This window comes from Pongo abelii, chromosome 20 (genome assembly GCF_028885655.2).
Source record: "Pongo abelii isolate AG06213 chromosome 20, NHGRI_mPonAbe1-v2.0_pri, whole genome shotgun sequence".
NCBI classification, from domain to species: domain Eukaryota; kingdom Metazoa; phylum Chordata; class Mammalia; order Primates; family Hominidae; genus Pongo; species Pongo abelii.
This window is the reverse complement of record NC_072005.2, coordinates 7,820,588-7,941,108: the sequence shown is the minus strand read 5'-3', so window position 1 is coordinate 7,941,108 and position 120,521 is coordinate 7,820,588. Positions and strand designations below refer to the sequence as shown.

The following is a 120,521-nucleotide window of genomic DNA, read 5'->3' as shown; positions in this document are numbered from 1 at the left end:
ATATATATATGGAGGAAACGTCTGCAGATTAAAGGCAACTGTAAGAGATAAGACAACCAAATGCAATAAGTGAAAATGCATTATATCCTAGATTTTTTATTTTTATTATTTTTTATAATATTTGAATTTGTTTTTTTTTTTTTTGAGACGAAGTCTTGCTCTGTCGCCCAGGCTGGAGTGCAGTGGCGCAATCTCGGCTCACTGCAAGCTCCGCCTCCCGGGTTCACGCCATTCTCCTGCCTCAGCCTCCCGAGTAGCTGGGACTACAGGCGCCCACCACCACACCCAGCTAATTTTTGTATTTTTAGTAGAGACAGAGTTTCACCATGTTAGCCAGGATGGTCTCGATCTCCTGACCTCGTGATCCGCCCGCCTCAGCCTCCCAAAGTGCTGGGATTACAGGCACAAGCCACTGCGCCTAGCCAATATTTTAAAAATTTTTTTGAGACGGAGTCTCACTCTGTCACCCAGGCTGGAGAGCAGTGGCACAATTCTGGGTCACTGCAACCTCCACCTCCTGGGCTCAAACAATTCTTCTGCCTCAGCCTCCCGAGTGGCTGGGTTACAGATGTGCGCCACCATGCCCAGCTAATTTTTGTTTTTTTTTTTTTTTTTTTTTAGTAGAGACGCAGTTTCACCATGTTGGCTAGGCTGGTCTCGAACTCCTGAACACAGATGATCCGCCCACCTCGGCCTCCCAAAGTGCAGAGATTACAGGTGTGAGCCACCGCGCCCAGCCCCGTATACTATTCTTGCAATTTTTTTTTTTTGTAGCTTTGAAATTTTGCAAAATAAAAAGTTGGGGAAAACAAACAAAGCACTCTCGCTCCTTCCCATATGTTCTTCCAGCTGCCATCATTTCACCTTCTGTGCACAGTGAATATTCCTGGGAAGAGTCTGTGTTCTGTGTCCCTGTATTCCCAACCACTGCTGTGCTGGTGAAATGTGTAATAACTGGCTCACCAGAGAAACAAACCAACCAAAGAGCTCCTGACTTGGAATGTTTGCCAATTCCTGTGGTGTAAATACTCCCACCACTTGTGGCTGATCTGCTTGTAGGCAATTTCAAGCTACAAAGATGGCACCATCAAACAGAACTGGTACACAATGCAGTGACTCACATGATATAGTATTTCCGGCACGCAGACATCATATATGTAAATGACCCCAAGATCAGCCAGGTGCAGTGGCTCATGCCTGTAACTCCAGCACTTTGGGAGGCCGAGGTGGGAGGATCGAGTGAGCCCAGGAGTTGGAGACCAGCCTAGGCAACATAGCAAGACTCCGTCTCTACAAAAAGATTATTTATTTATGTATTTATTTGAGACAGAGTCTCGCTCTGTCACTCAGGCTAGAATGCAGTGGTGCAATCTTGGCTCACTGCAACCTCCGCCTCCCAGGTTCAAGCAATTCTCCTGCCTCAGCCTCCCTCCTGAGTAGCTGGGATTACAGGCATGCACCACCACATCTGGCTAATTTTTGTATTTTTAATAGAGATGGGGTTTCACCATATTGGCTGGGCTGGTCTCAAACTCCTGGCCTAAAGTGATCCACCCACCTCGGCCTCCCAAAGTGCTGGGATTATAGGTGTGAGCCACTGCGCCCAGCCCGTCTCTACAAAAAATTTTAAAAAGTAGCCAGGCTCTGTGGCTTGTGCTGGTCATCCCAGCACTTTGGGAGGTCAAAGTGGGAGGATCGCTTGAGCCCAGGAGTTCGAGACCAGCCCGTGCAACATAGAGAGACCCTGTCTCTACAAAAAAAAATACAAAAATCAGCCGGGCATGATGGTGCATGTCTGTAGTCCCAGCTACTTGGGAGGCTGAGGTGGGAGGATCACTTGAGCCTGGGTCAAGGCTACAGTGAGCCGTGCTGGCGCCACTGCACTCCTACCCAGGCGATAGAGTGAGACTCTGTCTCAAAACAAAAACAAAAACCTTCAAGAGCACAGATAGTAGTAACATGTAGCAGCATAATTAGGAAGTGATGAATTTTGCGTATTTATTACTTTTGTTCTAATATAATCTATTTGATCTTAAGTTTATACAATTAATTGTTTACACATTGGCCGTGTTTAACAAGAGGCTTTGAATTCTCGAAGATGTGCCGGCTGGCTCTTGCGAGTCAGTGCAAGCTGGCTCCAGCATGCCTCGTAAAACCATCTCCACTCATTGAAATCTGGCTCCCAGGCCCACTACTCAATCAAAACCCCCCTTGCTTATCTCACCAATGACCTGCATATTGCAAAATGCAATGGCGGTGGCTACATTTCTGTCCTTGCCTTGCCTGAACTGTGCAGCACTCGCCTCTGCTGTTTCCATCTGCCTTCTCCAAGTTCCTCCAGATTGTCTTCCTTTTTTTTTTTTTTTTTTTTTTGATGGAGTCTTGCTCTGTTGCCCAGGCTGTAGTGCAGTGGTGCGATCTCAGCTCACTGTAACCTCCGCCTCCCGGGTCCAAGCGATTCTCCTGCCTCAGCTTCCCAAGTAGTTGGGACTACAGGCACATGCCACCATGCCCAGCTAATTTTTTGTATTTTTAGTAGAGATGAGGGTTCACCATGTTAGCCAGGATGGTCTTGATCCCCTGACCTTATGATTTGCCCATCTCGGCCTCCCACAGTGCTGGGCGCAGTGGCACATGCCTGTAATCCCAGCACTTTGGGAGGCTGAGGCGGGTGGATCACGAGGTCAGGACTCAAAACCAGCACGGCCAAGATGGTGAAACCCCGTCTCTACTAAAAATACAAAAATTAGCCGGCCGTGGTGGCAGGCGCCTGTAGTCCCAGCTACTCGGGAGGCTGAGGCAGGAGAATGGCGTGAACCCGGGAGGCGGAGCTTACAGTGAGCCAAGATCACCCCACTGCACTCCAGCCTGGGCGACAGAGTGAGACTCAGTCTCAAAACAACAACAACAACAATAACAAAATTGTTTTTTAGAAATGGAGGTCTTGAGTGGGCATGGTGGCTCACACCTGTAATCCCAGCACTTTGGGAGGCTGAGGCGGGAGGATCACCTGAGGTTCGGGAGTTCGAGACCAGCCTGACCAATATGGAGAAACCCCGTCTCTACTAAAAACACAAAATTACCTGGGCGTGGTGGTGCATGCCTGTAATCCCAGCTACTCGGGAGGCTGAGGCAGGAGAATCACTTGAACCTGGGAAGCAGAGGGCTGCGGTGAGCCAAGATCACACCATTGCACTCCAGCTTGTGCAACAAGAGCAAAACTCCGTCTCAAAAAAAAAAACGGCCGGGCGTGGTGGCTCACACCTGTAATCCCAGCACTTTGGGAGGCCGAGGCAAGCGGATCACGAGGTCAGGAGATCGAGACCATCCTGGCTAACATGGTGAAACCCTGTCTCTACTAAAAATACAAAAAATTAGCCGGGTGTGGTGGCGGGCGCGTGTAGTCCCAGCTACTTGGGAGGCTAAGGCAGGAGAATGGTGTGAACCCGGGAGGCGGAGCTTGCAGTGAGCCAAGATCGTGCCACTGTACTCCAGCCTGGGCGACAGACCGAGACTCTGTCTCAAAACAACAACAACAAAAAGAGATGGAGGTCTCATGCTGTCACCCAGGGTGGAGTGCAGTGGCGTGATCATAGCTCACTGCAGCCTCTAACTAATGGGCTCAAGTGATCCTCCCACCTCAGCCTCCTGAGTAGCTGGAATTCCAGGTGAGAGACACCATGCTTGGCTTATTTTTTTATTTTTGTAGAGATGGGGTCTCGTTATGTTGCCCAGACTGGTCTGTAACTCCTGGGCTCAAATGATGCTCCTGCATCAGACTCCTGAGTTGCTGGGATAATAGGACTGAGCCACAGATCCTGGCTTAAAGGAGTCTTCTATCTCCACTTTATCTTTGGGTCTTTGACATGCTTATATGACACACTGCCTCTGGGTGTCCAATGCTGTAGTTTTCTTTCTTTCCTTTCTCTCTCTCTCTTTCTTCTTCTTTTTTTTTTTTTTTTTTTTTTTTGACACAAGGTCTCTCTCTGTTGCCCAGGTAGTGTAGTGTAGTGTAGTGTAGTGGCACGATCACAGCTCACTATAGCCTTAACTTCCTGGGCCTCAACGATCCTCCCATTTCAGCCTCCTGAGTAGCTGGGACTACAAGAACGTACTACCACGCCAAGCTAATGTGTTGTATTTGTTGTAAAGAAGAGGTCTTCACTATGTTGCCCAGACTGGTCTCAAACTCTTGGGCTGGAGAGATCCTCCCGCCTCAGTGTCCCAAAGTGCTGGGATTATAGGCATGAGCCACCGTGCCCAGCCAAACTCCGTACTTTCAACCACAACTAAGAATCCATATTTCCAGCCCAGACCTTATTCTCAGCAACACACCTGTGTACACCAACCGCTTAACTAGGTTGCTCTTCTTGGCATCAAGACATCTCCAACAAAGCCAGAGTGGAAGCCCTCATCTCTTACCCCCACCTCGAGGGGGAGCTCCTGAGATGGAGAACAGAAGTGTATCCAGCGCAGAAGCCTCCGGGGCCAAGCTGCCTCCCTTTGAAATAATGAAGTCCCATAAACCCATATCACAGGTTAATAATGCAAAAAGACCGGGTGCGGTAGCTCACGCCTGTAATCCCAGTGACTCAGAGGCTGAGGCAGGAGGATCGCTTGAGCTTGGGAACTGGAGGCTGCAGTGAGCTAGATCACGACACTGCACTCTAGCCTGGGTGACAGAGCAAGGCTCTGGCTCTAAAAAAAAAAAAAAAAAAAAAAAAAAAGGATCCAATAAGACAGCAACAGCAACATACATTAGCTCCCCCAGGGGACCAACCCTCCTCCTCATCCCCGGATTGCATGGCCACGTTAAAATACCGCCACTTGGTGGCGGCATTCTTCGAATGGAAAATAGTATCTGGGGTGCTGAAATGACAAAGGCCTGGGCTTCTTCAGGTCAGGGTGTCAATTCACACTGAATCGAAGTAGGACTGGACCACAGTCAGCCTGCTCTCAGCTTCCTCCTCTTATTCGGGGTCAAAACCAACAGGCGTCTTCCCAAAGCACCGCACAAGAGTGGGCTCCTTCGCTTTCTCGGAGCGACTCACTTGCTGGTCTCTCAGCCATTGTCAATCAATCAGTCATTGCAGTGACAGCCATAGACAATTACTCTGGAGCTGGTCCGCCGGTCAATCAGAATCTAATCGAATCCGTCCTTGTGGTCGGTGGATCCACGTGCCTGTACCACCTGCCACCAGCGCCCGGCGCGTTCTATAGCCGAATCACCGCAGGTGACGGAATCCACGCCCCTGGGCTCCGCCCCCTCTCAGTCGCGCCCAATCACAGATCTGACCCTCCCAGGCGTGCCCTCCCCCGGGCCACATCCAGTCACGGGCCCCGTCCTTCCAAAACACTGCCCTATCAGAGGTCAAGCTCTCTAGGAATTCCCTACCCTTTTAATGCCCGCCCCTATGACAGACCCAATCGGAGGGCTCTCCCTCCCCGAAACCCCGCTCCCGGACCGGCTTTTCTCAGGCTTGCGCCGCTCTAGGCCGAAGCGGCGGATGACGCAACCGGGCCGCGCCGCGAGAAGGTCACACGATTCTCTAACATGGCGGCGGCGGCGCTGCGGGGTGGCTGGTGCCGCTGTCCACGGGTGAGCGGCGGTGCGGCGCTGGCAGGGCGCGCTTAGGGGTCTTCTGGGCCTTCGGCCACCAAGGCTTTCTTCTCAGACCCTTGGCCTTCGCGACCCTTGCTTGGGCTCCGTAGAAAGCTTGGGGTTGGATCTTTGGGTAGCAGAGGCCAGGACAGGGGGCACAGAGCGTGGCCTGAGGGCGGGGACCGAGCTTACCGGGCAGGGGGCGGCGATGCGCGGAGCCTGGGAGGAAGCTGATCACCCTTCGCCCTCTGATCAGACTCCACGTATACAGGAGAGTGAATGGTAGCCGGGGCGGCGGCGTCCCGTGGAAAAAAGTAGAGGGGAAGGCAAAAAAACGTGGAATTCACAGCTCGCGGTTAAATGCCAGGTTCTCTACCGACAGCATTTCTTGTCTCGTTTCTTCTAACGTTCATTGTGGATGTGCGAGAGGTGGTTCGCGCCCTGGCAGGCTGTTGGGTCCACAGGGCAGTGGGAGTCAAGACGTGTAAGGCGCACTCAGAAAGTAGTACTTCATATTGCTCGTGCTCTTCGTTTTTTCTTTTTTCTTTTCTTTCTTTTTTTTTTTTTTTTTTTTGAGACAGAGTTTCGCTCTTGTCGCCCAGTCTGGAGTGCAATGGCGCGATTTCGGCTCACTGCAACTTCTGCCTCCCGGGTTCAAGCGATTCTCCTGCCTCAGCCTCAGGTGGATCACCTGAGGTCAGGAGTTCGAGATCCACTGGCCAACATGGTGAAATCCCGTCTCTACTAAAAGCCCATCTCTACTAAAAATACAAAAAAATTAGCTGGGCATGGTGGCGTGCTCCTGTAATCCCAATTACTTGGGAGGCTGAGGCAGGAGAATCATTCGAACCCGGGAGGCGGAGGTTGCAGTGAGCCGAGATCCTGCCACTTTACTCCAGCCTGGGCGACAGAGGGAGACTCCGTCTCAAAAAAAAAAAAAAAAAAAAAAGTTATCCTCAAGTAAATACAGGAGATAGTAGGCACCTGTGTAAGTTTGGGATGTTGCATAGGGTTCTCAGAGGTAGGAGGCAGAGAACAGAGAGAAAAACGGCCCAGGAAATGTGGAAATGGTGGAGAAGTTGTACCTGGTCTTCTGACATCAACACGCCAGGTTCTGTGCTGGGTGACAGGGTGCCGAGTTGAACAGGACCTGCACAAATTCCCCCCCAATTTTTTGTGGAGGCAGGGTCTAGCTATGCTGCCCAGGCTGGTCTCAAACTCCTGGTCTCAAACTCCTGAGCTCAAACGATCGTTCCGCCTCAGCCTCCCAAAGTATCGGGATTACAGGCATGAGCCACCAGCTCAGTGCCTGCACAGAACTTAAGGCACGATCTCGGCTCACTGCACCCTCCACCTCCCGGGTTTAAGCAATACTTCTGCCTCAGCCTCCCTAGTAGCTGGGACTGCAGGTGTGTGCCACCACGCCCGGCTAAATTTTTGTATTTTTGGTAGAGACGGGATTTCACCATGTTGGCCAGGCTGATCGCAAACTCCTGACTGGGTGATCCTCCCGCCTCAGCCTCCCAGCGTGTTGGGATTACAGGCGTGAGCCACCGCGCCCGGCCAGCAAGTACCTTTTACATGAGGTCAGCCCAGTCTTTGTCCAGAGCGACTCCCCTAAATTACTCTGTTTATAGCCCAACCCTTGAGGGGGACATTGTAGCTTTATTCCAGAGTTGTCCCTGGGGCAACACATTATCGATGTTTGTGTCTGAAAATCCAGTTCTCTCATCTTTGGAGGCTGGCAGAAATGGGGTGGGCTCGCAAGAGAAGACTGCTTGGCACTAGCATAGAAACTTAGAGTGCCTACTTTCAGACTAAGGGATTCAATTGTACTGGTACATTTAGCCTTCTTCCCCGCATGGGTTGGCATTTCCTGGGACCTGTCCGTTTTCCTCCAGTTTCAAGGGCACGAGGATAGATGTAGGCCCTGGAGGTACAGACACAGCATTTTCTCTTTCCACCAGCTTCTACTTGCTTCTCAGACTTTGGGAAGATTACAGAGCGCCCGGCATGCGTCAGGCATAAGATAAGAATTGGCCAATGAGGCCAGGTGCGGTGGCTCATGCCTGTAATCCCAGCACTTTGCAAAACCGGGGGAGGGGTGGATCACCTGAGGTCAGGAGTTCGAGACCAGCCTGGCCAACATGTCAAAACCCCTTCTCTCCTAAAAATACAAATATTAGCCGGATGTGATGGTGCATACCTGTAATTCCAGCTACTCGGGAGACTGAGGCAGGAGAATCGCTTGAACCCGGGAGGCAGAGGTTGCAGTGAGCTGAGATTGCACCACTGCACTCCAGCCTCAGACTCCGTCTCAAAAAAAAAAAAAAATGGCCAGCGAGTCACAGGTGACCCTGCTGTTTTGTGTGTGGTCTGCTTACTTCTCAGTCAGCCTCTTGTTAGAATGGATCTTTCTCTTCTCTCTCCCCAATTAGAGGTGCCTCGGCAGTGGAATCCCATTTCTTTCCAGCCACAGTCTACCCCATGGGTCGACCTATCAGATGCGCCGGCCAGGCGGAGAGCTGCTGGTGAGTGACTCAGGATGCTCAGGCCAGCAGACACAGGGGAGTCCCGAAAATTCAGATCCCATTGGCAGGAGGGAGTGGTGGGGCTGTGGAGGTGGCTCACACCATCTCAGTGGTGGGCCTTCTGTGTCCGGGGCCTTCAGAATGACAGATCCCAGCGTGCCTGGCCTTCTCGGTCCCAGAAACACTTGACCTGCCTCTTGCTTGATGTCGTAAGGGGATAAGGTGCTGTCAGAATAGCCCTTATGTTGGCTGTAATGCTTGGAAGAGACCCCTGTATTGAACTGAATTCTGCTTCCCTGTGACCTCTGCCTGTGGGTACCTCACCAAGCATGGCTATTTCCTTTTCTGGAAGATAGACCTTTGATCATTGGTACAGAGTCACCTTGTCACAACCAGACCTCAGTTTCTCCTGGTCATTCCTCTTCAACTGTGCTTCTGTTGGTGTCTCAGCATCGTGAGGACAGAAGCCCAAAACCTGACTCCCTTCCCCAGACCTGTACATTCGGGCAGCGTGTACATTCTGTATCCCTCCCTCTCTCTCTGTGCGCCCAGAGCCTCAGCTCAACTGCCTCCTTGCAGGCAGCTACCTGCCTCTCCAGTCCTGTCCTGGGGCCATCGTGGGTGTGGGACAGGACCTGTGACTCTTTCCCTTTCTTGTCTAGTCCCCCGCCACACACTCATTCCCATGGTTTGTAGCCCAAGAGTCTCTGGTAGGGCTTCCATAAGGTTGTGTGATCCCGGATGATCTTACTTAGAACCTAGGCTTCCCCTGGAGAAAGGCTGGCCAGAGTGGCATCTGAATGGGACTGCAGCCTGCTGACAGGAGGCCTGGCCACCTGTCCTGGGGAGCAGCACTGGGCTTTTTTTTTTTTTTTTTTTTTTTTTTTTAAGATAGGGTCTCACTGTGGCCCAGGCTGGGGTGCAGTGGCGCTGTCACGGCTCACTGCAGCCTTGAACTCTTGGGCTTAAGCGATCCTCTCACCTCAGCCTTCTGAGTAGCTGGGACCACAGGTGTGTGACTCCATGGGGCCTGAGCACCAGGCTGGATGCAGCTTTCTCTTGTAGCTTGACAGGAGCCAGGGAGGGGGATCCCACCTGGAGCTGGTATACCCAACACAGCTGTGGAAAAGTTGACCACAGGCGGCCCCTTCCCCCTGATTGGATTATTGTATGATCATTCATTAAACTGTTTCTCTGTTGTTGTTTTTTTGAAACAGAGTCTCACTCTGTCGCCCAGGCTGGAGTGCAGGGGCGAGATATCGGCTCACTGCAACCTCCACCTCCCGCGTTCAAGCAATTCTCCTGCTTCTGCCTCCTCATTAGCTGGGACTACAGTCACGCACCACACCTGGCTAATTTTTGTATTTTTAATAGAGACAAGGTTTCACCATGTTGGCCAGACTTGTCTCGGACTCCTGGCCTCAAGTGATCTGCCCACCTCGGTCTCCCAAAGTGCTAGGATTACAGATATGAGCCACTGTGCCCAGCCTTTTTTTTTTGAGATGGAGTCTCATTCCATCACCCAGGCTGGAGTGCAGTGGCACAATCTTGGCTCACTGCAACCTCCGGCTCCTGGGTTCAAGTGATTCTTCTGCCTCAGCCTCCTGAGTAGCTGGCATTACAGGCACCCACCGCCACGCCCAGCTAATTTTTGTATTTTTAGTAGAGACAGGGTTTCACTATGTTGGTCAGGCTGGTCTGGAACTCCAGACCTCAAGTGATCCGCCCACCTTGGCCTCCCAAAGTGCTGAGATTACAGGTGTGAGCCACCGCACCCAGCCTTGTTTTGCTTTTACAAGGCTTTATCTTTTTGAGCAGTTTTAGGTTTACAGAAAAATCCAACAGAAAGTCCAAAGAGTTGCCATGCGCCTCCTCTCCCATCCAGCACACAGTTTTCTATTCTTCACATCCTGCATTAGTGTGGCGCATCTGTTACAATTGACTGGATGTTGATACATTATTATTAATAAATGCATGGTTTACCTTCCGGTTCCCTCTTGGTGGTATACATTCTCTGTGATTACAGTATCATAAGAGTAGTTTCACTGCCCTAACATTTTTCTGTGTTCCCCCTACTCGTCTCACCCTCTTCCTGCCAACCCCTGGCAACCACTGATCTTTTACTGTCCCCTTAGTTTTGCCTTTTCCAGAATGTTCTATAGTTGGAATCAGACAGTATGTAGCCTTTTCAGATTGGCTTCTTTCACTTAGTGCAACATACATTTAAAGTTCCTCTGTGTCTTTTCACAGCTTGAGAGCGTATTTCTTGTTTGTTTTTTAAATTATTTTATTTTATTTTATTTTATTTGAGATGGAGTCTCGCTGTGTCACCCCGACTGGAGTGCAGTGGCATAATCTTGGCTCACTGCAGCCTCTTCCTCCCGGGTTCAAGCAATTCTTGTGCCTCAGCCTTCCGAGTAGCTGGGACTAAAGGCACACACCACCATGCCCGGCTAACTTTTGCATTTTTAGTAGAGACGAGGTTTCACCATTTTGGCCAGGCTGGTCTCGAACTCCTGACCTCAGGTGATCTGCCCGCCTCAGCCTCCCAAAGTACTGGGATTACAGGCGTGAACTACCGCGCCTGGCCTGTTTTTTAAATCGGGTGCTATGTTGCCCACGTTGGTCTCAAAACTCATGGCCTCAAGCAATTCTCCCTCCTCAGCCTCCTAAAGTGGCTGAGAGCTCATTTTTTTTCAGCACTGAATAATATTCTGTTGTCTGGATATACCACACTTTTATCACCTGCTGTTTCTTTGTCTTTTATTATTATTATAAAAGAGATAGCTAATCAACATTAAATGTATATCAACAGAAAAGAGAACATTTAAAAAAATCCCTCAGAGTCCCTCTGTGGGGCATTTCATTCTATGTTCTACTATGTTCTTTAAATTTTTTTCTTGTACATTCTTTCTAGTCCAAATCATATTCTTCTGGAAACAGAAAAGGCTTTCTGTCCGGCTTGCTAGATAATGTCAAACAAGAATTAGCCAAAAACAAAGAAATGAAAGAAAGTATAAAAAAATTCCGTGATGAGGCCAGAAGGCTAGAAGAATCAGATGTGCTCCAGGAGGCCAGAAGGAAATACGTGAGTTTCTTTGCTGCTTTTTTTTCCCCGCCCAGGCTGGAGTGTAGTGGCGCGATCTTGGTTCACTGCAACCTCCACCTCCCAGGTTCAAGTGATTCCCCTGCCTCAGCCTCCCGAGTAGCTGGGTTTACAGGCATGCGCCACCATGCCCAGCTAATTTTTGTATTTTTAGTAGTGACGAGGTTTCACCATGTTGGCCAGGCTGGTCTCAAACTCCTGACCTCAAGTGATCTGCCCGCCTCAGCCTTCCAAAGTGCTGGGATTACAGACGTGAGCCACTGCGTTGGGCCCCTTTGCTTCTTACCCTTCTTGGTTGACGTTTGTTTCCAAGGCCAGGGACAGCCAGAGGAGCTCAGGGCTGGACGGTTGGGGGCAGGGTGGCTCGTGAGGAAGTGAGGTCACTGCTCTAATGCACTAATGAGGGGGAGCCAGGGGACAGGTGCGGGTCTCCAGGCCTCTGGGTTCTGCCATGAGACCATGCAGCGTTCTGTGCAGCTTGAAGCATGGTCCCCAGACCAGCAGCACTGGCTGCTCCTGGGAGTGGATGAGCAATGCAGAGGCTCACACCCTCCCAAACTGCCAGGCCAGCACCCGCAGCTTCACAGGCCCCCAGGCAACGCATGCACACCAGCTATGGGATGTAGCGCTCCTGAGAGCTCCCAGCCGTAGCCCTCTGAGTGGAGCCTGGTGGAAACTGGGTGATGGTGCTGGCATTTTATTTTGTTTTATTTTGTTTTATTTTATTTTATTTTATTTTATTTTATTTTATTTTATGACATGGAGTCTTGCTCTGTCACTCAGGCTGGAGTGCAGTGGTGTGATCTTGGCTCACTGCAACCTCCAGCTCCTGGGTTCAAGTGATTCTCCTGCCTCAGCCTCCCGGATAGCTGGGATTACAGGCGCCCGCCACCACACCCAGCTGATTTTTTGTTGTTGTTGTTTGAAGCAGAGTCTTACTCTGTTGCCCAGGCTGGAGTGCAGTAGTATGATTTTGGCTTAACACAACCTCTGCCTCCTAGGCTCAAGCGATTCTCCTGCCTCAGCCTCCCGAGCAGCTGGGATTACAGACACACACCACTACTGCCCAGCTAATTTTTGTATTTTTAGTAAAGACAGGGTTTCACCATGTTGGCCAGGCTGGCCTTGAACTCCTGACTTCAAATGATCCACCTGCCTTGGCCTCCCAAAGTGCTGAGATTACAGGCGTAAGCCACGGCGCCCAGCCCTGTATTTCTTTTTGTAGAGACGGGGTTTCACCATGTTGGCCAGGCTGGTCTCAAACTCCTGGCTTCAAGTGATCTGCCCGTCTCAGCTTCCCAAAGTGCTAGGATTACAGGTGTGAGCCACTGCTCCCAGCCTGTGATTATTAATTGTCACTTCTCTTCTTGAGCAGCTGCCAAGCCCTGGCTTCTGGGAATGGCTCTGCATTCCTTTATTTGTAAGGGCCCTGCGAGGCAGGTACAGTGTCCCCATCTTACCAGTGAGCAGCTGAGCCTCAGAGATGCAGGTACCTGCCACGGGTCCCTTGGATTTTGGTTTGGTTTGGTTTCATTTGTGTTTTTTTGTTTGTTTTTTGTTTTTCTCCTTTGAGATGGAGTCTTGCTCTGTCAGCCAGGCTGGAGTGCAGTGGTGCGATCTCGGCTCACTGCAACCTCCACCTCCCTGGGTTCAAGCGATTCTCCTGCCTCAGCCTCCCGAATAGCTGGAATTACAGGCGCCCACCACCACGCCGGGCTAATTTTTGTATTTTTAGTAGAGACGGGGTTTCATCAGTTTGGCCAGGCTGGTGTTGAACTCCTGACCTCAGGTGATCCATCTGCCTTGGTCTCCCAGAGTGCTGGGATTACAGGCATGAGCCACCGTGCCCAGCCTAGTTTAGTTTTTTGAGACAGGGTCTTGCTCTGTCACCCTGGCTGGAGTGCAGTGGTGTGATCACAGCTCACTGCAGTCTTGACCTTCCCATGTTCAGGTGATTCTCCCACCTCAGCCTCCTGAGTAGCTGTGACTAAAGGCATGGGATACCACGCCTGGCTAATTTTTTTATATTTCTAGAGACAGGGTCTCACCATGTTGCCTGTGCTGGTCTCGAACTCCCTGGGCTCAAGCGATCCTCCCATCTCAGCTTCCCAAAGAGCTGGGACTACAGCTCCTCTTTATCATTAATGCAGGGGTCATCTGAAGACACAGCAGGCTGAGTTAGGAGTGGGATGGATGGGGCGGGAGACATAAGACCAAGCTGTGGCGGCTGGAGGCTGGATGAGGGGCACAGTGATGACAGGCAAGGCCACCTCCTACCACCCGGTGAAAGGCGAAGGCTGGGCCTCCTGTTCCCAGGAGGTAGCTGCCAAGCGGGGACCCAAATCTGCCAGCCTTCTGGGCAAGGAGCTTACCGCTGCTGAGACCCTCAATCCAAGCCACGTGGGCAGCCGGGGCCCTGGAGGCAGCACGTGCTGGCAGGTGCGGGGAGGGAGGGGCTGCAGAGAAGATGCTTCTTGGACCTTTGGCTGTAAGAGAAATGTCACTGCCGTGTCAGAACATACAGACTTAAAGACACACCGTTGGCCAGGCACAGTGGCTCACACCTGTAATCCCAGCACTTCGCGAGGCCGAGGCGGGTGGATCACTTGAGGTCAGAAGTTTGAGACCAGCCTGGCCAACGTGGTAAAACCCTGTCTCTACTGAAAATACAAAAATTAGCCAGGCATGTTGGTGGGCCCTGTAGTCCCAGCTACTCGGGAGGCTGGGGCAGGAAAATCGCTTGAACCTGGGAGGAGGAAGTTGCAGTGAGCCGAGATCGTGCCACTGCACTCCAGCCTGGGCAACGGAGTGAGACATCGTCTCAAAAAAAAAAAAAAAAGGAAAAAAAGGACACAACGCTCTTTACCTAGAAAACCATCGAGTCAGAAACCGTGCGGACGAGTGAGGTGCTACGGAAGAAGCTTGGGGAGCTGACGGGCACCGTGAAGGAGGTAACAGTCCCACGCCCGCCTGGAGCCGCTGGGGCCGTCGAAGTCCCCCGGCTGCTGGAGGCTGGAGGAAGTGTCAGCTCCTGGGTGGGGGTGGCTTGGCAGCAGTGGGTGGCATGGGGCGTGCTACCACCCTCGAGAAGGTTTCAGGAGTTCCCAGCACACGCAGGGTGAGGTCAGACTGGCAACCTTACATGACCGTTGACCCAGTAAGTCGGCAGCAGTAAGTGCTGCTAGCCAGGACTCGAGGAGAACATGAAAATGTTTTTCCTCCCTAAAAATAGGAGGGGAGGGGCCCCTTCCACCCCCTCCCGAGGGTAGAGGCGGGAGTGAGGATTCCTGGGGTGCTGCGGGCTCTCCTTGGTTGCCTGTTCTGTCCAGCTTTGCCCAGCATGGGGCGCCCTCACCACCCTTCTTTCCCCGGGGTCCCCTCCTTGGGAATCCTTGCTGCCAGGCAGTTCCCGGGTCTCCAGAGGACTCCTGCCCATTTTGGAGAGGGGCCGGTGGACCCTGCGTCTCACCCAGAGCCCAGGGGCCAGCATCCCGGAAGCCGTGGCGGTGTGCTTATGGCTCTGGGGGTTCCGCGCACCACAGGAGCACAGAAGGCCTCTGCTGGCCTCGGGGAGCCAGATCTGCCCTTCTCTCCGGCAGGAATTCATTCCTCCTGCGCCCCCCAACCACCCCCGGGGCCGGTGCCAACGCCCCCTCTCTGTGTCTGTCTCAGTAGAGTCTTCACGAAGTCAGTAAAAGTGATCTCGGCCGGAAAATCAAGGAGGGCGTGGAGGAAGCAGCCAAGACGGCCAAGCAGTCGGCCGAGTCGGTATCCAAAGGTGGGGAGAAGCTGGGCAGGATGGCGGCCTTCAGAGCCCTCTCCCAGGTGAGCCCAGTCCTGGGCCAGGGCGTGCAGCCTGGGGCGGCCGAACCCAGACACCCACCCCAGCCCCGCTGTGCCTCCCTCACAGGGGGTGGAGTCTGTGAAGAAGGAAATTGACGACAGCGTTCTGGGACAGACCGGGCCCTACCGGAGGCCCCAGCGACTCCGGAAGAGAACGGAGTTTGCGGGAGATAAGTTCAAGGAGGAGAAAGTGTTTGAGCCAAACGAGTAGGTACCAGCCCGTGGCCCTCGCTGCCCCCATTTTGGGCAGCTTTCACTGCTGTCTATTTCGGGAGCCCACCAATGGTTCCCTCCTGAGTCCGTTTCTTGAGTTTGCCTTCTGCCCAAGGTTCCCGGCTCCCTCGAATTTGAGGGTAAGAAGTGAGGGCGGGGTCCTCAGAGCCCCTAGGTTTGAGGTCTCAGCTGCCCGCTGTCCTCTGCTGCCCCCTGCCTGCAGCAGCAGGAGGGCACAGGGTGGCCCCGGCACCGCCGCTCACCCCAGGGCCCACCCTCTTCCCCAGGGAGGCCCTGGGGGTCGTGCTGCACAAGGACTCCAAGTGGTACCAGCAGTGGAAGGACTTCAAGGAGAACAACGTGGTGTTTAACCGTGAGTGAGGGTGTCTCGGAGGGCAGGTGACCGCGTCCCGGGCAGTCGGTGGAGCGCAGGGGTGATCCCCTGCATTGGGCGCAAGACAGCCCCGTTTTATAGAGAGGGAGATCGGAGTCGGAGTGGGCCGGTCACTTCTTTGTGGTCACATGATGGTGCGGCTGTAGATTCTGCCGCCAGAAGCCAGGTGCTCCCTCATAAGCACAGTCAGGGCCCCAAAACGAGCCGCAGGCCCCTGTCCCTTGTCCTGTGAGGACTGCTAGAGGCCTGTGTTTCCTTTGTAGTGAAAGCAACAGCCAGCGGGGTGGCGGCCCATAACTTATACAGCCCCGCTAGGGCCGCAGCTGAGGGGCCTCTGCGCCTGGCCAGGTAGGTGGGCAGGCAGCAGTCCCCAAGCACAGATGAGGATGCAGGTCCACAGCCGTCCCCTCCCTGACCCCACCTGTGTCAGGGTGGATCCCGCAGGGGCCACAGGGAGCCCCTGGAAGCTGTGAGGGAGGGTTGTGTTTCTGGAAGGGGCCCCTTCTCCTCCAGCACCTGCCCCGTCTTCCACAGGGTTCTTCGAGATGAAGATGAAGTATGACGAAAGCGACAACGCGTTCATCCGGGCATCCCGGGCCCTTACGGACAAGGTCACCGACTTGCTGGGTGAGTGAGTCATCCCTGGACCTCGCAGGCTGGTGGTGGGGCGGGGTCCCCAGCCCTCCCCCCGAACTCCCGGCTCTGCTCCCTGCAGGGGGCCTGTTCTCCAAGACAGAGATGTCGGAGGTGCTCACGGAGATCCTCCGGGTGGACCCGGCCTTTGACAAGGACCGGTTTCTGAAACAGTGCGAGAACGACATCATCCCCAATGTCCTGGAGGTGGGTGCCACACCCCCAGGACCCCTCCCAGGCGGCAGGTCCTGGCTCCACCACCTCCCCCGCCCCAGCCGGCACCCTGGGTGCTGCCAGGGAACTTCGCTGCCGAGGCTGTTTTCTGAGGAGGCTGGTTGCACATGGGCTCCTGCCCGGCTGCAGCTGCCCCACGAGCTGTGCCCGAAGCCATTCCTGGGCCTTACCGGTGCCTCCAGGTGCCGTTTCCCTCACTCCTCCTGCCTGAGGCTGTTGTTCCTTTGAGGTTGCTGGGAGCTGCTGCTGGAGGCTAGGGATTGTCTCAGGTGCCTGGAGCCCCTCACCCCTTGGGAGAAGTGGGTGTCTGTCCTCAGACATCAGAGCTGGCCCCAAGCCACGTCTGACCCAGAGCTGCAGCCGAGGGGGTTCCCTCACGGTGCTGTCCCTGGCAACCAGACCCTCGTTGGGCTTACAGATGAGGGTATCTTGCTCAAGGTCATGCTGCAGCCTGCCCCCTACAGGTTGGTGGCCTCCTGTCTTCCCTGCTGCCTCTGCCTCTCTGCAGCCCCCAGGATGCAGGAGGAGCCTGGACACCCTCGGCCCAGTTGGGCTAGGCCTCTGGAAGGCCCTTCATGGGACTGTCCATCCTTGGCCCCGCCAGCCTCCGCCCAACGTCCTCTTCCTCCTCCAGTTTCCTGTATCCTTCCCGCCACTTCAGGCAGGGCTGGGAGGCGGTGCGGATGGGCGCCATGCCCCAAAACAGCAGCCTGAGCACCGCAGTGCCTTCCGGGATGGGTGATGGGTGCCGAGTGTTCTGGCCACCCGCCCCCTGCCGCTCACAGCTTTCACCACCAGCATCCGGCTCCTTCCCGCTCTTCTCCCCGCTCCAGGCGCCTCCCTCCCCCTCATCGGATCTGGCCCAGGCTCCGGGATCCGTGGAAGCAGCTCCCAGCCCAGGCATGCCCCCTGCAGCCCACCCCTCCCTCTCGCTGCCCCCAGCAGTTAGGAGGCAGCTGGTCCTGTGGTGGGCCTTGCAGTCCGAAACATGGTCCCCTGGGGGGACAGAGGATATGGGCTCACTGCGGGAGCCGGAGTGTGGGTCCTCATCTCCCTGGCTTGGATTCCTGACCAGTCTGAAAGCTGGGTCCCCAGCCACCTTTCTCTTCCTCCACCAGGTTCCAGGGGAGTCCCCCTGTGGGGTGCCTCCTGGGTGGTCGCCCACAGGCTGCCCTCCGCCTGTGTCCAGGCCAGAGCCAGGCACTGACACCAGCAGGGATAGGCCTGGGGAGGGACACCCAGTGCCACAGCTCCACCCGCGCCCCACAGGTGGCAGCCGGGGGTGTCTGAGGAAACTCCCCACCCCGCACCACTGGAGAATGTTCCCAGGACCTCGTCTGCTGCCTGAAAAGCCCACTCTCGTTCTGGTGCTTATTTTCCCTTCCTTTTTAGGCCATGATTTCTGGAGAGCTTGACATTCTCAAAGACTGGTGCTATGAAGCTGTGAGTACTTCCTTTTTTTTTTTTTTAAGGCCTAAAAAATCACCATGGAGAAGTTCCACTTCGGTGGCTCCGTTGGGGTAGCTCCCAACAGGCAGGACCTGGGCTCCTGGTGGGGGAATCCTCACGTCTCATCCTCCGAGAGCCTGACATCCCCCCCGCCACCTTCCGTTCCCCAGCGTGTGACACATCTGGGCTCTCAGGCTGGACACCGGGTCACCTGCCAGTCCTTTGCTCCCAGACTGTAAACTTTGTTAGGGAGAATCCTTCTCTGGGCTGGTGTCTAAGAGATGGCTGGTTGGGGGTGTCCGCTGGGCCCGTGAGAGATCACAAAGTTGCCAATTTTACTGGGCCTTTTTTTCCCCTCCAATCTTAAAATAATTTAGGTGAGGTCTGGGCGCGGTGGCCCATGCCTTCAATCCCAGCAGCCCAAGGCGGGAGGTTGCTTCAGCCCAGGCATTCAAGACTAGCCTGGGAAACATAGTAAGATCCCCTCTCTACAAAAAAATTTAACATGAGCCAAGTGGCAGGGCGCGGTGGCTCACGCCTGTACTCCCAGCACTTTGGGATGCCAAGGCAGGCGATTGCCTGAGCTCAAGAGTTCGAGACCAGCCTGGGCAACATGGTGAAACCCCATCTCTACTAAAATAAGAAATTAGCCAGGCATGCTGGTGCACGTCTGTAATCCCAGCTACTGGGGAGGCTGAGGCAGTAGAATTGCTTAAATCCGGGAGGCGGAGTTTGCAGTGAGCCGAGGTCACGTCACTGCACTTCAGCCAGACGCTGCTCTGTTCAGACAGCACAGAGCAAGATTCTGTCTCAAAAAAAAAAAAAAAAAAAACCAAGCGTGGTGGCAGGCACCTGTTGTCCCAGCTCTTAGGGAGGCTGAGGTGGGAGGATCACTTGAGCTCAGGAAGTCAAGGCTGCAGTGAGTCATCGCACCACAGCACTCCAGCCTGGGTGACAGATCAAGACACTGTCACTAAGGAAATAATAGGTTGGGCACAGTGGCTCATGCCTGTAATCCCAGCACTTTGGGAGGGTGAGGTGGGTGGATCACGAGGTCAGGAGTTCGAGACCAGTCTGGCCCACGTGGTGAAATCCCATCTCTACTAAAAATACAAAAATTAGCCAGGCCTGGTGGCGGGCGCCTGTCGTCCCAGCTACTCGGGAGGCTGAGGCAGGAGAATCGCTTGAACCCAGGAGGCAGAGGTTGCAGTGAGCCAAGATTACGCCACTGCACTCCAGCCTGGGCGACAGAGCGAGACTGTCTTTAAAAAAAAAATAAATAAATAAATAAAATAATAATAATTTATGGAAGGAGAGTCCCAGGAGAGGTGATTGCAGCCATGAAGTAAAATGAGGTCTCTGGGGGCCCGACTGCCCTATTTCAGGTGGCTGCAGTGGCCTGGGGTGCAGGCTGGGGCCGGGGGTCAGGGAGAGTGTGGGTCTCCCACATGACGGCAGGGGGGCTGGGAGCCAAGTGGGATTTGAAGGTGTCACCCGCCCCACTTCCCAGGCCAGAGCAGAGTCTCTGTGCTTACCTCCCACGGGTCGTGAGAATGAAGTGTGATCACAGAAACCAGGGCAGTGCTGGCCCCGGGCCAGAGGGAACCCGCAGAGGTAACCCTGGTAACCAAACAGCCCCTGGAAGGGTGGGGGGAGCTTTCATCGGTGACCTGGGGCCGCCACCTATGGGGCGCGGATGGGGTTGCGGCACTGGGTGCCCCTCCCCAGGCCCTGGGAGCCTCTAGCTGTCCTCACGACATGATCCTGAAACATAGATCCAAACAAAACATCGATAGTCTTCCCACACCAGGAAGGAGCTGTGTCCTGATGAGGCCTCAACTGCTTCTCAGAGTCCAGGCTTGGGGTTCGGGGGCCGCCAGCAGCACCGCGTACCTTGGGTCTGGTCTAGCTGTCTGCCCCATCCCTGGCAGCCTCCCTGTCCCTGCCTGAGTCCATCCCTGTGGGGCTCCCAGCTCCCATCTCCTCAGGCCACCTCATCTCACCCTATTCACTCCCCGACCTGTGTGTTTCTTTCCCCCGGCTTCTTCGTATTAAGCGATCCAGAATCTTTCTTGGCTAATTCTGTTCTGCACCCAGCTCATAAACAACTTGGAAAAAGCAGAGGAGAAGATGTCAGATTTTCTTTTTAAATACTCCCCTGCACGGTGACTAATCCAGCAGGCATTTAGGAGTTTCCATGTGGATTTTTTTTTTTTTTTTTTTTTTTGGTTTTTGGTTTTGTTTTTACCTTGGGACCATTACGCCACAGCTGACTCGCTTTGCCAGGGAGCTGCTGGTGCCCTGGAAACACAGCTGAAGTTCCAGCCACGTCCACAGAAGTGTTTTTAAAATGTCACCTTTAAGAAACCGAACAAGTAGGATTGGCTCTGTTTTTTTTTTTTCTCTCCCCTCCGCGGATCAGTCATTTCCATAAAAAGTAGATGCTATCGGAACATCTTTTCTCTCATAGTTTCATGCCAAGCCCAGAGAAACCTCCAGTGAAAACGTGTCTCGGGGGCTGCTTCCTGTGCCTGGCACAGGCGCAGGGGGGTTGAGGGTGACACTGGGGGCTGGTCAGTGACAGAGGCAGCCTCGGGCTGAGGACAGATCCTAGAAGAGGCATTTGATCTCAGGCCAAGATTCAGAGTGCGGTGAATATGGAAGTATTAAAGATCAGCCAAGGGGCCGCCAGCTTAGCCCTGGGAGTAGATTTGGGATTTTCTTCCAAGAGAATCACCCACTTTGCTGATTAATCCTGTTTTCATTGGGTCATCTGGATAGAGTGTTGTTCCCAGGAGAGGGAAGCGTGTGATCTGGGCCAGTAAGTGGGTGGCACCTGCCTCCCCACTTGGACCTGGGTTCTTGGCCTCTGCCATTGCTGGCTGGCGGCAGGGCACCCAGGCGCCAGGGTGTGTGGGCAGCAGCTCTGTGTGGCATGGTGCCCGCCCTGGGTGGCATCACGCAGGCGTGTCGGCCTCTCATTGCAGACTTACAGCCAGCTGGCCCACCCCATCCAGCAGGCCAAGGCGCTGGGTCTCCAATTCCATTCTCGCATCCTAGACATTGACAACATCGACGTAAGCACCTCGCAGTGGGGGCCCGGGCCACCATCGGGGGTGGGAACTATGGCCAGACAGGGCCCAGGAGGTGGCCTTGCCAGGGGCTGGGGGCCATGTGCTGATCCAAGAGGTCTTGGGCTTGTCCAAGGGGAGGGTCTCGAGGGAGGCCTGGTCCTGGTCTGAGAGGCAAGGCCCACAGGGAGGGACCGGTGCTGGGCCTGGTGCTGGAGCCTTCTCCCAGCAGGGCCTAGGCGCAGGGGTTTCACCTCCAGGGGAGCAGCCGGCCCGTCCTCTGAGGCCCACCCCCCCCTCTCGGCCCCTCTGCAGCTAGCCATGGGCAAGATGATGGAGCAGGGGCCGGTGCTGATCATCACCTTCCAGGCACAGCTGGTGATGGTGGTCAGGAACCCCAAAGGCGAGGTGGTGGAGGGCAACCCGGTGAGTGAGGGAGTGGGATGGGGCGGGCACACGACACCGCCTGTCCCCAAGATCTGTGTGTGGCCACCTGGCAGGGACCCCAGCTCAGAGCCCTGAAGCTCTGGGACTGGGTGGGGATGTGGAGAAACCTCTGGGCCAGAGTCTGGGGTTGAGGGAGGTGGGATACCAGCAGACCTGTCTGTTTTTACCAAGGCCTGAGTGGTTCCTGAGTCTAGGCAATTGTGCTGGCCTCTGCTCCCAGCCCCTGGGGAAGATGCCGGTGGCTCCTGCCCCACAGAGCCTGGCCCCTCCCAGAGCTGCCTGGGTCGCCTCAACCCTCTCAACAGTGCCCTTCCCACCCCACCCTGCAGGACGAGGTGCTGCGGATGCTGTACGTGTGGGCGCTCTGCCGAGACCAGGACGAGCTCAACCCCTACGCGGCCTGGCGGCTCCTGGACATCTCGGCCTCTAGCACCGAGCAGATCCTCTGAGTGTAGTGCCCGAGCCAGGGAGCCCCGGGCTGGGTCATCAGGCACAGAGGCACCGCAACACCACCTGCGGCAACTCCAGACCTCTGGGAACAAGACTGCGGGCTCTGCCCCCAGCTCTGCCAGGACGGCTGCAAGACCAGCTGGCCCGGGAGGGGACAACGGGCTGCTGCGGGTGCGCGGGAGCTGGAGACACTCCCCCCAGGGCCAACCCCTGCCCTGTTGCTCTGCCCTGCAGGGGTCCCGGCGCCTGGTCACCTGGGGTGCACACAGGCCACACAGTGCCAAGAGGCCCCAGGGACTCCCCCCACAGCAGGGTGGGACCCGGGACCCGCGGCTCAGTGGCCCGCTAGCCACGTCAGCCAAGCCACTTTAGGTCCATTTTTTATTTTAACAGTGCTCTTCCATCTTGTGCATAAGCCTGAGATTTGGAAAGAATAAAACACCGAATTGCAGAAGAGCAGCTCCGGAGTCTGAAGTGTCTTCTCTGGCGCGGGAGTGGCCGAGGCGATGGTGGGGGTGGGAGCGGGCGGCTGCTCTGGGAGGCTGTCAAGGTCGAGTGAGGAACTGCAGCCGCAGTGGGTGGACGCCTTGCCCAGGGCTGGACCCCGAGTTGGAAGACGAGGCCAGTGACAGACAAAACTAGGGGGACTTACTCATCCCAGTGACCTGCCTGAGCTCTCTGAGGATCCAGGTCCCCGGGGCCGGGGGAGCTTGAGTGTCCCTATGAGTGTTGTAGGGACACTGAGGTCCCCCACAAACAGGGAGTCTCGAGTGGGGTCTATCGCGGAGGAGAATGCAGGCACAGGGCAGGCTGGGGGGCCCGAAGTGCCAGTGGAGGTGGGAGTGGCAGCTGCCCACTCCCCGGCGAGGTCGTGGGTGCTCGCGGGTCCTCGGGGCTGGGGCTCCGTCCTCCCGCAGGCCCGGGCGGGGTCGTTGGCTCGCGCGCCGCTCCCTGCGCAGCCTCCGCCCCCTGCAGCCCCGCCCCCCGCGGCGGCCCCGCCCCCGTCGCCATAGGAACAGCCGCGGCGGCCCGGCTCGCGCGCTGCTTGCCTGCCTCGGTCTCCGCCGCTCCAGGGGCGGGTGGGGTGGGCTGAGCCGGAGCCCGGGCCGCCGCCGCCGCCGGGGAGAGGCCGAACGCGGAGCCGGCGCGGGTCCCGGAGAGAGCGCGGCCGCCGGGCGGTCGGTCCCCGTCCGGGTCGAAGCCAGGGTGAGGGGCGCGCCGGGGCGGGGGCGGGGGCGGTGGGGGAGGGGGGTCCCAGGCCGCCGAGAACAAAGGGAGCGGGGGGCAGGGGCCGCGGGGACCGTCACCACGCCGCGCGCCCGGGCCACGGCCGCGCGTTCGCACCTGTTGTGTGCGGCCCGGGCCGGGCGCGGCTCCGTTTCCCGGCTCTCAGCGCCCCCACCTGCGCGCACGGCCAGAGTTGGGTCCCCGCGTGGTGGTGGCGGCGACCCGGCGGGCCGAGCATGGGCGTAGCCCGGGGACCGAGGCGCGGGCGGGGGATGGGGTCGGGCACGGTAAGGGGGGCGGCGGCGGCGGCAGGAGGGGGCGAAGCGGAGGAGGCGCGGGAGGGAGGGCGCAGCCTCATCCCCGGCGCCCGGGGCGGGTCCCCTCCTCCGCAGGGCGCGCGGCGATGTGAGCCATGAGCGCGACGTGGACGCTGTCGCCGGAGCCCCTGCCGCCGTCGACGGGGCCCCCGGTGGGCGCGGGCCTGGACGCGGAGCAGCGCACGGTGTTCGCCTTCGTGCTCTGCCTGCTCGTGGTGCTGGTGCTGTTGATGGTGCGCTGCGTGCGCATCCTGCTCGACCCCTACAGCCGCATGCCCGCCTCGTCCTGGACCGACCACAAGGAGGCGCTCGAGCGCGGGCAGTTCGACTACGCGTTGGTGTGAGGGGCGCGGCGCCCCCCAGCCGGCCCTGCGCGGGGTCTCCGAGGGCCGGCCCGGCGGGGGGCGCCGCGGGGCCAGGACTGCGCTCAGGATCCCGCCCCGGAGCCCCCAGCCCGGGAGAGGCGGGGAGGGAGTTGGGAGAAGCCCAGCCCCTCCCCCTCGAGACCCCTCCCATGTCCCTTCCTGGCCTGGCCGGAGCCCCACCTCGTGCCTTTATCCGCCCTGTCCCTTCCTCTCTGCGCATCTCACCCGCCCGGCTGGCCACCCCCGACTCTGAATCCCGGGCAGGAGAAGGACCCCCGCACCGCCCCCTCCCCAGCGTGTAAGTGGCTCTGCTATTGTGCGTCCCTGCAAGTGGGGACCCCCTTGTCCCTCCTCCCTCCCCTGTTGTCTGGCCGTCGTCAACCCCACCTTGACTGAGTCTGTTGAGCCCGTCCTTGGGCTCTGGCCCTGCGGGGCAGGCTCTCCCGGGCCCACGGGGCGGACGCTGCATACCAATTTGCCCTGCACCGCCTGTCCCGGAGACGGAGCCCGAAGGCCTGCCATGGCGGCTGTGTCGAGGATGCGTGGCGCCTGCCGTGGCGGGACAGCGTGGGCAGGCTCATTCCTGCCCCCAACCCGGGCCCCAGGACAGGTCAGCGCGCCCTGCCCCGGTGCCCACCGCTGTCCCCCATCCGCCCTCCTGCCACTTGCCCCTGACCCGCCTGCCATGCCTCCCGCAGCCCTCCCATGCCGTTCCACTCCTCCCTGCCTCTGAGCCGAACATGATAATAAAAGCTATTATTGAGCGCTTACTGCATGCCAAGCAGCGTGCTGAGTTGGCACCTCCTGTTTGTAGCCTATCTCCTCTTCGGGATCGTGAGAATGAGCCAGGCCCTGTTAGCATCCCTATTCTACAGGCCAGGAGACCGAGGGCCAGGCAACGCCAGTGACTTACGTGCCCACAGTCACGTGGCTGGAGTCTGGTAGGGCTGGAAGTGGAACCCAGGTCTGGCTTTTGCATGTTTTTAAAGCTTCCCAGGGCTGCAAAGACACCAAGATCACAAGCACCTTTCACCAGTTTTGTGGGGGAGGCTGATGTGTAACCCCCAGCTGCCTCCCCTCCACACACAATTCTGTTGACCTGGGGAGGCGCTGGGGGTGGTGAGAGAGACTCAGCCCTGTGGGGAACTGCGAGGAGCACCCTCCGCCAGCCCTGGAGGGAGGCTCCGACGACCTACCGTACCTGCAGCCTAAGCCTCCTCCCCCTGCCCACCATCATTGGCAGCGTTTGTGGGTCTGGTGCGGTGGGGCGGTGACCACGGACGGAGTGGGCTGGCTGCGCTCCAAGGCCCTCCCAAGAGATGTGCACCCCAGGGGAGCCGTGTGCAGTGTGGGGAGGAATGAGCGTTTCTATAAAAGGAAGGCTGGGTGAATGCACAGGCTCCGCGAATGGAGAATTTACCGACTTGGATTACTAGCTGGGCGTGGGACGCGATGCCGTGGGAGGACATCTGCTTCCCTCCCTCGGACCCGACCCTCAGTCCACACCCACAGGGCAGGTGAAGCTGATGGACGGGGCCCCAAGCGGGGGCCCAGCACCCCCAGGGGTTTGAGGTCAGCCCTGACTCCAGCGCCCTTCCCTCCCCGCCTTCTAGGGATCCTTGAGGTCCCAAAGCCACCCCAGGGAACACATTCCACTCCCACTAGCCTCCTGCAACTCGGGGCAGCCCACCCCTATCTTCCTCTAACCGCCCAACCTGGGGCTCGGCTCTTTCCACCGGGTCACCCCCACTCTCTGCTGCCTTCTCCCCTCCACCTGTGCGATGTTACTTTGCCCTACTCTGAAACCCATCCCTGACACCTGTCCCCAAGGTGCCCTGCCGGCTCTCCCCATCCACACTTGTCAGCTCCACAGTCACCAAGGGGCTCCTCACCCCAGGCCTCATCAGACCAGTCAGGTGGCAGCTCTCCTCCCTGGCACACACCCCCAGCCCTGTGACCCCCAAGCTCTGACACTTCAGGGCCCCCACTTCCATCTTTAAGTCACAAGCGAAAGAGAAAGAATAACAACTTTATTCATGGTCACACAATACCCCCGGGAAGGGGAAGGACCTGGCAGCAGGGAGTAACCACGACTGGTCAGGTGAAGGTGGTCAGGATGCTGGCCCCGAGGTACAGGAAGGGGGAAAATGTGCGAGGGCCTTTACGGTGGGCAGTGCCAGCTATGGCCCCCAGCAGACAACGAGGCACAGTGGGGCTTGGGGACTCGGGGAGGCCAACCCTGTCTGCCTGTCCTTGATGTCAGGAGGCTTGTGAGTGGAGTCCTGCAACCCCCACCCAACCCCTGTACAACGGGGTTTCCATTTCTGAGACCCCCAAAATATGGGGCATCTTAGAGGCCCGCCCCACAGCTGAGCGGCATCTCAAGGACCTTCCTCCATGACGGGATCCTCAGAAAGAGCCAGGGCCAGCCAAGCAGAACCGAGGGGCAGGGCAGGGGGCCTGGTGTGCCTCCTGCCCGCCATGCCCCTCACCTGGCAGGGGTGGCTGCCCGACCCAGAAGCTCCAGGGGCACCAGGAACGGGTTCAGGGGACAGATCCCAGCTGCTTGCCAAGGCGATTTCAGTTCGCTGTGCTCGGCCTTCTCGGTGGCTGGGGGGGTCTCCTCTGGTGCCTTGGAGCCAGCCCCGTCCCCTTCTGCCGCAGGCCCCAGGCTCCCTCCAGCGGGAATGGGCTGGGGGGCTGTCAGGCGTAGGTACGTCTCCGTCATATGCTCAACCAAGGCTGTGCAGGGCAGGAGTGGCAGCTCCTCTGGAAGTGACATGAGGAGGTCGAGGACCACAGCGGACTCTAGTGATGGATGGAGGAGAGGGGTAAGGGGACACCCCTGCCTGCCGCGGGGGACACCCCTGCCTGCCTCCAGGGACCCCTGATCCCTCTGCCCCTGCCTCCTCCCTCACCCTTCTCACCAGCTGCTGAGAGCTCGGGGCTGCGGCCACTTCGGGAGACAGAGGACAAGTACTTGTAGATCTTCTCGAAGTCCACAGCAAAGTCTTCTTCAGTGGAGGGGCCAGCCGAGGACTCAGAAGGTTTCTCAGGGGCAGGGTCAGAAGTCTTGGGTGCGGAGCTAGGTGCATCAGGGGCAGAGCTAGGGATTTCAGGGGCGGGGTCTTCCTGCCCTCCAGGGGCGCTCAGGAGCAAAGGCTTTCCACGGGCCTGCGTGGGCTTGGGGGGCTTGGAGTGCAGGAGGGTGACCGGTTCCGTGGCCGCGATGGTGAGCACCTGGCAGGCAGAACAATCAGGGAGGAAGGGGAGCTGGGAAGTCTTCTCACCGTCTACACATTCCCCCATCCTCCCTGCCACCCTAAGATGCTCCTCAGACAAGAGATGGCCTCAGAGCCAGGGACACTGAGGCTTGAGGTGTCCAGTGACTGATGAGTCCACAGAGCTGGCAAGAGGAAGGGCCCAGGACCCAGGTTCACATGATTTGGCCCATGTGTCCCTGTCCTCTGGGACACCCCGACCTGCCTGGGGGAATGGCGGTACCTGCGAGAAAGCCACTCCCAGGGCTTCTTCCAGTGGCCCTGTTATCTTCTCAGCCAGATCCGTCCAGACCTGAGTGAGGCCAGAGGTACAGGGTCAGCCCAGGGATCGGACTGCAAGGGCCCCCCAAGCCCTGCTCCTCCTGGGGATCTCCTAATCAGGTTATCCCCCGCAACTCCCACCTACCCACCAGGGACCTGCCCTGGACAGCCTCACCCTGTTCATCTGCCTCACCTCTATGGGGGCTGGGGGCTGTGCCTCCCGGCGCCTTGGTCCCTGAAGGCCACCCGGATGCACCTTCTGAATGGCCTCCCGGGCTACGCGGCCCTTGAGCTGCTGGAGGAAGACCCGGATCTAGAAAGGAAAGAGGCGGCGGCCGAATGAGACTTCTATGAACTCAGGGATGCAGCAGAGAAGCCAAAGCCCGATCCCTTGCATGCTCTGGGCTCCGCTACTGCGCCTTAGTCTCCTGCTGGCCCGGTGTTAGGAGTCCCAGTGACTGCCAAGGCCCCTACCCCACCCAGAGTGTGACCAGCTACCTAAGGAAGGTGTAAGTCCCAGGCCAGTTCCAGCTCCTTCATGCAGCCAGGGCTCAACCCTATGCTGAGTACTACCCCGTTCAACTCCCTTCTTCGTCCCCTCTTCTCCATTCTCTCTCACTTCAAGCTCGTATCCTGTCCAACAACATGCGTTGCTTTTCGCCCGGCCTCGGCTGCATCTTACTCCCAGTTCATTCTGCCCGTTTAGCCCTCGCCCCACCCACGCATTACTCCGAGGCTCGCCCCGCCTTTAAAGCTTGCCCTCACCCCGCCCACGCCTTACTCCCAAAAGGGCCCCGCCCTTAAGTCTTGCTCTTATCCCGCCCACGCCCCGCCCCCAGGCTCGTCCTGCCCCTCAAACTCACCCACCCACTCTCCAACCCTCAGCGGCACGCACGCCCCGCCCCCAGCATCGCCCCGCTCCTCCGCTTCACTTATGCCCCGCCCACGTCCAGCTCCCAAGCTCGCCCCGCCCCTAGGTCTCCGCTTCCTGTCCACGCCCCGCCCCCTCACCCCGCCCAGACTCACCCACTAACGCCACGCCACTCAGCCCCACGCCACGCCCCCGTTCGCTTACATTCCTGGCCCCGCCCCGCTAGCTACTGCCGCGGCCCCGCCCACTCTCCGCCCCACCCTAGCCCCGCCTCCAGCCTGGCTCCGGTCCCGAGAACCACATCTCACCTCAGCCTCGCTCCGGCCCCGCAGCTCCCGGGCCAGCTCGGCGGCGTCCGGCTCCGGCTGGCCCTGCCGCGCCTGCAGGAGTCGCACTAGCTGCCGCTTCTCGCGAGCGTTCCAGGTCGCGGGACCGGTCACCTCGCCCAGATAGCGCGCCGGGGCCGCTCGCCGCCTGGGAGGTGGCTTCATGCCGGTCAGAAAGACGCAGGCGCTGTAAGATCGCTTCTCGGATGGGCGGATCTACGGAGGCCGCCGAGGTCAGAAAACACCGCGCGGAGGCGGGCGCACGTGGGGGCGTGGCTTCGCGTTTGGAGGCCCGGGGACCCCCCCAATGGAAGTGAAGGGGAGATCGGCACCGGAACTGGGGCGGGGCGAAGGAGACCCTCAGCCTGCACTTTATCTCATTCATGAAGTGGAGGCGACACCTTGGATCCCATGCCCTCCCTCTGTTGCTGGACTAACTCATGAAGCTACTACTGTGTGCTTTGCTTCTCGCAGAGGGGTGGGTTCTGGCCGAAAGGTCAAGTCCGAAGATCCAGTCGTGGTCAAGAGCCTAGGCTCTGGGGTCAGACAGGCCTGGGGACTTTGGGCAAGTGATTTAGCCTTGCCGAGCCTCAGTTTCCTCCTCTGTAGACTGGGGCTGATAGTCCCACTCTTGTCTGTGTAAGGTAGAGTGGAGCTCGGGCAGGAGGGATTTAAGGAGCTCTAAATTAGACTGACAATCTAAGAGGAGGGCGAAGTCCAGACCAGGAGGGAACTGGAGCAGAGGCAGAGAAGGTCGAGGCCGAGCGAGGGCAGGGTCCGGGCGGGGGTAATGGAGAGCGGAGAAGGCCTGGCTTGAGAAAGATCGCAGGAGGCAGATGGGCAGGTGTCCGGGTAAGGAGAGGAGGGAGGGGGAGGGTTTATTTTAAACTTACGCTTGTGGGGTTGGGTGCCGCTTTTTTTTTTTTTTTTAGACAGATTTTTGCTCTTGTTGCCCAGGCTGCAGTGCAATGGCGCGATCTCGGCTCACTGCAACCTCCGCCTCCTGGGTTCAAGCGATTCTCCTGCCTCAGCCTCCCAAGCAGCTGGGATTATAAGCACGCGCCACTACGCCCTGCTAATTCTTTTTTTGTATTTTTTTAGTAGGGACAGGGTTTCACCATGTCGGCCAGGCTGGTCTGGAACTCCTGACCTCAAGTGATCCACCCACCTCGGCCTCCCAATGTGCTGGGATTACAGGCGGGAGCCACCGCGCCCGGCCGGGTGTCGCTTTCTGTTTGAGACAAAACGCCCTACAGTCTCCCATGGCCCGGGAGTGCACACGGGTATATGGGCATATGGGCTCCGTCCCCAGGCTCCACCCCTCTCTAAGTCAGGATTTCTCAGGAATACCCCCCAAGTCCTGCTCCCAGCTTTCTCCCCGAGCCTCCCCACCTATCCCCCACCCCGCACCTTGCGCGCTCACTGACTGCACCAGAACTTAGCCGGTCAGTCCAGAGGTTTATTTTGAGCACAGGTGGGAGGGACAGGGGGAGGAGAGAAGCGCAGGGGTCGTGGCCCCATCAGGTCCGAGGTCCAGGGAGGCGGGTCCGGTCCTGTTGGTCCTGGTCCCGAATTGGTAGCTGGGTGTATCTCCGGACCACGTTGGGGGCGCACCATCCCTGGGAGGGGTGGCTGAGGCTCAGTGAGGGAGGGGACGCTACGCGGGCCACCTCCCTTCCCAGCAGACCACTGGCCTCTTCCATCGGTCTGTATGCCGGGGGGAGAGTGGGAGCCGGGTCTGAATGCTGAGTTCTCCTCGCCTAATGCCTCTCCTCATCTAATGCCCCTGGCTCGACCCAGAGCCCACGCCTGCCGCGGGTGACCCACTCACTGCCTGAGTTCGAATCCAAGCTCCACCCAGCATTGTGACTTTTGACAAGTTACTTAATTCAGAGAATGCCTCATCATTCTCGTCTCTAAAATGGGGATTATAATAGTGTCCGCCTGGAGGTTAAGGGGATTAAGTTAGTTCATAGGCGTTAAGCATTTACAACAGTGCCTGGAGGCTGGGCGCAGTGGCTCACGCCTGTAATCTCAGCACTTTGGGAGGCCGAAGCGGTAGGATCACCTGAGGTCGGGCGTGCGAGACCAGCCTGACCAACATGGAGAAACCCCGTCTCTACTAAAAATACAAAATTAGCCGGGTGTGGTGGCGCATGCCTGTAATCCCAGCTACTCGGAACGCTGAGGCAGGAGAATCGCTTGAACCCGGGAGGCACAGGTTGCGGTGAGCCGAGATCGCGCCATTGCACTCCCGCCTGGGCAACAAGAGCGAACGAAACTCCGTCTCAAAAAAAAAAAAAAAAACACACACACACAAAAAAACACCACAGGGCCTGGCACGAACTAAGCGCTAGGAAGCGTCACTGTCAGATCTCCTTCCTCACCCAGCTCCCTCCACCTCCATACCTACCTTCCTCACTGGGGCCTCCTGGGCTGGGGACCGCTGGGCGAGGCTCTCGCGGGCAGGCCAGGGGCCTGGGGTGCTGGAAGGGAGAGGCGAGCTGCAGAAGGGCTGCTGCGCGCCGCACGCCAGGCTAAGGGCGGCCCCTGGGGGCTGCTGCGGGCATCGCGGAGGCAGGCCTAGCTAGGGCTGATCAGGCCCCGCAGGCGGGATCGCGGCCGCCCCGGGTCCCGGACGCGTGGGATTAGACTGGGGGCCCGGCTTGGCGGAGGTCGTCGGTACCTGAGTGCGCACAGACGAGGCCCAGCCCGGCGGCCAGCGCGGCGCCCAGCACGAAGGCTGCTAACACCAGCGCCACCACCGGCGCGGGTTCCAGGGCCGCGGGGGCCGGGGCGGGAGGCTCAGGGCGCACGGCGCGGCCGGGGACGCTCTTGGGCGGCCCTGTGGGAAGTGCCACGCTGAGACTGGGTCCAGCTCCCAGGCGTCCTTCCCACCCGCTCTGCCGCCCCACGGCCCCCTGAGGAGGACTGCGTGCTCACTGGGGGGCGGCCGCGGCACGGTGACCACGATAGGCTGCGTCAGCGTGTGCAGGTGGGGGCCGTCGGCAGCCAGGCCCTCGGCGCTGCCACTGCCAGTGCCGGCGCACGCCTCGTCCTGAGGCAGACACTGGGGGAGAAGAAGGTGGGGAAGAGACGGGAACATCAGGGCACCGGAATCGTGGCTCTGGTCCCCAGGGCTCCCAAGAGAGACCTGAGTCCAGCTCTCCACCACAGCCAAGATGGGACCCCTGGAAATCTGGCCCCTTAGGGGTCCCTGAGCCCAGCCCCTACGCATACAAGTGGCTAGCCGCCCAGCTCCTAAGGACCCCAAATCCCAGCCCCACAAGATTGCATGGTCGGCGTCTCCCAGCACCTAGCATGTGAGGCCCAGCACCAGGTTCCCAGAAATGTGTCTCCTTAGTGGCGTTCTGCATCCAACCCCCAGCCCTGAAGGATTCCAGAGCTGTCCATGGGGGAACCCAGTGTCCACACTGTCCCAGGAGAAACTCTATCGGCAAAGATGGGCCCCTGCGCCCCACCTCCCCTAACCCCCAGATCCTCAGACCCCGAGAGTATCGTCTTTCCACTGCCAGAGTCGCTCGTGCCCAGCCCCCGAAGGGCCCCGGCGCCCGGATTCCAGGCTCTGCGCCCGCGCACCCGCGATGGCGGCGGCGGCGTCAGAGGCGCAGGCGCCCGGCGGACTCCCCGGAGGCGGCGGCAGCGGCTCAGCTGGCAGTGCAGGAACTGCACCGAGGCGTTGAAGACCGGGCGCAGGCGGAAGCTGAAACGCGCGGGGCGGGTGGCACCCGGGATCGGCGGCGGCGGTGGCGGCGGGAAGGCGACAGAGGTGTCGGCGGGGCAGCCCTCGCGCAGCAGAGCCAGGGCGGGCCCCGGGGCCGGGCGTGAGGACGGCGTCACTGAGCAGCGGTGCAGGGCCAAGCCCCAGCGCGGGGAGGGACGGGCCAAGGCCGCCTGGGGGACGGAGGCGCCATCAGGGATCGCCCGTCCCCACCGGCCCGCATCCGTCCCTGGTGTCCCCGGGGTCCCCACCTGCACGAACACGCGGCTGTCTGCCGGGACCTCGAGCGGCCCCGCGCGGCGCGGAAAGACGTCCTCTGTGTCGGACAGCTTCAGGCTGAAGAGGGGTCTGCGCAGCCAGGGGCCCGGCGCCGCGGGGAACGGGGGAGCTGGCGGGGCGGGGAAGGGCGGCCCAGAGGAGAGAAAACGCGCGCTGCCCTTTAGGCCTCCGGGAAAAGTGACCCGACCACCTCGACCCCGCCGCCGCCTTTGGAAAAGGGATGCGGTTGCGGCGGCTGATTCACACATGATGGGCTCCGCGCCACGTTCCCGCGAGGGTGATGTGCCCCCTGGCGACCCTTGGGACCCGCACAGCCCAGCAGCTGAGCGGGTTGCAGAGCCATGCGCCCCTAGAGAAGCCTCCGAAGCTGGCGAAGGCCTCCCTGGGGCGGAAGAGAAGCGGTGACGAGCACCCGATGGTGGGGTCCGGCTGGGTGAAGTCAGAGCTCCCCCACCTTCCCCAGGGCTGCTCTTGGGGACGCAGCAGGACCGGCGGCTCCCCTTTCTAAGGGGAGATAGGTGCTGTCACCAACGAGGAAGGGAAGAGAAGAGGATACCCTCCCTAGAGGCTCTCCTGGGCACAGCCAAAGCCCAGCCAGGCCACCAATATCTGAGACGCTTCCACTTGTCCAAGCTGAGGCAGCTATGGGATCCCCTCCCCTCTCCGTGCCCCTAAACACACAGCTGATGTCTGCCTTCAGGAGGTGCTGAGCGGGGTCCTGGTAAAACGGATAATCTCCAAATACGAAAGATTGCCTGCACATCCATTTTTCTTGTTTTCTGAGACAGGGTCTCCCTCTGTCGCCCAGGCTGGAGTGCAGTGGTGCAAATACAGCTCACTGCAGCCTCCACCTCCTGGGATCCAGCCATCCTCCTGCTTCAGCCTCTGGAGTAGCTATGACCACAGCCACTCGCCACCACGGCCATACGGGGTCTATGTTGCCCAGGCTGGTCTGGAACTCCTGGCTTCAAGCGATCCTCTCCCCTCAGCCTCTCTAAGTGCTGGGATTACAGGCATGAGCCCCCTTGTCCATCCCCACACCACACCCACTTCTGAAGAGCACCTGGGTAGACTGGCCCCTTCCCACAACTCTGGCCCTCTCCGGGGCTGCAAGGAGCTTTGCTGAAGTGGGGATGTGAGCCACCCTTGGGATGGGGGACAGAGACCCCACCCCGCTCCCCTGCCCTGTCCCCACCCCCGTGAGGAGGACCACCAAGGTCTAGTTGAAAGAGTGACATCGGCAGGGCGCGGTGGCTCACACCTGTAATCCCAGCACTTTGGGAGGTTCCAGGCGGGCGGACTGCCTGAGGTCAGGAGTTAGAGACCAGCCAGGCCAACATGGGGAAACGCTGTCTCTACTAAAAATACAACAATTAGCCAGGCGTGGTGGTGCACGCCCGTAGTCCCAGCTACTCAGAAGGCTGAGGCAGGAGAATCACTTGAACCGGGGAGGTGGAGGTTGCGGTGAGCTGAGATTGCGCCACTGCACTCCAGCCTGCGTGGCAGAGCAAGACTCCATCTCAAAAAAAATAAAGAGGGTGACACAGGGATAGAAGCATGACAGACCTGTCACCTCCCTGCCCATACATACCAGGTGGCCCGCTGGGCAAGGTGGTGATCCCTGGGAGCAGGGCCAGCAGCAGAACGGTGCCCAGCATGCTGGACCAGCTGAGGTGGAAGTGTTCAGGGCCAGAGCAGAGACACCAGCTGGGCTGCACCCAGGTCCCGCACGTGGGCAGGCGGCACCGTCCTTGGCCAGGAGGGGGGCAGGGAGCGGGGGTGGCAGACTGAGGGGCTGACACCAAAGCCAATGCCCAAGGCCTGGGGGGATTAAGGGATCCTCTGCTGCCCGACCTGTGGCCAGTGGGGGCAGGGGGTCCCTCACACCAGCTGCTTGATATCCATTGGCAAGTCACTACAAACACCTCCCGTCCAGCTCCCAAACCTGCTCAGTCTCCCCTCAATGCAGAGACCTCCCCCCACAAACACCCCCTTCCCACCTCACCCTGCCAGGCCCATGACACACCACAGACTCCGTGGAAGAAAAGGGAGGGGTTTAATTCTCAAGCGTCTAAGGGTTTACAAATGAGGGCATTTTGTTTTAAAAAGGGGCAGGGCGACACTGGCGGCCTGAGGAGGGGTCCATTGGCCGGTGGGCTGGCCCAAGCCACCCTCAGGCCCCTGCCCGCCCGGTCCGCCCTCTGCCTGGTCCAGAGGGATGGCTGGTGACGAGGGGGGAGGTCTTGGGAGAGGCTGGGAGGCAGGAGAGACTCTCCCAGGGCTCCCCACTTAACACTGAAGGGGGTGGGGGTGAGCGGACACACACTCGTAAAACAGAAAATAAAGTTAAATAAAAATAAAACCAGGCAGCCCGGCCTCGGGCCTGTGCTGGCCCTGGGACCAGCCATGCAACCTTCTGGCAATCGCAGAGGCCCCCAAGGCTGGACGGGGAGGAAAGGGCCAGGCCTGTTGGCACCCCCACCCAGCAGACCCCTGGCCCCTGACAAAGGGGCCAAGGGGCAAGAGAAGGTGGCTTTCTTCCCTGGGGGCAGAGAGAAGATGACGTCTATGACTTTTTTAACATGCGGCGTTTTGTGAATATCATGGTAATAACAAGAGTCAACAGGCTAGGTGAGAGGAGAGGGATGCTACGCCTACGCTGCCCCCGCCACGGCCAGCCGGCTTCTGCGCCTTTGGTGTTGGTTTTTCTTTGTGATTTTACGGGGTTTTGTGGTTTTTTTTCTTGTTTTTTGTTTTGTTATTTTTTCTTGTCCACTTGATTTGCATGCAACACCCACAAAAAGGAAACACACCCCCTCCTGCTCTGGCCACCCCAGCAGGCTCCGGGAGGCACCTAGCCTGGGCCCCCGGTGCACTCACCCGGTCCTTCCCAGTCCTGGACCTCAACGTGGGCTGGGCCAGGTGTGGGTGAGTGGAGGGACGGCCAGAGGCACGATGGGAGTGACCGCCTCGCACTCCCACCCTCGGCCCGGCCCCCATCCCTGCTGGAGCTTGTCACACGTCCTCAAACCCCCACATCCACTCCCTCTGCCCTGGATCCCTGACTCCCTCCGGACCCCTCCCTTGGCCCCGCTCCGACACCCGATTCCCTCCGGTCACCTGCTCTGCGCCATGCCCCAAGCCCACCTTCCCTGAAGGCCATCCTGTGCGGCCAGGGCCCCGCAGACCCCTCCGCACCCCCTGAGGTCTTCAACTCACCCCAAGCTGTGGCCCCCGGAGACCCCAGAGCAGCGGCCCCAGCCCAGCTCCCCAGTGCCCGAGGGCGGTTGGGGCCCCACCACAAGCAGCTAATCGTGACTTTGGTAAAAGTTTCTGAAGGTACCGACAACCCCACGAGAACAAGCTCTCCTCTGCCCCCACCCCAAACACCCCACCAAGTACAATAAAATACAATAAACTCCAAAAAGGACCCCCTGAGATCAAAGAGAGAGAGAGAGACAGAGAGAGAGAGAGCGCGCAGCCCCGTCCGGCCGCAGTGGCAATGCCCACACCACCTGGCTGGGGGCCACTGACTCATTGCGCCATGGGAGACCTATGCAGACCCAGGGGACCCGTCAGGAGGTGGCTGGGCCCAGGCTCAGGCCAGGAGAGAGACGGAGGCAGGGAGGGTGACGGGAGAGCCAGACAAGGACAGAGAGGTAGAGCGGGGGACAGAGGGCGACGGAAGAGGAACGCGCGCGTGGGAGTGGCGAAGGGCACAGCACGCTGGGAGCGTGCATGGTGGCTGCGGGACTCCAGGGCTCTCTCCTGGCCCCTGGGGGCCGCCCCGGCCCAGAGGCTGCAGCTGAATGAACAGCGACTCTGCTGGCGGCCTGCTGTCTTCCGTTCACAGTGTCTGTCGGGGGACGCACACGGCCGGCTGACCCCGGGGTGGGAAGGGCGGGGGCTTGGTAGGCCCGGGGCGGGGGGTGGGTGGGCACCCCCCACTCTCTGTCCTCAGCCCTCGGTGGCCGTCCAGGTCCCAGGTCTCCCCTGGCAGGCAGCTGGGTGGCCAAGTGGGGAGGGGGGCCTGTGGCCATGCCCCTGGCCCCCTGTGGGGCTGGCCGCCACCAAGCAGCTACCTGAAGAAGGGCAGGTGGGGCTGGCTCAGGACGCCGCTAGTCCGCGGTGACTCAGTCTTCGCCATGACATCCTTGAACCAGGACGCCACGTCCACCTCCAGCGTCTCGTAGCGCTTGATGAAACTGTGTTCCTGTGGGCCCGAGGGGGTGGGGCTTAGGAGGAGAGGGTCTTCCCTCCTGGCCTCGCGCCTCCGCAGGGACAGGACAGGGACTGGGAGGGCCCAGGTACTCACAAGTAGCTTATTATACTTTGGTCTCTTCCTGTGATCTTTAGTAAGGCTAGAGCAAGAGAAGGGAAGACAGATGTGAGAGCGAGGAAGGAGGGGATGCCGGCCCCACCCCCGTGCTCAGGCCCTCCCCAAGGAGCCAGGGGTCCCCAAAATGTATGTGGGGGAAGGCGCTGTGGATGTCCTCAGGACCCTGGCTGACAGCTGGGAGCAACTGTCAGTCCCGGAGCCTCCTGGCCTGGGGCCAGGTGGCAAGGGCCTGGCTTGGGGGGCCAGAGCTGGCTGAGGTCGCCCAGAAAGGTGGGTGGGGCTCCCCTGAGAGAATCAAACACAGCCCTCCTGAACTTGGAGCTATGCTTGTTGCAGAAGCATGCTCACAATCTCCAATAGCCACCCTGCCAAACACCACGGGGCTGGCTGTCCCCTCAGGCTAGGTCCAAACCCAGCTCGTGGCTCCCCAGGCACCAGCTCCAGCTCCAGCTCCAGCTCCTGTCTGCAGCCGCCAGCCACAAGCCCGCCCACAGCCACATCCGCCCATCCCAGGGTACGGCTGCCATTCCCCTCCTGCCGTTGCCTCCCCAGCTGCCCAGAGCAGCGGGCTGTCCCTGACCTCCCAAGTGGAGGGAGGTTCTCACCAGTCTTTGACGAAGGACTGGAAGTCCCCTGAGAAGCCCATGTGTCCGGGCAGAAGCGGGGGCTCTTCCTGTAGGACTTTGGTGAGGACCTCAAAGTCCGTCTTGCAGTTCTTGTAGGGAAACTGTCCCGTTGCCAGCTCCACCTGGGAGGGAGACGGGCAGGGCTGGACCGGCCGGGACAGGTTTGTGTTCTCCTCCCTCCGAGTCCCCCAGAAGCCCTCACTCCTGGCTGGAGGAGAGGGGCAGGGCCCCAACTCACCAACGAGATGCCCAGGCTCCATACGTCGGCCCGGATGTCATAGTCCGGCTTGGTGGGGTCTGGGGGGTCAATGCGCTCGGGCTGCAGGGGGAGGAGGAGAAGATGTATCTCCAAGGCTGGGGCCGGCCTCCCAGCCCCCACCCCCTCCCCCGCTGGAGGGCCCCCACTCACTGCCATGTAGGCGGCGCAGCCAGCGCTCCGCGTCTTGGCTTTGGAGTCCACCAGGCGGCCGCTGATGCCGAAGTCACAGAGCTTGATCTGGCCCCGCTCGTCCAGCAGGATGTTGGAGGGCTTGACGTCGCGGTGGATGACACCGTGCTTCTCCTTCAGGTAGTACAGCGCCTTCACAATCTGCAGGCACGCAGAGGGGGGTGCATGTGATGGGGGCACAGGCCCAAGGCCACCTGCCCGGTGCACGCCCCGCCTGGCCACTCACTGCCACTGTCATCTTGCCCAGTGCACGCCCCGCCTGGTCACTCACCGCCACTGTCATCTTGCCCAGTGCACGCCCCGCCTGGTCACTCACCGCCACTGTCATCTTGCCCAGGATGCGCTCGGGGATGGGGCCCTGCATCCGCTTCTTCAGCTTTTCAGCGCAGGTACCCATGAGCTCCATGGCGATGAAGACATCCGTCTGCAGGGAGAGGGGGCACCTGGGGGAGCTGTGTCTTCCGGCCCACCCCCCCAGAGGATCTGCTCCCTAGGAAGGGGCAGGGGTGAGGGAGGAGGAGACCCTGCAGGGTGCGGGGCAGGGGGCACCTGGTACGGCCGGGGACTCACGTTGGTGATGAACGTCCCAAAGCACTGCACGATGTAGGGGCAGTCGTGGCTCTTGAGCACCACGTCCAGGTCCATGAGGATGCGCTTGTTCTCCTCCTTGTTCCCCGAGCGCCGCATTTGCTGCACAGACAGGGACAGGAGGGAGCCTTAGCACCGGCCTGGGGTGTGGGGCGCAGCCGGGGTAGCCACCAAGGCTCACCTTAACAGCAATGACGTGGCCGGTCTTCCGGAAGCGCATCTTCCACACCTGGCCGCAGGTGCCGCTGCCCATCTCGCCCAAGTTCTCCAGGTCGTTGATTTCTGCCTGGTAGCGCTGGGAGGAGAGGGAGGGTTGGAAAGTCCCTGGGGCCTCTGCCACCGCCCCCTGCCCCCCACTGGCGCCCCCAGGATGGGTCCAGCCTGGCTGGGCCTCCTCCCTCTCCCCGCCACAGTGAAGGTGGTACCTGGCCCCCGATGGTCAGGTAGCCCGTCTGCTTCATGATCTCCTGCAGCTTCTGGTCAATCTCAATGCTGGGGACATGGAGCAGGTGCCAGTGGAGGTGGGTCCTGACCTTAGATTGGCCACCCCAGCCCCCCATACCGGGGTTCCCACCGGTTTAACCACCCTCCTCCCAGGGCTGGCACGGTGGCCCCTCAATGCTGCTTCCCACCCAACCCTGCTCAGCCCCTGGCTCACCTCTCCATGCTGCGGGGTGTGAACAGGGTTGACGGGAGCCCCAGCATGTGGCGGGGCCGGGCAGGGGGCGTGGGGTGCTGCGGGGAGCTCTCTGAGGATGGCGAGCGGCTGCCCCCATCGTTGGCCAGCGGGAGCTGCAGGGCTGGGGGGGTGAGAACCAGTGGCAGGGAGGGGGGGTCAGCGCCCAGCTGGTCTCAGCTCCACATCTGGCACTCCAGGGAGGGGTCGGGACCCTCACCTTCCCCTCCTGGGCTTCCCGAGCTAGGCTGGCACAGCCCCTGCCCTGCTGGGCTGGAGGAGCTGGGGTCTCCCTCCCACCCCAGACTGTCCTCAGGGTCCCTCATCTCATCCCCTGACCTGGAAAGAGATGGAGGAGGCTGGCAGGGGAGAGGGAGCCCCAAGTCTACGCTGACGAAGAAACGAGATGGGGACCTGAGGTGTCCCTCGGCCAGGCGGCCTCCCTGACAGGTGTGTGCGCTTCCTCCCGCTTCTGCCCAGGAGGCAGGCCCAGGGCCACAGCGCCCACAGGATGGATAGGCGAGGGCGGAGTGCCTGCCAGGGCTGGCCCAGGCTGTGGCTCTGCTGGTGGCACTGAACTTGGCTCCCACACAAGAGCGAGCAGGGCCACGCTGGAGAGGCAGCGGGCACGAGACCCAGGCTTCAGGCTGCCTTGCCCCATCTTCTGGTCCGGGGTCAGGGAGGGCCCCCCTTGGGCCAGTGGGCTGACATGAGGGCCTCCCGGCCTGGCCTGCAGAGCTGGGGCCCGTGGGGGCAGGACAGGACCTCAGGGGGCCTGCATCCTCTGGGAGGAGAGCTTGGGGGCACAGCTCCTGCAGGGGCTGGCAGGACCAGGTGGGGCTAATGCTGGGCCAGGCGGGGGTTGGCTCATCCAGCAGCCTGCATGCGGGCAGCTCGGGCATGCTACAGCGGGTGGGCAGGTGGCGGGCAGGCAGCAGGCACCCTGGGGCGGGCAGGCGGCATTAGGGGTGGGAGGGCAGGAGACAGACAGACAGACAGGAGCCAAGACTAGGGCCCAGGTGCCCAGAGGAGGCGCTGCAGAGACAGGCCAGAGAGGGGCCTGGGACAGGAGGGCAGCTTCCCGGAGAAGCTAGGGTCTCCCTGGCTAGGCTGGTGACGGGGTGCAGGAACAGAGGCCGGGATGGTAACGTGGCCTCCAGAGGAGCCAATCCTGACACCTCACATCCTAGAGGCGCTGACAATGGCTACACACACCTACCAAGGTGCCCCTCCCACAGGAGCTGGGGCCTGCCGCTCTCCCAAAGCCCTCAGCGGACAAACCCCTCTCTCCCTCTCTTCCTCCCGCCTCATCCACCTTTTCTCCCCACAGTTCTGCAGGCTCCTGGTGACTGGTGCCCAGGGACTAACATGAACAGACAAACCTGTTCCATGCTGGTAGCTAAACCCCGTCCCTCCCCTGTGTGCCTGGGACCCTGATCTCAGCCAGTAGGAGGCGCAGGAAGACGCTGGCCTCAGTCCCGATGCAGGAGGCCCAGCACTGCCCCTGCCTGGTCCTGCCAGCCCCTGCAGGAGCTGTGCCCTAGCTCCCCTCCTGCAGGACCAGGCAGGAGCAGGGGAAGGGCTCTGGGGACCTTGGGACACAGCCAGACCCAGCGTTCATGACTGGCCTAGAGGCCTCACCTCCCGTGCCCCTCCCGCTGTCCTGGCCACTGCCACCTCTGCAGCACCATGTCACCTCCCACTTCCCACTGGTGTTTTTTTTTTTTTTTTTTTTTTTTTTGAGATAGGGTCTCACTCTGTCGCCCAGGCTGGAGTGCAGTGGCGTGATCTCAACTCACTGCAACATCCCCCTCCCAGGTTCAAGTGATTCTCCTGCCTCAGCCTCCTGAGTAGCTGCGATTATAGGTACACGCCACCACACCCAACTAATTTTTGTCTTTTTAGTAGAGATGGGGTCTCGCTATATTGGCCAGGCTTCTCCCTCTGCTTCTTCAGGTCCCTGCGCCTCTGCTCTGTCCATGGCCCGAGCCACAGCCCCAATCCCCTTCTGGCTCCCGAGGGCCTGTGCTCCCCCCCCACCCAGCCCCCAACCCCTGTGCACCTGGCATCTCTTGAGACACTGCCTGGTTCCCGCCCTCCGGCAGTATCTGAGTCCCGCTCGCACCCTGCACTCCGGGGGTGAGGACCACAGCCCTCGAGGAGTCCTGTGGGCCCCCCACCCCCAACAGAGCCCACCAGGCCTTCCGAGGGTGGCCCCGGAGCCTGGGGAGGAGGCTGGTGGACCACAGACTGCAGCATGGGGGGATGGGAGGGAGGGCTCAGGTAGGCACTGGGGGAAGGAGGTACACAAAGGCCCAGAGAACAGAGGCCGCATAGGCGGTGACGGCCACATGGCAGCTCAGGAGGGTGGAGTGAGAGCAAGAGGGTGAGGATGAGAAAGAGAATGGATGAGAGAGAGTGAGAGGCTGGAGGGCACGTGTCTGCCGACAGGAGCCACAGGTGTGCAGGCTGCCATGTCAACATGCGCGAACACGCCGTGCAAGTGCACACACGCACAACACACACCCGGGGCATGCCGTGGACCCAACACCCATGCAGCCGGGACAGAGTTCCCCTTGCCCTCGGACACACATACTCACAACCACTCACAGGGCCAGGCACCCCATCTACTCTCTCTCCCAACACAGGCGTGGGGCACAGCCTGCATGCCCAACACAGGCTGGCGCTGCGCTCAGAGCCCTGGCAGCCCTGTCTTCTCTCCCCCCACCTCCTTCAAGACGCTTTTTAAATTGTCTTTTTTTTTTTTTTTTTTGAGATGGAGTCTTGCTCTGTTGCCCAGGCTGAAATGCAGTGGCGCGATCTCAGCTCACTGCAACCTCCACCTAATCTTTTATTTATTTTTTTTTTTGAGATGGAGTTTTGCTCTTGTTGCCCAGGCTGAAGTGCAATGGTGCGATCTCAGCTCACTGCAACCTCCGCCTCCCAGGTTCAAGTGGTTCTCCTGCCTCAGCCTCCCGAATAGCTGGGATTACAGGCATGTGCCACCATGCCCGGCTAATTTTGTATTTTTAGCGGAGACGGAGTTTCTCTATGTTGGTCAGGCTGGTCTCGAACTCCCGACCTCAGGTGATCCACCCGCCTCGGTCTCCCAAAGTGCTGGGATTACAGGCGTAAGCCACTGCGCCTGGACTAATCTCTTGTATTTTTAATGCAGACAGGGTTTCACCATGTTAGCCAGGCTGGTCTGGAACTCCTGACCTCAAGTGATCCGCCCTCCTTGGCCTCCCAAAGTACTAAAATTATAGGCATGAGCCATTGCGCCTGGCCCGGTTTTTAAATTTTTGAGACAGGATCTCACTGTCACCCAGGCTGGGGTGCAGTGGTGCGATCATGGCTCCCTGTAGCCTCAACCTCCCGGGCTCAGGTGATCCTCCTGCCTCAGCCTCCCCGAGTGTTGGGATTACAGGTATGAGCCACCATGCCTGGCCTCCCAGAGGCTTTGTTCAATTCCCACCGTCTCCAGAGGTTCCCCCAGGCTGGCCTCCTGCAGCGCCGCTCACCCAGCTAGAATGTTCTCTCTGGTGGGAATGTGCTCCTTGTCCAGTGGGCCCCCCTACTGCAGCCCCCGCTACAGAGGAGAGGGGCTCCGTCTGTTCTATTCACTGCTGTGTCCCTGGCGCCCATGGCTGGTATGGAACCCGGGGGGTGCTATGTGTTCACCTAGTTGTTGAGAGGGATCCATAGGCACAGGTCACCCACCAGGCCCAACTTTCTCGTTCTCTCAGTTACACACACACAGGCGTGCACCCCCCCACCGAAGGCCATTCAGTGAGGAGCCCACCTCCTCCTCCAGGGAGTCCAAAGTGGAGCCGGGAAGAAGGGAGCGAGAGGAGGAGGGAGGACAAAGAAGAGACTGGGCTGGGCTGACCGCTGCTTGAGTGGAGTGAGAGAGAAAGTGAGAGTGAGGGGAAGGGACATGGGGACACACACAGAGCATGGGGGCTGGGGGATGCCATTCTGCGGCCGGGGCAGCGGTTAGGTCAATGGTGCAGATGTCCAAGCAGCGATGATAAAAAGGCTGGTACCTGCTCGTTGGGACGGGGCAGGAGCAGGGCTTAGAGTGATCACAATAACTGGATGGGGAAAAGGAAGAAAAAAAACAACACCACGATAAATCACAACAGAAACGACCGATTCGTCCAAAAGAAAAGAAATCAAATCATAAACGAGGAGGAGGGGGAGGCACCGAACTGCAGAGATGGCTAGGAACCGACAGAGATGGGGAGGGAGGGGAGGATGGGATGGAGCTGACACAGACACAGACGCCTGGAGGGGACTCCTCGGGGGTCTGCCTGCCACCGGCCTCCTAGCTCTGCATGGGAACTGCCACCCCTGAAGGCACCCGGGACCCTGGACCCAACCCTGTCTCATCCACTCAGGGGCCAGGGAGGGCAGTCCCCAGGGGCTAGCAGGGACCTGTGTCTTGGCTGGGCTTCTTGTCCCAGGCAGTGTCCTGCGCCAGAATCCCCACCTCCATGATTTCTCTGGATCCCCAAGAGACTCCCCAAGGAGGAACCCACGCTGACTCAGGTCAGGAGAGGGAGGGACAGGAGGGTGTCAGGCTGTGAAGGTCAGGCCGGGTGACCAGGGAATGGGTGGGGTGCCCAGATACAGGGGGTACCTTTCTCACCTGTCATAATGACTCCATAGACAGAGCTAAATAAACTACAAAGGTCACATCAGAGGAGACATGAGAGCATTTTACTGGGTCAAGAAAGACACAAAAAGGATCACGGGTCGGGGGTGGTGTTCACAGGGTTTAAAATCTGATTTCCTCCAGCCCAGAGGATTTAGAGACCAGGCTCTTGGGGAAAAAGCCAGGAGACTAGATACGGTCAGTGTTCCCAGGCCAGGTGTGTGTGGAGCGAGAGGTACTGATCTAGGATGACAAGGTGTCAGGGAGGTAGGTACCAAGATGGTGGGACTGATCAGAAAGCAGGTGGATGTATGCTGGGGGGTGGGGGGCAGGCCTAGAGTCACATTGGCCTCAGGTGTCCCCAGGTCAGGTGGGTGTGGGTGTGAAGGGAAGAGGAGCCAGCACTTGAACACAGGTGACAAAGTCACCGGGCTGGCTGGGGGTCGATGTGCATTTCTGGAGGTCAGACACCACACACTCACCAAGATGGTGGCAGTGAAACTGGTCACAGGGGTTTGAGGGGGCCTGGTGTATGTGGGAGGGGGTCTGCTGAGCCCAATGCCATGGTCACTGTCGCCAGGAGAGGGAGAAGGGACTCTCTCCCGTCCCCCCACCCCAGACACGGTCACAGGGAGAGCGAGAGGGAGAATCCTCTGGTCAGAAGAGATGGGGAGGGGCTCTATGTGGTCAAGTAACCTCAGGTGTCCCCGAGCCAGGCGTGCGCGTGTGCGTAGATCGTCGCTGCACGGGGCTGACAAGCCCCCAGGCCGGGGGAGGGGGGCGCCAGACAGTCCCTGAGGTGACGAGAGTGGTAGCATCAGGTCAAAAGGGACGTGTCTGTGTTTTCGGGGCGACCTGGATGTGGTCACGGTCGCGTGGAGTCGGGGAAGCCCGACCCAGAGGATCACGGCGATGGGGGCGGGTCATCAGCTGGGGGCCTCGCCTGGGTCCGGGAACTGGGCTCCCAGGCCCCGAGGGTGCGAACCCCCCGGAGCTCGCCGGCCCCACGCCCCCCGGGTCACCGTGACCCTCGCCCCGCGAGCCCGCAGCGGGGGGGGCGGAGAGGAGCGCGAGCGCCCCGGAAGCGGGGGCGGGGCCTTGTGGCGGGGGCGGGGCCTCCCGCGGCGCGCGCCCCGCCCCGCCCGCCCGCCCCCTCCCCCACGCCGCCGTGCTTACTGGGCCTGGGCCGCTGGGGGCTGATATCCAGGTTGAGGTCGATCCTCCGCCGGGCCTCCCGGTTCTCCTGCTTCAGCTTTGCTTCCAGGCGGGACAGCTTCTGCTCCAGGGAGGACGCCGCCATCTTCCCCGCCGCCACCGCCGCCGCGCACCGCCCGGCCGCCCGTCAGTCCGGCAGACAAACACCGCACTGCGCCTGCGCCCGGATGACCCCGTCGAGCCGCCGTCTCGCCCCGCACGGCGCATGCCCGCGGCGCGCACCCGCCCTTCTCCGCGTGCGAACCTCCGCGCTTGCGTCCTTCGGCTCAGCCCGAAGGATGACGCCACCTAGAGCTCGAGGCAGGCAACGTGCAACCCCCGCCTTCGTCGCCACCACCGCCGTAGTGCGCATGCGCCAATTCCCAATCGCTCCTGAGAGAGGCGCTGCGAGGAAACACCATTCTTCTGAGGACGGTGGGCGGGGAAAGCGGCGCGCATGCTTAGCGAGAGGAAATCGTGTTCTCGCGCGTGGCTTTTGCGCATGCGCTTTCCTGGAACCTGGTTCCCAAAGCGGCAGTCGTTCCGTGGTCTCCACGGCGGTGCAGCGTCAGCCTCCTCGCTTTTCACGGTCGGCTCGGGCGTCCTTTCGGAATGCCTTCCTCACTGACGGTGCTTTATTAGGATTTCTCTTGTGCTGAATTGCCTCCTAGCCTCCTGCTAGCAGTGGGGTGCCGCCTCCTCACCGTAATTAGGCTCCGCCGAGAGCCCTTTCCCTTCTTGCCAGCCCCAGCAGGCTCAGAGTTGGCCGAAGCCAGGCGGGAGGGGACGGCCATGGGAACCCAGCGGTGTGACCCCTGCCCTCGGCGACGGGGCCAAGGTGAAGGCCAGAGTTGTTGGCCAGACCCACATGGAACCTCAAGACGCCCCCCTCGTCTCTCTCGCACCCGGAACGTGAGCCCAGCGCCTGGACGTGCGGAATTCCTATCTGAGGAGGGGCCCTGGGGTTAGGTGCCCGTGCCTGGGCCCCCGGCAGCCTAAACCACTCCTTTAAGTGGTCCGACGGGTGCGGGGAAATGTCCCATCTGGAACCCAGGGATCCCCCCCAAGAGTGGCTTCCCTCTGCTCTTAGATGCGAGAAGGAGGTTCTGATTTTGCGGACACCTAGGAGGTGGCCAGGGCCAGGCAGGCTCTGCCAGGTGCCCTGCCAGCTTCTGGTCCAACGAGGGAACACTTTGGGATGAGTGTTACAGGCTTGTCGGAACTCCTCTGGTGACGACTTGTGGGTGGAACACACACAAGTGTAGAGTTATAGCTGAGGTCTTTACCTTTCCGTCTTCCAGGCAGCCTTCTGTGCCCCTGCTCTGAGAACATGAGATTCATCCTTGATTCTGGCACACGGGTGTTACTTGGTCACATGAAATAAAAGGTTACGGGCATGGTGGCTCACGCCTGTAATCCCAGCACTTTGGGAGGCCGAGGCGGATGGATCACGACGTCAGGAGAGGCAGGCGCCTGTAATTCCAGCTACTTGGGAGGCTGAGGCAGAGAATTGCTTGAACCCAGGAGGTGGAGGTTGCAGTGAGCCAGGATTGCGCCACTGCACTCCAGCCTGAGTGACAGAGCCAGACTCCGTCTCAAAAAAAAAAAAAAAAAAAAAAAGAAACAGGGTCTTGTTCTGTTGCTCAGGCTGGAGTGGAGCGGTGCGATCACAGCTCACTGCAGCCTCAACCTCCTGGGTCCTGGGCTCAAGCAATCCTGCCTCTGCTTCCCTAGTAGCTGGGACCTCAGGCACACATCAGCACACCTGGCCAACTTTTTTTTGTATGTTTTTGTAGAGAGGAGATCTCACTATGTTGCCCAGTTTGGTCTCAAATTCTTGAGCTCAAGCGATCCTCCCACCTGAGCCTCCCAAAGCGCTGGGATTACAAGCATGAGCCCCTATGTCTGGCCCTAATAAACGGTGTTAGACAACGACAGGAGTGCACGTAAGAGATCAAAACTAGAATTTGCATAATTAGTATTATTTATTAAGCACCCAGGGAACAGTCAAGACCAAAGTCCCTGCCTGTCCTTGGAAAAATGTCACCTCTATAGCAGGTGTCCTAACCCTGGAGTTCGCCCACCTTAGTAAGTCCTTGAATAGCTCTCTGGGGGAAATCTATCAGCTGCCCGAAGAGCTTTGTGTGTATTTGTACACCAGCATTTTCCTGAGGAAGGAGGTGCCTGGCTTCATCAGTTTCTCAAAGGGTCTAGGACCTCAAAAGGGATGAGAATCCAGATATTTGGATACCCTTTTTTTTTTTTTTTTTTTTGGCAGAGGTGGGGTCTCGCTATGTTACCCAGGCTGATCTCGAACTCCTGAGCTCAACCATCCTCCTGCATTGGCCTCTCAAACAGCTGGGATTATAGTCATGAGCCACAGCGCCCGGCCCTGATACCTTTACATCAGCATTTCCCAACATACCGTCTCAGGACCACTTACCTGCACCAGAACTACCTGGAATATTTAGGAACAGACTCCTGGCCCCCAACCAAACCTCCTGAGTCAGTCTTTCAGGGGTGGGGACTGGGATATTTTGTTTTGTACCGACTCCCTAGGTGATTTTGATGCTTAGTCAAATGAGAACCGTTGTTCTGAGCTAACATATAACACAGCAAACAACTATGTCTGTGTCCTCTCCTTGGGAGAGAACCCCTGAAGTAAGTTGCTTTGTCTGTTTCGTGGGGAGGGGGAGTGTTGGAAATCCCACTGGGATGTGTCCTTTCCCCCATATGTGGCACTAATTGAGCTGGAATATCCAGGGAGAGGCAGCAGTTCTAGGGATGGGAGCAAGGCCAGCCAGCCTGCCAGAGACACAGGTGTGGTTTTGGTGGGAGAATGCTATGACTGAGTTAATCCTTCCATACCAGGTTCCACCCCAACTCCACAACATCCTGTCTGTCTCCCCAGACAAACCAGCCCAGATCCTCCTGGGCCCCAGAAAGATGACACAGCTGCCCCCCCACCCCACCCCCATCTCCTGGCCTGGACCCACTTGGCTTCCTGTCTTGGAAGATAATGGTTGAGATTCCAGGGCAGAAGTATTTTTAAGGCTCTACCTAAAACGGCCCCACCCCAGCTTCATTCCTCCTCCATCTTGTCCCGCACTTCTGCCGGCAGACCCTGGTAAAGGGTGTCTTCCACCAGGAGCCCCGCCTTCTTGAGCCCCCCACAGTTGCCAAGTTCTTCTGGCAGCGCCTCTAAGTGGTTGCCTTTGAGCTCCAGGCGGCTGAGGGCCCTGAGGGCACCCACGTGGGGCGAGAGCTGGCTCAGCTGGTTGTCGCCCAGAAGCAACGTCCGCAGCTTGCGGCAGAAGAAGAGCTCTTCGGGCAGGGCCTCCAGGGCATTGTAGGAGAGGGCCAGGTGCTGTAGGTTCTGCAGGAGGCCCACCTCGGGTGGCAGGGAGTGTAGCCCGTTGTGGGACACATCCAGCAGACGGAGGCCTGAGCACAGGCCGAGCTGGGAGGGCAGGGTCTCCAGCTTGTTGTAGCTCAGGTAGAGCTGCTCCAGGCTCCTGAGCTTCCGCACGTGCTCAGGGACGTAGGCTATCTGGTTGTGCCATAGCCTGAGCGTGACCAGCTTCCGGCAGTGCTGGAAGCTGAGGATTTCCTCGATGGAGCGCAGGTGGTTGTCCTTGAGGTCAAGTTCCTGCAGTGCACCTAGGCTGAACACTGCGTGGGGGATGCGCTCCAGCCCGCAGGCCACCAGCTCCAGCTCCCGCAATGCCACCAGCTTCTTGAGGCTGTTCAGGGCAACCAGACGGGCCCCATCGTTGTGCAGGCTAAGCCTCTGCAGGTGGCCGGCAACGTCGGTCACACTGGCTGGCACCTTCCCGGCGTTGCTCCGGAGGGACAACACCTTGAGCTGCTTCAGCTCCCGGAGGCTCTCCAGGGTGGCCGCCCGAGCTAGCTCCTGGGGGAAAAGCCCCTCCAGGTGCAGCTCTTCCAAGCCCCGCAGCCCAAACACCCAAAGCGGCACCTCACGGAGCTCCTCGCATTTGACGCGCATCACCTTCAGGTGGTCCCGCAGGAAGACCTGCAAGGAGAAGGGTAGCCTGGCGGGCGAGTGGAGCAAGCTGAGCTCCTGCAAGTGCACCAGCTGCGACAGCCCCGGGGGGAAGGTGATATCGCAGATGGCCTCCAGCCGGAGTGACTCCACCTCACTGAGCTCAAAGACGGTGTCGGGCAGACCCGGAAGCATGCAGAGGGCCAGCTCCAGCCGGCCCGTGGCATTGCGCTGCAGCTTCTGTCGAAGCTTCTCGGGCGTCCACTCATGGTTGAGATTGAGCTGCTTTAGACGGCTTTCGCTGACCTCGGACAGGAAGACGGCAAAGCGCTTGGAGTAGAGGGAGTCATACTGATCGATGAGATGTAGCATGAAGGCGAAGTCGTTCTTGACGTCAGGAATGTCCCCCATGCCAGTCTCCTCCCGCACGGAACGGAAGGAGTACTCCTTGAGGGGCCGGTGGAAGAGCCAGTAGAGCGTGTAGATGCAGGTAAGTCCGTAGATGCACACAAAGGAGATGTAACAGAAGGCCAGCTTGGAGAAGAGGTGGGCCTTGGTGTGGTTGCAGCAGAAGCTGGCGTAGCCCGTGACCTCTGACGTCTCCACCCTACAGGCCACCAGGAAACTGATCTTCTCCACATAGACCAGGTTGTAGACCAGGATGGCCAGGAACTTACACACTTTCAGCACCGTCTGTCGGATGTACATGGTGTACAGGATGTCGCCCTCTTCCACGTGCACGCGGAACTTCTTCACCTTCTCAAACAGGGCTTTGGCTTGCTCACCCTCCTTTTTGTCCAGCAGGGTGACAACTGGAGGCTCGGTCACCACCTTCTCCGGTTCCGCCAGCACTTTCTCCTTCTCACCCTCCCCTGCCTTCCCCAGCCCGGCCCCTGCCGTGGCCACTATGGCGGCCGCGGCCCGTCCGGTGGCTGCTGGGCCCTTCTGGTTCTCCCCGGAGACCTCGGATAGGGCCCTGGTGGTCCATGGAGAGTCGAAACACTTGCCCAGGATGGAGATGAAGTGTTCAATCTTGGAGCTGGTGCCAGGGAACTTGAACCAGAAACTGGTGCAGACCATGAAGATGAGCGTGTGAATGACCACGAGGTAGGGGAAGTACTTGGCATACCAGTGCAGGGCCGTCTCGTAGCACAGCTGGTTAATAAAGCTGTATTGCTGCAGGTCCAAATTGTTCTTAAGGCCTTTAACCTCCTGCAGGGCCCCAATCTGCTCAGGGATCCCCCGAGGCAGCAATTGCTGGCATGGGGCCTCTGATAAGTTCTCCTGGAGCTCATGATTGGGTAGACAGATGATCTTGTCCTGTGTCACCTGAGGAGCAAAAGAGAATGAGGGCTGTAATCCTAGCACTTTGGGAGGCCAAGGCGAGTGGATCACTTGAGGTCAGGAGTTCGAGACCAGCCTGGCCAACGTGGTGAAACCCTGTCTCTACTAAAAATACAAAATTAGCCGGGCATGGTGGTGGGCACCTGTAATCCCAGCTACTCGGGAGGCTGAGGCAGGAGAATCGCTTGAACCCGGAAGACGGAGGTTGCAGTGAGCCGAGGTTGTGCCATTGTACTCCAGCCTGGGTGACAGAGTGAGCCTCTGTCTCAAAAATAAATTAATTTAAAAAAGAGAGAAAATGAGGGGGATGGGGAAAAAACAGGCTGAAGGTGGGAGACCCCTGCACCCCCCATCTCTGACTGTCGCCAGCTAGCTGTGATTTCGGAAGAGTTTTGCTAAACCTCTAAGCACTGCTTTTTTTTCTTTTTTCTTTCTTTTTTTTTTTTTTTTTTTTGAGACAAGAGTCTCACTCTGTCAGGCTGCGTGCAGTGGTGCAATCTTGGCTCATTGCAACCTTCCCCTCCTGGTTCAAGCAATTCTCCTGCCTCAGCCTGCTGAGTAGCCGGGGCTACAAGCACGCACTACCACGCCTAGCTAATTTTTGTATTTTTAGTAGAGATGGGGTTTCACCATGTTGGCCAGGCTGCTCTCGAACTCCTGGCCTCAAGTGATCCCCTGCCTCAGCCTCCCAAAGTGCTGGGATTACAGGAATGAGCCACCGCAATCGACAAAGCACTGGTCTTTGAGAAAAGGAGCTGGGTTGAATCGTGTCCCCACAAAAGATGTTGAAGTCCCAACTCCAAATCCTTAGAATGTGGTATTATTTGAGCTGCGTCAGATGGCTCCTGTTTGGTCATAGGGTCTTTGCAGAGATAGTCAAGTTAAGACAAAGCCAGTAGGGTGGGCCCAGTATGACTGCGCCTTAGAGAAAGGAGAAACATAGACGCAGAGACAGACACAAAGAGAGAAGATGACGTGAGGATACAGGGAGAGGCTGGGTGCGGTGGCTCAGGCTTGTAATCCCAGTGATTTGGGAGGCAGTGGGGGGGGGGCCAAGCGGGGGTGGTAGAGGAGGATTGCTTGAGGCCAGGAGTACAAGGTTACAGTGAGCTATGATTGCGCCACTGCACTCCAGCCTAAGTGACAGAGCTTGCTTAAAAAAAAAAAAACTGTCTCAGCCAGGCGCAGTGGCTCACGCCTGTAATCCCAGCACTTTGGGAGACAGAGGCAGACTGATCCTGATCACGAGGTCAGGAGTTCAAGACCAGCCTGGCCAACATACTGAAACCACGTCGCTACTAAAAATACAAAAAAAATTAGCCGGGCATGGTGGCGCACACCTGTAATCCCAGCTACTTGGGAGGCTAAGCCAGGAGAATTGTTTGAACCCGGAAGGCAGAGGTTGCAGTGAGCCGAGATCGCGCCACTGCATGCCAGCCTGGGTGACAGACGGAGACTCTGTCTAAAAAAAAAAAAAAAAAAAAAAAAGATAAATACTGGGAGAATGTCATCTACAAGCCAAGAAACACTTGGAGCTGCAAAAATCTAGGACAGAGGGGCTCGGAAGATTCTCCCTCACTGACAACTGACGCATTGATCTCAGACTTCTGGCCTCCAGAACCAGACTCAGAAGAGGAAACATTTCTGGTATTTAAGCCACTCAATCCCTGCTACTTTGTTACAGCAGAAGTAACAAACTCACATAGAAACTGCAGTCCTTTCCAGATTCCAGGGATAAAATTGAGCATTATGAAAATATGGGGCTGGGCACGGTGGCTCACACCTGTAATCCCAGCACTTTGGGAGGCCGAGGTGGGAGGATGACTTGAGGCCAGGAGTCCGAGACCAGCCTGGGCAACATAGCAAGACCCCTGTGTCAACAAGAAATTTAAAAATTAGCCGGACATGGTGGTATGTGCTTGTAATCTCAGCTACTCTGGAGGTTGAGGCAGGAAGATCGCTTGAGCCCAGGAGTTCAAGGCTGCAGTGAGCTATGATCATGCCACTGCACTCCAACCTGGATGACAGAATGAGACCGTGTTTCTTTATTTTAATTTTCAATTATTTTATTTTATTTTTTTAAGATGGAGTCTCATTCTGTCGCCCTGGCTGGAGTGCAGTGGCATGATCTCGGCTCACTGCAACCTCCACCTCCCAGGTTCAAGCAATTTTCCTGCCTCAACCTTCTGAGTAGCTGGGATTACAGGTGTCCACCACCATGCCTGGCTAATATTTGTATCTTTAGTAAGGACGGGTTTTCACCGTGTTGGCCAGGCTGGTCTCAAACTTCTGGCCTTAAGTGATCCTCCCACCTTGGTCTCCCAAAGTGCTGGGATTACAGGTGTGAGCCACCATGCCCGGCCCCTGTCTCTTTTTAGCAAAAAAAAAAGAAAAGAAAGGGTCAGGTGCCTCACGCCTGTAATCCCAACACTTTGGGAGGCCCAGGCAGGCAGGTCACTTGAGGTCAGGAGTTCGAGACCAGCCTGGCTAACATGATGAAACCCCATCTCTACTAAAAAACTACCAAAATTAGCCAGGCGTGGTGGTGGGCGCCTGTAATCCCAGCTACTCAGGAGGTTGAGGCAGGAGAACCGCTTGTACCCGGGAGGCGGATGTTGCAGGGAGCTGAGTTCATGCCACTGTACTCTAGCCTGGGTGACAGAGCGAGACTCCGTCTCAAAAAAGAAAAAAAAAGATATGGAATGGCATAGCAATGTGGGGACTCCGGTGCTCCTGGCTATGGAGGTATGGAAGATAAGGGGTCTGGATTGGCCTTTGAGTGGGGCTCTGTCTTCAGTTTCCTCTCTTTCTTGGGTGATGAGAAGGCTTCCCGACTTCCCCAGACACCTGCCCCGCCCCTCTGGTCACGCCCCCTTCCCAGGGGAGGGCCTCACCTGGAGGGTGCAGCCAAAGACCCCGATCATGAGCATGGCCACGGTGAGGTACTCGGCCAGCACGTCCCACCAGGGTTTGAGGACCTTGAACGCAGGCTGCTGTTCCGTGAACTGCTTGAACTCGGCCACTGGGATCATGCTGCCTGTGGGACGGGACGAGACGGGGGGTGTAGAGAGAGACCCTCAGGATGGGAGGCTCTGCAGGGGGTCCTCCGAGGAGCCGGACACAGCCAGGCCCGTGCTCCTCATCTACCCATGGCCCTCCCTGCCCAAACTTGTCCAAACCTCCGAAGTGTGTGCCCCCACTTCCCTCTTAGCCTTCTCAGCCTGGCCTTAGTCACCCTCCATGCAGACGTCACCACTTGCCCAGAACCAAGCGGCCACTGTTCCCCTCTGGGCACCCCTGCACCTGATCTGACTTGTCTGACCTCGAAGAGCACAGGAGGGATAGTCCACAGGGCCGCCGCCCTCCAGCCTCCTCGGGTGGCCCCCTCCCCAAAACCAGGCATCCCTCTCCCACCCCTGACACCAAGGCCTGAAAACATCTGCCTCGATGCTCCCTGACCGCAGACACTCAGCGTCTGGGCCAGCCCCGGCTCTCACCGCTACCAGGCCTGAAAGTGTTCCAAGGCTCAGGACTTCCGGGGTGTAGGTCCCTCCACCCCCTCCAGGGGCACTCTGGGCACCACCTCCAACCTCTAACTGGAAAAGCCGGCTGGAGCCTGGCTCTGGTTACCAGGGCCTCAGGGGCAGGGACTGCCAAGCTGAAGGCTAGTCAGCCCTGGGGATAGGAGGTGACCAGGACACCTGAGTTTCTAAAGGGGCTACAGCCCAGAATCACAGGCAGAAACCAGAGACCTGGGCTCTGAGAGCCGGCAATGGGGTGTCCGGATGTCTGAGGAGGAGGGAGGACTTGCAAATGAAAAGTTGTGAGGTGACATCTACGACCAGGCCAGGGCTGTACTGTCAGGCTGCTGGCCGGCCCACTCTGTTCCCAGGGTCTCCTTTTAGACCAAGGTATCATTATTGCAGATACAGACAGGCCAGCCACAAATCACACTGGGGCGTGGGGCATGAGATGAGATGTCACTCTCCCAGGCAGGTACCCACTTCCCCAGAGGCTGGAGGTGGAACAAGGAAAGTGGGGAACCTTAGACCAGCCCACTTCTGCCAACATCCAAGCTCCCCCAGTCCTGGGAGCCTCCTGTCCTTGTCCAGATAGATAATCTGTAACTGGGGCTGGGTGGGGTGGCTCACGCCTGTAATCCCAGCACTATGGGAAGCTGAGGGGGGTGGATCACTTGAGGTTAGGAGTTCAAGACCAGTGTGGCCAACATGGTGAAACCCAGAGTCTACTAAAAATACACAAAAAGTTAACCAGGTGTGGTGATGCACACCTGTAATCCTAGCTATTCTGGAGGCTGAGGTGGGAGGGTCTTGATCCAGGGAGGCAGAGGTGGGAGTGAACCGAGACTGTGCCACTGCACTCCAGCCTGGGTGACACAGTGAGACTCCATCTCAAACAAACAAAACAAAAGACAAAGATAATCTGTAACTGGGGACAGGGGTTGGGCCAGGAAGGAGGGCATCTGCCCATCAGGGAGCTCTCTCTGGCTCCCCATCCATCTCCCCAGGAAGAATCTAGGGAAACCCTGGTCCCCTGACCCACAACTCAGCCAACGGTTCTGACACGTCTGAGCCTCCCTTTTCAGTTTGTGTCCCCCCCATATTTTGGGGTGACTCCTGGGTAAAAACAAGGTAGGATACAGGCTCCACCCACCAAGCTAAAGGCCAAGCAGTCCCGAAAGACCACATCCTTTTCTCCCCTCAGAGGCCCCCACTTCAGTCTGGGGAATCAGATAGGCAGGCAAGGGGGTGGGTACAGCCTGCCCACCTGGGGACTCACCATGCAAGTGTAAAATGTCATAGGTTGGGCCAGGCGCAGTGGCTCATGTCTGTAATCCCAGCACTTTGGGAGGCCGAGGCAGGCGGATCACAAGATCAGGAGTTCGAAACCAGCCTGGCCAGCATGGTGAAACCCCGTCTCTACTAAAAATACAAAAATTAGCCAGGCATGGTGGCATGAACCTGTAGTCCCAGCTAGGAAGGAGAATCGCTTGAACCCGGGAGGCGGAGGTTGTGGTGAGCTGAGATCGTGCCACTGCAATCTAGCCTGGGAGACGGAGCGAGACTCTGTCTCGAAAACAAAACAAAACAAAACAAAAATGTCATGGGTTCCCTGACTCAGACGGTGACTCACCCAGACCCAGATCCATGCAAGGGGGTGCCCAGAGCACAGGGTCCCTCGCACCATGGCCCGGCCCTCATGCTCATTTATACTCCCTGCCCTAAGCAAAAAGCCAAGTATACTTTGGGAGGCCGAGGTGAACGGATCACTTGAGGTTAGGAGTTCGAGACCAGCCTGGCCAACATGGTAAAACTCCGTCTCTATTAAAAATACAAAAATTGGCCGGGTACGGTGGCTCACACCTGTAATCCCAGCACTTTGGGAGGCTGAGGCAGGCGAATCACAAGGTCAGGAGTTCGAGACCAGCCTGGCCAACGTGGTGAAACCCTGTCTCTACTAAAAATACAAAAAATTAGCTGGGCATGGTGGCGGGTGCCTATAATCCCAGCTACTAGGGAGGTTGAGGTAGGAGAATCGCTTGAACCTGGGAGGCAGAGGTTGCAGTGAGCTGAAATTGCGCCACTGCACTCTAGCCCAGGCAACAGTGCGAGACTCTGTCTCAAAACTAAACCAAAATAAAAATAAAAATACAAAATAGCCAGTCATGGTGGAGGGTGCCTGTAGTCCCGGTTACTCGGGAGGCTGAGGCACGAAAACCCCTTGAACCCGGGAGGCGGAGGTTGCAGTCAGCCAAGATTGCACCACTGCATTCCAGCCTGGGCGACAGAGCAAGACCCTGTCTCAAAAAAAGAGAAGAAAAGAGAAAAGAAACCCAACTACAAATATCCCAGTCTGCCTGGGTCACCAGTATCTAATCTGGTAGAAACATACCAGGACAGCTCAACTGTCCCCAGGGGATGAATATGTACATTGCACCCACCAAAATGGACGCTTGGGGTCATTTTGGGTCTGGCATATTTATGCATGAGGGTATAAAGTCCACACACTGAGCTTCAGAGGGACCCAGCACCAGGGACCCTCACATCCTGTTTTGGTTCTGGCCATCCATTGAGTCCTCGAAGGATCCTGCAGGGACACCGCTCAGTTGCTTTACCTAAGAACGCTGACCCTAGGCTGGGTGCAGTGGCTCACGCCTGTAATTCCAGCACTTTGGGAGGCTGAGGCAGGAGGACTGCTTGAGCCCAGGAGTTTGAGCAGCCAGGACAACATAGTGAGACCCCATTTCTTAAAAAAAAATCTAAAAATTTGGGCTGGGCATGGTGGCTCACCCCTGAAATCCCAGCACTTTGGGAGGCCGAGGTGGGCAGATCACAAGGTCAGGAGATCGAGACCATCCTGGCTAATGCAGTGAAACCCCGTCTCTACTAAAAATACAAAAAATTAGCAGGGCGTAGTGGCCGGCGCCTGTAGTCTCAGCTACTTGGGAGGCTGAGGCAGGAGAATGGCGTGAACCTGGGAGGCAGAGCTTGCAGTAAGCCGAGATTGCGCAACTGTACTCCAGACTGGGTGACAGAGCGCGATTCCGTCTCAAAAAAAAAAAAATCTAAAATCTTGCCAGGTGTGGTGGTGCATGCCTGTAGTCCCAGCTACTTGGAAGACTGAGGTGGGAGGATTGCTTGAACCCAGGAGTTAGAGGCTGCAGTGAGCCGTGAACCAGCCTGGGCAAGACCCTATCTCAAACACAGCAAGCAAAACACTACTGACTGGGGCCGGGCACGGTGGCTCTCGCCTGTAATCCCAGCACTTTGGGAGGACAAGGTTGGCAGATAATTTGAGGTCAGGAGTTCCAGACCAGCCTGGCCAACATGGTGAAACCCCGTTTCTACTAAAAATATAAAAAGTTAGCGGTGGATGCCTGTAATCCTGGCTACTCGGGAGAGTGATGCAGGAGAATTGCTTACACTCGGGAGACAGAAGCTTTAGTGAGCCAAGATCTCACCGCTGCACTCCAGCCTGGGCGACACAGCGAGATTCCGTCTCAAAAAAACAAAACAAAACAAAAACTCCTGACTCTGGGGGCTGCAGAAGAAATCACACAACACACACACACACACACACACACACACACACACACACACACACACACCCCCGAGCAGGGACCAACTTCCTGTCCTTGCCACCCTGTGTAAGCTCCACCAATAGCCATCCCAGGTGCACAATCACAGACAAGAAGGCAGAAACACTCAGGGGACCAGGGGGCAGCCACAGGGGCTATCATTATCTGTCTCCATGACTCAAACTTGATCCTCACAAACCTGCCATTAAATTTCCACAGACATAAAACAGGCCCCCACTTTGTCTGAGCAGGGCGGGTGGGAAGGTGCAGGAACAGGGGCTCAAAGAATTGGGGCAGAGCCAGGGAAAATACAACAATGGGACATATACACTCAGCTTCCTCCCCCAGACACTGAATGCCTCATTTTATCCCAACTCAGGCAGCGTGGATGTCGGAGACTTTGCTTTCCAGACTCAGGGGAGAGAAATAACTTGCTCAAGCTTCTACAGTTCCAAGTGGCATTCGAAGCCTGACCCATCCAACCTCCAGGTCCTGCCTGTAGGATTGCAACTGCTCTGTTCCCTCTTGGGAGACAGCCTCTAATTAAAATGCAGCATCTTGCCAGGCACGGTGGCTCATGCCTGTAATCCCAACACTTTGGGATGCCAAGGTAGGCAGATCATTTGAGGTCAGGAGTTTGAGACCAGGCTAGCCAACATGGTAAAACCCTATGTCTACTAAAAATACAAAATTAGCCGGACGTGGTGATAGGCACCTATAATCCCAGCTAATGGGGAAGCTAAAGCAGGAGAATCTCTGTTTTTTGTTTTTTTTGAGACGGAGTCTCACTCTGTCACCCAGGCTGGAGTGCAGTGGTGCGATCTCGGCTCACTGCAAGCTCCGCCTCCCGGGTTCACGCCATTCTCCTGCCTTAGCCTCCCGAGTAGCTGGGACTACAGGCGCCCGCCACCTCGCCCGGCTAATTTTTTGTATTTTTAGTAGAGACGGGGTTTCACCGTATTAGCCAGGATGGTCTCAATCTCCTGATCTCGTGATCTGCCTGCCTCGGCCTCCCAAAGAGCTGGGATTACAGGTGTGAGCCACTGCGCCCGGCTGAAGCAGGAGAATCTCTTGAACCCAGGAGGTGGAAGTTGCAGTGAGCCGTGATTGCGCCACTGCACTCCAGCCTGGGCGACAGAGCAAGACTCTATCTCAAAAAACAAACAACAACAAAAAAACACAGCATCTTTGCCAAAAGCACCTAAGAGCGGTGTTGCATTGTGGCAGGCCAGGCTGGAAGGCCTTCCAGCCTGAGACCATGTGACTCCCACCAGCCCTGGCTCCATCCACCCCTGCCTCACCCCTCCTCCCTCCCAGGTCCTCCTCAAGCCACTTGCCTCCAGAAAATGTGGTGGTGAGTTCCTGCTGGGGGAAGGGTGGGAGAGTGAGACCCTCCACACCCACAGCCCATGCTAAGAGGCAGGGAAGAAGCAAGAAACATCCAGCAGTTTTCAGCCCTCAGAGGGGTTTTGTAGAACACAAGGCCCAACCTTTTTTTTTTTTTTTTAGACATAGAGTCCTGACGGACACAGTGGATCACGCCTGTAATCCCAGCACTGAGGTAGGTGGATCACGAGGTCAAGAGATCAAGACCATCCTGGCCAACATGATGAAACCCCATCTCTAAAAATACAAAGATTAGCTGGGCATGGTGCCTCATGCTCGTTGTCCCAGCTACTCAGGAGGCTGAGGCAGGAGAATCACTTGAACCTGGGAGGTGGAGGTTGCCGTGAGCCAAGATCGTGCCACTGCGCTCTGGCCTGGCAACAGAGCAAGACTATCTGGAAAAAAAAAAAAAAAAGAGGGAGAGAGAGATAGAGTCTTACTCTGTCACCCAGGCTGGAGTTCAGTGGCACGATCATAGCTCATTGTAGCCTCGAACTCCTGGGCTCAAGTGATCCTCCTGCCTCCCTCTCCAGTACCTGGGACCACAGGTGTGTGCTACCATGCCCAGCCAACTTTTGTATTTTTTGTAGAGATGGAGTCTTGCTATGTTGCCCAGGCTGGTCTTGGAGTCCAAGCAATCCTCCTACCTCAGCCTCCCAACGTGCTGGGATTACAGGCGTGAGCCACTGTGCCTGGCCTCAATCTTTTTTTTTTTTTTTTTTTTTTTTTTTGAGGTGGAGTCTCGCTCTGTCGCCCAGGCTGGAGTGCAGTGGCCCAATCTCAACTCACTGCAACCTCCACCTCTTGGGTCCGAGCAATACTCAAGCCTCAGCCTCCCCAGTAGCTGGGACTACAGGCGCACACCACCATGCCCAGCTAATTTTTGTATTTTTAGTAGAGATGGGGTTTCACCGTGTTAGCCAGGCTGGTCTCAAACACCTGACCTCATGTGACCTGCCTGCCTCGGCCTCCCAAAGTGCTGGGATTATAGACGTAAGCCATGGTGTCCGGCTGAGCCTCAAACATTTATGCAAGTGAGAAACTGAGGGTCTAGGGTGGGGGAGGGTGGCATCTTTGTAGCCCGTCCTGGGTCAGGCCCCAGGCCTGTGGATTCCCAACCGAGTGGTTTTCCAAGCCGCCTCTGCCAACAGACTTGAAGATCTGGGACATGTATAAGTTCAAGAGCACCAGAGGTCAGGCTTGGTTGAACCCACCCCAAGTGGTAGGTTCTGGGGCTCTGAGAGTCTCCCGGGGATGAGTTGTCAGTGTCTTCCCAGATGCCAAGGGGAGGGGAAAGTGGTTGAGACCCCCAAAGTCAAGTTTATCTTCAGCCTGTTTATCTTCACTCCGAGACTTGGCCGGGTCTGCCTGGCTCCCAGGACGGGCACCTCGTGGGCCAGGTTTCCCTTTGCACCGGCCGGCACCCCCACCCCAGCTCCTGGTGTGTCGGGACGGCCTGCCCCGGCCACGGGGCCAGCGCACCTGGAGCGGCTCTGCCCCTTGTCCAGACCCGGGGACTCCCAGCCCGACCCCCACCCCGCCACCTCGTGGGGTGTCCAGAGGCAAAGAGCCACCTACTCACCGTTCCGGGAGGGACGCTGGGCCCAACTCCTGGGTCTCTGGGAGCGGAGCTGCCGCGGCTCCCGCAGAGTTCCCGGGCGCGCCGCGAGGGTGAGTCAGGGCAGGCGGGGACAGGAGACCCGGAGCCGCCCCGCCCCGCCCCCGGACGACTCGGCCCCGCCTCGCCGCAGGCGCGCCCAGGTCGACCCTACTCCTGGCTCCGCGCGATCAGCAGGGTTGGGGGAAGAGAGTGGTCCTAGGCTGCTTTGCCCTGGTGGGCTTGGGGCTGGCGGGAGATGCAGGGGTCTTAGAACTTTGCAACTTTGCAGTCTGGCTGGATCCTGGCAGCTGGGGAAACTGAGAGAGCTGGGGAAACTGAGAGAGCTGGGGACCCTGAACTCCCAAAGTCATTCTATGGCCACCTTTTTGGGAACGAGGTCTTAGGGACCCTGTCGAGAAAATGTGGAGGCCGGGCTCTGTGACTCACGCCTGTAATCCCAACACTTTGGGAGGCCGAGGCAGGAGGATACCTTGGGCCCAGGAGTTTGAAACCAGCCTGAGCAATATAGTGGGACCACATCTCTACAAAAAATTTTAAAACCTACAAAAACAAAATTTTAAAAATTAGCCAGGTGTGGTGGTGTGTGCCTGTAGTCCCAGCTACTCTGGAGGCCGAGGTGGAAGGATCACCCGAACCTGGGAAGTTGAGGGGCTGCAGCGAGCTAAGATCATGCCACTGCAGTCCAGCCTGGGCCACCAAGCAGGACCCTGTCTCCAAAAAAAAGAAAGTGCGGAAGGGCTTCCTCTAACCCCCCAAGGCCCAGTCACCTGGCCTTAAAGCCCAGCCAAGGCACAGGTGACTGGAGTTTTCAGGTACTGGGAGTGGAGTTGGGGGAGGAGAGGACGGAGGAGGGGAGGGCTTCTCCCTTCAAGGTCTGGCCATGGGCAGGAACTGGGCTGAACCAACAGAAGTTGAGTAGAGTGGGGATGCCCACCTGTCTGTCCCTGCCCGGCACTGTGGTCTGCCCTCCAGGTGGGGAGTGGGGGACAAGCAGCTCCGAAGTCCTGGGGGGCCCAGCTTCTCTGCCTCCCCACCTCCACCCTGGCCGCCCCACTTGGGGAGGCCTGAGCTGGATCTTAGATGAGCAAATCTGTGGAGTTGGACCTTGATCTGTTCTCCATCTGAAAAACCTTGGAGGCCGGGTGCGGTGGCTCACGCCTGTACTCCCAGCTCTTTGGGAGGCTGAGGCGGGCAGATCACGAGGTCAGGAGATCAAGACCACTGGCTAACACAGCGAAACACCGTCTCTACAAAAATAGAAAAAAATTAGGCGGGCGTGGTGGCGGGCGCCCATAGTGCCAGCTACTCGGGAGGCTGAGGCAGGAGAATGGCGTGAACACAGGAGGCAGAGCTTGCAGTGAGCCGAGATGGCACTACTGCACTCCGGCCTGGGCGAGAGAGTGAGATTCTGTCTCAAAAAAAAACCCAAAAAACAAAAAACCTTGGATATATCTATGGCTATACCACCCTGAAAGCATCCAATCCTTGTCTCATCTCGGAAGCTAAGCAGGGTCGGACCTGGTTAGTACTTGGATGGGAGACCACCTTGGAATACCGGGTGCTGTAGGCTTGGGCTGGGCACGGTGGCTTACACCTGTAATCCTAGCACTTTGGGAGGCTGAGGCGGATGGATCACCTGAGGTCAGGAGTTTGAGACCAGCCTGGCCAACATGGTGAAACCCCATCACTACTAAAAATACAAAAATTAGCTGGATGTGGTGGCTTGCACTACTTAGGAGGCTGAGACAAGAGAATCGCTTGAGCCTGGGAGGCGGAGGTTACAGTGAACTGAAATTGCACCACCACACTCCAGCCTGGGCGACAGAACAGGACCCCATCTCAAAACAAAACAAAACAAAACCATCCATGGAAATGTTCCTACCTGGACTTAGGGTGGGAGAGGGAGAGTTCTCCCTGACAGGGTAAAAGAAGCCTTGACTTGGCTGGGGGCGGTGGCTCACGCCTGGAATCCCAGCACTTTGGGAGGCCAACTCAGGTGAATAACCTGAGGTCAGGAGTTCGAGACCAGCCTGGCCAACATGGTGAAACCCCATCTCTACTAAAAATACAAAACATTAGCTGGGTATGGTGGCACAAGCCCGTAATCCGAGCTACTTGGAAGGCTGAGGCAGGAGAATCGCTTGAACCCGGGAGGCGAACGTTGCAGTGAGCCGAGATCGTGCCACTGCACTCCAGCCTGGGCAACAACAGCAAAACTCCGTCTCAAAAGAAAAAAAAAAGAAAAAAGCTCTGACATTGACCAGGTCTGGGCCTGAGACTGGTAACCTCTAGCGTTGGAAACTTGTAAGTCAGGGACCCTCTGGGCACCGCGACAGGGAGTCCAAAGACAAAACTTCCTTTTGGATTTAGCAGAGCTTTAAGAGCACCTGTTGTCTGTCGGCACCTGCAGCTTCCTTGCAGGACAAGACCAGCAAGGCTCCCTACTCTCTGAGAGCTTCTGTCCTAGTGGGTGGGAGAGATACACTAAGTAAACTAATAAAGGAGACCAGGTGGGGTGGCTCAGCCTCCCAGCAATTTAGGAGGCTGACCAAGGTGGGTGGATCGCTTGAGCCCAGGAGTCTGAGATCAGCCTGAGCAACATAGTGAGATCCCATCTCTACAAAAAATAAATAAAAACGATAGAAGAATTAGTCAGGCGTAGTGGCACACACCTGTAGTCCCAGCTACTCGGGAGGCTGAGGGAGGAGAATCGATTGAACCTGGGAGGCGGAGGTTGTGGTGAGCTGAGATTGCACCACTGCACTCCAGCCTGGGCGACAGAGCAAGACTCCGTCTCAAAAATAAGTAAATAAGTAAATAAAAATGAGCTGGGTGTGATGGTGTGCACCTGTGGTCCCAGCTACTTGAGAAGCTGAGACAGGAGGATCGCTTGAGCCTGGGAGTTGGAGGCTACAGTGAGCCATGATCGCACCACTGCACTCCAGCCTGAGTGGCAGCTCAGAACCTGGCTTTTAAAAACAAAACAAAAAAAAGACGAAAGAACAAGGTAATGCCAGTTTGTGACAAGTGTTGTATAGATACCAAAGCAAGGTGAAGCGGTAGCAAGGGACAAGGGGTTCCTTGAAGACCTCTTTGAGGAAGGGACCTTTAAGAAAGGTTGTCTCTCCTTTGGAGTGACCCTTCCTTCCTTCCTTCCTTCTTTCTTTCCTTCTTTCTTTCTTTCATGGAGTTTCGCTCTTGTTGCCCAGGCTGGAGTGCAATGGCGTGATCGCTGCTCACTGCAACCTCCACCTCCTGGGTTCAAGCAATTCGCAGCCTCAGCCTCCCAAGTAGCTGGATTACAGGCATGCGCCACCACTCGGCTGATTTTGTATTTTTGGTAGAGACGGAGTTTCTCCACGTTGGTCAGGCTGGTCTCGAACTCCCGACCTCAGGTGATCTGCCCGTCTCAGCCTCCCAAAGTGCTGGGATTACAGGCGTGAGCCATCGCACCCAGACTTCTTTTTCTTTCTTTATTTTTTTGAGATGGAGTCCTTGCCCAGGCTGCAGTGCAATGGCACGATCTGGGCTCACTGCAACCTCCGCCTCCTGGGTTCAAGCAATTTTCCTGACTCAGCCTCCAGAGTGGCTGGGATTACAGGCGCCCACCAGTGTGCCTAGCTAATTTTTGTATTTTTAGCAGAGACGGGGTTTTGCCATGCTGGCCAGGCTGGTATTGAACTGCTGCCTCAGCCTCCCAAAGTGTTGTGATTACAGGTGTGAGTCACTGCACTAGGCCTTCGCCTTCGCCTTCTCCTCCTCCTCCCCCCTCCCCTCCCCTCCCCCTCCCCATCTTCCTTCTCCCCCTCCCCATCTTCCTCCTCCCTCTCCCCTTCCTCCTCCCCCTCCTCCTCCTCGCCTTCCTCCCCCTCCCCCTCCCCCTCCTCCTCCCCCTCCCCCTCCTCCTCCCCCTCCCCCTCCTCCTCCCCCTCCTCCTCCCCCTCCCCTTCCCCTCCCCTCCTCCTCCCCCTCCTCTCTCCCTCCTTCCTTCCTTCCTTTTCTTTCTTTCCTTTCTCTTTGCCCCTCCTCCTCCCTCTTTCCCCTCCTTCTCCTCCTCCACTTCCTGTTCTCCTCCTCCTTCTCCTTTCCCCCTTCTTCATTCGTCTTTTTTTTCTCCCTCTGTTGCCCAGGCTGGCATGCAGTGGCATGATCCTAGCTCACCGCAGCTTTGAACTCCTGGGCTCAGGTGATCCTCCTGCCTCACCCTCCCTCCCAAGTAGCTAGGTCCACAGGCATGCACCACCACATCTGCTGAATTATTTATTTATTTATTTTATTTTTTTGTAGAGACAGATTCTTACTATGTTGCCCAGGCTAGTCTGAAACTCCTGAGCCCAAGCACATCCTACCGTCTTGACCTCCCAAAGTGCTGGGATTACAGGCATCTCGAGGCACCATGCCTAGCCTACTTCCTGTCTTCTGAGAGGTTTCTTGGGATCTGTGCCCTGGGGATGTTTGCAACCACATGCTGAAATAAGCTTTTTTTTTTTTTTTTTTTTTTTGAGAGATGGAGTCTCCCTCTGTCTCCCAGGCTGGAGTGCAGTGGTGCGATCTCAGCTCACTGCAACCTCCACTGGGTTCAAGTGAGTCTCCCAGCCTCCTGAGTAGCTAGGATTACAGGCATGTGCCACCACACCTGGCAAATTTTTGTATTTTTAGTAGAGATGGGGTTTTGCCATGTTGGCCGGGCTGGTCTCAAACTCCTGACCTCAGGTGATCCGCCTGCCTCGGCCTCCCAAAGTGCTGGGATTGCAGGTATGAGCCACCGCGCCCAGCCTAGCATCTTTTTTATTTTATTTTTTGAGACAGAGTCTCGCTCTGTTGCCTAGGCTGGAGTGCAGTGGTGTTAGCTCACTGCAACCTCCGCCTCCTGGGTTCAAGCCGTTCTCCTGCCTCAGCCTCCTGCGTAGCTGGGATTACAGGGTCGAGGAAATTGAAGTATTTCTCCACCAGGTCCTGTCTGTCCCTGTCTAAGGGTTGCTCCAGAGAAGGGAGGTGGAGAGGTGTTAACTCTGGCACTTCTGACTTTCCTGCCCACAGGGAATGTGAGTGCTCAGGGATAGGGACAGGGTGGTATGGTACCTGCTGTAGATATAGATTTACCTGCCGCAGGTATAGATGCACCTGCCGCAGGTATAGATGCACCTGCCGCAGGTATAGTTGCACCTGCCGCAGGTATAGTTACACCTGCCACAGGTATAGATGCTGAGTGGGATGGCTGAGTCATAGCACACCAATACTCAATCCTTTCCAATTATTTATCAGAAAGGCTGCTCACTTTACATTCCCATTGCTGCCATGTGAGTCTTTCCACATGACAATATCTAGCTTAAAAAAAATACGGGCCAGGCACAGTGGCTCATGCATGTAATCCCAGCACTTTGGGAGGCTGAGGCGGGAGGATCGCTTGAGCCCAGGAGTTTGAGACCAGCCTGGGCAACAGTGAGACCTGAGACCCCATCTTTACAAAAAAAAAAAAAAAAAAAAAAAATAGCCAGGCACAGTGGTGCATGCCTGTGGTTCCAGCTATTTGGGAGACTGAGGTGGGAGAAATGCTTAAGCCCAGGAAGTTGAGGCTACAGTAATCTACTATAGCACCACTGTACTCCAGCATCAGCAAGAGTGAGGCATCGTCTCTAAGAAAGAAGATATATTTTTTCAGTTGGCTTTTAAGATTTCTCCTGAAATTAAAAGGAAAAAAGAAAAAAAATTAAATTTTGGTCCAATATAATATAAAATTGACCAGTTTAAATTTTTTTTTAAATTTTGGAGATGAGGTCTCGCTCTGTCACTCAGACTGGAGTGCAGTGGTTTCATCATAGCTCACTGTAGCCTCGAACCCTTGGGCTCAGGTGATCCTCCCCACTTCAGCCTCCCAAGTAGCTGGGACTACAGGTGTGTGCCACTGCACGCAGCTATTTTTTAGATTTTTTTTTTGTAGAGACGGGGTCTTGATATATTGCCCAGGCTGGTCCTGAACTTCTGGTCTCAGGCGATCCTCTGGCGTTAGCCTCCCAAAGTGCTGGGATTACAGGCGTGAGCCACTGTGCCCAGCCATTGTAACCATTTTTAAGTGTGCAGCTCAGTGGCATTAAGCATATTCACATGGTTGTACAACCATCACCAACATCCATCCCCCGAACTTTCTCATCTTCTCAAATTGAAACTCTGTCCCCATGAAACACTAACTCCCTACCTCCCTCCCATAGCCCCTGGCACCCACCATTCTACTTTCTGTCTCCCATGAATCTGACTCCTCTAGGGACCTCCTACAAGTGGAATCACACAGGATCTGTCCTTTTGTGTCTGGCTTATTCCCCTAAGCATGATGTCCTCAAGGTTCATCAACGTCACAGCATGCATCAGAATTTTCTGCCTTTTCAGGGCTGCATAACATTCCATTGCATGGATGAACCACATTTTATCTATTTACCCCTCTGCTGGTGGACACTTGGGGGTTGCTTCCACCTTTTGGTTCTTGTGAATACTACTGCTATGAACACGAGTGTACAAATATTTCTTTCTTTTCTTTATTTTTTTTTTGAGATGGAATCTCACTCTGTCGCCCTGGCTGGAGTGCAGTGGTGTGATCTTGGCTCATTGCAACCTCCGCCTCCCGGGTTCAAGTGATTCTCCTGCCTCAGCCTCCCAAGTAGCTGGGATTACAGGCATGCACCACCACGCCTGGCTAATTTTTCTATTTTTAGTAGAGATGGGATTTTGTCATGTTGTCCAGGCTGGTCTTGAACTCCTGAGCTCAAGTGATCTGCCTGCCTCAGCCTCCCTAAGTGCTGGGATTACAAGCATGAGCTACTGCACTGGGTTTAGCTGTACCAGTTTACATTCCCATAAACAGGACACCTGTGTTCCAATTTCTCCACATCGCCCCTCAGTATTTGTTATTTACTATCCAGCTTCTAAGATTTTGGAACGTGAGTTAGCTATTACTTTGTAACAAATTACCCAAAAATTTACTAGCTTTAGAAAGGTATGTATTGGCTGGGCTGCAGTGGCTCACGCCTGTAATCCCAGCACTTTGGGAGGTCAAGGTGGGTGGATCACTTGAGGCCAGGAGTTCGAATCCAGCCTGGCCAACATGGCGAAACCCCGTCTCTACTAAAAATACAAAATTAGGGGCTGGGCGCGGTGGCTCACGCCTGTAATACCAGCACTTTGGGAGGCTGAGGTGGGTGGATTACGTGAGGTCAGGAATTCAAGACCAGCCTGGCCAACATGGTGAAAACTTTCCTCTACTAAAAATACAAAAAATTAGCTGGGCATGGTGGCACGCACCTGTAATCCCAGCTACTCAGGAGGCTGAGGCAGGAGAATCACGTGAACCCAGGAGGTGGAGGTTGCAGTGAGCCGAGATGAAACCACTGCAGTCCAGCCTGGGCAACAGAGCAGGACTCCATCCAAACAAACAAACAAAACCAACAAAAAAACAAAACAAAACAAAACAAAAAAGCCCCTCACTGTTTAAAAAATATATATATATGGAGCAGGGGTGGCCGAGGGGGAAGAGTGTGTGTCTGCGGGAGAAAGAGGAGAATCGCCCAAGCGGCCTCGGAAGCCCCAGGGAGTGGAGGCTCCCACCGTGGAGCCATGTGGTGTATGTGTGGTAACACCATGTCTGTGCCCCTCTCAGCGATGCTGCCACCCTGTCTGGAGCTGAGCGGGAGACGGCCGCGGTTAGTTTTTTACATGGACTTGGAGACACAGGGCACAGCTGGGCTGACGCCCTCTCCACCATCCGGCTCCCTCACGTCAAGTACATCTGTCCCCATGTGCCTAGGATCCCTGTGACTCTCAACATGAAGATGGTGACACTCTCCTGGTTTGACCTGATGGGGCTGAGTTCAGATGCCCCAGAGGACGAGGCTGTCATCAAGAAGGCAGCAGAGAACATCAAGGCCTTGATTGAGCATGAAATGAAGAACGGGATCCCTGCCAATTGAATCGTACTGGGAGGCTTTTCACAGGGCGGGGCCCTGTCCCTCTACATGGCCCTCACCTGCTCCCACCCTCTGGCTGGTATCGTAGCACTGAGCTGCTGGCAGCCTCTGCACCGGGCCTTCCCCCAGGCAGCTAAAGGCAGTGGCAAGGACCTGGCCATCCTCCAGTGCCATGATGCCCGTACGGTTTGGGGCCCTGATGGCTGAGAAGCTCTGGTCTGTTGTCACACCTGCCAGGGTCCAGTTCAAGACATACCCAGGTGTCATGCACAGCTGCCGTCCTCAGGGGATGGCAGCTGTGAAGGAATTTCTTGAGAAGTTGCTGCCTCCTGTCTAACTAGTCGCTGGCCCCAGTGAGGTGCCCCAGCTCATGGGGGACTCAGCAAGCAAGCGTGGCACCATCTTGGATCTGAGCCAGTCGAGCCCCTGTCACCACCCTTCCTGACCTGTCCTTTTCCCACAGGCCTCTGGGGCAGGTGGCAAGGCCTGGCCGGGCCTTCCTCATGGCCTCAGCCACCTGGCTCTGTCTGCAGCAGGGGCAGGCTGCTTTCTTATCCCATTTCCCTGGAGGCGGGCCCCCCTGGCAGCAGTATTGGAGGGGCTACAGGAAGCTAGAGAAAGGGGCCCAGCCGCTGACCCACTCACTCAGGACCTCACTCACTAGCCCCACTTTGGGCCCCCTCCTGTGACCTCAGGGTTTGGCCCATGGGGCCCTTCCAGGCCTCTGCTCTAACTGATTCTGCTCAGATAATCTTGTGTCTCCTGCCTCCACTCAGCTACTTCTCAGTCATGAAGGTGGCCATGGCCCTGAGGTCCCCTTGCTGCTGTGGGCTCCCTGTCCCTGGGCAGGAGTGCTGGTGAGGAGGTGGAGCCTTTTGAGGGGGTCTTCCCTCAGCTGTTTCCCCAAACTGGGGGGCTGGGCCCTGCCTCCCCGTTACCCTCCTTCCCTGTAGGCCTGGAGCCTGCAGGGCTGGACTGAGGTTCAGGTCTCCCCCCAGCTGTCTCACCCCCACTTTGTCCCCACTCTAGAGCGGGGAAGCAGTGGGGGAGGAGTTGTGTCTCATCTTGTCTCCATGTGGTTTTTGGGTGCTTTTCTTGTTGTGTCCTGGATTCTGATAAAATTAAAGAAATTGCTTCCTCAAAAAAAGGTGCAGTGGCTCACGCCTGTAATCCCAGCAATTTGGGAGGCCGAGGTTGGTGGATGACCTGAAGTCAGGAGTTTAAGACCATCCTGACCAACATGGAGAAACCCCATCTCTACTAAAAATACAAAATTAGCCGGGCATGGTGGCGCATGCCTGTAATCCCAGCTACTCGGGAGGCTGAGGCAGGAGAATCGCTTGAACCTGGGAGGCAGAGGTTGCGGTGAGCTGATTTCGTGCCATTGCACTCCAGCCTGGGCAACAAGAGCGAATCTCTGCCTCAAAAATAAATTAATTAATTAAAAATTAGGGCCAAGATCATGCCATTGCACTCCAGCCTGGGTGACAGAGTGAGGCTCTGTCTCAAAAAAAAAAAAAAAAAAAAAAAAAAAATATATATATATATATACACACATGCACACACATATACATATATATTTGTGATTTATTTATTTTTCTTTTAGAGATGGGGTCTCCTTATATTTCCCTAGCTGGCCTCAAACTCCTGGGCTCAAGGGGATCCTCCTGTCTTAGCCTCCCCAGTAGCTGGGACTACAGTCACCTGGCCCTCACCTGAGAGTCATGTGCCTAAGAGTGGCTACGCTGGGCAGTTCATTCAATGTCCCTCCCCCACCTGTTCCAAGCAACCACTGATGTGCTGTCTGTCACTACAGATTAGTCGCATTTTCTAGAATGTTCTGTAAATGGAATCATACAGTGCGTGCTTTTTGTGGCTTCTTTTGTTCGGCGTGCTTTTGAGATTAGTCCCTGTTTTGAGAGTAGCAGTTGTCTGTTCCTTTCTGTTGCCAAGTTCCATTCCATTGTAGGGGACACTTTGATTCATGTTACTCATCTCTCTTGTTGATGGAGGTTTTGGGAGTGTTTTTATAAGAGGGCAGAGTCCAGATCCCAATTAATTACAGGGTGGGTTTTGTGTACCCTGGAGGAACCCTTGCATCATAGTCAGAAGGCAGGAGAGGCTGAGTGAAGTGGCTCCTGCCTGTAATCCCAGCAGTTTGGGAGGCTGAGGTGGGAGAATCACTTGAGCCCAGGAGTTCGAGACCAGCCTGGGTAACACCGAGACTCTGTTTCTACAAAAAATTTAAAAATTAGCCTGATATGGTGGGGTAGGCTTTAGTCCCAGCTACTTGTTTTTTTGTTGTTGTTTTTGTTTTTGTTTGTTTTTTTGAGACGGAGTCTTGCTCTGTCGCCCAGGCTGGAATGCAATGGCACGATCTCAGTTCACTGCAACCTCTGCCTCCCAGGTTCAAGCGATTCTCCTACCTCAGCCTCCAGAGTAGTTGGGATTACAGGTGCATGGCCACCATGCCCAGCTAATTTGTGTATTTTTAGTAGAGATGGGGTTTCGCCATGTTGGCCAGGCTGGTCTCGAACTCCTGACCTCAGGTGATCTGGGTTTTGTTTTTTATTTTTATTTTTTATTTTTTATTATTTTGAGACGGAGTCTCTCTGTCACCCAGGCTGGAGTGCACTGACATGATCTCGGCTCACTGCAACTTCCGCCTCCTGGGTTCAAGCGATTCTCGTGCCTCAGTCTCCTGAGTAGCTGGGACTATAGGCACCACACCCAGATAATTTTTTGTATTTTTAGTAGAGACAGAGTTTCACCCTGTTGGCTAGGCTGGTCTGGAACTCTTGTCTTCAAATGATCCACCCATCTCGGCTGATAGTCCCAGCTACTTGGGAGGCTGAGGTGGGAGGATCACTGGAGCCTGGGAGGTCGAGGCTACAGTGAGCTGTGAAGCCGTGATGATCATGCCACTGCACTCCAGCCTAGGTGACAGAGTGAGATCCTGTCTCAAAAATAAATAGGAGGGCAGGGATCTGTGTAGGTGGATGTGATTTGGAAGAAGGTACTGGGTGTGGGTGGGTAGACAGGGAACCAGGCTGGTGTCATGTCACAAGGGGTTCACACAGGTGATCATTGGTAGACTGAGGGAGAAGATAAGGCCTAGAATGATCCAATTTGGAGGCCAAAGCATGGCATTCAGCTCTGCCATTTTTCTCTGCCTTCCATTTCTGCAACCTCAAATGGGTGCAACGTCCCCCACCCCCCAAACCCCAGTTCACCCGATGCCAAGTTGCATTATCTGTTTCCTGTGCGTGGAGACCGCCTGATTTCCAGGATGGGGCAGAGGGCGCTGGTTTCCTGGAATGGGGTAAAAAGTGGCTGTGAGTCTGGAGGGATGCGACATCCAGGCAGAAAGCTCATGGCAGCCGTATGAGGAGGGGACTTGGCCAACAGAGGTGACAAGGCCAGACCCTTTTTTTGTGTGTGTGTGATACAGTCTCGCTCTGTCGCCCAGGCTGGAGTGCAGTGGTGCAATCTCGGCTCACTGGAAGCTCCACCTCCCGGGTTCACGCCATTCTCCTGCCTCAGCCTCCCGAGTAGCTGGGACTACAGGCGCCTGCCACCACGCCTGGTTAATTTTTTGTATTTTTAGTAGAGAGGGGTTTCACCGTGTTAGCCACGATGGTCTCGATCTCCTGACCTTGTGATCCACCCGCCTCGGCTTCCCAAAGTGCTGGGATTACAGGCCTGAGCCACCATGCCCGGCCCAGACTCTTCTTATAAGGAGAGGGAGCTGAGGAACGGCCGTTTCCACACTCAGACTCCTACACGCTTCATGCCACAGTCCTGGAGCACAGCTCTCCACCGAGGCCCCTGCCCCGGCTGAAGTCACCAACAGGACACCTCCCACTCGCTCCGGCTGGGCTGGGACCCTTGTAAAGGATCTTCTGCGTCCTTCATGAACTTGTGTTTTTGTTTTTTTGTTTGTTTGTTTTTGTTTTTGAGACAGAGTCTCGCTTTGTCGCCCAGGCTGGAGTGCGGTGGTGCAATCTCGGCTCACTGTAACCTCCGCCTTCCGGGTTCAAGCGATTCTCCTGTCTCAGCCTCCCGAGTAGCTGAGATTACAGGTGCTCGCCAGCACGCCCGGCTAATTTTTGTATTTTTTGGTACAGACAGGGTTTCACCATGTTGGCCAGGCTGGTCTCGAACTCCTGAGCTTAAGTGATCCGCCCGCCTCAGCCTCCCAAAGTGCTGGGATAACAGGTGTGAGCCACGGCGCCTGGCCTTATGCACTTGTTTTGACACCTCCTAGGTCGACATAACCTTGTCCTCCGGAAGCCCAGCTCTGCCAGGAAGCCTGGGCTGACTTGACATCCCGTTAGCTGGGAGGGTGTGGAGGGTGGGCGTGCTCTACCGTGCAGACGGCTGGGTCATCTTTCACAGAATATACTGTGTCTCCTGCCGCTCTCCCTCCTATTCCTCCTTTCTTTCTTTCTCTTCCCCAAAATCTGGGGTCTACCTTGCATCCTGAAATTCCCAGGGCAGCATTCTCTTAGCAGTCCCTCGACCCCCCAACCAGATAAAGGGTTTCCTGGCGTCTGGGGAACACCTTCGGGTGTGGGGCGGGGGGCGGCTGCCCCTCAGAGACCCTGGGCGGCCTAGCTGTCGCAGAAGCGAAGGACTGGATAGTGCCAGGGCCACCGAGCGGCCGGATTGGTGTGTGGGCCAGAGGCGCGGTGGTCCCGCCTCCTGGTTGCCAGGGCCCAGCCTATCCGCGTCCAGGCGGTCCTTGGTGCCAGGTGGTTGTGGTGGGGGTCGGGGCAGGTGTATGTGTTGGGGAGGACAGTGGAGGACCCCAGGGATTTGCTCCCCCAGTCCCAACCGTTGACTATCTGGGTTCCTCAGGCGCAGCTGGGGAAACAGGCTTCCCCCGGACCGCGGAGAAGCCACCCCTCTCTCCAAAGCGCGCTTCTCCCCCATCCCCCTCGGCGCGCTTCCGCCGACCGCGCTCCCGGGTCCGGATCGAGCGCGCGCCCCCGGCTCTCCCGCCCGCGGCCGAGGGGCGGGACCGGCTCGGCTCCCCCGGCGCCGCAGCCCGCAGCCCCCTCCCCTCGCCTCCTCGCCGCTGGCGGCCACCGCGTCGCTCCGGCCCGGGCCCCACCCCAGGCGACTCTGCGAGGAGAGGCCGGAGGCGGAGGTGAGCGCGAAGCGAGCAGGTGGAGAGGCTGGGCGAGGGCCAGGCCCGGCTGGGGGAGGGGTCGGGCCCGGGACGCGGCTCTTTGTCTCCCGGAGCCCGTTCGCGGGCAGCGGGGCCGCTCTGCCTCCCGGCAGGTGCAGGCATCCCTCGGGGAGGCCGGGGGAGGCCGCTGGGGGCTGGCGGGGAGACCCGGGCGTGCGCTCCGGTCCCCCACATCCTGAACCCGTGGCAGTCCCCTGCTCTCGAGGCTGGCGGTCTGAGTCCCTGGAGGGGCAAGGGGTAGGGGCGTGGAGATCGGTCCTGAATTGGAGCCGAGGCGGGGGAGGCGGTGGGCTGGGGCGGGCAGGGCCTCTTCGTTTTAGGGAAAAGCGGTGGGGGGTGGGACTTGGGGACAGCGAGGAGCAGTGGGGCTGGCGAGTGGGTGTAGGTGCGTGGGAGCCGAGCGGATGGAAGCCGAGGCCGAGGTTTGAGTGTCCATGGGTGGCGATGCTGCGAAAGGGCAGGGAGGTAGCAGGGTCCAGGTCTCTGGAGGCGGCGTAGCTGTCCAGAACCTGGGATGCGGACCGGTTTGTCTCTTCAGGTGCAAGATGGACAACAAGAGAGACAAGGCGAAGGCAGGGGCCGCCGCGCGGACGCCGGCTGCTCGCCCTCCTGGACTTCTGACCCCCAGGACCCCAGGCTCTCCTCGACCCCCTCCCCCAGTAACTCCCGCAGCCCTCCGAGTTCTGGGAGCTGCGGGAGCAGTGGGGCGAAAGCCTCTGGCAGAGCGAGCGGGGGGCATCGGCGGGGCCACTATTCCCGAGTCTGCTCCCCGAGCGGGACCAACACGGAGTGCTGGGACAAGTTCCCGAAACCCAGGTACCCCAGCCTCCTTCCTCAGCTCCGCCCCCATCTTCCCTCCCCCTTCCAATACCTGTCCAGTCCCACCTCCACCGCCACCTCTCCGGGGCACCTGTGACTCGGCCTTCTCCCCGCAGCCTCCAGGCCCCCAGCCTCTGGGAGAGGGGAGAGAGCTCCTCCTGCCAAGAACACCAGCCCAGGCCCTGTTTCTAGCCCAGGGCGTGGCAGCGGGACCATCAGGTAACCTGCTCCCTCTCCCCCAGTCTCCTAAGCCAGGGTTAGCGTCACAGAGTCTGGAACCTTTTATTTTACGCGAGTTGGGGCGCGGGAGCACTTGCAGGTCACTGGGCGCAAATTGGGTGAAAGCCATTATTGGTCCTCAGAGAGGGCACATGCCCGTTTCACAGATGGGAAAATAGAGGCTTGGGAAGCCAAAGAAGGACCTAGGCCTGAGTGTGGCCCCTTCTGTCTCCAGGCCAGGCCCTCTTGGCCAGAAGGGACTCCGGATCCCAGCGGAGGAAACTGTGGCCAGAGGAAAAGCTACAGAGGCTCCCAAAAGGAGTGCCCTCAGCGCTGGGGCACGGAGAGGTACGTGACCTGGAGAAGAGTGGGGTTCCTGGGCAGCGAGGGGGGCCGCCTCAGAGGTATCGGTGACCCTTGGACTTCTACTTTTTCTCCAGACACTTCCGGGCCTACCCCAGGAACCCCCTCCCCGGCCATGGCCCGTCGGTCCCGGGCTGTGGGCACCGAGGTGGGGCTCCCCCGGCCAGCTCCGAGTGCTCGGCCACGGCCCCCGACAGAGGGCCCCCGGAAATCAGTGAGCAGCGCCTCGGAGCACAGTACCACCGAGCCAAGCCCGGCTGCCAGGAGGCGGCCCAGCGCCGGTGGGGGTCTCCAGAGGCCGGCTTCGCGCTCCCTGAGCTCCAGCGCCACCCCTCTCTCCTCCCCAGCCCGTTCTGGGCCCTCAGCCCGCGGAACACCCAGGGCTCCTGCGCATCCCTCGCAGCCCAAGCTGAAAGGACTGCAGGCTCTGCGCCCCCCTCAGGTCACACCCCCAAGGAAGGACGCAGCCCCAGCACTAGGCCCGCTTTCTTCCTCTCCTTTGGCCACACCCTCTCCATCGGGTACCAAGGCAAGACCCGTACTGCCTCCCGACAACGCAGCCACTCCCCTGCCAGGCACGCTCCCTCCCTCTCCACCGGTAACGCCCCCTCCGCCAGCCCCGCTCCAAAGTCAGGCCCCGCCCACCCTGCCGGCCACGCCCCACTCGTCGAGCCTTACCTGCCAGTTGACCACGCCCCTTCCTCTAGCCCCTTCTTCTCCCTCTGCTCCACCCTCTCTGCAGACCCTCCCCTCTCCACCAGCCACGCCCCCCTCTCAAGCTCCACCCACACAGCTGATCATATCCTTTCCAGAAGCAGGCGTCTCTTCCCTGGCCACAGCCGCTTTTGGGGCTTCAGTCTCTCCATCAGTTTCATCCCCTCTGCAGAGTATGCCCCCCACCCAAGCTAATCCAGCGTTGCCCTCTCTTCCGACTCTCCTCTCTCCCTTGGCCACACCTCCTCTGTCAGCCATGTCTCCTCTACAAGGCCCTGTTTCTCCGGCAACATCTCTGGGGAATCCGGCTTCTCCCCTGGCCACACTCCCTCAGCCAGGCCTTTCTGCTCTGACCACGCCCCCTCCGCAGGCCAGTCCTTCCCCGTCTCCACCCACTCCCCAGGCCACGCCCCAAACTCTGGCCACTCTTCCTCTGCTGGCCTCTCCCTCTCCTTTGACCACAGTCTCTCTGCAGGATCGTCCTCTAGTTTCTCCCTCTCTTTTGGCCTCATCGCCTCTGCAGGCTCCGCCCCACCCACAGGCCCCACCTTCTATGACTACGCCCCCTATGCAGGCCCCGCCCTCTCTCCAGACCATTCCCCCAATACAGGTCCCACATTCTCTGACCTCACCGTCTCTGCAGGCACCTCCCTCTCCTCTGGCTTTGTCCTCTCTGCAGGCCACAACTTCTTTGGGCTCACCCACTCTGCAGGCCACACATTCTTTCCTGACAATGTCCCCTAGGCAAACCCAAGCTTCTTTGACCTCACCTTCTCGGCCGGCCTCTACCCCCCCTCATTCACCCCCTCTGCAGGCCCCTCTTTCCCTTCCTGCCTCACCCCCTCTGCAGACTTCTCTCTCTCCTGCTGTCTCACCCCTAAACTCACCCCTGACCATACCCCCTCTGCAGGCGCTATCTTGTCTGGCCTCCCACTCTCCTCAGGCACCTCCCTCTTCCCTGACCATGACCCCTCTGGAGACCCAATCTTCCCTAGCCCCGCCCTCTCTGCAGACACCTCCTGCTTCCCTGACCACACCCCCTCTGGAGAACCTACCTTCTCTAGCCCCGCCCCCTCTGCAGACAGCTTCTGCTCCCCTGACCACACCCCATCTGGAGACTCCACCTTGTCCAGCCCCACGTCCTCTGCAAGCACCACCTTCGCCATTGACCACGCCCCCTCCGGAGACGCCCTCTTCCATAGCCACGCCTCCTCCACAGGCCCCACCTGCTCTGGCCTCACCCCCTTTGCAGGGCCTGCCCTCTCCCCCTCTGTCTCCTTTGGCCACGCCCCCTCCACAGGTCCCACCTGCCCTGGCCTTGCCTCCTCTGCAGGCCCCTCCCTCTCCCCCTGCCTCACCCCCTCTGTCTCCTTTGGCCACACCCTCTCCACAGGCCCCAAATGCTCTGGCAGCGCACCTTCTGCAGGCCCCTTTCTCTCCCCCTCCCTCACCCACAGTGTCTCCTTCGGCCACGCCCCCTCTACAGGCCCCACCCTCTCTAGCCGCACCTCCTCTGCAGGTCCCACCCTCTCCCCCTGCCTCTCCACCAATGTCTCCTTCAGCCACGCCCCCTCCACAGGCCCCACCCCCTCTAGCTGCACCTCTTCTGCAGGTCCCACCCTCTCCCCCTGCCTCTCCCCCAGTGTCTCCTTCGGCCACGCCCCCTCCACAGGCCCCACCCCCTCCCGCCGCTCCTCCTCTGCAGGTCCTGCCCTCTCCCCCTGCCTCACTCCCAGTGTCTCCTTTGGCCAAGCCCCCTCCACAGGCCCCACCCGCTCTGGCCACACCTCCTCTGCAGGCCCCTCCCTGTCCGCCTGCCTCACTCCCTGGGCAGGCCCCTTTCTCACCCTCTGCCTCACCCCCAATGTCTCCTTTGGCCACGCCTCCTCCACAGGCCCCACCTGTTCTGGCAGCGCCCCTTCTGCAGGTCCCTCCCTCTCCCCCTGCCTCACCCACCCTGCAGGCCCCACGCCGCCCCCCGACCCCAGGTCCGGATACCTCCGTCTCGGGCCCACGGCTGACCCTGGCGTTGGCCCCCGGCCCGCCGCCGCCGCCCTCGCGTAGCCCGTCCAGCACGCTGAGCGGCCCGGACCTGGCCGGCCACAGCAGCAGCGCCACAAGCACGCCAGAGGAGCTGCGTGGCTACGACAGCGGGCCCGAGGGCGGTGCCGCAGCCTCCCCGCCCCCCGACGCAGAGCTCGCCGCTTGCCACCCGGCTGCCTGGAGTCGAGGCCCCGCTCCGCCGCTGGCTTTCCGCGGAGCCCCAGGTAAGGGGCACCCCAGACCCGGCCTGGCTGTGGGCGGGGTCGGAGGCGAGGCTTCGCAGCTCAGGGGCGGGACAGCTGGTTCCGGGGCGGAGCTTATACAAGGAGGCGGGACCTTGAGGCAGGGGCGGGGCTTATCACCCCCACGGCCCACCTGGCGTCTCTCCCCGCAGGTGCGCCCCTGCCGTGGCCTCCCGCTGCTGGACCGGGCTCTGCTGACGGTCTGTGCACCATCTACGAGACTGAAGGGCCCGAGTCGGCGACCCCCGCCCCAGGCGCACTGGATCCGGGGCCCAGTCCCGGCGCAAGCGGTGGGAAGGCGGCGGCTGGGGCCGGGGCGGGGGCGTCCTCGCGGAGCCCGAAGCAGACGCGCCTGGGCGAGCTGCCACTGGGGGCGCTGCAGGCGAGCGTCGTGCAGCACCTGCTGAGCCGGACGCTGCTGCTGGCGGCAGCCGAGGGTGCCGCGGGCGGCAGCGGCGGGGGCCCAGGAGGTGCGGCGGATGGTGGCGTCGCGGGGGGCGCCCGGGCTGCACTCAGCGACGCCGAACTTGGCCGCTGGGCCGAACTACTGTCTCCCCTGGACGAGTCCCGTGCCAGCATCACCTCGGTCACCAGCTTCTCTCCGGACGACGTGGCCTCTCCGCAGGGTGACTGGACCGTGGTGGAGGTGGAGACCTTCCACTGAGCCAGACCACAGCCCCGCCTGCTACGCCCCACCCCTGCCTTAGGATGCGCCCCTCCGGGTACGCCGTTTGTTTTAGACCCCGCCTCCACTGCCCTGGAGCCCCGCTGGGTGGATTAGTCTTAGCTCCCTAGAGCCTGAGCCTTTCGGCCCAGACTCCACCCCTGCCTTTGGCCTCGGAGGCTCGGGACCTACCCACAGCTTTGACCTAGGCCCGCCCCTCGAGCTCCGCCCCTTTGGCCTAGGACACGCCCCGTTTCCCCAAGCCCCGCCCCGTGTCCAGTGTATTGCCCACCGCGCACAGCCTGAGTTTGCAATAAAATTGGGACACTGGGACTTGCACACCTTCGCTGTCACAGAGAGGACTGGGGCTGGGGGCCTCCAGCAGGCTGAGCGGCGCGGGGGGCCAGGCCAGATAAGGCCTTGCTGGCGGCTGTGCGCGAACCGGTTGGAGCTCTGGATAAAGTGCGGTTTTCCTCTTCTGGGAGAGAAGGGGCAGGCCAGGTGGGGCTAGGGCGGGGCCCTGCCGAGTCCCGGCCATCTGGTGCCGCGCACCCATCCACGTGTGTGAACTTGGGCTTCTTGGTGTCCGACTTCTGGTGGAAACACTCGGCTCAGGAGGGGCCTGGCTGGGCCTGTGCGCTCGAGTGAATGAGTCAGTGCGTGGCCGAGGTGAAGGAGCGACTGGAACACCTTATTCTATTCTATTCTATTCTATTCTATCTATTCTATTCTATTCTATATTCTTTTTTGTTTGTTTGTTTTGACGGAGTCTCGCTCTGTCGCCAGGCTGGAGTTCAATGGCGCGATCTCGGCTCACTGCAACCTTCACCTCCTGGGTTCAAGCGATTCTCCTGCCTCAGCCTCCCAAGTAGCTGGGACTACAGGCATATGCCATCACGCCCAGCTAATTTTTGTATTTTTAGTAGAGACGGGGTTTCACCATGTTGGCCAGGGTGCTCTGGATCTCTTGACCTTGTAATCTGCCCCCCTTGGCCTCCCAAAGTGCTGGGATTACGGGCATAAGCCACCACGCCCGGCCTGTTTTTTATTCTTTTGAGACAGAATTTTGCTCTCTTTACACAGGCTGGAGTGCAATGGTGCTATCTCGGCTCACTGCAACCTCTGCCTCCCGGATTCAAGCAATTCTCCTGCCTCAGTCTTTCGAGTAACTGGGATTACAGGCGGGTGCCACCACACCCGGCTAATTTTTGTATTTTTAGTAGAGACACGGTTTCACCATGTTGGCCAGGTTATTCTTGAACTCCTGACCTCAGGTGATCTGCCCTCAGCCTCCCAAAGTACTGGGATTACAGGCGTGAACCACCGTGCCTGGCCTGGCACACTTTTCAAACTCGATGCGGGGAACTAGCACTCCTGGGGAACAGGTGGGAAGACTGGAGGGCACTGAGGCAAGGACGGGGGACCCCTTCCCATGGCCCTTCGGCTGGTGCGGGGTCCCGGGCCAACTGCCCCGGTACGGGATTGCAGGAAGAAGTGGCCTCTCCCAGGGCTAGGTGGGAGATGGGGGAGTCCTCACACTGCACCCTGTCTCCAAGTGTCCTCGAAGTGCCACTTGGTGCATCCCACCCCCACGGCATCCATGCCGTGTCCCCTTCCTCAGGCGTGCTTATCAGATTCCCAAACATCTTCACAGGCCCCCTCCAATCAGAGTTTCCTGTCCTTCCTCCCCCAACCAACCCTAACCCTAACCCCCAGCTTTGGAGCCTCTCAAACCCTAGCCAGTCTCTCCCTGTTCCCAGGTCCCCCTGCAGAGAGCTCCCCTGCTAGGCCTTTCCTCCCCCAGGTCTCCTGCATGGCACCAAGAATGATGGTGACATCCCCAGGTGGGTAAGAAGACAGAGTAGGATCTGGCCTTGGGCCCTCAGCCTGGCCTCTGCCCCTGGACCCAGTACCCTTACACCATCCTGTGACCAGGTTCCTGTCAGTCACAGACCAGCAAGTCCTGCCTGTCCCCATCCCAGACAAGGCACCTCCTAGCCTGGGGTCTGAGGAGAAATGGGCTCTGGCCTGGAGGGGCACTGCCACCTGCACCCCTGGGAGGTGGAAGAGGAGGACGCCAGCACAGTCCTTCAGTCAAATTCAGAGTTTTGTGGCGAACCATAGAGGTGTCCTCTCAAGCTGGGCCCTGGTGGGGTTGGGGACCTGGGTGTCTTTGTTTCCAGACTCTGGGACAAGCCCAAGGCCGACTCCTGACATGCTGGGGAGCTGGGGCTCAAGGCCAGCTGCCGGGAAGGACAGGGCAGAACCTCAGACAGTTCCTCTGGGGTCCTGCCCCGTCCTGGGGAGCCAGCGGGGGTGGAATTACCATGGAAGCAGGAGGCACGGACAGTGACTGTGAGGGTCCCCAGGGTTACATCTGCACCATGTGTGGCCAGGAGAGCTGTGGCATGTCATAGGACAGTACATGGGACTTGGCTGTCTCAGTACACAAGCAGTGTCATGTCCTTTGCTTGGCTGTCAGGCATGGGGGTAGGGGGCACTTTGTGGACCCACACTGGGTGCAGAGGGCAGGCCCTGGCTGGCATCTGCCTGAACCCAATTATGTTTCTGCCTCTAGGGGCTGCGCGCCTTCTCTCACGCCTGTAATCCCAGCACTTTGGGAGGCCGAGGAGGGCAGATCACCTGAGGTCAGGAGTTTGAGACCAGCCTGGCCAATATGGTGAAACCCAGTCTCTACTTAAAAAAAAATACAAAAATTGGGCTGGGCGCAGTGGCTCATGCCTGTAATCCCAGCACTTTGGGAGGCGGGTGGATCACCTGAGGTCAGGGGTTCGAAACCATCCTGGCCAACATGGTGAAACCCCATCTTTACTAAAAATAATACAAAATTAGCTGGGTGTGGTGGCGCATGTCTGTAATCCCAGCTACTTGGGAGGCTGAAGCGGGAGAATTGCTTGAACCTGGGAGGCAGAGGTTGCAGTGAGCCAAAATCACACCATTGCACTCCAGCCTGGGCAACAAGAGTGAAAGTCCATCTAAAAAAAAAAAGAAAATTAGCCAGGTGTGGTGGTGGGCGCCGGTAGTCCCAGCTACTCAGGAGGCTGAGGCAGGAGAATCACTTGAAACTGGGAGGCAGAGGTTGCAGTGAGCCGAGATCGTGCCACTGCACTCCAACCTGGGTGACAGAGTGAGACTCCCTCTCAAAAAACAAAATGAAACAAATTAGCCAGGCATGGTCGTAGGTGCCTACAGTTTCAGCTACTCAGGAGGCTGAGGCAGGAGAATCACTGGAACCCAGAAGACGGACGTTGCAGTGAGTCGACTGCCTTGAGTGCCTCTAGGAAGCTTTGCTTTGCCACTCCTGGCTCTGTCCTCCACCCCGCCCCCCACCACCACCCAGCAGCTGGGACTCTGCCTCAGCTCTGTGGGGAACCCCACAAAGGACTCTTTCTGCCCCTTACTCACTGTCTTCCCTGCACTGGCCCCCTCACAGACTCTGTGGTCCATCTGATGGGGCTCTCTTACCTAAGCCCTCCATGAGCTCCCAATGGCCCCCAGTTCAAAGCCCAAACTCCCTCTCCTGACGTAAGCAGTCCCTTCTTGATCTGACCACTCCCAGGCTTTCCTGTTCCTCCTTCCTAGGCATGGTGTGCCTCCTGTTGGTCTGATCTTTATGCTTTTACCCCTGGAAGAGGCCCTGACACCGCCTCCTCCAGGAAGCGTTCCCTATCTCCCTGCACATTTGTCTATTGAGCACCTACCACATTAGTGCAGGCTCCCCCCTGCTCAGTGCCTGTCTCCTCTGCTCCACTGGAGACCCCCTCAGAGCCAGGCACAGGGCAGAGTACCCCACAATACCCCTGGAGGCGTGAGCAGAATGAATGCAACCTGGTCCTGTGCTTCCTGAAGCCCAGCGATTCAGCATGCCTCTCTCTCCTTCAGGGGAGGCCCAAGTTGATTCACCCAGGTGGGAAATCATGCCCTGTCCCCAAACTGAATGCCCTTCTATCCTCTCCCACCCCCATTCTATGAGACTATGGGGGAGCTCCTGAGGGCAAGGACAGCCCCGCCTTCCCTCAGCACGGTTTTTGGTCCTGGGGCTGGGATCCACCGCTGCTTGCGATTCTCCTCCCGGCCCGCAGGCCAGTCCGTGACTGTGTAAATACACTTTATTTTCCATCTTTCCCGCCTAGGCGACATGTGGAGTGAACAGGCAGTGTGCAAAATGGTGGTGGGCAGTGTAGGGGGCGTGTGGGAGAGCCCCGTGGGTGCCTGCCCCGGTCCCCAGGCTTCGTAACACTGAAAAGTGGGCAGCTAGGAAGCGGGGACGGAGCAGGGGTCCCCACCCAGGAAGCGCCAGGGAGATTGCTTGTGACGCTACTCTACTGGAGGCTCCAGGAGCACCGAGGGGGGCAGCCCCCAGGGTCATGAGGCCCGGGGGGTCGAGGGGAGGGAGGAAGGGGCCTGGGGGGCATCGTTGGATTTTGGCACCGTTCTCAGCTCTGATTCAGCAGAGACAACGGAACCACCAGGAGGAAGTGAGGGGAGGCCGCTCGCTGGGAAGCTCCTGCCTGGGGGCCTGGCCCTGGCTGAGGGTGGGGTTGGGAACACAGGAAGAAAGGGAAGTAGATGGAGGCCGAGGACCCTCCATCACTGGCCAGGATAGGGGGCGCGAGTGTCTCCCAGAGGAAGATGTGGGGCGCTGGGGAGAGGGGTCTCTTCGCTTCCTGGAAGCTGCTCTGGCCCCAGAGAAGCAGGGAGGCTTCCCGCTGGCCGGCCACTCAGTCCCCAGGCACCCCGCACACAGTAGGGGGACTTTGGTTTCCGCTGCAGGGGCCATGGTGCCTGCGCCAGGCAGGAGAGGACGGCCTGGCCATCTGTCCCCAGCGGCCTGACTCCCCTAGAGATGGCCAGGGGCTAGTCAAGGGTCACTTCGTCCCGAGAAATGTCGTGGGGTGCTGATGTCCAGCCCAGAGCTGGCGCTCTCCTTCCTCAGGCCTGGGTTAGCTCCTGAGCGCTTCCCGGCAATGCCGCCCCTGTCCCAGAAGGAAGCCTGCTAGGAGGTGGGAGCTGCCTGCTCATTCAGTGCTGGGACCTCTGGGTCGTCTGTCCCCTGCCCTCTGCCCTCCTGTTAAGAGAGCGGTCAGCCCCTCCAGGCACCCCTGGAACGCCAGAGGGCCCGGAGGGGTACAGACCAAGATGGGTAAACACTGCTGGGGAGGGAGAGCCTGCCCCGGGGTCCTGAGGAGCCCCAGGTCGGACCCTACCCTCTGCGCTGCCTCGCCGGGCCTCGCTTTAGGGATGGCCGAGCCACAGAGGGCGCATAGTTTGTCAAGTGCGGCAGGTGGGGAGCAGAACGCGGACTGCCCGGGCGCCCCCCGCGGCTGCGGCCTCCTGACTCCGGGCGCGCTGGGCACGGCCTCAGTTGTCCAGGCCCTGGCTGTAGGGCGCGGCCAGCTCATCGGCGTCGCTGTCTGAGCTGCCCTCGCTGTCCTTGGCCGGCCGCTCCAGATGGCGGAAGAAGCGCGCATCGCGCGGGGACAGAGGGTACAACGCGTCCTGCAGGGCAGCGCCCACGCCTACGCCAAGTAGCTCCTCGTCCGACGACGGCAGCGAGTCCTCGTCCAGGTGCCGCGCCAGGCTCAGCCCGTCGAAAGCCAGCGGGTCCTCGAAGGGCGGCGGGCCCTTCAGCAGCCGCACCTGGGGCGGGGGACCGGCGCTGCAGGCGTGGACCGGCCTTCTGCCCCGCCCTCCCAGCCGCATCCTCCGCAAGGCACCGGCGCTCGGCTAGTCCCAGGCCGACGACACCCAGGCCTGTCCCCGGCATCCCCGCGCCGGCTCACCTCGGCCTTCAGCTCCTCGATCTGGTCCTTGAGCTCGCGGATGTACTGCGATGAGTCCGAGTGGTTCAGCTGGCCCTGGATGCGGCCTTCCTCCCTCTGCGGGGTGCGCCAGGTCACGCGGGGCCAGTGCCATGCTGGGCCTGGGGTCCTGCCCAGCTCCTGCCCCGACCCCGCTCCCCCACCCCGGCCCCGCTCCCCCACCCCTTCCCCGCCCCCTTCCCCGGCCCCGCCCCCGCCCCCCACCCCGGCCCCGCCGCTCACCTGGATCTCCAGCTCGGCAATGCGCTGCCGCATCTCGGCCACCGCAGCCATGCTGTCCGCCTCCCGCAGTCGCACAGCCATCACCTCCTCCTTGCTCTGGGGTCGGGGGATCAGGGGAAAGGAGGGCGGATCAGGGGGCGGGACCGCGGGCAGGGGCGAATGAGGAGGCGGGGCCGCGGGCGGAGGCTGGTGAGGAGGCGGGACCGCGGGCAGGGGCGGGTCACGGGGCGAGACCGCGGGCAAGGGAGGTGCGGGCGGGGACGGGTCAGGAGGCGGGGCCGCGGATCAGGAGGCGGGACCGCGGGGGGGTTGGTCAGGAGGCGGGGCCGCAGGCGGGGCCACGGGCGGGGACGGGAGGACGGCCTGCAGGGGCAGATCAGGAGGCAGGACCGCTGGCAGAGGCGGGTTGGGGGCGGGGCCTCATTAAGGGCGCGTCCGGGGGCGGTGCCACGGGCAGGGCGGGGCCGCGGTGGTCTGCACCTTGCACTCGGCCTCGGCCTGCTTGCGGCGGCTTTCACTGAGCTGCGTCTGCAGCCCCTTGTTCTGTGCGGCCAGGTACTGCAGCTTCTCCTGCAGCGCCGCGCGCTCCGCCTCCACGCGGTTCAGAAGGTTGCGGTGGATGTGGTCCTGGGGTAGGGAGGAAGGGAGGACGGAGGACGGCGGCGGTCAGGGCCTAACCCAGGGGCTGGCCACGGACACCACGCCCCTTCCCCAACGGGCAGGCCTCCCGAGTCCACCTGCGTCTCAAGTTCCACCACGCGCTGCCGCAGCTCGCGGCCCTCGGCCAGAGCCTGGGCCTCGCGCAGACGCACGCTCATCAGCTCGTCCTGCAGCTCGCCCACGACCAGCTTCCGTGGGGACTCCTTCCAGCGGCCGCCGCGGGCCAGATGGGCCTGGGGGGTGAAGCCGAGAGGCCGGCGGTCAGCTTCCGCCCAAGAGCCCCGAGGGGACCGCCCTAGGGGGAGCTCTGCCAGCCAGCGCCCACTCGGCCCTCACCTGCCAGGTGTCTGAGAGCTCCTGCAGCTGCAGTTTAAGCTCTCGCGTCGAGGCCACCGCCTGGCCCTCCCGCACCTTGAGAGCCTTCAGCTCCTCCTGCAGCTGTGCCACGTTGTTCTCGTCGGGCAGCGAGCTGTTCCTCTGCGGGGAGAAGAGGGGTCAGGGCCTGGGGGAGCAGCGCAGCCACATGGCCCTTCCTGCAGGACAAACGCCCCCAGCCACGTTTCCTCCTGAGCTCCGCCTTGGGCGGCTCAGATGGGGGAGGGCGACCCCCTTGACAAGGCCCACGGGGAGCGGACTCGCCTGTGGAACCCGGTTGGAGCTCCTCAGCTGTAAAATGGGTGTGGTAACAGCACCTACTCTCACAGGGTGTCCTAGGGCAACCCCCATAAACGCCGCCCTGCACACACTGACTCCCCGAGGTCTGAGATCCATCCCCTCAGGGACATGATCAGGTGGAGGACCTGCCCCAGCAGAAACACCCTGTCTGCCCTCTGGCCCCCAGGCCAGGCCACACCAGGCCAGGCAGTCCCTCTCCCTGGGAACAGGCTGAGTGCCAGCCTAGGCCCTGTCCTGGTGTCCCAGGGCTCATTGATGGAAGATTTGTGCTCCAGGACCCAAATCCAGCTTTCTGGATGAGGTCCGCACTGACCCATGTTTGGGTCTAGGACTGGGACAGATCTAGCAGCATGTCCTGGAGGCACACATACTTCCCTGTGAAGTGGAGGGAGGCGGGAGCGGAGCCCAGCTCTTGGCTGGTGATGAGGGCCTGGAAGCAGATGGCCTCTCAATCCTCCATTTGGGAGGACTCCCAAAATAGTGCAGGCTCGAGGGGGTGGGGAATGGCTCCTGCTGAATGTGTGAATGGGTCCCTGGGTGCTTTCCTTCCTCTGGGAGCTCCGTGGGAGAGTGGAGTCGATGCCAAGTCAGAGAGCAGTTGGGGAGGGACCCAGAAGGCCTGGGATGGTGTCTCCATGGGACTGTGTAGGGAGGCAGCCCCAATGGGCCTGGGCCTTCCTTTCTCTCCTTCCTGGCCCCCTCCCCCATCCCCCTCTCTCCCCCCTTCCTTCCTGGAACCCAGTACTGGGGGAAATACACACAGGTGGGATGGGGGTATCCAGGAAGCTCATAGAAGCCGCCAGGCTGCTGGAGTTTGCCTCATACAGGAGGGTAGGCATGGCCCGCGTAGGGTTGTGCTGTGTGTGCGCATATGTATGGTTGTGTGTGCATGGGGGTGGGGGATTCTGACCTGGGGTCACTCTCAAAGCTTACCCAGGACCCCTCCTGTGCCCCAGGGTCCCCCCGACACCTGCCCGCCTGCCTCCCCGTCGCACCTTTTCCATGTCGAGAACCTTGTCCTGCATCTCCCGAAGGGCCCCCAGTGTCTCCGTCTCCCGCAGCCTTGACTGCTCCAGCTCAGTCTCCAGGTGGGACACGAAGTCTTCTGTGAGGCGGGGGTTCTCCTGGGGGAGGCAGAGAGCTGTGTGGGCCCCAGGCCATGGCTGGGGGATGGGCAGCCTCCATGCCTGCTGGCTTCTGCCCCCCTCCCCAGAGCCCTTCAGCAGGGAGAGGGGCCCAGGCTTGGGGCGTCCTGGGCTGGACCCCCTGATGCTCAGGTCCTGGCATCCATGCAGCTGGCCCAGTCCAGCTTCCTTCCTGGAAAGGCTGCACAGAGGGGACATTCTGAAAGGGGACTTGCCTTGGCCTTTGGATGCCCCACGGGACCCCAGTGACTGGTTTTCCGGGATCACTGGTGAGGGTGGGAGATGGGTTCTTGCTGGGTGGTCACTGTTCCAGCCACATGGTGGGTGAGGCGGGGGGTGGGGGAGAGGCCTGGGGCTGTGCTCCTGTCTCTCCACCTCTCTCCTCTGCATCCCACCCTCCATTTCAAAACAGGGAAGGATGGGGAAAGAGTTTGTGGGTATCACCCTCTTGCTCCATGCCCTGGCTTCTCAGAAGTTCCCCAGTGGGGGCCCCGGAGCAAGGGACACTGCCACCTGGACCTGAAAAAGGACACCTGGTGCCTGGGGTGGGAGCCGGGCTCCCTCTCACTGACCCTGTGGCCTGGCAGGGCAGTTCTCTGGGGGACTGCCTCAGCCCTCCCAGCCACCACCCTCTTCCTGTGGGTCTCTGAGATCCATGTGTGACGGTGGCTCTGCCTCAGCCCAGATGGCCTCCAGGCCCCATGTGGCTCCTCTGGGCCACCTCATCTTGCCTGCAGTGGCCTCCCTTTGGGCTTGAGGAGGTGGCCTTGGGCCTCCGCAATCTCTGCATCCCCCCAAGGCCGGAGCTCAGGGGTGGCTGGTGGAGTCTCTCTGATGAGCCTGAAAGGCGGCCTCATGCGTTGGGTGGGATGAGCCCAGCCCCAGTTTCCCTAATGTCCATGCTGCCTCAGAGCAAGGTGGGACAAGAGTGCTCACAGACTCTGAGGGCCACAACGCCAGCATCATACGGATGTGGTTCATGGGGACAAATGGGAAACAGTGAAGCTCCCCTTCTCCTCCCCAGGAGCAGTGGATCAGCTAGAATGCCCTGGCCAAGGCTGGAGCCGCAGTCTCTGGGCCTGGGGGTGGAGGGGGCACCTCTGTATTGGATGGCTTTTCTTTCTCAAGCACTCCATGGTTTCTGCAACCTACACCCCACTGCCAGGCCCTGCTGGGTCAGGCCAGGATGGCAGCGGGGCCTACAGCATCACTCCCTGCCCCTCTAGGGCATGTGTCCCTGTGGCCTGCAGGGCTTAGGGCTGCAGCCACTGGTGGTCCCTGTGATCAGGAACGCCAACTGCTGGGTGCAGCTGCAGTTAAGTTCTTTTTTTTTTTGAGATGGAGTCTTGCTCTGTCACCCAGGCTGGAGTGCAGTGGTGCCATCTTGGCTCACTGCAACCTCCACCTCCCGGGTTCAAGTGATCCTCCCGCCTCAGCCTCCTGAGTAGCTGGCACTACAGGCACGCACCACCATACCCAGCTTATTTTTGTATTTTTATTAGAGATGGGGCTTCATCATGTTGGCCAGGCTGGTCTCAAACTCCTAACCTCAGGTGATCTGCCCGCCTCAGCCTCCCAAAGTGCTGAGATTAAAGGCGTGAGCCACGGCACCAGGTCGAAGTTAAGTTCTAAAAGCTTTCAGGAGAAGCAAATCTTGGGGTGGGGTCCCAGCTCATGGGCCTGCCCATCATGGGACCCAAAGTTCATGGCCCACAAGACACTCAGGGTGCCCCCTCAGCCCCACCCTGCTGGCTCAGAGCTGCCCAAACAGTCCCGGACTGCCCTGCTCCCATTCTTCATGGCTGGCCCCCCAGGGACACCAAACAATCCTTCAGACCCTGGGGAGAGGTAAGGGCCTCCGTAAGGAGTCACAGCCCTGTCTGCTGCCTGTGACACAGAGGAAACCCTGCAGGGACAGCCCGGTCTTCAGAGGCCTCCGTGCTGAGACTGGGGGTTGGGAAGTCAGATACTGCAGACACACTACGAGGTGGCAAGAAATGGATATCAGGATGTCTCACAATGTGGAGCTGCTGGGGGAGAATCTGCGCTTGTCTCTGGGTTCCCCTTACCCCAGAAAGGAACAGGAGGGCCAGGTGCTGAGGCGGGGCAGATATGAGCCCTGAAAGAAAACCGTTGGGCGGGGGCGGGGGCGGAGGCGGGGGCGGGGGCGCGGGGCATGGCCCCGCCCAGCAGCCCCGCACACCCGCCTGTACCTGCTGCTCCTGTAGCTGCCGGATGGTGCTCTGGGCCTTCTGCAGGTCCTCAGCTGCCGAGCTGCACTGTTGCCGCACCACCGCCAGCTCCCGCTTGATGACATAGTTCTCCTCCGCCTCCTGCGCCCGTGTCACTTGCCCCTGAGAACAGCGAGGACAGGGGGCAGGGGGAGGCCGTGACCCTCGACTCCCACCCAAGGCCCTGCCTCCCGCCACAGGGGGAGGCCCAGAGAGTGGAGGTGGGGGGAAGTGAGGTGGGGGCCTCCCGTACTCAGAGCCTGGGATGAGCGTCCCACTGGGCCTGGGGACGTGGGTGGGTGACAGGCAGGAATAGGACACCTGGAGGAGCCCGGGAGGAACAGAGCTAGCCCTGGGCTTGGAGAGCTCCATCTCCTTCCCCACTCTGGCTCTCAGTCTCTGCCCCAGTTGGGGTCCTTATCCAGGGGCACAGCGAGGCCACCTGTGCCTATTCATGCCAGACTCTGCTGGTGAGGGTGAGGATCTGGGGACAGCTGAGGACAGGGCTGGGCTCCCGGGGGCATTCACCTCTCCCAGGGGCATCTTCTCTAGTCCTAGGCTCTGTGGCCTCCACCTGCCTGGGGCTAAGACCCCCTTCTTTTCCCCCACCTCATCTTTGTCCCCTTCCCAACTTGGGCCCCCCATTCCAGGCTCAAAGCCACCAGGTGGCGGGTGGCAGCTTCCAGATAAAGCCATTCAAGATGAGGTGGCAGCAGGAGCAGGTGAGCTAGAGAAGGTGGTAGCAGGCATTGCAGGTAGGAGCAGAGAGCAGCAGCGTGAGGGCCGGGGCACGTGTGTGCATGTGTGTGTGCATGTGTTGTGCGTGTTGTGCGTGTGTGTGACCGCAGCACTGCACACACCAGGGCCTTATGTGAATATGGTTTTAGGTTCCCCAGCCCTCCTGGGTCCCCACCCTGTGTCGCCCGGAGGAAGCTTTCTGTACATGTGTGTGGACATTCACACCCAAACGCACTCACAGCCCCTCCACACACACCCTTCTCCCCACTTCACATGCCCCGCCCCCCGGGAAGCCTCTGTGTCCCCCAGAAGCGGTCCCCAGCTGCTCCATGCATGGCGCCAGGCCTGCCCGCAGAATGGCAGGGAAGAGGCAGTTACTGGCTGTCATGTGCAGGGTGCAGGGAAGGGGCCAGGAAGGAATCCGGAGAGGGGATAAAAAGCTACAGTACCTGGATTAACCTATCAGCCAGAGCAGCGCTCTCCTACCCGGCGAAGGGGGTTCCCAGCGACAGGGGGAGGAGGCAGAGCGGAAGGCGCGGGGACAGGAGAGGGGAGACAGACAAGAACCACTTGTCACTAACGCAGTGGACTATCTCTAGAAGCGGGGGAGAGAGGAGGGAAGACCAGAGAACCAGCAGGAGAGGACCCGGAGGAAGACCAAAGCTAGAGCCAGCTCCGTCCTGGAGAGGGGTTCGGTGTGAGCGGGGAGGTTGGGGGTGCCCGCGGCTGTGGGGGAGGCCGCAGGGCTGGGAAACCTACTGTCCCACCCTCCAGGGCCAGCCGGGCCGCTGCTGGCTGGAAAAACTGTGGGGGGCGGGGGGAATTTTGGCTTCGTGCGGACCTCCTGGAGAGTGGGAGAGGAGTAGGGTGCATTTTAATTTTAAGGCAGAACAAGGCTTTGGGGTGAGGGCAATCAAATACGGTTGACGACCCGCTTCCTGTGGCCAGTGGAGGGCCAAGTGAGGACGAGTGAGGAGCAGGAATTGGGGGCTCCAGGGGCTGGGGCTCAGTGAGCCCCCCATTCCATCCCCATCTTTAGCATGTTGGGGAGCAGAGTCCGGGCTGTGGCTCCCCACCATGGCGCCACGCTTCTCCTCCACTGGGTTTCCTTTCCTTTCTTTTGAGGGCAAGACTTCCAAATTACAGGGTGGGGTGGCTTGTGGCCCAATTACGGGGCTTGTCCATCAAAGCGGCAGTTCTCCCTCCTCCTCACCCCTCCCCGTCTGTGCAGCCGGGGAGGGCGCAGAACACAAATGGATTCCCGTGGCTGCAGACCACTGGGTTGTAACTCGCCCCCACTCCAGGATTAATCACAATATGAGTCGCCCCCAGTTACAGGGCACTCCAAATCGGGTTCAGGTCGGGTCCTGGGGCAGGAAGGTAGGGCTGCTTAGTCCTCCAGAGAGGAAAAGACTTGGAGGACTCCACCCCAGGTTAGCGGCCACGCCCCGCATGGTGGGCCACACCCCACGGCGACCATGTCCCCACGGTGTCCACGCCCCTCACCTTCTCTAGGGTTTCAATCCGCTGTTTCAGGAGCCGGTTCTCCGTCCGAAGCCTCTATGGGGGTGGGGGGAGATCACGTCATAGCCCGTCCCCCACGCCTGTCTACACGCACCCCTCATTTACCCACCGCCGGGGTCAGTCCTCTTAGGGCCAGGCCACTTTTCTGGGCAGGGCACAGCCAGCATCTTACGTTCTGGGTCAGCGATTTCAGAAAACAGGGCCAATTCCTGTTCAGACTGGCTTGATTACAAAAAAATAAAAAGTTTTAAAACAAACCTGGGTTCAGCAAAAATAACGTCAGTGCCTTCGTGGCCGTATGTGTGTCTGGGGGCCAGTCAGTACCCATACCCCCTCAGAAGACTCCATCCCACACGTGGGTCAGTCTGCCCAGGGTTGTGCGGGCATCAGTGGGGGAAGCAGCTGTCGAGCAGCCACCACCCACCCCTTGCTGCTTTGCTCCAAGCACCCGGGTTCAATTCCGGGAGCAGGCTCCTCTTTGAGTTTGGGTCCAGCGTGCTAATCACGCATCCTTTCTTGACAACTACATTCCCATGACCTGCCGAGAGCAACCTGTCCCCAGTGGTTTTCACTGTTCCCTGGCTGGGGTTTCGAAGACGTCTCCCTTGCTCCTGCCTTCCATTCTGTGCTGATGGATTTTTAGATAGTTGCGGTTTTAGGCCAGGTCCACTGGCTCACGCTTGTAATCCCAGCACTTTGGGAGGCCGAGGCAGGCAGATCACCTGAGGTCAGGAGTTTGAGACCAGCCTCTACTAAAAACACAAAGATTAGCCAGGCGTGGTAGTGCACGCCTATAATCCCAGCTACTGGGGAGGCTGAGGCAGGAGAATCACTTGAACCTGGGAGGAGGGGTTGCAGTAAGCCGAGATCACATCACTGCACTGCAGCCTGGGTGACAGAGCAAGACTCCGTCTCCAAAAAAAAAAAAAAAGAAAAAGAAAAAGATATTTGCACTTTAGGTTCCCCCAGGACCCTCTGGGGAGCAGGTGAGGTTTGCAAACGAGTTGAATCTCGACTGTACCTGCGCCCCCTTGCTTGATACGAAGGTGGTACAGAAATTGTTTGGATTGGCAGGTGAGTGAGGGTCCTGCCACACTGCAGGTCACACAGAATATTTCCTGGGTTTCTTCTGGGGAGAAAAGGTGATGGAAACACCTAGAACATTCCCAGGAAGCAAATGCAGTCAGACAGAACCGCAGGCTTGACAGTCATTGATGCATGTCATGTGGGGAAACTGAGTCAGAGTGGGGCAGGGCATTGCCCTAGTCCCTCAGTTCGGCTGGGTCAGAGCTATTTCAGGCACACGTCTCTGGTCCTCATAGCAATCTGGAGCCCTGATCCCTGGCCCCTGGGTTTCCCTGTCATCTCTCTGGCTTCAACCCATCACAGCACCAAGCACAGCCATCCTTGCAGGAGCTGGGCGCACCAAGCACAGCCATCCTTGCAGGAGCTGGGCGCACCAAGCACAGCCATCCTTGCAGGAGCTGGGCGCACCAAGCACAGCCATCCTTGCAGGAGCTGGGCGCACCAAGCACAGCCATCCTTGCAGGAGCTGGGCGCACCAAGCACAGCCATCCTTGCAGGAGCTGGGCGCACCAAGCACAGCCATCCTTGCAGGAGCTGGGCGCACCAAGCACAGCCATCCTTGCAGGAGCTGGGCGCACCAAGCACAGCCATCCTTGCAGGAGCTGGGCGCACCAAGCACAGCCATCCTTGCAGGAGCTGGGCGCACCAAGCACAGCCATCCTTGCAGGAGCTGGGTGCACCAAGCACAGCCATCCTTGCAGGAGCTGGGCGCACCTTTTGTATTTATTTCTGTATTTTTGCAGAGACGCGGTATTGCTATGTTGCCCAGACTGGTCTCCAACTCCTGGCCTCAAGCCACCCTCCCACCTCAGCCTCCCAAAGTGTTGGGATTACAGGTGTGAGCCACCGTGCCTGCTGGAGCTGGAATTGAATCCTTGTCTGTTGGACTCCAGTGTTAGCTACTGCGTGGCTCTGCCCCTGAAGAGCATGAAGCCAGGCTGTGTTGGGTTTGTGTCTGTGTCCCTTTCTATCACTGGGGGCCCTCGGTCTCATCTGTGACTTTGGCACACAGCAGGTGCTCAATAAATTTTTTGTTTTCTTTTTCTTTTCTTTTTTTTTTTTTTTTTTTTTTGAGACAGAGTCTCACTCTGTCGCCCAGGCTGGAGTGCAATGGTACAATCTTGGCTCACTGCAACCTCTGCCTCCCGGGTTCAAGTGATTTTCCTGCCTCAGCCTCTCGAGTAGCCAGAATTACAGGTGTGTGCCACCACACCCGGCTAATTTTAGTATTTTTAATAGAGATGGGGTTTCACTGCATTAGCCAGGCTGGTCTTGAACTCCTGACCTCAAGTGATCCACCTGCCTCCGCCTCCCAAAGTGCTGGGATTACATGCATGAGCCATCGCGCCCGGCAATAAATGCTTGTTGAGTAAGTAACTAAAATCACGTGTAAAGGGAAGAATGCGCAAGGAAGGAGAGAGAAGCTTTGCACACTCAGGGAACCCCCTGACCTAGCAGGGCTGGCGGGCCAGGTGCCCCAGGAACCAGAGGCCCCGGGTGAGTGCCCACACCCTGCCCTACTCTCCCTGGTGTCTGGGCCCTGCGTGCTCCATCTTTCCCCTGAAGGCGGTCCCCTTCAGGGGTCCTCCACTGCAACCTTCTTGAAATTCCTCCAGCCCCCAAGGCACGCTGCTGCCCTAGGCCTTTAGCCCTCGACACCCTGGGCCCGGAGCCTCTGCCCAGGTCAGCCTTGCCCACCGCGTGCACATCCTTGTCCAGAGCATTTAGAGTCCACACTCTAGTTCAGTGGTTTATTGATTGCTTCCCCATGACGCTGGGCGGCCCAGCGGGGCAGGGACCTTGACTGTCTTGGTTACCGCGGCGTCAGGCGGGGGTGGCGCTCACAGCTGGCCTAACAGGTGAAGGACGGCACAGGTGGGCAGAGGCCTGTCCGCCAAGGACGGCCGGGTCCGTCTGTGCGCTAGGAAGGCCCGCCCCCTAGCGGCCGATCCTTAGAGTACAGAGGGCAGCCCCCAAGGGCCTCCCATCCCTGTCCCCGCCCCCTCTCCCCCCGCACCGCCCACGGGTCCCTGGACTCACTTTGATCTCGATCTGCTCCTCCATCTCCTTGCTCTTCATGGCTGCGTACTCCTTCTCCAGCCTGCAGAGCGGTAGGGCCCCGTGGTTACTGTCATGCCCTCGGGGGTCCCCCCTTCCTACCAGTACCCTGGTTGCCCAGCAGGCACCGACCTCTTCATCTTCTTGGGGTTGTACTTGACCTGGTAGGCTTTGAGGACCAGCTTGTCCGGGCAGCTGTCGAACTGGTGGGGGATCACTCTCTGGAAGTACTGTGGGGACACAGCCGGTCACCAGGTCACGAACATGCAGGCCCTGACCACCGGGGGCCGCCCAAGCCCTGTTGCCCTGGAGGGGGGCAGGAACCGGTCTGCCCGGGGTGTCGCCATGTCCTCAACGCCGTGTCCTCAGTGTTTGTGGAGCAACGGAAAGACTGAGCGTGAGGGGAGGGAATAGGGGGCTGCCTGCAGCCAAAGTCTTAGTTTCCAGAAGAAAAGCAGGCAGATGCTGGATGTGGTGGCTCACACATATAATCCCAATGATTTAAAAGCCTGAGGTGGGGGAAATAAATAGCTGGAGCCCAGGAGTTTGAGACCAGTGTGGGCAACATAGTAAGACCCCACTTCTGAAAAAAAAAAAAAAATTAGCCGGGCATGGTGATGTACACCTGTGGTTCCAGCTACTCAGGAGGCTGAGGCGGGAGGATCGCTTCAGCCCAGGAGGTGGAGGCTGCAGTGAGCTAGGACTGCACCACTGTACTCCAGCCTGGGCCACACAGCAACTCTGACTTAAAAAAAAAAAGAAAAAGGAAAAAGAAAAAAAGAAAAGCAGGCCAAGGAGGCTCTCCTGGGAGTGAAGGCTAAGGGTCGGGGGGTCTGACACAGGGGACCTTCGTGGGGGAAGGAGGATGGGCATGCCGGGGGCCTCGGGCCTGTGCAAAGGGTTAAGGTAAGCCGAGGGGGGACACGGCTCCTGCACCCGGCCCAGCTGGCCCCCTCTGGTAGCTGTGGACAATGCCTGCCCGTGTTCACGGACACAACCGTGGCCTTTGTGCATTCTTCCCTGAAGCACCAGCTGGAGGACGCGGGGAGGGGGCAGGGGCCCGCACAGCAGAGAAGTGGCGGTGGGAGGCAGGCTGGCCAGCAGCAGGGCCTCCAGGCAGGCCAGGCTGGGGCGGGGCAAGGCGTGAGGTTGCCTAGACCCCCAAACTCCCTCCTGTGCCCTCACCAGGCTGGGTGGCAGGGTGGGGATGCCCTCATGGTCAGCCAGAGTTGTGATCTGCCATCGGGCTTCGGGGCATCTGTGGGGTTGGGGGCAGGAGGTAGGCAGTGGGGCTCCCAGGGCTCAGCCTGGGCCTCCTATCTCCCTGCGGCCAGGCTGCTGGCCCCCGACTGTGTCTGGCAGAGCCTAGGGGGTCCTCTGGTCCCTTAGGGAGACCTCAGGGGAACAGAGTGGATAGGAACAGATCAGGGATGTCAGGCATGCCACCTTCCACCCTCGAAGCCGGGCCCTCTCTGTCACTTGTGAGGGCATCCTGTGACTCGGAGCCCCTGGCTGGGGGCAGCCCCGCTGGCCCTGGCCCTCCCGGCCCACCTGGGACATCCCCTCCATGTCCAGCTGCATCAGCTCCGCCTGGTTCACCTGCAGCAGGGCGAGGCCCACTCGGAACACGATCTCCAGCCCCTGCGAAGGTGGCAAAGGCAGTGGGAGGTGGAGGGCAGGGAGGCTCCTGTTCCGGCCACCCCCAAGGGGCTCTCTCCCCTCTCCAGGCGCCGTCGTCGCTCCTCACCTCATACATGAAGATGTCGAAGACCCGCGTGGCGACGGGGAGTGGGAAGGTGGTCAGAAACAGTGTGAGGAACCAGGACGAGGCATACATGGATGTGTGGAAGCTTTGGGAACGGAAGTGGGTGTTGAGGTCTGGGAGCTGCTCCTGCAGGGGTGGGAGGCCGGGTGGGTACAGTGAGGGGGACGCCCTCCTACCAGGGGGTGCTGGGCCTCAGTGTCCCCGCCTCCAGGGAGCCTCCCTGGACCTGCGCTGGGCAGCCCAAGGCTCCCTTCCTGGTGCTCCCTCAGCACTCTGTCTGGGGGAGGCCGAAGCACCCTGGAGCTTTGAGCAGCACGGGGTGGGGGCCAGGCAGGGATGGCAAGATCTGTAGCTGCCTGTGTGTGTTGGGGGCCCACCCTGGGTAGGTGATGCGCCCGTGGCAGCTCATGGGGTCCTCACGACAGCCTGAGAGGGTGTGTCTGAGGCTGGGGGAGTTGGATCACTCCCCACAGACACCCTGAGAGCCAGAGGTGGAGCATGGGTAGGTGGCAGCCTCTGGCCCTGGGGGGAGCCCCCCTGTCACCTTGTTACGTGACCTGCCAGCCGCTGTACCTCCCTTGGACCCCAGCATAAAGCTTTGTGCAAGCTGTGTTGGATTGGCCTGAACTCTAGACAGCCAGAAAGTGGAAGATGGCTGGGGAAACTGAGGCTGGAGAAGGCATTAGGATCCCGGGCTTCCTCCCAGCGCCAGGGGCTCTCTGCGCCCTGGGTTTGCAAGCTTGGCTGTGGGAGGGTTCTGCTACCCAGCCTGGGGTGGGGTGGTGCCTTCTCTGCAGCCCAGGCCTCCTGCTTGTGGCACTACCAGGCCCCCTTAGGCTACAGCACCGCCCATGCTCCAGGCCCAGGGAGTGGGGCCGTCACATCCAGGGATGACTGCACAGCCCCACCTGCCATGGCAGCTGAGGCAGGCCGGTGTGTGTGTGTGTGTGTGTGTATGTGTGCATGCGAGTGTGTGTATGTTCGCAAACGGCCTTGGCGGCTCTGCCTGCCAGCCAGGAGCAGGCCCTGCGGGGGCTGCTATTTATAAACAGACGTCTGCGGCTCTCTGGTAATCAGGCAGGCAGACAGACAACACTCCCTCCTTCCACCACACTCTGGAGCAGACAGGGAGGTGGCTGTGGCTGTGTCCGATGTGAGCCTGCCCCACCCCTCTGCCTCAGCAGCCCTGGGAGCCCCCTTCAGTAGTGGCTTTCCTGTCCCTCCAAGCATCCTTCAGGGCAGTGCTGCATGGGGAGAGGAGTGCCTTTTGGAGTTGGAACGTCCAGGTGTGATTTCACAGGCTTGGAATTTTCAGTCCAAGAGATGCCCGGATATGGTCTAGGGTGCCAGCCCTGCCCTCCTGCGGCCCTGGCCACCTGCGGTCCTGCTCACCTGCAGCATGTACTCGAACTGATAGATGCAGAGCCCGAGCTCGGCCATGCTGGGTTTGAAGAGCTCCCGCAGCCGGTACTCCTGCATCAGCCGCACGAACACACAGAAGGCCTCCTCCTCAGGCATCTAGGGGGGACAGGCGGGTGGGGGGACTCAGGGCAGCGGGGAGGGGCGTCTCGCTGCTCATCAGGGCCCTGGGGTACAGGGGCCCATGTCCATGTCGGTACCTGGCTCCCTAGACTCTCATGACACACTGTTGGTCCCTGTGTCCTCACAAGCTGTTTTACTGATGGAAAACCTGAGGCTGAGGTCACCTGCCAAGGGCCACTCAGCAGGAAGCAGGGGAGCTGGACTTGAACCCAGGGCTGGCCACTGCCAGCATCCCCCTTGTTAGGACACCTCCTGTCCCAGCTGCGTCCTCTCTCCCTGTCCTAAGCCCCCCGGTTTCTCTGGAGGAGACCCCCAAGCCCCATAAACACCACGCTGGATGGCTTAAGTCCCCAGCCTGAGGTTCCTGTCCAACCCTGAGATGCGGCAGAGAGAGACAGCCTGTTCCTCCAAACCCTGTCTCTGTCCTGGATGGTACAGCGGACAGGACCCAACCAGACAGGTGCCACTCACTGGGCCTTGGCCTGGCGATTGGCAGAGGTCACGGGTGTGGATAGAGAGGGAGGATCTGCCCCTAGCAAGACGCTGGGTGGAGGACACGCCACTCCCGTCCATCTCTTGGGGGCCGAGCCCAGGGTGGGCTGTTGTCTGGCAGGAGCCCAGCCACCCCCCAGCCACCTACCTGCATGAGGAGCAGGCCCACGATGAAGGCGCTTCCCTGGCAGTAGCCCACCTCCCGGTCTACCAGCGAGTATGCCTAGAAGGGAACAAGTCCTGAGGGCAGGGTCCCGCCGTCCAGCACAGCCGGTGAACTGGGGAACTGCTCCTTCCTTTAGGACCGAGGGAGCGGGGAGCCCTGGGCCTCACCTTCATGACGTTGAAGAGGACCTCCTGGCCTAGGCTGTCCTGGCCCTTGAAGAACTCGTGTTCCGGGTAGGTGCGGGCGATGTCCCTGCGGATCAGCTTCTCGCATGGCGAGGACATCTTGAGCAGCTCGGAGTACTGGTTCTTGACTGGCATGTCCGTGGCGCTGCACAGGAGTTGCCACACGATGGCCCGGAAGTGGTGTGGGATGCCCTTGCGGATCAGCTCCTGGCCACGGGAATGGGAAGCCGGGGCTGGACTCGGTCCCACTGCAGCCTCCCTGTGGCCACCCAGCCCAGCTCCTCAGGCGTGGCTCATCCAGGCCTCAAGCATGGCACAGAACTCATGGTCCCCAATCCTTTTTTTACCCCCTTTTTTTAGAGACAGGGTCTCACTCTGTCACCCAGGCTGGAGCGCAGTGGTGCGATCATAGCTCCCTGCAGCCTTGAACTCCTGGGCTCAAGCGATCCTCTTGCCTCAGCTTCCTGAGTAGCTGGGACTACAGTTGTGCACCACCACGCCTGGCTAATTTTTAAACTTTTTTTTTTTTGACATGGAGTCTCACTCTGTTGCCCAGGCTGGAGTGCAGTGGCGTGATCTTGGCTCACTGCTACCTCTTGCCTCCCAGGTTCAAGTGATTCTCCTGCCTCAGCCTCCCAAGTAGCTAGGATTACAGGTGCACACCACCACGCCCAGCTAATTTTTGTATTTTTAGTAGAGTTGGAGTTTCGCCATGTTGGCCAGGCTGGTCTTGAACTCCTGACCTTAGGTGATCTGCCTGCCTCGACCTCCCAACGTACTGGGATTACAGGTGTGAGCCACTGCGCCTGGCCTACCTGGCTAATTTTTAAACTTTTTATAGAGTCGGAGTCTCATTACGTTGCCCAGGCTGGCCTCGAACTCCTGGCCTCAAGCGATCCTCCGACCTTGGCCGCCCAAAGCGCTGAGATTCCAGGCGTGAGCCACCGCACCCCCATCCTTCATGGGCACTACAGGGCAGCAAGCACATGGGCACTCGAGGGTGCAGGGCCTGTCCAGCACCCCTCTGACTCACTCTCTCCTATCCCTGTGCCCTGGCAGGACACCCTGAAAGTGTCTGCACATCTCCACTGCTGCCGCTGTGCCCAGGCTGGGGCCCTGCAGACCCTGGCGCTGCCTGGTGGCTGAGTGACCGCACCACCTGCCCACGCTGTCGGCCCAGCCCCGCCTGCCTGGCCGCCCCCCACCTTGAGCAGCTTCTCCTTCCTGCGCCGCCACTCCTCCCACTCGTTGGCGATCCGGCCCCACAGGATCCACGTGTCCTCCTCCAGGTGGCTCAGGTTGGAGGAGGCCGAGGAGCTGGACACTAGCGAGGAGCCACTGTTCCGCCGCGAGCCATTCATGGAGCGCATGGACTTGGAGTCGGCCTCCAGGAGCCTGGGCAGGAAGGGCCGGCAGAGGGGAACCAGTGACTCCCTGGGGACAGGGATCCTTGGCGAACCCAGCCCATCCTCCCGGGGGTCTCAGAGGACACCAGGGATTAGGTCCCTCTAGTTCTTTTTTTTTTTTTCTTTTTTGAGATGGAGTCTTGCTCTGTTGCCTAGGCTGGAGTGCAGTGGTGTGATCTCAGCTCACTGCAACCTCTGCCTCCTAGTTCAAGCAATTCTCCTGCTTCAGCCTCCCGAGTAGCTGGGATTACAGGTGCATGCCACCACACCCGGCTAACTTTATATTTTTAGTAGATACGGGGTTTCACCATGTTGGTCGGGCTGGTCTTGAACTCCTGACCTCAGGTGATCCACCTGCCTCGGCCTCCTAAACTGCTGGGATTACAGGCGTGAGCCACTGCCCTCAGCGCCCCCTTTTTTTTGAGACGGAGTTTTGCTCTTGTTGCCCAGACTGGAGTGCAGTGGCGTGACCTTGGCTCACTGCAGCCTCCGCCTCCTGGGTTCAAGCGATTCTCCTGCCTCAGGCTCCCAAGTAGCTGAGATTACAGGCACCCACCACCACACCCAGCTAATTTTTGTGTTTTTAGTAGAGACAGGATTTCACCATGTTGGCCAGGCTGGTCTCAAACACCTGACCTCAAGTGATCCGTCTGCTTCGGCCTCCCAAAGTGTTCGGTGGTGTGAGCCACCACGTCCAGCCTAAAACCTGCATTTTAAATGGGGGTGGGGCCAGAGGAAGAAAGCAGGAAGGCCCGACTCAACTCTTCCTCCAGTCCTGGCTCCATTAACTGCGGCGGATTCACAGATTCACTTCACCTCTCAAACCTTTGGTCTCATCTGAACAGGGTGGGGACACGTATGTTCAGCCAGGGTTGGGAGGATGAAAGGAGGTGTCCCTCATCCAGCATCTGGAGGTGGCTGTCACCTTGCACACACCGGGCCTGGCTCTGAATGTGAGGGCACCTGGGAACTCCTGTGGGGGCCCAGACTGCACCCCAAGATTTCACCCCATCCCCCAGCCCCCAACTCACCGGTTCTGCTCTTCGAGCTTGGCCAGCAGCTCCAGCTCATCAGGGCTGAGGTTTTCGGAGTCAGAGGTCGGGGAGCAGGTGGGGGCCGACAGGGCCTCCTGGGATGAGGAGTCGGGGCTCAGAGTGGGGCTCGCCATGGTGGGTGGGCTTGTTAGCCGTGAGCGGGGTTGGTTCACAGCTCTGTCTGGGGGCCAGAGACATGCGTGGTCGGCATTGGGTGGGTGCCCACTCCATCCTGCCTGCCCACCCTCGGGACATATCCTCACCCTGGGCTTCCTGCCTCTGGTCCACCCCTGTCCGTGCACCCCTCATCCCCATGTGCCCCAGCCCAGCTGACAGCCATGCTGCCCCTTCTGTTCGAGACCCTGGCGATTGGGATCCCTGCCTGTGTCATCAGGCCGGACGTCTGGATGGAGACGGGAGGACTGCTGCCAGGATGTGAGCCGTCCTGCTGTCCCTGGGCATGAAGGCCAAGGCTCAACTCGACACCCCTGAGGCTGGAGCAGGGCCCGGAGCAGAGGCTCCCTGTCACTTGGGGCTCCACGGACCCTGCTGGGACCTTGGGGTGCAGGAGCCCCCTGCTTTGCCGGCCCTTCCTAACAGCTTGGTCCCTGTCCCCTCCACGGCCTGCCCTGGGAGCCCCACATCAGTGTCTGACTTTCCCCATCTCATCAACCAAAGTGGGCTGCTAGCACGGCCAAGAGCAATTACTCTCGACTGTTAATTGTCTGGCGCTGCCAATGGCCGGAAGAGTCGACTCCCCTTGGGTTGGGAAGCCAGGGACGTGGCAGAGTGCTGGGAATCTGTGCCCTGGCAGACACAGAGCCAGAGCTGTGGGCTCCGATCCGTATCCAGATCTTGGCCTGCCACGTGCCGGGCGAGTCCCAGCCACATCTCTCCTATCTTTTTGCCGTGTCATCTGGCCCAACCCTTCTGGGGGCTTCAAGGACACTGGCCTCTCGCCTTCTGTCAGCCTGGTGGAGGCAGATCAACACCATGTCAAAAACAAAGGTACTGCGCTCAAATGGATCTGCGTCTGAAGCATGGCTCCCCTCGACCAGCTGTGTGACCTTGGGCCAGTCACTTGGCGTCTCTGAGCCTCCATACATTGAGATCATACAGGACATAGCCTCAAGAGTGGCTGTGGAAACTGACCACGTGACTGCACATAACGTGGTCAGAACAGAGCCTGACGCTCAGCGACAGCCCCACGGACATCGGCTATCACTGTCCATCCTGGGGCCAGGGCTCCTGGGTTCTGCTGTGGCCTGTGTGGGGACTAATGGCCAGGGGACCCATAGCAGGGGGCCCTAGAGGAAAGGGACGGCTATGGGAGTGGAGGCAGCGGCTGGGGATGGTGTTCCTTCATGCTTCTTCCTGGTGAGCCCAGGCTAGCCTCCAGCATCTGAGAAGATGGGGATACCTAGGGTCCTGGCGGCAGGAAGGAAATCCTGCTCCTGCCTCCTTATTTGCACGGCTCCTCATGCCCGCCCACTGCCCGGCACGCTCTGTAGCAGGAGTCTGCCGTGTGCCACTTGGCCCCACCTGACCTGGCTGACAGCTCCACCTACAGAGGGGGCCTCACTGGGTCCTTGGAGTGGGGATATCTGGATCCCCAGGCAGCAGGGGGACATTGGCGGGACCATAGCAGACCACTCTATACCTGCCTGGCTACCGTTGGGTCACTGGGCACCTTCCCACAGCCCAAACTCAGTCCCCAACCAACCCCTGAGGGCCTACAGGTTGGATGGACTTGACCCTGGCCACCCCCGTTCTCCTGGAATGGGGTTGGGGGAGGTGCGCCATTCTTTTTTTACCATATGGGGACCCAGAACCCTCTTTCTCCAGGCCTCTGTGGCTCCCCAGGGCTGCTGGTTCTACCTTGGGCCCTCAAGCGTTCCCCTAGTCTGCCAGGTGCTGAGGGTTTTGGATTTTGGGGAGCGGAAGGAACTCTGTCATTGCCAAGTGGGCCGGGGCCACCTGCCCTGAAGACCAAGCTGCTGGGCACCACCTAATTAGGAGTTAATCATTCCCGAGACAGGGACAGTGGGGGCCACTTTGGGGCCTCCCACAGAGTTGAAGTGTGCCCGGACAGAGACGGGGGCTGTGGACAAGAAGTGCTGATCAGAAGGACCTCTCTGGGCGGGCAGGGGCTGGGAGGGTAGCTTCAGAGCTGGGAGAATGGGGAGGAGGTGGTGGAGGCGAGGCTGGAGCCTCAGAACCACAGATGGAGTTGGGGAGCAGTGAGAGCTTCAGAACCGAGGAAACCCAAGCTCAGGGCATCAGCCCCACCCAATCTCTGCCAGAGCCTCGGTTTCTTTTCTTTCTTTTTTTTTTTTGAGACGGAGTCTTGCTCTGTCACCCAGGCTGGAGTGCAATGGCGCAATCTTGGCTCACTGCAACCTCTACCTCCTGGGTTCACGCAATTCTCCTGCTTGATTACAGGTGCGTGCCACCACGCCCAGCTAATTTTTGTATTTTTAGTAGAGACGGGGTTTCACCATGTTGGTCAGGCTGGTCTTGAACTGCTGACTTCGTAATCCGTCCACCTCGGCCTCCCAAAGTGCTGGGATTACAGACGTGAGCCACCGCGCCCGGCCGAGCCTCAGTTTCTGATTTTAAAAATCAGAACCCCGGAGCCGTCCACCAGCAGAGGTTGTTCAGCTATTTATCACGAATGTGTGTGTATTTCATACAGGAAGTGAAATGTATTAAATACGCAGGGCTGAAACTTGCAGTCTGAGAGGCAGGAACCTTCTGATCCCACCGGAACTTTCTCGCCACTCATCCCCAGACTCTCTCAGTGGAAACCATCCTCCTGAAGCATGTGTGCACGCACAACACACATGCCCTCTCACACACACTCTTCACAGCCACCCCACTCCCTCACGCATGTACACACATTCACACCCACTGCCACTCACGTACAAACTCTCACACATACACATGCACACACTTGGATACACACACCCATGCCTAGTCTCACACACACACTCACACACCTATAACACACATGCACACACTCGACACACACACCCATGCCTATTCACACACACACACCTATACACACACTTGACACACACCCATGCCTATTCTCACACACACATTCACACACCTATACACACATGCACACACTCGACACACCCATGCCTATTCTCACACACAACCTATACACATACATGCACACACTCGACACACCCATGCCTATTCTCATACACTCACACTCCTATACACACACATGCACACTCGACACACCCATGCCTAGTCTCACACACACACCTATACAAACACATGCACACACTTGATACACACACCCATGCCTCACACAGACCTATACACACGCACACACTCGACACACACACCCATGCCTATTCTCACACACACACCTATACACACACATGCACATACTCGACACACACACCCATGCCTATTCTCTCACACGCTCACACACCTATACACACACATGCACGATACACACACCCATGCCTATTCTCACACACACACACTCACACACCTATACACACATGCACATACTCGACACACACACCCATGCTTATTCTCACACACACGCTCACACACCTATACACACATGCACACACTCGACCCACACATGCTCATCCACAGTCACACGTTTACACATATGCACACACTCGGATACACACACACCCAGTACCTTCACACACACACGCACACACTCAATACACACATACCCATGCACATTCACACATACACATGAACACACTCAGATACACACACACCTATATACCTTCACACACACATGCACACACTCGATATACACATGCTTATGCATATTTCCACACACACATACAAACATATACACACACACCCAGTACCTGCACACACACGCACTCAATACACACATACCCATGCACATCCAAACACACTTGATACATAATTTGCACACACATCCATGCACACACTTGATACATACACACCCACACATTCACACATTTTTCACACACATGCACACACTTGATACACACCCATGCACATTCACACACACTTGATACACGCACACTCACACAATTCACACACATATACACACACTTGATACACCCCCACACAATTCACACACAGACATGCACACACTTGATACACACACATTCACACATCCCCACACACATGCACACACTTGATACACACATTCACACACACATGCACACACTTGACACATACACACATGCATACATTCTCACACATGCACACGCTGGATACATACCCATGCACATTCATACACATGCACACATGCACACACACCTATGCATATTCACACACTCACACATATACATGCACACACAACACACACACCCAAGCACATTCACACACACAGTACACAACTTATACACATGCACATGACATACACTCACACACTCAGGCATACATAGATACTCTTTCACACTTCTCAACACAAAACATACCCATTGACACACACTCTCGCATCCACACTCAGGCACACACACATTCATTCCCACCCATCTACACACACGCACTCACACACACTTCCTGCACCGAGCAGCCCTCACTCCCTGGGAACACAGCAGGTTTGGGGTGGAGGTGGGCTGCTGTCCTGATTCTGTGGGCAGCCCTGCACCCCTCCCACGGTGCCATGACGCTTGCTGGCTCAATCACTCCTTCCTGGTGCTGACTGAGGGCCACCTGAGGGCCGGCTACTGTCTAGGCAGGAGACATGGCAGGGAGCGAGGCAGGGGAGGCCCCATCTCCATCTCCCCATGCTGGATGGGCACGGGCCTTGGCAACCCACCCACTGGCCTCTGGGTCTGGGGTTGCAGCCTCTCCATGTCCTTAATTTCAATGCTTCACCCTCAACTGCTCCTCAGCCATCTGAAGGGGGGTCCTGGACCCTGTCCCTGCCAGCCCCCACTCAAGCCACACCTCCACAGGGCCACCTACAGCTTAGGAAGCTGAGCCAGGCCAGAGCACTGGAAAGGGGCTGTGTCTGGGGGTTGTGGGGGGCGTGGGGACGGAAAGTGCTGGAATGCTGGGCATCTTCGACTTCCGTTTTGCTTTCCCTCTCGGGGGCACTGCCGCGCATGCTTCCTCCTTCCCTAAGCCCCCTCCCACCTGGCTGATGAGGACTAGGCTCCTGGCTTCACTGCCTCACTGGCCAGGACTTCTCAGTCTCCCATGTGGCATCTCTTCCTCCCCGGGTCCGTCCTTGGCCTTGGTCTTGATGCCCTTGGGGATCTCATTCTTGGGGCTTAAATGACCCAATGTATGTCACCAGCTTTTCCTTTCTCTCAAGAACTGGCCAAAGTTGCCAAAGTTGCCAGAACAGCTCCATCGGCCCCCAGCCCACCCTCCATTCCATGTTCTGTGTTTCCCCCACAGAGGCAGGAATCACCCGTGCCCTCTTGGAGTGTCCGGGGCAGAGACCAAGAAACAATCACCCAGACCCTCCTTCACAGATTGAGATAAACGCTTGCAGTAAACAATACGGTAGGATGGAGAACAGTCAGGCAGTTCCTCAAAGACTTAAACACACTGTCACCACGCCACCTGGCAAATCTACTCCTAGGGCTCAACGCAAGAGAACGGCAAACATCTGTTCACAGCAGCATTGTTCACAACAGCCAAAAAGCAGAAACAATCCAAATGTCCATCAACGGGTGAATGGATCAACAAAACATGGTCCACCCAGACAGTGGAATATTACTTAGCCATGAAAAGGCGTGAAGCACCGAGACAGGCCACAGCATGGATGAACCTTGAAAACAAGGCGCTCAGTGAGAGACGCCAGACACCAAAGGCCACACACTGTGTGACTCCCTTTGTACGGAATGTCCAGCATAGGCAATCCATAGAGACGGAAAGTGGATGTGTGGTCACCAGGGGCCAGGGGAGGGAGGAATGGGGAGAAACTGCTTATGGGTATAGGTTTCTTTTTGGGGTGATAGAATGTTCCAGAATTAGATAGTGGTGATGGTTGCACAACACAATTGGAATAAATGTCACCAAACTGTAAGCTTTAATGGGATGATTTTTTTTTTTTGAGATGGAGTTTTGTTTTTGTTGCCCAGGCTGGAGTGCAATGGCATGATCTTGGCTCACCGCAACCTCCACCTCCCGGGTTCAAGTGATTCTCCTGCCTCGGCCTCCCGAGTAGCTGGGATTACAGGCATGTGCCGCCACGCCCAGCTAATGTTGTATTTTTAGTAGAGACAGAATTTCGCCATGTTGGCCAGGCTCATCTTGAACTCCTGACCTCAAGTGATTCACTCGTCTGGGCCTCTCAAAGTGCTGGGATTACAGGCGTGAGCCACTGCGCATGGCCTAGGTTTGCACTTTAGAAAGACCCTTCTGGCCCCTCATGCGGAGATGCTCTTCAAATTCAATGCTTTCCTGACAGAAGCAGGCCCCTTGTCCTACTGCGGGTGCATCTATCTGGGACCCCGGTGCCACCTGCCACCTCCACCCACCCACTCTGGCCAGGCCTGGGTGTTCCCCTCCTGCCTTCTCATGTTCTAGAGCTCAGCCAAGCCTACCACCCACACCCCACACCTCACTCCCAACTGGCCTCTGCTCTCCAGGCTAGAAGCTGCTGTCTTTTTGTTGTTGTTGTTGCTGTTGTTGCTTTTAGAGGCAAGGTCTCACTCTGTTTCCCAGGCTGGAGTGCAGTGGTGCGAGATCCTGGCCTCAAGTGATCCTCCCACCTCAGCCTCCTGAGTATCTGGGACCACAGGTATTCGCCACCATGCCTTGCCAATTTTTCTATTTTTTCGTAGACATGGGGTCTCACTATGTTGCCCAGGCTGCTCTTGAACTCCTGGCTTCAAGTGATGCTCCTGCCTCAGCCTCCCAGAGTGCTGGGATCACAGGTGTGAGCCACCGTGCCCCGCCAAAGCTGCTATCTTGATGGCGCCTGCCACGTCCATTGAGCTTTCTGTCCTTTCTGATGCTCTGTCCATGGGGCCACCAGAACCATACAGAACTGCAGCTCTCGACATGTCATGTGCCTGCCTAAGACCCTTTAGCAGCTCCCAATAGTGAGATGGAGCCCAGATGTCTGTGCAAGACGTACATGCCCTTCTCAGCCTCGCCTCTTTCTGCATCCCTGCCTGGCACACTCAGCCCTCCAGGCACATGGGTCTCCTGGTGTCTGCCAGTGTCTGTGCACACTCTGTTCCCTCTGACTGGAAGGGCATTCTCCAAGGCCTGGTTTGGATTTTTTTTTTTTTTTTTAGATGGATGGAGTCTTGCTCTGTTGCCCAGGCTGGAGTGCAGTGGTGCGATTTCGGCTCACTGCAAGCTTCGCTTCCTGGGTTCACGCCATTCTCCTGCCTCAGCCTCCTGAGTAGCCTGGACTACAGGCACCCGCTGCCATGCCTCGCTAATTTTTTGTATTTTTTAGTAGAGACGGGGTTCACCGTGTTAGCCAGGATGGTCTCGATCTCCTGACCTTGTGATCTGCCCGCATTGGCCTCCCAAAGTGCTGAGATTACAGGCATGAGCCACCGCACCTGGCCAAGGATTTTTTTTTTTTCTTTTTAGAGACAGGGTTTTGCTCTGTCTCCCAGGCTGGAGTGCACTGGTATGATCATAGCTCACTGTTCACTGCAGACTTGACCTCCTGGGTTCAAGTAATCTTCCCGCCTCGGCTCCTCAAAGTGCTGGGACTGTGTCTGGCCGGTTTGGCCATTCTTTCTGTGAAACCTTCTCTGTCAACCTCCCTTCTTTCAGCATCCTGGCTCGCTTCTCCCCTCTCTCTCCCTGAAAACATCCACCCCTCTGCCTATACCCAAGCCCAATGCACATTCTATGGCAATTATTTCTATACGTGCCTGCCTGCCTGCCCTATGGGTCCTGCACGATTTGAGGACAAGAGCCTCTCTTCTTAATTCTCTATTCCAAGCCCTTAATGCACTATCTGGCATTCAGTACATGCTCAACAAACGTTTGTTGAATAAATGAAGATGAAACTTTCCATGTCACTCAGGCAGGTGATCAAGGTCAACATCAACAGTGATAAGTCACGTGGCTAACACGTACCCTTGATAGGATGTGACAGGAAGGACCCTTCACCCCTGTGGTCTTCCTCCCCAAGACCCCATTCTAACCATGAGAAACACCAGAGAGGCTGGGCATGGTGGCTGACACCTGTAATCCCAGCACTTTGGGAGGCCAAGGCCGGCGGATCACTTGAGGTCAGGAGTTTGAGACCAGCCTGGCCAACATGATGAAACCCTGTCTCTACTAAAGATACAAAAAAATTAGCTGGGCGTGGTGGCACATGCCTGTAATCTGAGCTACTCAGGAGGCTGAGGCAGGAGAACGGCTTGAACCCAGGAGGTGGAAGTTGCAGTGAGTCGAGATTGCACCACTGCACTCCAGCCTGGGTGACAGAGCGAGACTCCATCTCAAAAAAAAAAAAAAAACAAACAAACAACCCCCCCCCCACCGCAAAAAAAACCAGACAGATCAGTATTAGAGGACATTCTACACAACACCTACTCTGCCTTCCTCAAAACCGTCAAGGTTGGCCGGGCACAGGGGCTCACACCTGTAATCCCAGCACTTCGGGAGGCCAAGGCGGGCAGATCGCCTGAGGTCAGGGGTTCGAAGACCAGCCTAATCAACATGGAGAAACCCCATCTCTACTAAAAACACAAAATTAGCCGGGCGTGGTGGCACATGCCTGCAATCCCAGCTACTTGGGAGGCTGAGGCAGGAGAATCACTTGAACCCAGGAGGCGGAGGTTGTGGTGAGCCGAGACTGCACCACAACTGCACTCCACCCTGGGCAACAAGAGCAAAACTCCATCTCAAAAAACAAAAAACCAAAAAACCAAACCAAACCAAACAAACAAAAACGTCAAGGTCACGAAAAGCAAGGAAAGTCTGAGAAACTGTCACAGTCCAGAGGAGGTTAGGGAGACATGACGACTAAATGTCATGTGGGATCCTGGGATGGAAAAAGGTTACTGGGAAAAAACAAAGGAAATCTGAATGAAGGGTGGACTTTAGTTAATAATAATATATCAATACTGGCCCATTAACTACAACAAATGTATCATATGAATGGAAGACATTGACTATAGAGGAGACTGGGTATGGGGCATATGGAAACTCTGTATCGTCTTCTCAATCGTTCTATAAATCTCAAAGTGTTCTACAAAATAGTCTTATTTTATTTTGTTTTATTTATTTTTTATTTTTTGAAAAGGAGTTTCACTCCTATTGCCCAGGCTGGAGTGCAGTGGTGCGATCTCGGCTCACTGCAACCTCCGCCTCCCAGGTTCAAGCGATTCTCCTGCCTCAGCCTCCCAAGTAGCTGGGATTACAGGTGCGCACCACCACGCCCAGCTAATTTCTGTATTTTTAGTAGAGATGGGGTTTCACCATGTTGGCCAGGCTGGTTTTGAACTCCTGACCTCAGGTGATCCGCCCACCTCAGCCTCCCAAAGTGCTGGGATGACAGGTGTGCGCCACCACACCCGCCATTTTATTTTATTTTTGAGACAGGGGTCTCACTCTGTTGCCCAGGCTGGTCTTGAACTCCTGGCCACAGGGGATCCTCCTGCCTCAGCCCAAGTCTATTTTAAAAATAATAATAAAGGATGGGCGCAGTGGCTCATGTCTGTAATCCCAGCACTTTGGGAGGCTGAGGGGGGCAGATCATTTGAGGTCAGGAGTTCGAAACCAGCCTGGCCAACATGGTGAAACCCTGTCTCTATTAAAAATACAAAAAAAAAAAAAAAAATTAGCTGGGTGTAGTGAGGCATGGCTGTAATCCCAGCTACTCCGGAGGCTGAGGCAGGAGGATCGCTTGAACCCAGGAGGCGGAGGTTGCAGTGAGCTGAAATTACGCCACTGCACACCAGCCTGGATGACAGAGTGAGAGACTCCGTCTAAAAAAAAATGAAAGAAATAAAAATAGAAATTTCTGTACAGTGTAAGCAGAAAAGCCAACGACGGCTTTAACACACAAGTGCCATATGGCACAGAGAGTCCCTTGACTAGGCTGAGGAAGAAGAAGGATTTGAACTCGGATTTCTGACTGTACAGCCTTTGCCCTAAATCCACCTGCTGTGCTGCAGCTCTGTCTGTATTCTTTTACTTTGGGAATGATACATGTATGTGAAACCCCAAGTGCAGGGGTTACTCAGTGAAAACAGTCATTATTTTTCAACGGCGAGAGAGGGTGAGCACATATGATGCATCTTTCAGTCTGTGGCATTTTCAGAGACACCAATGAAGACCCCGAGTTTCCTTTCCATGTTGTTTCCTTTCCTCCCCTACCCCCCATTTCCTTCTTTTTTTCTTTTCTGAGACAGAGTCTTGCTCTGTAGCCCAGGCTGGAGTGCAGTTGCATGATTTCGGCTCACTGCAACCTCCGCCTCCTGGGTTCAAGCACTTCTGCCTCAGCCTCCGGAGTAGCTGGGATTACAGGCGCACGCCACCACACCTGGCTAATTTTTGTATTTTTAGTAGAGACAGGGTTTCGCCATGTTGGCCAGGTTGGTCTCGAACTCCTAACCTCAGGTGATCATCCCGCCTCGGCCTCCCAGAGTGCTGAGATCACAGGCGTGAGCCAGCACGCCCGGCCCTACCCCCCATTTCTGATTCCTCCACGTCTAATGATTACCAGGGACACAGACTCATTTTGGAATCAAAAGCCCAAGATGCCACGTGACCCCGATTTGTCCAGCCTGACCGACTGCTGCTGTCTTGGCTGGCTCTGACCTCTGGGGAAATGGCCCAACCTAGCACCTTAGGTCCTTTCTTCCTTGGCAAGGGGTGGGCAGACAACTGACAAGTGAGCTGCCCCTTGGATAACAAGAACAGCGGCTTGAATTCAGAGGTCCCTGCCTGATCTCTTCTTGTGCCCAGTCTAGCTGCTCCTCCACATGGTTCTGGAAGTTTCCATATCCCTGGCCTTGGAGTGTAGGTTGTTATCCCAGATCTCTTGGCTCTAGGTGAGAACTTCAGAGCTTGCAGCCTGGGTTCAAATCCCTCCTCTATCCCTTTCTTTTCTTTTTCTTCTTCTTTTTTCTTTGAAACCGAGTCTCCCTCTGTCACCCAGGCTGGAGTGCAGTGGCACGATCTTGGCTCACTGCAGCCTCTGCCTCCTGGGTTCAAGCAATTCTCCTGCCTCAGCCTCCTGAGTAGCTGGGATTACAGACGCCCACCACTATACCTGGCTAATTTTTGTATTTTTAGTAGAGACGGGGTTTCACTGTGTTAACCAAGCTGGTCTCGAACTCCTGACCTCAGGTGATGCACCCGCCTCAGCCTCCCAAAGTGCTGGGATTATAGGTGTGAGACACCGCTTCTGGCCTCCTCTTCCACTTTCTATCTTTGTGACCTTGGGTATGATGTATTTTGCCTCAATTTTTTTGTTTATTTTTATTTTTATTTTATTTTTAGAGACAGGGTCTTGTTTTGTCACCCAGGCTGCAGTATAGTGGTACAATCATAGCCAACTGCAGCCTCCAACTCCTGAGCTCAAGTGATTCTCCCGCCTCAGCCTCCCAAGTAGCTGGGACTACAGACACTTGCCACTATGTCCAGCTAATTTTGTTATTATTATTATTATTATTATTTTTGCAGAGAGAGAGTCTCACTATGTTGCCCAGGTTGGTCTCAAACTCCTGGCCTCAAGTTATCTCCCTGACTCGGCCTCTCAAAGTGCTGGGATTATAGGCGTGAGCCACTGCACCTGGCCTGCCTCAGTTTCTTTATCTGAAAACAGGGCTAATGACAGTATCTACCTAACAGTTTTTGTTGGAAGGAATCAATGAGCTTAAACCTGTCATGTGCTTAGGACAAGCCTGACCTATGATATTTATTCCCTCCTGGATGAAAAGTTCTACTAGGGCAGGGGCTGGGGCTGTCTAGCCCACTATTGGATCTTCAGAGTCTAGCAGGCATCCCATATTTGTGGGATAAATAAATTCCCCTCTTCAACAGGCCCTCCCTTTCTGTTTAAAGGGATCCTGTTTAAAGATTAAACACAGTAAAACTAGAATAGTCATTATTGATAACAATAGCAGCAACAGCAGCACACACCTTTGGCTACAATCTGAGAAGTGAACCATTCTGACCTGCGGAATCCTTTCTGACCTAAAAAAATATTTTCTTTCTTGTAATCTGACCAGATTACTTTCGTCTATTATAATACGTTCCCTTCTGGAAAATCCCTCATTTTTCTTTTTTTTTTAAATTTTTAAAATTTGTATTTATTTCTTTGAGATGGAGTCTCGCTCTGTTGCCCAGGCTGGTGTGCAGTGGCGCGTTCCTGGCTCACTGCAAGCTCTGCCTCCCAGGTTTAAGCGAGCTGGGGCTACAGGTGTGCACCACCATACCCGGTTAATTTTTTGGTATTTTTAACAGAGACGGGGTTTCACCATGTTGGCCAGGCTGGTCTCGAACTCCTGACCTCAGGTGATCCACCCACCTCGGCCTCCCAAAGTGCTGGGATTACAGGCGTTAGCCACCGTGCCGGGCCTCAGATTTCAATGAAACACTCTCACAAGCATATCGTGGCATGCTGAGAAATGAATGAAAGTGCAGGTGAGTCATGCCAATGAGGCCTTCCAAATCTCCCTCAAAAGGATAAGTCTCTTCCCTGACCCTGATGAATTGAGTTAGTTCTCCCTGACCCTGATGAGCTGAGTTAGTTCTCCTAAACTCACCTCCTTCCTTCTATTGCCCGGGCTGCTAGCATGTGTGTGCTGCAGTCTTCCCTGGGAAGGGTGGCTTTGCTGCCTTTCCAAGTTCTCCCAACTAGGGATCCCCTTTGCTGGGGAGCCCCCCACCATGTGTGCCAAGTGTACAGATGGCACTGGGGACACAAGGGCCTGTAGTAAGACGCCTATCAAAGGAAGTACAGGGACACGCCTCCCTGAGTGCACCACACTTGCTCCTGCCTCTTGGGCGTGTGTCCAAGCACTTCTGCTGCCTGGAACACCCTTCTCTGCCACGCCTGCCTGTGACCTGGTCCATACGTCATCCCTGCTGTACCTTCCCCAACACCCCAGGGATGCATCAGGCTTTTTTTTCGGGCTCCTATTGCAGCCTGCTGTACATAATTCTGTCTCATGCTCCCTGCAGCAGGCCTCAGGCCAGGATGGCAAGGGCGCGTGCTGCAATCCTGGTTCCTCCAAGTTTTGGGGAGGATTAAATGAGATAATATGTCAATGGTGCTTGGCATGGTGCTGAGCACGTGGCGGGGGCCGCCGCATGCCAGTGAGAGGACTTAGATGCAGAGAAGGGACCACATTGTACACATCTTACATTCCTTCACACCCCAACATCTGACTCCAGGCCCAGGGCTTCCCTGTAACAACTGGCATCTCTATTCTGCAAGAGGAAATTGAAATATACATTCCTCCTCATCCCCCTGCACCTCTCAAAGCTCACAAACAAAGATGCAGCTCCGCGAGCCCAGTCTTGGGTAAAACTGCGTTTGTATCACTGACAAGCCCTCCTCGTGGTTTCCTATAGAGTTCACAGTCATTCCCGGGAAGACTTCATACCCCACTGTCTCTGCACAAAATTCCACCCTGGGGAGGCTGTAGAGTTTAGTTTCCTGTGCGTAAGAGATACCACGTGACCTTCAGGAGTCTTTTCCTCCACGCCTTCCTTCAGCAAGTGGACAGAACAAACCTCTTCCTACCCGGCGTCAGAGGTCTATGTGGGGCATCAGAGATCTATGTGGGGCCTCAGCATGGCTATCCAACAGCCCCTCATGCCCACTCTGTTCCCCGTGGTCCTCCTGGGAAGACCCTGTGTATAACCACAAGTCCTGCAACAGACCATCTCTCATCTTCATTCTTCCAGCTCTGATTCAAGCTGGCTCCCTGCAATACAGCTCAGCCCTAGGAAGATGGCCACTTTCCAATGAAGTGTCAACTAAGACCCCAGCAGGTACCTGGGTGGCCAGTGATTCACAGGAGCCCATAGGACTCCCCTCCAAGACCTTACACACAGCACCTGGCGAACACACAGGGCCACACCCTAGCCTCCCTGCAGTTCCAAGTTCTGTTCTAAAAATTTAGCTGCTCTCCCCGCACCCCAGTTTCCGATGGGGAAGTTGAGGTACTGAGCCGCAATGAGCTTTTTCCCGGGTGGTCCAGAATCCGCTAGTGAATACAAGGAAGCCTGGGCCTTTTATCTCAGGGTTTCCGAGTACGGTTATGTTGTCAGAAGGACCTCAGATGCACAGTGCCCAGGCTGCGCGGGACTGGACTGGCCCAGCTCCTCACCCCCTGCAGTCCTGGCCACAGTGTCGTGCCAGCGTCTCCTCTCCTGTCTCGTCTCATCCCTGTGCCAGGGCCAAGCCACCTGCGATCCCTTCCAAACCACCCTCTGCTGACCACAGAAGCCCAGAGGAACCTACAGGTTGGACCCTGAGGCCAGAGCTGGGAGTGGGGAGGGCGGCGGGATGGATGGGAAGAGCCACATAAGACGGAAAGACACAGGGACACGGGTCCTCTAGCTCAATCACAGCCCGGCCGACGGGGAATAAAACGAAGCAGACAACTCATTCATGTTTCACTCGAGCCTCTTCAGCACATTTTTCCCTTCTGAAAATATTCCTTAACAAAGAGCTGCCTGCTTCTGGCAGGCCCCAACCCAGGTCTCAAATGCCAAGATAGAAGGAAGCTGTTTTGTTTTGGCGAAACACACTAGTGGTGGGTGAAAGAACTCACTCGGGCTGTCAGAGGCCAGCTCTGAGGAGCAACCTGGACCGCCCTGCTGGCTCTGGCATTTGAGACTAGTAGGCGTGATGGGGTCAGGAGGCTGGGGGCAGACTTCAGGACGGAAGCCAGGAGCTGTGAATCCTCTCCCTTCCCGCCAGGGGGTGGCATAAATCAGGGGGCGGGCAGTGGTTCCTTCGGGACACTAGTGTAGGAGAGAAAGTGAGCGTCCTTCCCTTTGAAAGGGCACAGCTGGGAAGGATGGATAACTTGGCAGAGGCCTGGGGCAGGTTCCCACAGGGGCAGGTGCTGGGGGATTCTGGGGGCCTGTCACCCTCCAGGGCTCCAGTGTGGGCGCTGGTTTGGTGGAGGGGCAGGTTGGCTTCCTGGGGCGCGGCAGGCACCTCATGGTCTCTGGAGTCTCTGCTTGAGCTGGGGGAGCTGTCGGGGGCTCTGGGAGGGCCTGGACAGATGGGATCTGAGGAGGGGTGCAGAAGTGTTGAGTGGGTGGGGGCAGGGGCAGATATGCCTGGGGTCTGTGTTGGAGCTCTTAAGTTTTTCTGTGTGTGCTGGGGGATCTAAGCGATCCACTGTGTGTGTGTGTGTGTGTGTTTAGGGTTTTCAGAAAGATGGGTGGCTCTGGATGGGGAGTGGGGTGGTTCAGAATATCCATCGGGAGGTCTTGAGCATGGGTGGATTTTTCAGGATCCAGGAGCCAGGATCCAGATGGGGCAGGATCAGTGGAGCTACCACAGTGTGCTGGGTGGACGCCGGGGAGTGGTGTTTAGGGGTGCCCTTGGGCATGTGGCAGCTGGGGTGGGAGATGGGCTAGCAGGCTGAGCTGAGGGCTGTGGGTAGGGGTAGGAAATCCGACTTACAGAGGCCAGAGAGGGGTCCTGTGGGGTCAGCGTGGGGCGGGTAGGGCCCTGAGGGTGGTCTCCTTGGGGAGAGGTGGGGGCAGTTGTGGGCCCAAGATAGGAGGACGTGAAGTGAGGGGGTGCGGGGAGGGGGTGGCAAGTGTTGTCCAGAAGGGAGGGGTCCTGAGAGATCAGGGCAGAAGGTGGACGGGGGTTCTTGGGCTTGGGGGGCGCTTCTGAGGGGCTGATCGGCGGAGTGGGGGGATGGGGAGCCCTGAGGGGTTTCCCGGAGAGGAGTCCTGAGGGTCACTGCAAAGGGTGGACGGGGGTCCTGGGCCTGCGGGGTCCTCACGGGGAGGGGACGGAGTGGGGGAGGGGGATCCTGCAGGAGCTCCCGGGGAGGGGTCCGGAGAGATCGGCAACGAGGGTGGGCAGGGGCCAGGGTCCCCCGAGGGTCCCAGGCTGGGGATGCCGAGGCTCCCAGCGCGGGTTCCGGGGCACGACGGCCCGAGTTGCGGTCCTGCCGATTCCCCGCGGGCCGCATCGCGGAGCCGCCGGCCTGAGCAGGCGCCCGGGAGGCCCGGCCCGCGCCGCCCTACCTGCGCCGAGCGCGCCGCCATCGCCGTGCCGAGCCTCGCCGCCCCGGGCTGCGCCGCCGGATCTCAGCCGCGCCGTTCGCCCCGCAGCCCCGGCCCGGCCCCCTCAGCCGCCCCCCGGGACCGCGGCCGCCGCCGGCTCCGCCGCTGCCATTTCACCCGCTGACAGGAGCCGCTGCCCCGCCCCCGAGGCCCCATCCGCCAATTCACCGCCCCCAGGCGCCCTGGCTCCGCCCACCAGCCAGGAGTGACGGGGTGTCTGACCAATCCGTGGCTATTCCGTGAGGGGAGCCCTGGCTACGTTCTGAAGGTTGCCGCCTCTGAGAAGAGAGCGAATTGAAATGAGGGAAGGGATGAAGGACAGGTAGTTTTGCGTATCGGAATGAGGAATCCTGTTGATCAACACCCGGTAAGACCAATAGCAAGGAAAGGGGGGCTGTGTCCGTGAGGAAAGGCTGCGGCCCTGAAGAACACCAGGCAGACGCCGCCAAGCGTTTGGCACTAAGCCCCGCCCAGAGCCGGGCTTTCTGCCCAATGACGAGACGCCCCGAGACGTCCATTATTATCTGCCCCTCAAACCTGGGCCCTGGCAACCGTTGGGGGCGCTGTAAAGAAGATTGACACCTAGGGAACCAATGTTACTGAAGGAGGGCGGGAAAGTGACACTCTCTGACCAATGGGTATGTGAGATTGGTGGGCGCATTGGCGTCCTGGGCGGTGGGGCTTGAGGCCTGGGTTGAATGAAATGGGGGTGGGGCTAAGAGGAGGGCGTGGCCTAGGCCAGAGATGGGGCGGGGTCAAGCAAGGGAGGGGCTCGGGGGTTGGGTCTGAGAAGGGGCGTGGCCAGAAATCCTGAAGACTAAGTGGGGACGTGATGGCACCGTGTCGTCTAGGAGCCCAGTTCTGTGCTGGGGACGGGGCGGTTGGTATTGGGGGGGGGTCCCATTAAAGATTAAGGCCCGTCCCCTGTCTTACTCCAGGCCAGGTTAAGTGTGTTCTCTGAAGCTCACAGCGCCGCGTGTTCCTCCATCAAAGCTCGGATCTCGCCATGATCGTGGGGAGGGATAGGCCCTCCCATTCCCCATCCTCCCAGGCTGATAGATCCTCGGGGAGTCGGGATGCAGGGCCTAGGTCGGGTCTCTTCCGGGTCCCCAGCATGGAAACTGCTTATAAACGTTTGATGAATGAATGAATGAATGAATGAATGGGCCCGTGACTCTTTTAACAGAGAAGGGAGGGGTGGAGAATCCCTCAAGCTAGAGAGGAAATCGTAGGGACAGTTACTGACAGCGGGCAAGACTGAGCAAAATGGACTTATTTCCTCCCCAAGATGTAGGGATGGGCCCTGGAGGGGGTGGGGCAGGGAAGGACTTTGTCACAGCAGAGAGGGTGACGTCATAAGTGTGTTTTTATTTATTTTTCAGAGACAGGGTCTCGCTGTGTGTCCCAGTGTGCAGTGCAGTGATGCGAACATAGCTCAATGCAGCCTCGAACTCTTGGACTCCAGTGATCCTCCCGCCTCAACCTCCCCAGTAGCTGGGACTACAGGCGCGTGCACATCATGCCCGGCTAATTTTTTTGGTAGAGTCTGGGGTCTTGCTATGTTGCTCAGGTTAGTCGGAAACTCCTGGTGCCAGGTTCTCCCACTTCGGCCTCCCAAAGTGCTGGGATTACAGGCATGAGCCACCTCGCCCAGCTAGACGTCCTAAGTTCAGAATGGGGAAGGGAGGGCTGGACCCAGGGAGAGGCATGTCAGGACTTCCTAAGGTCTGAGAGCTCAACCTTCTCTGTAGTAGGAGACTCTGTGCTGCCTTGCAAGCAGTGACTGACATCCACGTATGGTCCCGGCCTCTGTCCAGCTTTCTCTGCCTCTCCCTCCCTCTTCCTGTCTATTTTGCATCTGCCAACGTTCTGGAACTGTTAATAAACCTCCCCAGGGTCTGGGGGCGGTGGCTCACGCCTGTAATCCCAGCACTTTGGGAGGCCGAGGTGGGCAGATCACGAGGTCAAGAGATCCAGACCATCCTGGCCAACATGGTGAAACCCCGTCTCTACTAAAAATACAAAAATTAGCTGGGCATGGAGGCGGGTGCCTGTAGTCCCTGCTACTTGGGAGGCTGAGGCAGCAGAATCGCTTGAACCTGGAGGCGGAGGTTAAAATGAGCTGAGATCGCGCCACTCTACTCCAGCCTGGTGACAGAGCGAGACTCCGTCTCAAACAAAACAAAACAAAAAACAACCCTAGGCTGGGCGTGGTGGCTCACGCTGGTGACCCTGTAATCCCAGCACTTTGGGAGGCCGAGGTGGGTGGATCACCTGAGGTCAGGAGTTCGAGACCAGCCTGGCCAACATGACAAAACCCTGTCTCTGCTAAAAATACAAAAATTAGCTGGACGTGGTTGTGGGCTCCTGTAATCCCAGCTACTTGGGAGGCTGAGGCAGGAGAATTGCTAGAACCCGGGAGGCGGGGGCTGCAGTGAGCCAAGATTGCTCCATTAATGGCACTCCATCCTGGGCGACAGAGTGACTCCTATCAAAAACAAAAAACAAAAACAAAAACAAAACCCAAACATATTTCTATTTTAAAAAATATTTTAAATATATTTATTTATTTACTTATTTATTTTATTTTTTGAGATGAAGTCATACTCTGTCACCCAGGCTGGAGTGCAGTGGCGTGATCTCGACTCACTGCAACCTCTGCCTCCCGGGTTCAAGCGATTCTACTGCCTCAGCCTCCCGAGTAGCCTGGGATTACAGGCATGTGCCACCATGCCCA

At 58.0% G+C, this 120,521-nt stretch overlaps 8 protein-coding genes and 2 pseudogenes across 18 annotated transcripts; 5 read left to right on the top strand and 5 right to left on the bottom strand.

Annotated features, from left to right (window-relative positions):
* The first annotated feature begins 4,682 nt into the window (after nt 1-4,682).
* Nucleotides 4,683-22,432, top strand: TIMM44 (translocase of inner mitochondrial membrane 44). 2 transcript variants are annotated; one of them, XM_009252709.4, is made up of 13 exons: nt 4,683-5,599; nt 8,041-8,133; nt 11,051-11,221; nt 14,110-14,190; nt 14,915-15,064; nt 15,150-15,289; nt 15,583-15,668; nt 16,224-16,316; nt 16,405-16,529; nt 17,949-17,999; nt 20,993-21,082; nt 21,392-21,502; nt 21,853-22,432. In XM_009252709.4, the coding sequence occupies exons 1-13, from the start codon at nt 5,555-5,557 to the stop codon at nt 21,970-21,972; spliced, it is 1,356 nt and encodes a 451-aa protein (XP_009250984.2). In that variant the 5' UTR covers nt 4,683-5,554; the 3' UTR covers nt 21,973-22,432. The 2 variants fall into 2 exon arrangements, with proteins under 2 accessions (XP_009250984.2, XP_024092345.1); XM_024236577.3 differs by lacking the exon at nt 8,041-8,133.
* A 578-nt stretch (nt 22,433-23,010) lies between these two features.
* Nucleotides 23,011-24,652, top strand: CTXN1 (cortexin 1). The gene is made up of 2 exons (XM_024236576.3): nt 23,011-23,179; nt 23,593-24,652. The coding sequence occupies exon 2, from the start codon at nt 23,613-23,615 to the stop codon at nt 23,859-23,861; it is 249 nt and encodes an 82-aa protein (XP_024092344.1). The 5' UTR covers nt 23,011-23,179; nt 23,593-23,612; the 3' UTR covers nt 23,862-24,652.
* A 1,240-nt stretch (nt 24,653-25,892) lies between these two features.
* SNAPC2 (small nuclear RNA activating complex polypeptide 2) lies at nt 25,893-31,119 on the bottom strand. The gene is made up of 6 exons (XM_002828572.4): nt 31,035-31,119; nt 28,604-28,837; nt 27,618-27,737; nt 27,387-27,455; nt 26,810-27,122; nt 25,893-26,690 (listed from the first exon to the last, which is right to left on the bottom strand). Exons 2-6 carry the CDS (start codon nt 28,784-28,786, stop codon nt 26,371-26,373), a joined length of 1,005 nt encoding a protein of 334 aa, XP_002828618.1. The 5' UTR covers nt 28,787-28,837; nt 31,035-31,119; the 3' UTR covers nt 25,893-26,370.
* Nucleotides 30,060-34,563, bottom strand: TGFBR3L (transforming growth factor beta receptor 3 like). 2 transcript variants are annotated; one of them, XM_009252706.3, is made up of 6 exons: nt 32,615-34,563; nt 32,222-32,536; nt 31,565-31,691; nt 31,308-31,466; nt 31,035-31,107; nt 30,060-30,328 (listed from the first exon to the last, which is right to left on the bottom strand). In XM_009252706.3, exons 1-5 carry the CDS (start codon nt 32,888-32,890, stop codon nt 31,040-31,042), a joined length of 945 nt encoding a protein of 314 aa, XP_009250981.1. In that variant the 5' UTR covers nt 32,891-34,563; the 3' UTR covers nt 30,060-30,328; nt 31,035-31,039. The 2 variants fall into 2 exon arrangements, with proteins under 2 accessions (XP_009250981.1, XP_002828621.2); XM_002828575.4 differs by having other exon boundaries at nt 30,060-30,240.
* A 116-nt stretch (nt 34,564-34,679) lies between these two features.
* MAP2K7 (mitogen-activated protein kinase kinase 7) lies at nt 34,680-45,398 on the bottom strand. 3 transcript variants are annotated; one of them, XM_003779046.5, is made up of 12 exons: nt 45,153-45,393; nt 43,366-43,413; nt 39,302-39,443; nt 39,069-39,135; nt 38,825-38,938; nt 38,626-38,745; nt 38,372-38,479; nt 38,017-38,196; nt 37,846-37,926; nt 37,587-37,729; nt 36,958-37,003; nt 34,680-36,855 (listed from the first exon to the last, which is right to left on the bottom strand). In XM_003779046.5, the coding sequence occupies exons 1-12, from the start codon at nt 45,274-45,276 to the stop codon at nt 36,721-36,723; spliced, it is 1,308 nt and encodes a 435-aa protein (XP_003779094.1). In that variant the 5' UTR covers nt 45,277-45,393; the 3' UTR covers nt 34,680-36,720. The 3 variants fall into 3 exon arrangements, with proteins under 3 accessions (XP_003779094.1, XP_054395487.1, XP_002828615.1); XM_054539512.2 differs by having other exon boundaries at nt 38,327-38,479; nt 45,153-45,359; XM_002828569.4 differs by lacking the exon at nt 43,366-43,413 and having other exon boundaries at nt 45,153-45,398.
* Nucleotides 44,051-81,411, top strand: PRR36 (proline rich 36). 2 transcript variants are annotated; one of them, XM_054539508.2, is made up of 6 exons: nt 44,051-44,243; nt 74,314-74,591; nt 74,711-74,813; nt 75,049-75,161; nt 75,254-78,157; nt 78,328-81,411. In XM_054539508.2, the coding sequence occupies exons 2-6, from the start codon at nt 74,321-74,323 to the stop codon at nt 78,837-78,839; spliced, it is 3,903 nt and encodes a 1,300-aa protein (XP_054395483.1). In that variant the 5' UTR covers nt 44,051-44,243; nt 74,314-74,320; the 3' UTR covers nt 78,840-81,411. The 2 variants fall into 2 exon arrangements, with proteins under 2 accessions (XP_054395483.1, XP_024093795.2); XM_024238027.3 differs by lacking the exon at nt 44,051-44,243 and adding an exon at nt 73,351-73,733 and having other exon boundaries at nt 78,328-81,410.
* On the bottom strand, nt 47,137-60,695 carry LRRC8E (leucine rich repeat containing 8 VRAC subunit E). 4 transcript variants are annotated; one of them, XM_063719890.1, is made up of 4 exons: nt 60,588-60,692; nt 55,321-55,460; nt 53,415-53,557; nt 47,137-50,505 (listed from the first exon to the last, which is right to left on the bottom strand). In XM_063719890.1, the coding sequence occupies exons 3-4, from the start codon at nt 53,550-53,552 to the stop codon at nt 48,253-48,255; spliced, it is 2,391 nt and encodes a 796-aa protein (XP_063575960.1). In that variant the 5' UTR covers nt 53,553-53,557; nt 55,321-55,460; nt 60,588-60,692; the 3' UTR covers nt 47,137-48,252. The 4 variants fall into 4 exon arrangements, with proteins under 4 accessions (XP_063575960.1, XP_054395485.1, XP_002828612.1 ...); XM_054539510.2 differs by having other exon boundaries at nt 55,321-55,463; nt 60,588-60,678; XM_002828566.5 differs by lacking the exon at nt 55,321-55,460 and having other exon boundaries at nt 60,588-60,695.
* Nucleotides 62,077-62,196, top strand: LOC112130244 (5S ribosomal RNA; annotated as a pseudogene).
* On the top strand, nt 68,137-69,050 carry LOC100938033 (acyl-protein thioesterase 2-like; annotated as a pseudogene).
* A 1,540-nt stretch (nt 81,412-82,951) lies between the features above and the next one.
* Nucleotides 82,952-117,877, bottom strand: EVI5L (ecotropic viral integration site 5 like). Of its 3 annotated transcripts, none has more exons than XM_024238025.3 (20): nt 117,746-117,877; nt 101,609-101,792; nt 100,377-100,566; nt 99,154-99,378; nt 98,969-99,043; nt 98,179-98,304; nt 96,769-96,912; nt 96,573-96,662; nt 95,154-95,251; nt 95,004-95,064; nt 91,860-91,913; nt 90,803-90,835; nt 89,598-89,738; nt 87,235-87,363; nt 85,901-86,041; nt 85,642-85,797; nt 85,385-85,531; nt 84,905-85,000; nt 84,644-84,739; nt 82,952-84,500 (listed from the first exon to the last, which is right to left on the bottom strand). In XM_024238025.3, the coding sequence occupies exons 2-20, from the start codon at nt 101,743-101,745 to the stop codon at nt 84,222-84,224; spliced, it is 2,418 nt and encodes an 805-aa protein (XP_024093793.1). In that variant the 5' UTR covers nt 101,746-101,792; nt 117,746-117,877; the 3' UTR covers nt 82,952-84,221. The 3 variants fall into 3 exon arrangements, with proteins under 3 accessions (XP_024093793.1, XP_054395486.1, XP_024093794.1); XM_054539511.2 differs by having other exon boundaries at nt 101,609-101,788; nt 117,746-117,875; XM_024238026.3 differs by lacking the exon at nt 90,803-90,835.
* Between the last annotated feature and the right edge of the window lie 2,644 nt (nt 117,878-120,521).

What these genes read in the sequence shown, in the direction of transcription:
- TIMM44 (XM_009252709.4), top strand. Translation starts at nt 5,555, where the DNA reads ATGGCGGCGGCGGCGCTGCGGGGTGGCTGGTGCCGCTGTCCACGG. An exon ending in CCTTCAGAGCCCTCTCCCAG is followed by an intron (nt 15,065 to 15,149) that starts GTGAGCCCAGTC and finishes CCTCCCTCACAG; the next exon opens with GGGGTGGAGTCTGTGAAGAA. An exon ending in CAAGGTCACCGACTTGCTGG is followed by an intron (nt 16,317 to 16,404) that starts GTGAGTGAGTCA and finishes TGCTCCCTGCAG; the next exon opens with GGGGCCTGTTCTCCAAGACA.
- CTXN1 (XM_024236576.3), top strand. Translation starts at nt 23,613, where the DNA reads ATGAGCGCGACGTGGACGCTGTCGCCGGAGCCCCTGCCGCCGTCGACG.
- SNAPC2 (XM_002828572.4), bottom strand. Translation starts at nt 28,786, where the DNA reads ATGAAGCCACCTCCCAGGCGGCGAGCGGCCCCGGCGCGCTATCTGGGC. An exon ending in GGGGCCGGAGCGAGGCTGAG is followed by an intron (nt 27,738 to 28,603) that starts GTGAGATGTGGT and finishes TTTCCTTTCTAG; the next exon opens with ATCCGGGTCTTCCTCCAGCA. An exon ending in AGCCCCCAGCCCCCATAGAG is followed by an intron (nt 27,456 to 27,617) that starts GTGAGGCAGATG and finishes GGCCTCACTCAG; the next exon opens with GTCTGGACGGATCTGGCTGA.
- TGFBR3L (XM_009252706.3), bottom strand. Translation starts at nt 32,890, where the DNA reads ATGTGTGAATCAGCCGCCGCAACCGCATCCCTTTTCCAAAGGCGGCGG. An exon ending in ACAGCCGCGTGTTCGTGCAG is followed by an intron (nt 32,537 to 32,614) that starts GTGGGGACCCCG and finishes TCCGTCCCCCAG; the next exon opens with GCGGCCTTGGCCCGTCCCTC. An exon ending in CGCCGCCGCCGCCATCGCGG is followed by an intron (nt 31,692 to 32,221) that starts GTGCGCGGGCGC and finishes CTTCTCCCCCAG; the next exon opens with TGTCTGCCTCAGGACGAGGC.
- MAP2K7 (XM_054539512.2), bottom strand. Translation starts at nt 45,276, where the DNA reads ATGGCGGCGTCCTCCCTGGAGCAGAAGCTGTCCCGCCTGGAAGCAAAG. An exon ending in CAGTCCTTCGTCAAAGACTG is followed by an intron (nt 37,004 to 37,586) that starts GTGAGAACCTCC and finishes CTCTTGCTCTAG; the next exon opens with CCTTACTAAAGATCACAGGA. An exon ending in CAAAGTATAATAAGCTACTT is followed by an intron (nt 36,856 to 36,957) that starts GTGAGTACCTGG and finishes TCGGGCCCACAG; the next exon opens with GAACACAGTTTCATCAAGCG.
- LRRC8E (XM_002828566.5), bottom strand. Translation starts at nt 53,552, where the DNA reads ATGATCCCAGTGGCCGAGTTCAAGCAGTTCACGGAACAGCAGCCTGCG. An exon ending in TCTTTGGCTGCACCCTCCAG is followed by an intron (nt 50,506 to 53,414) that starts GTGAGGCCCTCC and finishes TTTGCTCCTCAG; the next exon opens with GTGACACAGGACAAGATCAT.
- PRR36 (XM_054539508.2), top strand. Translation starts at nt 74,321, where the DNA reads ATGGACAACAAGAGAGACAAGGCGAAGGCAGGGGCCGCCGCGCGGACG. An exon ending in GACAAGTTCCCGAAACCCAG is followed by an intron (nt 74,592 to 74,710) that starts GTACCCCAGCCT and finishes TTCTCCCCGCAG; the next exon opens with CCTCCAGGCCCCCAGCCTCT. An exon ending in CAGCGCTGGGGCACGGAGAG is followed by an intron (nt 75,162 to 75,253) that starts GTACGTGACCTG and finishes CTTTTTCTCCAG; the next exon opens with ACACTTCCGGGCCTACCCCA.
- EVI5L (XM_024238025.3), bottom strand. Translation starts at nt 101,745, where the DNA reads ATGGCGAGCCCCACTCTGAGCCCCGACTCCTCATCCCAGGAGGCCCTG. An exon ending in TCGACATCTTCATGTATGAG is followed by an intron (nt 96,663 to 96,768) that starts GTGAGGAGCGAC and finishes CCACCTTCGCAG; the next exon opens with GGGCTGGAGATCGTGTTCCG. An exon ending in AACCCCAAGAAGATGAAGAG is followed by an intron (nt 95,065 to 95,153) that starts GTCGGTGCCTGC and finishes ACCGCTCTGCAG; the next exon opens with GCTGGAGAAGGAGTACGCAG.